Raw genomic sequence first — 144,179 nt, forward strand, 5'->3', positions numbered from 1 at the left:
GAGGCCATGAAATCTGAGATGGGATCCATGTATGAGAACAAAGTGTGGACTTTGGTTGACTTGCCCGATGATCGGCAAGTCATTGAGAATAAATGGATCTTCATGAGGAAGACAGACGCTGATAGTAGTGTTACTATCTACAAAGCTAGAATTGTCGCAAAAGGTTTTCGACAAGTTCAAGGTGTTGACTACGATGAGAGTTTCTCACTCGTATCTATGCTTAAGTCTGTCCGAATCATGTTAGCAATTGCCGCATTTTATGAAATCTGGCAAATGGATAAACAAAACTGCATTCCTTAATGGATTTATTAAAGAAGAGTTGTATATGATGCAACCAGAACGTTTTGTCGATCCTAAAGGTATTAACAAAATGTGCAAGCTCCAGCGATCCATCTATGGACTGGTGCAAGCATCTCGGAGTTGGAATATACGCTTTGATGAGTTGATCAAAGCATATAGTTTTATACAGACTTGCGGTGAAGCATGTATTTACAAGAAAGTGAGTGGGAGCACTACAACATTTCTGATAAGTATATGTGAATGACATATTGTTGATTGGAAATAATGTAGAATTATTCTGCAAAGCATAAAGGACTGTTTGAAAGGAGTTTTTCAAAGAAAGACCTCGGTGAAGCTGCTTACATATTGGGCATCAAGATCTATAGAGATAGATCAAAACGCTTGATAAATTTTTTCAATGAGTACATACCTTGACAAGATTTTGAAGTAGTTCAAAATGGAACAGTCAAGAAAGAGTTCTTGCCTGTGTTACAAGGTGTGAAATTGAGTAAGACTCAAAGCCGACCACGGCATAAGATAGAAAGAGAATGAAAGTCATTCCCTATGCCTCAGCCATAGGTTCTATAAAGTGTGTCATGCTATGTACCAGATCTATTGTATACCCTACACTGATTTTGGCAAGGGAGTACAATAGTGATCTAGGAGTAGATCACTGGACAGCGGTCAAAATTATCCTTGGTGGAATAAGGATATGTTTCTCGATTATGGAGGTGACAAAAGGTTCGTCGTAAAAGGGTTACGTTGATACAAGTTTTGGCACTGATCCAGATGACTCCAAATCTTCATCTGGATACATATTGAAAGTGGGAGCAATTAGCTAAAGTAGCTCCGTGCAGAGCATTGTAGACATAGAAATTTCCAAAATACATACGGATCTGAATATGGCAGACCCGTTGACTAAACTTCTCTCACAAGCAAAACATGATCACACCTTAGTACTCTTTGGGTGTTAATCACATAGCGATGTGAACTAGATTATTGACTCTAGTAAACCCTTTGGGTGTTGGTCACATGACGATGTGAACTATGGGTGTTAATCACATGGTGATGTGAACTATTGATGTTAAATCACATGGCGATGTGATCTAGATTATTGACTCTAGTGCAAGTGGGAGACTGAAGGAAATATGCCCTAGAGGCAATAATAAAGTTATTATTTATTTCCTTATATCATGATAAATTTTTATTATTCATGCTAGAATTGTATTAACCGGAAACATGATACATGTGTGAATACATAGACAAACAGAGTGTCACTAGTATGCCTCTACTTGACTAGCTCGTTGATCAAAGATGGTTATGTTTCCTAGCCATAGACAAAGAGTTGTCATTTGATTAACGGGATCACATCATTAGGAGAATGATGTGATTGACTTGACCCATTCCGTTAGCTTAGCACTTGATCGTTTAGTATGTTGCTATTGCTTTCTTCATGACTTATACATGTTCCTATGACTATGAGATTATGCAACTCCCGTTTACCGGAGGAACACTTTGTGTGCTACCAAACGTCACAACGTAACTGGGTGATTATAAAGGTGCTCTACAGGTGTCTCCGAAGGTACTTGTTGGGTTGGCGTATTTCGAGATTAGGATTTGTCACTCCGATTGTCGGAGAGGTATCTCTGGGCCCACTCGGTAATGCACATCACTATAAGCCTTGCAAGCATTGCAACTAATGAGTTAGTTGCGAGATGATGTATTACGGAACGAGTAAAGAGACTTGCCGGTAACGAGATTGAATTAGGTATTGAGATACCTACGATCGAATCTCGAGCAAGTAACATACCGATGACAATGGGAACAACGTATGTTGTTATGCGGTCTGACCGATAAAGATATTCGTAGAATATGTAGGAGCCAATATGGGCATCCAGGTCCCGCTATTGGTTATTGAAAAGAGAGGTGTCTCGGTCATGTCTACATAGTTCTTGAACCCGTAGGGTCCGCACGCTTAACGTTCGTTGACGATATAGTACTATGAGTTATGTATGTTGGTGACCGAATGTTATTCGGAGTTTTGGATGAGATCACGGATACGACGAGGAACTCCGGAATGGTCCGGAAGTAATGATTGATATGTGGATAGTAGTGTTTGATCTCCGGAAAGGTTCCGGAATCCATCGGAAGGGGTTCCGGATGTTTCCCGAAATGTTTGGGCACGAGAACACTTTATCTGGGCCAAAGGGGAAAGCCCACGAGGTTTTTGGAAAGCGCAAAAGGAAGTTTTGCAGAGTCCAGGGGCCAGACGCCAGGGGCCAGACGCCAGGGTCCCTGGCGTCTGGGTCCAGACGCCGGGAACCCTCGCGTCTGGCCCTGGAGTCCGAGAAGGACTCTTGCCTTTTGGGTGAAACCGACTTTGTGGAGGCTTTTACTCCAAGTTTCGACCCCAAGGCTCAACATATAAATAGAGGGGTAGGGCTAGCACCCAAGACAGATGAAGAAACACCAAGCCGTGTGCCGGCAACCCCGTCTCCTCTATTTTATCCTCCGTCATATTTTCGTAGTGCTTAGGCGAAGCCCTGCGAAGATTGTTCTTCACCAACACCGTCACCACGCCGTCGTGCTGCCGGAACTCATCTACTACTTCGCCCCTCTTGCTGGATCGAGAAGGCGAGGACGTCACCGAGCCGAACGTGTGCAGAACTCGGAGGTGTCGTGCTTTCGGTACTTGGATCGTTCGGATCGTGAAGACGTACGACTACATCAACTGCGTTGATATAACGCTTCCGCTTACGGTCTACGAGAGTACGTAGACAACACTCTCCCCTCTCGTTGCTATGCATCACCATGATCTTGCGTGTGTGTAGGAAATTTTTGAAATTACTACGTTCCCCAACAAGACTTACATCAAAACTATACTAAGTATGCATCGGTATCAAAGGAATGGGGCTATATCTTTGGACTGAACTGTGGAAATGCCAGAATAGAGGGAAGGCCTAGCCTATCAAAGACTAGCATCTTCAAGCATCTTGCAGCATCAAAAGAGATAAGAGTAGCATAACATAATAGTAGTAAGTATGTTGTAGCATCCACACCTAGAGATCCTTTCTCAACTCCCTGCAAGAAAGCAATCACGGAGCCATCATATCCATTTCACATCTCTAGTATCCAATTCTAGTTGTATCAATCGGGATACAACTCCGAGCATCCGTTATCGTGGACACGACTATTCGAATAGATATACTTCCCTGTAGGGGTGCACAAACTTACTCAACACGCTCGATCAACTCCGGCCGGACATACCATCAGGTCATGACCGGCCTTACCGATCAACACACCGTAGCCCTAACTAGGCTCAACAGAGAGGCCAACTCGCCAGTCTACCTCCTAAGCGCTCAGGGGTCTTGGGCCCATCGCCCTTCGCACTCCTGCGCGTTGCATGGACGGCCGAGATCAGTCCTGACTACCTCTATAACAAAGTAGGTGCTTATGGGACCACCCGGGCGGGTGTCGCTAAATCGCTGACGTCCGAAGAGCTTTTGGCTGATACACACAACGCAGAGTGCCCATACTTATTCCTGTGTGGTGGTTAGTGCAAAAAGGCCAGAGGCCTACTCGGACCACATATCCAAACCGTTAGTGTCTTGGGAGCGCGCGGTAACGAGCAGAGACTCACGATCATGTGACCCTCTTGTGGACTTACAGCAAGGGCCCGGAATGCCCGGCCGTGCCACATAATTATCTCGTGGGTACCCTCATGGTTAACCCAACTCCACATCACTCTTCATATTTCTCTCGTGGGTACCCCTCAGCACCGACCCGACTTCAGTAACTCTCATGGGTACCCCTCGGGGCCGACCCGACTTCAACATGGTTCTGGGGTATAGTCAAAGTAACCATGTGTCCATAACACCAAATGGGAATCCAAGGAATCACCCTCGATGGGTTCCACTTGATGTAACCGTCAAGGTGAACTAAGGAGGAATCAGCCTCGTGGGTTCACTCTTGAGGTGTTGCACGACAGAGTCGTTATCGGGAGTGGTGAAGGAGGAATCAGCCTCCATAGACCACTACCGATTAACTGCACTACAGAGATCTCATTAGAAGTGTTATACGAGGTATCACCATCGGCACTCATAGTAACTCTGCAGATTCGTACAACTAGGGGGTGTGAGGTGATGTGCCAGGCTCTGGACTTCGATCACATTGATCGAGTCATCAAAGGTAAAGCGAGGGCAACTGGGACTAAAGGAAGTATGCCCTAGAGGCAATAATAAAGTTGTTATTTATATTTCCTTATATCATGATAAATGTTTATTATTCATGCTAGAATTGTATTCATCGGAAACTTGATACATGTGTGAATACATAGACAAAACAGAGTGTCCCTAGTATGCCTCTACTTGACTAGCTCGTTAATCAAAGATGGTTAAGTTTCCTAGCCATAGACATGTGTTGTCATTTGATGAACGGGATCACATCATTAGAGAATGATGTGATGGACAAGACCCATCCGTTAGCTTAGCATTATGATCGTTGAGTTTTATTGCTATTGCTTTCTTCATGACTTATACATGTTCCTCTGACTATGAGATTACGCAACTCCTGAATACCGGAGGAACACCTTGTGTGCTATCAAACGTCACAATGTAACTGGGTGATTATAAAGATGCTCTACAGGTGTCTTCGAAGGTGTTTGTTGGGTGGGCATAGATCGACATTAGGATTTGTCACTCCGTGTATCAGAGAGGTATCTCTGGGCCCTCTCGGTAATGCACATCACTATAAGCCTTGCAAGCAATGTGACTAATGAGTTAGTTGCGGGATGATGCATTACAGAACAAGTAAAGAGACTTGCCGGTAACGAGATTGAACTAGGTATGGTGATACCGACGATCGAATCTCGGGCAAGTAACATACCGATGACAAAGGGAACAATGTATCTTGTTATGCGGTTTGACCGATAAAGATCTTCGTAGAATATGTAGGAGCCAATATGAGCATCCAGGTTCCGCTATTGGTTGTTGACCAGAGATGTGTCTCGGTCATGTCTACATAGTTCTCGAACCCGTAGGGTCCGCACGCTTAATGTTCGATGACGATTTGTATTATGAGTTATGTGATTTGATGACCGAAGTTTGTTCGGAGTCCCGTATGAGATCATGGACACGACGAGGAGTCTCGAAATGGTCGAGATGTAAAGATCAATATATTGGAAGGCTATATTCGGACATCGGAAAGGTTCTGAGTGGTTCGGGTATTTTTCGGAGTACCGGAGAGTTACGGGAATTCGCCGGGGGAAGTATTGGACCTTCATGGGCCTTAGTGGAAAGGAGAGAAGGGCCACAAGGGGAGGCCGCGCCTCCCCCCATGGGCTGGTCCGAATTGGACTAGGGAGGGGGTGGTGCCCCCCTCTTTCCTTCTCCCTCTCCTACTCCTTCCCTCTCTCCCCTCTTGGAAAAGGAAGGGGACTCCAACTAGGATTGGGTATCCTAGTTGGACTCCCCCTATAGGCGTGCCCCTCCTAGGCCGGCCTCCTCCTCCCCCCTCCTTTATATACGTGGCCAGGGGGTACCCCATAGACACACAAGTTGATCTTTAGCCGTGTGCGGTGCCCCCCTCCACAGTTTTCCACCTCGGTCATATTGTCGTAGTGCTTAGGCGAAGCCCTGCATCGGTAACTTCATCATCACCGTCACCAGGCCGTCGTGTTGACGAAACTCTCCCTCGGCCTCAACTGGATCTAGAGTTCGAGGGACGTCACCAAGCTGAACGTGTGCAGATCGCGGAGGTGTCGTGCGTTTGGTACTTGATAGGTTGGATCGCGAAGACGTTCGACTACATCAACCGCGTTACTAAACGCTTCTGCTTTTGGTCTACGAGGGTACGTGGACACTCTCCCCGCTCGTTGCTATGCTTCTCCTAGATAGATCTTGTGTGATTGTAGGCAAATTTTTTGAAATACTACGTTCCCCAAAAGGGGCAAGGTAAGGGGTCACTAGAATGAGGTTTTCTCTGGATTATCAAAGTAGTACATAATATTTTGCACATAATGATCATCGAGGGTTTTAGGAGGTTCCCCATCTCCATGAGTAGCATGTAAACCTAATTTTTTTGGTATTTTGTGTTCCATATCCATAACTAAAGATAGAGAGCAACTAAGAACAGCAAATAAAAATTACTTAGTGATAAAGCAAACAAGCACACACGAGAATATTCACCCCACGCTATGACTCCCCGGCAACGGCGCCAAAAAAAGGTCTTGATAACCCAAAAGTATAGGGGATCAATTGTAGCCTCTTTCGATAAGTAAGAGTGTCGAACCCAACGAGGAGCTAAAGGTAGAACAAATATTCCCTCAAGTTCTATCGACCACCGATACAAGTCTACGCACGCTTAGCGTTTGCTTTACCTAGAACAAGTATGAAACTAGAAGTACTTTGTAGGTGTTGTTGGATAGGTTTGCAAGATAATAAAGAGAGCGTAAATAAAAACTAGGGGCTGTTTAGATAAAAACACAATAAAGTAAATATAGCAAGGGTGGAAAAGTGGTGGTAGGAGTTGCGAAATTGTCCCTAAGCAATTGACTACTTTGCTAGACCGATAGCAAGTATTATGTGGGAGAGGCCACTGCTAGCATGTCATCCCTGACTTGGAATTATATGCACTTATGATTGGAACTATTAGCAAGCATCTGCAACTACTAACGTTCATTAAGGTAAAACCCAACCATAGCATTAAGATATATTGGTCCCCCTTCAATCCCGTATGCATCAATTTCTATGATAGGTTGAAGCTTCTGTCACTCTTGCCCTCCAATACATAGTCCTATCAACATACAACTAACCCTATGGTGTGATCCACGCGCGCGCTCATATGATGGGCGCCAAAGGACAGAAACATAACCACAAGCAAATTAAATCAATCATAGCAATTCATCAACCATCGATAGGACAACGAAAATCTACTCAGACATCATAGGATGGCAACACATCATTGGATAATAATATGAAGCATAAAGCACCATGTTCAAGTAGAGGCTACAGCGGGTTGCGGGAGAGTGGGCCGCTGTAGATAGAGGGGGAAGGTGATGGAGATGTTGGTGAAGATGGCGGAGGTGTTGGTGAAGATCGCGGTGATGATGATGGTGGCCACGGCAGCGTTCCGGCACCACCGTAAGAGAGGGGAGAGGGGCCCCCTTCTTCTTCTTCTTCCTTGACCTCCTCCCTAGATGGGAGAAGGGTTTCCCCTCTGGTCCTTGGCCTCCATGGCATGGGAGGGGCGAGAGCCCCTCCGAGATTGGATCTGTCTCTCTGTCTCTCTTTGTTTCTGCGTTCTGGGATTTTGCCCTTTCACAGTTTCTTATATATCAGGAGATCCGTAACTCCGACCGGATTGAAACCTTCGCCCAGATTTTTCTCTGAAAATCAGCTTTCTTGCGGCCAAAGAAGAGCAGCAACCGCCTTACGGGGATCCCACGAGGGTCAGGGGCGCGCCCCCTGCCTCGTGGCCCCCTCGGGCACCGTCTCGCGTTGATTCTTCTTCCCATATTTTCCAAATATTCCAAAAATATTCTCCGTCCGTTTTTATCCCGTTTGGATTCCGTTTGATATGGGGTTTCTGCGAAACATAAAACATGCAACAAACAGGAACTGGCACTGGGCACTGGATCAATATGTTAGCCCCAAAAATAGTATAAAAAGTTGCCAAAAGTATATGAAAGTTGAATAATATTGGCATGGAACAATCAAAAATTATAGATACGACGGAGACGTATCAATAAGCTCTACGTTCACATACAACTGGTGCAAGCCAGTTTTGCACACGCAGAATACTCGGGTCAAATTTGACGAGCCTAGCATATGCAGATATGGCCTCGGAACATTGAGACCGAAAGGTCGAGCGTGAATCATATAGTAGATATGATCAACATAGTGATGTTCACCATTGAAAACTTCTCCATCTCACGTGATGATCGGACATGGTTTAGTTGATATGGATCACGTGATCATTTAGATGACTAGAGGGATGTCTATCTAAGTGAGAGTTCTTAAGTAATATGATTAATTGAACTTTCATTTATCATGAACTTAGTCCTCATAGTATTTGCATAACTATGTTGTAGATCAATGGCTCGCGATGTAGCTCCCCGTTTATTTTTGATATGTTCCTAGAGTAAAAATATGTTGAAAGATGATACTAGCAATGATGTGTACTAGGTCTGTGATCTGAGGATTATCCTCATTGCTGCACAGAAGAATTATGTCCTTGATGCACCTCTAGGTAACGGACCTATTGCAGGAGCAGATGCAGACGTTATGAATGTTTGGCAAGCTCGGTATGATAACTACTTAATAGTTTAGTGCGCCATGCTTTACGGCTTAGAACCGGGACTTCAAAAATGTTTTGCACGCCACGAAGCATATAAGATGTTCCAAGAGCTGGAATTGGTATTTCAGACTCATGCCTGAGTCGAGAGGTATGAGACCTTGATACGTCTCCAACGTATCTATAATTTATGAAGTATTCATGCTATCATATTATCCATCTTAGATGTTTTATATGCATTTATATGCTATTTTATATGATTTTTGGGACTAACCTATTAACCTAGAGCCCAGTGCCAGTTTCTGTTTTTTCCTTGTTTTTGAGTTTTACAGAAAAGGAATACCAAACGAAGTCCAATTGACGTGCCAATTTTTGTTGATTTTTTATGGACCAAAAGAAGCCCCTGGAGCAAAAGAGTTGGGCCAGAAGTGTCCCGGGTTGTCCACGAGGGTGGGAGGCGCGCCCACCCCCCTGGGCGTGGGCCCCTACCTCGTGGACGACTCAGAGACCCCCCTGACGTGAAACCAACGCCAAAAATTCCTATAAATACAGAAACCCCCAGAAAATAACCTAGATCGGAAGTTCCGCCGCCGCAAGCCTCTGTAGCCATGAGAAATCAATCTAGGCCCTCTCTGGCACCCTGCCGGAGGGGGCCATCATCACCGGAGGCCATGGAGGAGGATCCCGGAGGGGCCATCATCGCCATGAAGGCCAAGGACCAGAGGGAGAACCTCTCCCCATCTAGGGGGGAGGCCATGGAGGAGGAAGCACAAGGGGGAGAACCTCTCCTCCTCTCTCTCGGTGGCGCCGGAGTGCCATCGGGAGGGGAATCATCGCCGCGGTGATCGTCTTCATCAACATCACCATCATCATCACCATCCTCATCTATTTTACGCGGTCTACTCTCCCGCACCCCGCTGTAATCCCTACTTGAACATGGTGCTTTATGCCACATATTATGATCCAATGATGTGTTGCCATCTTATGATGTTTTGAGTAGATATCCTTTGTCTTTGGGTTGATTGATGATCTAGATTGGTACGAGTTGTATGTTTTATTTTGGTGCTGTCCTATTGTGCCCTCCGTGTCGCGCAAGCGTGAGGGATTCCCGCTGTAGGGTGTTGCAATACGTTCATGATTCGCTTATAGTGGGTTGGTGAGTGACTGAAACACAAACCCGAGTAAGGGGGTTGTTGCGTATGGGAATAAAGAGGACTTGATGCTTTAATGCTATGGTTGGGTTTTACCTTAATGATCTTTAGTAGTTGCGGATGCTTGCTAGAGTTCCAATCATAAGTGCATATGATCCAAGAAGAGAAAGTATGTTAGCTTATGCCTCTCCCTCATATGAAATTGCAATGACGACTATCGGTCTTGTTAACAATTGCCTAGGACAATTCCGCACACCGATCCATCATTATTCCACACTTGCTATTTATAATATTTAGTAGTATATTCTAACTTTATGATAACAGCAACTACTTTTATATTTTAGCTCTCCGATATCATGCAAAGTTATCCTCTTCATACCCACAACATAGTTTTATTTCTCGTTTCTAGTTGGAAGCAAACGTTCGGTGTACGTAGAGTCGTATCAGTGGCAGATAGGGCTTAAGAGAATATTGATCTTACCTTTAGCTCCTTGTGGGTTCGACACTCCATACTTATCACTTCCACCTTTGGGAATTGCTACGATGATTCCCTGCACTTGGGGATTATCAAGCTCTTTTCTGGCGCCGTTGCCGGGGAGCAATAGCGTGGGGTTGGTATTCTCGTGTGTGCTTGTTTGCTTTCTCCACTAAGTAGATTTTGTTTTTCCTTTTTGTTATTGTTTAGTTGTGGGTGAAACATACGAAAAATTAAAGAATAAAAATACAAAAAAAATATTTGCCTCTCATGCCTAAAAAGTTTTTCAAAAAGAGAAGTGATTGGAAAGTTATGCATTAAAGAAGTGAGGGTCGACCTTGAGCACTTGTGTTCATGCTCACGTAAACAATGTAGAATTTTTCATGGAAGTTTCTCTGTAAATAATTATCCCCTTGTGTATATCCATTGTATTATAAAAATAATGTACCAAGCTTTGGTTTTAGGATGATTAGATTGCTTGTTTACTATGTGCAGAACAAAAACAGAAACTTTGGCTGTAGTGCGTGACTTTACATTTTTTACTGGAAGGTCAAATGGGTCTGAAACATTTTGAACATTACTTCTGTACAAATTTTTCAAATTTTCAAATGTATTTCATAATTTTGGGAGTTAAAGAAGTTTACTAAACTTCCAGATTACTACTGGCTGTCCTGTTTTTGACAGATTCTGTTTTTTCGCGTGTTGTTTGCTTATTTTGATGAATCTATGGCTAGTATCGGGGGGTATGAACCATAGAGAAGTTGGAATACAGTAGGTTTAACACCAATATAAATAAATAATGAGTTCATTACAGTACCTTAAAGTGGTAGTTTGCTTTATTACACTAACGGATCTCACAAAGTTTTTGTTAAAGTTTTGTGTGGATTAAGTGTTCGAAGATCGATGACTATCAATATGAGAAGAATAAAGATAGGCAAGAGTTCAAGCTTGGGGATGCCCAAGGCACCCCAAGTAAATATTTCAAAGGATACTCAAGCATCTAAGCTTGGGGATGCCCCGGTTGGCATCCCATCTTTCTTCTTCAACAAATATCGGTATACCTCGGTTTTTGTTTTGTTCACATGATTTGTGTCCTTTGTGTTTTTGTTTTTCCTTTAAGAACCAAGCTGGTATGATATATCCCTTCATTGATTTATATAATACTTCATGTGCTTCACTTATCTTTTAAGTATGAGCTTATAGAATTGCTCTTTGTGCTTCACTTAAATCTTTTGAGTATGGTTTTATAGAATGCTTCGTGTGCTTCACTTATACATTTTGAGCTTGGATATTGGTTAGTCTATATTAATTGTAGAATGCTCCATGAACTTCACTTATATCTTTTGGAGTATGAATAATACTATCATCTAAAGTGGGTTTTGAAGAGTGTCAACTTTAGAAATTAGTGATCCCACTATTCCGAATGAGAAGAATTTTGCTTATGTGGAGAGTAGAAAAATTTGTATGCTTGTAGATCATGAAAAGAATGCTTTATGTGATGGTTATATTGGTGAATTCACTCATGATGCTACTGAAAGTTATTATGAGGGAGGAATATATGCTTGTAGGAGTTGCAATGATATCAAGTTTCCTCTCTATGTGCTTAAGGTTTTGAAGTTATACTTGTTTTGCCTTCCTATGCTAGTTGATTCTTGTTCCTATAAATTATGTGTTCACAAAATCCCTAGGCATAGGAAGTGGGCTAGATTCAAATGTGCCAGTCATATTCTTCATGATGCTCTCTTTATGTTTCAATTCTTATCTTTTATGTGAGCATCATTGAAATCATCATGCCTAGCTAAAAGGCATTAAAGAAAAGCTCTTGTTGGGAGACAACCCAATATTTACCCTTACTGTTTTTGTGTGTTTACATGATTAAGCTACTGTAGTAATCATTTTTAATAGCTTTTTGTTTCAATAAAGTGCCAAGTAAGACCTTTGGGAAGACTTGGGTGAAAGTTAATGTGATCTTGCTGTAAAAAACAGAAACTTTGCGCTCACGAGATTAGCTGCCATTTTTTACAGAAGAGTGATTTTGAGTTGATTCTTTTTGCAGAAGATTAATAGACAAATGCCTCACGTCCACCAATTTGTTTCATAATTTTTGGAGTAGCAGAAGTATGGTTGATGTTCAGATCATTACAGACTGTTCTGTTTCTGACAGATTCTGTTTTCATTGCATAGTTTGCTTGTTTCCTATTTTCTATGGCTTATATTTCTCAATATAAATTGTAGAAATGATATGGTACAGTAGGCATTGTGCGAGAAAAATTATGAACCTTGTCTTTGACAGTACCAAAGTTAATGGTTTACTCTTTATCATACTAACCTATCTCACGAAGTTCCGTTAAGTTTTGTGTGATTGAAGTTTTCAAGCTTTGGGTGAGATATCGATATGAGGAGAATAAGGAGTGGAAAGACCCTAAGCTTGGGGATTCCCAAGGCACCCCAAGTTAATATTCAAGGAATAATCAAGCGCCTAAGCTTGGGGATGCCCCGGAAGGCATCCCCTCTTTCATCTTCAAAACTATCGGTATACCTTACTCAGAGCCATATTTTTATTCGTCACATGATATGTGTTTTGCTTGGAGCGTATTTTCAATTTACTTGTCGTTTGAATAAAATCATTGGATCTGAAATCTTGAATGAAAAAGAATCCTCCCATGGCTAGTTAATTGTTTGACTACTCAGTGTTCTTCACTTATATCTTTTTGGAGTACTTTGTCATTTACTCATGTGCTTCACATATATCCTATAAGTAAATGGTTGAATGAATTGAATATCATAAATCTGAATTTATATATGTTTCATATTCTTATACCATGGGGAGTAATTACTTCACACATAATAAGTATAGGTAGTAAACTTATTGAAAGTTAGCAAACGCAGAATTGGTCACTTGAACAATTCATGAAAGAATATTGAAGGAAGAGAGATTTCACATATAAATATACTATCTTGGACATATTTTGTAATTGTGAGCACTCATTAAAATATGACATGCTAAAAGGTTGATGTTGGACAAGGAAGACAATGTAATGGGTTATGCTTTCTTCTATCCAAAATAAAGTATATTGTCATGGATCATCCAACATGCTGAGCTTGCCTTTCCCCCTCATGTTAGCCAAATTATTTGCACCAAGTAGAGATACTACTTGTGCTTCCGAATGTCCCTTAAACTAGTTTTGCCATGAGAGTCCACCATACTCACCTATGGATTGAGTAAGATCCTTCAAGTAAGTTGTCATCGGTGCATGCAATAAAAATTGCTCTCTAAATATGTATGATCTATTAGTGCGAAGAAAATAAGCTTTATACAAACTTGTGATAGTGAAGTAATAAAAGTGACGGACTGCATAATAAAGGTCTTTATCACAAGGGGCAATATAAAGTGACATTCTTTTGCATTAAGATTTTGTGCACCCAACCATAAAAGCGCATGACAACCTCTGCTTCCCTCTGTGAAGGGCCTATCTTTTACTTTTACTTTCTACCCTTATACAAGAGTCATGGTGATCTTCACCTTTCCTTTTCACATTTTATCCTTTGGCAAGCGCATTGTGTTGGAAAGATCCTGATATATATATATATATATATATATATATATATATATATATATATATATAATTGGATGTAAGTTGTCATGAACTATTATTGTTGACTTTACCCTTGAGGTAAAAGGTTGGGAGGCGAATCTATAAGCCCCTATCTTTCTCTGTGTCCGATTAAAACTTTGAACCCATAAATATCACGTGAGTGTTAGCAATTGCGAAAGATTAAATGATAGTTGAGTATGTGGAGTTTGCTGAATCAAAGCTCTGACATAGACCCTTCCTGAAAATAAGATGAATTGCAATTGTTTGGTGACTGAGAATATAGTTTGTTAGTTTCAAGAAAGTTTATGATCTATACTTTAACATGTGAATAGCTTGTTACTTGATCATGAAAAGTTTTATGAGATGAGCTACTGTTATGACATATAATGATGCTAGAAAAGGTGATTGAAATTATCATTGATCAAACTTGTGCACCTGCTAGCATTCACACTTCATAAATTATTTCTTTCATCATTTACCTACTCGAGGACGAGCAGGAATTAAGCTTGGGGATGCTGACACGTCTCCGACATATCTATAATTTATGAAGTATTCATGCTATTATATTATCCATCTTAGATGTTTTATATGCATTTATATGCTATTTTATATGATTTTTGGGACTAACCTATTAACCTAGAGCCCAGTGCCAGTTTTCTGTTTTTTCCTTGTTTTTGAGTTTTACAGAAAAGGGATACCAAACGGAGTCCAATTGACATGCCAATTTTTGTTGATTTTTTATGGACCAAAAGAAGCCCCTGGAGCAAAAGAGTTGGGCCAGAAGTGTCTCGGGCTGTCCACGAGAGTGGGGGGCGCGCCCACCCCCCTGGGCGTGGGCCCCTGCCTCGTGGACGACTCAGAGACCCCCCTGACGTGAAACCAACGCCAAAAATTCCTATAAATACAGAAACCCCCAGAAAATAACCTAGATCGGAAGTTCCGCCGCCGCAAGCCTCTGTAGCCACGAGAAATCAATCTAGGCCCTCTCTGGCACCCTGCCGGAGGGGGCCATCATCACCGGAGGCCACGGAGGAGGATCCCGGAGGGGCCATCATCGCCATGAAGGCCAAGGACCAGAGGGAGAACCTCTCCCCATCTAGGGGAGAGGCCATGGAGGAGGAAGCACAAGGGGGGAACCTCTCCTCCTCTCTCTCGGTGGCGCCGGAGTGCCATCGGGAGGGGAATCATCGCCGAGGTGATCGTATTCATCAACATCACCATCCTCGTCTATTTTACGCGGTCCACTCTCCCGCACCCCGCTGTAATCCCTACTTGAACATGGTGCTTTATGCCACATATTATGATCCAATGATGTGTTGCCATCTTATGATGTTTTGAGTAGATATCCTTTGTCTTTGGGTTGATTGATGATCTAGATTGGTACGAGTTGTATGTTTTATTTTGGTGCTGTCCTATTGTGCCCTCCGTGCCGCGCAAGCGTGAGGGATTCCCGCTGTAGGGTGTTGCAATACGTTCATGATTCGCTTATAGTGGGTTGGTGAGTGACTGAAACACAAACCCGAGTAAGGGGGTTGTTGCGTATGGGAATAAAGAGGACTTGATGCTTTAATGCTATGGTTGGGTTTTACCTTAATGATCTTTAGTAGTTGCGGATGCTTGCTAGAGTTCCAATCATAAGTGCATATGATCCAAGAAGAGAAAGTATGTTAGCTTATGCCTCTCCCTCATATGAAATTGCAATGACGACTATCGGTCTTGTTAACAATTGCCTAGGACAATTCCGCACACCGATCCATCATTATTCCACACTCGCTATTTATAATATTTAGTAGTATATTCTAACTTTATGATAACAGCAACTACTCTCCGATACCATGCAAAGTTATCCTCTTCATACCCACAACATAGTTTTATTTCTCGTTTCTAGTTGGAAGCAAACGTTCGGTGTACATAGAGTCGTATCAGTGGCAGATAGGGCTTGAGAGAATATTGATCTTACCTTTAGCTCCTTGTGGGTTCAACACTCCATACATATCACTTCCACCTTTGGGAATTGCTACGATGATTCCCTGCACTTGGGGATTATCAGACCTCTGACAAGTACTTTGCCTACAAGAGGAGGAGAATAGCTCAACCAGTGAGCATGTGCTCAGATTGTCTGAGTACTAAAATAGCTTGAATCAAGTGGGAGTTAATCTTCCAGATAAAATAGTGATTGACAGAGTTCTATAGTCACTATCACAAAGTTACTAGAACTTCGTGATGAACTATAATATGCAACGGATGACGAGAACGATTCCCGAGCTCTTCGTGATGCTGAAATCAACGAAGGTAAAAATCAAGAAAAGCATCAAATGTTGATGGTTGACAAGACCACTAGTTTCAAGTAAAAGGGTGAGGGAAAGAAAGGGAACTTCAAGAAGAATGGCAAGCAAGTTGCCACTCCCATGAAGAAGCCCAAAGCTAGACCCAAGCCTGAAACTGAGTGCTTCTACTACGAAGGAAATGGTCACTGGAAGCGGAACTGCCCCAAATACTTGGCGGATAAGAAGGATGGCAAAGTGAACAAAAGTATATATGATATACATGTTATTGATGTGTACTTTACTAGTGTTCATAGTAACCCCTGGGTATTTGATACTGGTTCAGTTGCTATGATTAGTAACTCGAAACAGGAGTTACAAAATGAACAAAGACTAGTTGAGGGCAAGGTGACGATGTGTGTTGGAAGTGATTCCAAGGTTGATAAGATCACCATCGCACACTCCCTTTACCTTCGGGATTAGTGTTGAACCTAAAATAAATGTTATTTGGTGTTTGCGTTGAGCATAATATGATTGGATCATGTTTATTGCAATACAGTTATTCATTTAAGTCAAAGAATAATTGTTATTATGTTTACATGAATAAAACCTTCTGTGGTTATACACCCAAGGTGAATGGTTTATTGAATGTCGATCGTAGTGATACACATGTTCATAATATTGATGCCAAAAGATGCAAAGTTGATAATGATAGTGCAACATATTTGTGGCACTGCCGTTTAGGTCATATTGGTGTAAAGCGCATGAAGAAACTCCATGTTGATGGGCTTTTGGAATCACTTGATTATGAATCACTTGATGCTTGTGAACCATGCCTCATGGGCAAGATGACTAAGACTCCGTTCTCCGGAACAATGGAGCGAGTAACTGACTTATTGGAAATAATACATGCTGATGTATGCGATCCGATGAGTGTTGAGGCTCGCGGCGGGTATCGTTATTTTCTGACCTTCACAGATGATTTGAGCAGATATGGGTATATCTACTTGATGAAACATATGTCTGAAATATTTGAAAAGTTCAAAGAATTTCAGAGTGAAGTGGAAAATCATCGTAACAAGAAAATAAAGTTTCTACGATCTGATCGTGGAGGTGAATATTGAGTTATGAGTTTGGTCTTTATTTGAAACAATGTGGAATAGTTTCGCAACTCACGCCACCTGGAACACCACAGCGTAATGGTGTGTCCGAACGTCGTAACCGTACTTTATTAGATATGGTGCGATCTATGATGTCTCTTTCTGATTTACCGCTATCGTTTTGGGGTTATACATTACAGACAGCTGCATTCACATTAAATAGGGCACAATCTAAATCCGTTGAGGCGACACCGTATGAACTGTGGTTTGGCAAGAAACCTAAGCTGTCATTTCTTAAAGTTTGGGGCTGTGATGCTTATGTGAGGATACCCAAAGGAGACTGTTGGGTGCACCTTCTATCACAGATCCGAAGGCAAGATATTCGTTGCTAAGAATGGATACTTTCTAGAGAAGGAGTTTCTCTTGAAAGAAGTGAGTGGGAGGAAAGCAGAACTTGATGAGGTAATTGTACCTTCTCTCGAGTTGGAAAGTAGTTCATAACAGAAATCAGTTCCGGTGATGCACACACCAATTAGTGAGGAAGCTAATGATGATGATCATGAAAACTTCAAATCAAGTTACTACCAAACCTCGTAGGTCAACCAGAGTAAGGTCCGCACCAGAGTGGTACGACAATAATGTTCTGGAGGTCATGTTACTTGATCATGATGAACCTACGAACTATGAGGAAGCGATGATGAGCCCAGATTCAGCAAAATGGCTTGAGGCCATGAAATCTGAGATAGGATACCATGTATGAGAACAAAGTATGGACTTTGGTTGACTTGCCCGATGATCGGCAAGCCATAGAGAATAAAATGGATCTTCAAGAGGAAGATGGACACTGATAGTAGTGTTACTATCTACAAAGCTCGACTTGTCAAAAAGGATTTTTGACAAGTTCAAGATGTTGACTACGATGAGATTTTCTTACTCGTATCGATGCTTAAAGTCTGTCCGAATCATGTTAGCAATTGCCACATTTCATGAAATCTGGCAAATGGATGTCAAAAACTACATTCCTTAATGGATTTCTTAAAGAAGAGTTGTATATGATGCAACAAGAAGGTTTTGTCAATCCTAAAGGTGCTAACAAAGTGTGCAAGCTCCAGCGATCCATCTATGGACTGGTGCAAGCATCTCGGAGTTGGAATATACGCTTTGATAAGATGATCAAAGCATATGGTTTTATACAGACTTGCGGTGATGCCTGTATTTACAAGAAAGTGAGTGGGAGCACTACAACATTTCTGATAAGTATATGTGAATGACATATTGTTGATCGGAAATAATGTAGAATTTTTCTGGAAAGCATAAAGGAGTGTTTGAAAGGAGTTTTTCAAAGAAAGACCTCGATGAAGCTGCTTACATATTGAGCATCAAGATCTATAGAGATAGATCAAAACGCTTGATAAGTTTTTTCAATGAGTACATACCTTGACAAGATTTTGAAGTAGTTCAAAATGGAACAGTCAAAGAAGGAGTTCTTGCGTGTGTTGCAAGGTGTGAAGTTGAGTAAGACTCAAAGCCCGACCACGGCAGAAGATAGAGAGAGAATGAAAGTCATTCCCTATGCCTCATCCATAGGTTCTATAAAGTATGCCATGCTATGTACCAAACCTATAGTATACCCTACCCTGAGTTTGGCAAGGGAGTACAATAGTGATCTAGGAGTAGATAACTGGACATTGGTCAAAATTATCCTTAGAGGACTAAGGAAATATTTCTTGGTTATGGAGGTGATAAAGAGTTCGTCGTAAAGAGTTACCCCAATGCAAGCTTTGACACCGATCTGGATGACTCTGAGTCTCGATCTAGATACATATTGAAAGTGGGAGCATTTAGCTAGAGTAGCTCCGTGCAGAGCATTGTAGACATAGAAATTTGCAAAATACATACGGATCTGAATGTGGCAGACCCATTGACTAAACCTCTCTCACAAGCAAAACATGATCACACCTTAGTACTCTTTGGGTGTTAATCACATGGCGATGTGACCTAGATTATTGACTCTAGTAAACCCTTTGGGTATTGGTCACATGACGATGTGAACTATTGGTGTTAAATCACATGGCGATGTGAACTAGATTATTGACTCTAGTGCAAGTGGGAGACTGAAGGAAATATGCCCTAGAGGCAATAATAAAGTTGCTATTTATATTTCCTTATATCATGATAAATGTTTATTATTTATGCTAGAATTGTATTAACCGGAAACTTGATACATGTGTGAATACATAGACAAAACAGAGTGTCCCTAGTATGCCTCTACTTGAGTAGCTCGTTAATTAAAGATGGTTAAGTTTTCTAGCCATAGACATGTGTTGTCATTTGATGAATGGGGTCACATCATTAGAGAAATGATGTGATGCACAAGACCCATCTGTTAGCTTAGCATTATGATCGTTGAGTTTTATTGCTATTGCTTTCTTCATGACTTATACATGTTCCTCTGACTATGAGATTATGCAACTCCCGAATACTGGAAGAACACCTTGTGTGCTATCAAACGTCACAACGTAACTGGGTGATTATAAAGATGCTCTACAGGGGTCTCCGAAGGTGTTTGTTGGGTTGGCATAGATCGAGATTAGGATTTGTCACTCCGTGTATCGGAGAGGTATCTCTGGGCCCTCTCGGTAATGCACATCACTATAAGCCTTGCAAGCAATGTGACTAATGAGTTAGTTGCGGGATGATGCATTACAGAACGAGTAAAGAGACTTGCCGGTAGCGAGATTGAACTAGGTATGGTGATACCGACGATCGAATCTCGGGCAAGTAACATACCGATGACAAAGGGAACAACGTATGTTGTTATCCAGTTTGACCGATCAAGATCTTCATAGAATATGTAGGAGCCAATATGAGCATCCAGGCTCCTCTATTGGTTATTGACCGGAGATGTGTCTCGGTCATGTCTACATAGTTCTCGAACCCGTAGGGTCCACACGCTTAACGTTCGATGACGATTTGTATTATGAGTTATGTGATTTGATGACCGAAGTTTGTTCGGAGTCCCGGATGAGATCACGGACACGGCGTGGAGTCTCGAAATGGTCGAGACGTAAAGATCGATATATTGGAAGGCTATATTCGGACATCGGAAAGGTTCTAAGTGGTTCGGGTATTTTTCGGAGTACCGGAGAGTTACGGGAATTCGCCGGGGGAAGTATTGGGCCTTCACGGGCCTTAGAGTAAAGGAGAGAAGGGCCACAAGGGGTGGCCGCGCGCCCCCCCATGGGCTGGTCCGAATTGGACTAGGGAGGGGGCGGCGCCCCCCTCTTTCCTTCTCCCTCTCCTACTCCTTCCCTCTCTCCCCTCTTGGAAAAGGAAGGGGACTCCAACTAGGATTGGGAATCCTAGTTGGACTCCCCCTATAGGCGCGCCCCTCCTAGGCCGGCCTCCTCTTCCCCCCTCCTTTATATACGTGGCCAGGGGGCACCCCATAGACACACAAGTTGATCTTTAGCCGTGTGCGGTGCCCCCCTCCACAGTTTTCCATCTCGGTCATATTGTCGTAGTGCTTAGGCGAAGCCCTGCGTCGGTAACTTCATCATCACCGTCACCACTTTGTCGTGCTGACGAAACTCTCCCTCGGCCTCAGCTGGATCTAAAGTTCGAGGGACGTCACCGAGCTGAACGTGTGCAGATCGCGGAGGTGTCGTGCGTTCGGTACTTGATCGGTTGGATCGCGAAGACGTTCGACTACATCAACCGCGTTACTAAACGCTTCCGCTTTCGGTCTACGAGGGTACGTGGACACACTCTCCCGCTCGTTGGTATGCTTCTCCTAGATAGATCTTGCGTGATTGTAGGCAAAAAATTTGAAATACTACGTTCCCCAAAAGGGGCAAGGTGAGGGGTCACTAGTGGATCACTAATTAACTTATACTAAGTAGTTTAGGATAAGTAGGCAAGGTACAAAGTGAAGGAAATATGCCCTAGAGGTAATAATAAAGTTGTTATTTATATTTCCTTATATCATGATAAATGTTTAATTATTCATGCTAAATTGTATTAACCGGAAACTTACTACATGTGAGAATACATAGACAAAACAGAGTGTCCCTAGTATGCCTCTACTTGACTAGCTCGTTAATCAAAGATGGTTAAGTTTCCTGACCATAGACATGTGTTGTCATTTGATGAACGTGGTCACATCATTAGAGAATGATGTGATGGACAAGACCCATCCGTTAGCTTAGCATTATGATCTTTTAGTTTTTATTGCTATTGCTTTCTTCATGACTTATACATATTCCTCTGACTATGAGATTATGCAACTCCCAAATACCGGAGGAACACCTTTTGTGCTATCAAATGTCACAACGTAACTGGGTGATCATAAAGATGCTCTACAGGTGTCTCCGAAGGTATTTGTTGAGTTGGCATAGATCGAGATTAGGATTTGTCACTCCGTGTATCGGAGAGGTATCTCTGGGCCCTCTCGGTAATGCACATCACTATAAGCCTTGCAAGCAATGTGACTAATGAGTTAGTTGCGGGATGATGCATTATGGAACGAGTAAAGAGACTTGTCGATAAGGAGATTGAACTAGGTATGATGATACTGACGATCGAATCTCGGGCAAGTAACATACTGATGACAAAGGGAATGACGTATGTTGTTATGCGGTTTGACCGATAAAGATCTTCGTAGAATATGTAGGAGCCAATATGAGCATCTAGGTTCCACTATTGGTTATTGATCGGAGATGTGTCTCGGTCATGTCTACATAGTTCTTGAACCCGTAGGGTCCGCACGCTTAACGTTCGATGACGATTTGTATTATGAGTTATGTGTTTTGGTGACCGAAGTTTGTTCGGAGTCCCGGATGAGATCACGAACATCACGAGGAGTCTCAAAATGGTCGAGAGGTAAAGATTGATATATTGGAAGGTAGTATTCGGACATCGGAATGGTTCCGAGTGATTCACGTATTTTTCCGGAGTACCGAGGGGTTACCGGAACCCCCCGGGGAAGTGTTGGGCCAACATGGGCCTAAGGGAGAGACAGAGGGAAGCCCGTGGGGGGTGGCCGCGCGCCCCCCTCCTTGGGAGTCCGAATAGGACAAGGAGGAGGGGGCGACGCTCCCCTTACCTTTCCCTCTCCCTCTCCTTCCTATTCCCTCCGGTGGAAGAAAGGAAAAGGGGGGGAAATCCTACTTGGACTAGGAGTCCAAGTAGGACTCCCCCCATGGCGCGCCCCTCCTGGCCGCAGGCCTCTCTCCCCCCTCCTTTATATACGTGGCCAGGGGGCACCCCAAAGGCACAACAGTTGTTTCTCAGCCGTGTGCGGTGCCCCCCTCCACAGTTTACCACCTCGGTCATATTGTCGTAGTGCTTAGGCGAAGCCCTGCGCGGATCACATCACCAACACCGTTGCCACACCGTCATGTTGACAGAACTCTCCCTCTACCCTCTACTGGATCAAGAGCTCGAGGGACGTCATCGTGGTGAACGTGTGCTGAACACGGAGGTGCCGTACGTTCGGTACTTGGATCGGTTGGATTGTGAAGACGTTCGACTACATCCACCGCGTTACTAAACGCTTCCACTTTCGGTCTACGAGGGTATGTGGACACACTCTCCCGTCTCGTTGCTATGCATCTCCTAGATAGATCTTGTGTGATCGTAGGAATTTTTGTGAATTACTACGTTCCCCAACAATGGCATCCGAGCCAGGTCTATGCGTAGATGATATATGCATGAGTGGAACACAATGAGTTGTGGGTGATAGTAGTCATACTGCTTACCACCAACGTCTTGCTTTGATTCGGCGGTATTGTTGGATGAAGCAACCCGGACCGACATTACATGACCGCGTTCATGAGACTGGTTCTACCGACGTGCTTCGCACATAGGTGGCTCGCGGGTGTCTGTTTCTCCAACTTTAGTTGAATCGAGTTTGACTACGGCCGGTCCTTGTTGAAGGTTAAAACAACACACTTGACGAAAAATCGTTGTGGTTTTGATGCGTAGGTAAGAACGGTTCTTGCTAGAAGCCCGTAGTAGCCATGTAAAACTTGCAACAACAAAGTAGAGGACGTCTAACTTGTTTTTGCAGGGCATGTTGTGATGTGATATGGTCAAACGTGATGAGATGTAAATTGTTGTATGAGATTATCATGTCTTGTAAAAGTTATCGGCAACTGGCAGGAGCCTTATGGTTGTCGCTTTATTGTATGAAATGCAATCGCCATGTAATTGCTTTACTTTATCACTAAGCGGTAGCGATAGTCGTGGAAGCAATAGTTGGCGAGACGACAACGATGCTACGATGGAGATCAAGGTGTCAAGCCGGTGACGATGGAGATCATGACGGTGCTTTGGAGATGGAGATCAAAGGCACAAGATGATGATTGTAACGCCCATGATGCGGCTATATCTCCCACATGTCGAGGCACGACTTAGAGGCATAACCGCGTTGTGGTTTTGTCGCAAAAAGGGTCATCTTCACACAATCCCATGTAATGAACAAGAAAGGGATAAAGAGTTGGCTTACAATTGCCACTTCACACAATACATAAATAAATCATACATCAATCAGAGTACACACATAGGTCCGACTACGGAACCAAAATAAAAGAAGACAACCCCAAATGCTAGATCCCCGATCGTCCCAACTGGGCACCACTACTGATCAACATGAAAAGAAACAACACAACGAACAAGATCTTCCTCGAGCTCCCACTTGAGCTCAGCTGCGTCACCTGCACTGGCATCGCCGACACCTGCAACTGTTTTGGAAGTATCTGTGAGTCACGAGGACTCAGCAATCTCACACCCGCGAGATCAAGACTATGTAAGCTTATAGGAAAGGATGGGGTAATGAGGTGGAGCTGCAGCAAGCACTAAGCATATATGGTGGCTAACATACGTAAAAAAGAGCGAGAAGAGAAGCAACGGAACGGACGTCAACTAGTAATGATAAAGAAGTGATCTTGAACTCCTACTTACGTCAAACATAACCCCGAAACTGTGTTCACTTCCCGGACTCCGCCGAGAAGAGACCATCACGGCTACGCACACGGTTGATGTATTTTAATTAAGTCAAGTGACAAGTTCTCTACAACCGGGCATTAACAAATTCCCATCTGCCTCATAACCGCGGGCACGACTCTCGAAAGTTTATACCCTGCAGGGGTGTCCCAACTTAGCCCATTATAAGCTCTCACGGTCAACGAAGGATAAACCTTCTCCCGGGAAGACCCGATCAGTTTCGGAATCCCGGTTTACAAGACATTTCGACAATGGTAAAACAAGACCAACAAAGCCGCCCGATGTGCCGACAAATCCCGATAGGAGCTGCACATATCTCATTCTCAGGGCACACCGGATGAGCCAGACGTCGGGTTGGCATAGACCCTGGTTGCCCAGGGGGCGCCGGACATCGCTCGGTTTGGACCAGCACTCGAAGGAGCACTGGCCCGGGGGGGGTCTAAAATAAAGATGACCCTTGAGTCTGCAGAACCCAAGGGAAAAGGGGATAGGTGGTAGCAAATGGTAAAACCAAGGTTGGGCCTTGCTGGAGGAGTTTTATTCAAAGCGAACTGTCAAGGGGGTCCCATAAATCACCCAACCGTGTAAGGAACGCAAAATCAAGGAACATAACACCGGTATGACGGAAACTAGGACGGAAAGAGTGGAACAAAATACCAGGCATAAGGCCGAGCCTTCCACCCTTTACCAAGTATATAGATGCATTAGTTAAGATAAGAGATATTGTGATATCCCAACATAAACATAATCCAACATGGAGCAATCTTCATCTTCACCTGCAACTAGCAACGCTATAAGAGGGGCTGAGCAAAAGCGGTAACATAGCCAAACAACGGTTTGCTAGGAACAAGGTGGGTTAGAGGCTTGACATGGCAATATGGGAGGAATGATATAGCAAGTGGTAGGTAGCGCGGCATAGCAAAAGAGCGAACAAATAGCAAGCAAAGATAGAAGTGGTTTCGAGGGTATGGTCATCTTGCCTGAGATCCCGCTAGGAAGAAGAACGAGTCCATGAAGAAGACAAACGGACGTAGTCGAACGAATCCTCACGACTCCGGAATGAAACCGAAGCTAACGAAAGAAGCAACCCGGAAAGAAGCAAAACAACATGGTAAACAACCACCACATACACATGGCATGAGGCACAAACAAGTATGATGCATGTCCGGTTTAAATATGCATGGCATGGCAAAGTGCACAAGCAAAACTACAAGTTAAGTGGAGCTCAATATGCAACGAGTTGCATATTGACGAAACACCACATCAATTATTTAGTTCTCTCTCATTATGTACCCAACAATATTAAATGTTGATTAACATGGCAAGAGGTGAAGCATAAGTAAACTACACATTTTTGGCAATTTAAATGAGGCCGGAACAACAAACAATAATTCCGGAAAATCCTCATGTCAATTAGCAATTTTTAATGCAAACATCAATTGTAAACATTTAAATGTTGTTATCATGATGCGAATGACATATGCAAGTTTTAAGCAATATTATGAAAACGTGGACATGAGCATGTTATGAAGCATTTGTTACCGTAGTGGAACGAAAAGGGTGCCACGGCAACGATAACGAAAATGGTGCCACGGCAACTTTCCGATGATCCGATAACTCATTGAGATACTGGTGCAAAAGAGCAAGTGTGCGGATGTGCGAAACATGCAAAAGATGGTGGGGGTGCTCCCGACTACCGGGTTCCCACGGGTTAGTGGTATGGAAGCGAGGAACGTGCAAAGACCTCTCTCGGACACGGTGCAAACACGAGCATCTCATACAACACATGCATTCGTTCCACGGGCGTCGTCTTGGGGTTATACCTTCGAAGCGTGCATTCGGGGCGGAACGCGTTCGAAGTGGAAGTAGTTGTGCTCGCGACGGTGGTGGAAGTAGTGGCACACGTTTTCGTAGTCGTACACATTCCATAGATGTTCGGGTTCACGGCGAGGAACTTGACGTCCACGGAGTCTTCAAGGGACGACGGTAGTGGTACACACGTTGTCGGGGTACTTGTCGGTCCGGTCTTGGCGACGGTAGTTGTACACAAGTCGTAGAGGACTTGATGCACCCATGCGTAGGGGTACTTGGCGATCGACGGACGTCGTGGTACTTGTAGACATGCACGGGATGAAAGTTGTACACGTTCGTTTACATCCAGTGTCGTTCGTAGAGGTACTTGGCGTTCGGTGCGGCACTTGGCGTCTCGTACTGGCCGATCCAAAACGAAGCAAGACAAAGGGCCTCTGGTTTGTGCAGCAGCAAGGCAACTCGTGCCCGACAGTGAAGTAACAACAACGGCCACGACGTGGTGGTGGTGCAAAACACCAGGAGGCAGGCGTGGCAGCTGCAGCAAGCAGGCACAGAGGTGAAGAAGACGGCGCGGCAGCGGGGCGATGGGGATGGACGGAGGAGATGGCTCGACGGCCAGAACGACGACACGGCGACAGAGGAAGGGGTGGCCAAGGGGCCTTGGCGCAACGGAGGCGGAGCAGAGGAGGATCGAGGCGCGGTGGAGCTCCTGGTGGTCGCAGCGCGCGACGAGGAGACGCGGGAGGCAGCGGAGACAGGCGAGCTTGGCGAGGCCGAAGCTGTGAGGCGGGGCGCGGTGTGGCGGCCATGGGGGTGGGGCGCAGCACGGCTGCAAAACGGCGGCGGCTGCATGGCGCCGGCGGTGGGTGTGGGTGGCGACGCCATGGGAGCGAGGAGGAGGTCGGGTGCTGGCGCGCGGAGGGAGATGAGGATCGGGCGCGAGGAGAGGGAGAGGGGTCGGGCACTGGCGGCGCTGGAGGGAAGGAGATGGGGATTCGATCGGGCTAGGGTTTGGCTTAGGTGGGCCGCGGGGATGGGCCGGCTTGGAGTTGGGAGGCCTAGCTGGGCCGGCTGGGGGTCTCTCTCTTCTCTCTCCCTTATTTCTTTGGCAGAAAAGAATTAGAGAAAAGGAAAAGAAAGAGAGGGTTAGAGAAAGAATTTGCGCATGTGGTTAATTTTCTCGGGCTCATAAAAATGTGCTTGTTCCGAGAAAATAGAAAAGGCCAGATTGAAAAAAATATAAATTCAAAAGCATTTGAATAGGAAGTGAGGGTTGGGAAGGTCCAAAAATGATCGGATTTTTGGTGGAGCTCCGGAAAGTGAAGAAAGAATATATGGCAAGATTGGAGACCAAGAATTAAGATAACAAAGGCATTGGGATATTTGCAAGTGTGTTATGGTGAACTCCAATTAATGGAATATTTTAATATAGCCCCCTAATAATATTGGGAGGATATATGTTATAAAGAGAAATCACCATGTGCATTTCCCTCGATTTAAATGGATCGAAGATCCATGCAATTTACTTAGTTGAGTTTTTTAAAATTAATGACATGATGCAATGAAAAATAAAAGAGCAAGCACAAAAGAAACACACGGTGATCATGAAAAATATGGAAGTCTTCTGAAGCGTCGGTCTCGGGGCGTTACAATGATGGCCATATCACGTCACATATTTTGATTGCATGTGATGTTTATCCTTTATGCATCTTATTTTGCTTAGTACGGCGGTAGCATTATAAGATGATCTCTCACTAAATTTCAAGTTATAAGTGTTCTCCCTGAGTATGCACTGTTGCTACAGTTCGTCGTGCCGAGACACCACGTGATGATCGGGTGTGATAAGCTCCACGTTCACATACAACAGGTGCAAGCCAGTTTTGCACGTGCAGAATACTCGGGTTAAACTTGACGAGCCTAGCATATGCAGATATGGCCTCGGAACACTGAGACCGAAAGGTCGAACGTGAATCATATAGTAGATATGATCAACATAGTGATGTTCACCATTGAAAACTACTCCATCTCACGTGATGGTCGGACATGGTTTTGTTGATATGGATCACGTGATCATTTAGATGACTAGAGGGATGTCTATCTAAGTGGGAGTTCTTAAGTAATATGATTAATTGAACTTTAATTTATCATGAACTTAGTACCTCATAGTTTTTGCATGTCTATGTTGTTGTAGATCAATGGCCCATGCTACCGTTCCCTTGAATTTTAATGCTTTCCTAGAGAAATCTAAGTTGAAAGATGATGGTAGCAACTACACGGACTGGGTCCGTAACTTGAGGATTATCCTCATTGCTGCACAGAAGAATTACGTCTTGGAAGCACCGCTAGGTGCGAGACCCGCTACAGGAGCAACTCCGGACATTATGAATGTTTGGCAGAGCAAAGCTGATGACTACTCGATAGTTCACTGTGCCATGCTTTACGGCTTAGAATCGGGACTTCAAAGACATTTTGAACGTCATGGAGCATATAAGATGTTCCAGGAGTTGAAGTTAATATTTCAAGCAAATGCCCGAATTGAGAGATATGAAGTCTCAAATAAGTTCTATAGCTGCAAAATGGAGGAGAATAGTTCTGCCAGTGAACATATACTCAAAATGTCTGGGTACCACAACCACTTGACTCAACTGGGAGTTAATCTTCCTGATGATAGTGTCATTGACAGAGCTATAAAAACTTCGTGATGAACTATAATATGCAAGGGATGGATAAGACAATTCCCGAGCTCTTCGCGATGCTAAAGGCTGCGGAGGTAGAAATCAAGAAGGATCATCAAGTGTTGATGGTTAACAAGACCACTAGTTTCAAGAAAAAGGGCAAAGGGAAGAAGGGGAATTTCATGAAGAACGGCAAGCAAGTTGCTGCTCAAGTGAAGAAGCCCAAGTCTGGACCTAAGCCTAAAACTGAGTGCTTCTACTGCAAAGGGACTGGTCACTGGAAGCAGAACTGCCCCAAGTATTTAGCGGATAAGAAGGATGGCAAAGTGAAAGGTATATTTGATATACATGTTATTGATGTGTACCTTACTAATGCTCGTAGTAGCGCCTGGGTATTTGATACTAGTTCTGTTGCTCATATTTGCAACTCAAAACAGGGGCTACAGATTAAACGAAGATTGGCTAAGGACGAGGTGACGATGCGCGTGGGAAATGGTTCCAAAGTCGATGTGATCGCCGTCGGCACGCTACCTCTACATCTACCTTCGGATTAGTTTTAGACCTGAATAATTGTTATTTGGTGCCAGCGTTAAGCATGAACATTATATCTGGATCTTTTTTTATGTGAGATGGTTATTCATTTAAATCAGAGAATAATGGTTGTTCTATTTATATTAGTAATATCTTTTATGATCATGCACCCTTTATAAGTGGTCTATTTTTGTTGAATCTCGATTGTAGTGATACACATATTCATAATATTGAAGCCAAAAGATGCAAGGTTAATAATGATAGTGCAACTTATTTGTGGCACTGCTGTTTAGGTCATATTGGTGTAAAGCGCATGAAGAAACTCCATGCTGATGGGCTTTTTGAATCACTTGATGCTTGTGAACCATGCCTCATGGGCAAGATGACTAAAACTCCATTCTCCGGAACAATGGAGCGAGCAACTGACTTATTGGAAATAATACATACTGATGTATGCGGTCCGATGAGTGTTGAGGCTCGCGACGGGTATCGTTATTTTTTGACCTTCACAGATGATTTGAGCAGATATGGGTATATCTACTTAATGAAACATAAGTCTGAAACATTTGAAAAGTTCAAGGAATTTCAGAGTGAAGTGGAAAATCATCGTAACAAGAAAATAAAGTTTCTACGATCTGATCGTGGAGGTGAATATTTGAGTTATGAGTTTGGTCTTCATTTGAAACAATGTGGAATAGTTTCGCAGCTTACGCCACTTGGAACACCACAACGTAATGGTGTGTCCGAACGTTGTAACCGTACTTTATTAGATATGGTGCGATCTATGATGTCTCTTACCGATCTACCACTATCGTTTTGGGGTTATGCTTTAGAGACGGTTGCATTCAGGTTAAATAGGGCACCATCTAAATCCGTTGAGACGACACCATATGAGCTGTGGTTTGGCAAGAAACCTAAGCTGTCGTTTCTTAAAGTTTGGGGCTGCGATGCTTATGTGAAAAAGCTTCAACCTAATAAGCTCGAACCCAAATCGGAGAAATGTGTCTTCATAGGATACCCAAAGGAGACTGTTGGGTATACCTTCTATCACAGAACCGAAGGCAAGATATTCGTTGCTAAGAATGTATACTTTCTAGAGAAGGAGTTTCTCTCGAAAGAAGTGAGTGGGAGGAAAGTAGAACTTGATGAGGTAATTGTATCTTCTCCCGAATTGGAAAGTAGTTCATCATAGAAATCAGTTCCAGTGATTCCTACACCAATCAGTGAGGAAGCTAATGATGATCATGAAACTTCAGATCAAGTTACTACCGAACCTCGTAGGTCAACCAGAGTACGGTCCGCACCAGAGTGGTACGGTAATCCTGTTCTGGAGGTCATGTTACTTGACCATGACGAACCTACGAACTATGAGGAAGCGATGATGAGCCCAGATTCCGCGAAATGGCTTGAGGCCATGAAATCTGAGATGGGATCCATGTATGAGAACAAAGTATGGACTTTGGTTGACTTGCCCGATGATCGGCAAGCCATAGATAATAAATGGATCTTCAAGAAGAAGACTGACGCTGACAGTAATGTTACTGTCTACAAAGCTCGACTTGTTGTGAAAGGTTTTCGACAAGTTCAAGGAGTTGACTACGATGAGACCTTCTCACCCGTAGCGATGCTTAAGTCTGTCCGAATCATGTTAGAAATTGCCGCATTTTATGATTATGAAATTTGGCAAATGGATGTCAAAACTGCATTCCTAAATGGATATCTTAAAGAAGAGTTGTATATGATGCAACCAGAAGGTTTTGTCGATCCTAAAGGTGCTAACAAAGCGTGCAAGCTCCAGCGATCCATTTATGGACTGGTGCAAGCCTCTCGGAGTTGGAATATACGCTTTGATAGTGTGATCAAAGCATATGGTTTTATACATACTTTTGGAGAAGCATGTATTTACAAGAAAGTGAGTGGGAGCTCTGTAGCATTTCTAATATTATACGTGGATGACATATTGTTGTTTGGAAATAATACATAATTTCTGGATAGCATAAAAGGATACTTGAATAAGAATTTTTCAATGAAAGACCTCGGTGAAGCTGCTTATATATTGGGCATCAAGATCTATAGAGATAGATCAAGACGCTTAATTGGACTTTCACAAAGCACATACCTTGATAAAGTTTTGAAGAAGGTCAAAATGGATCAGTCAAAGAAAGGGTTCTTGCCTGTGTTACAAGGTGTGAAGTTGAGTCAGACTCAATGCCCGACCACTGCAGAAGATAGAGAGAAAATGAGAGTCATTCCCTATGCCTCATCCATAGGTTCTATCATGTATGCAATGCTGTGTACAAGACCTGATGTGTGCCTTGCTATTAGTTTAGCAGGGAGGTACCAAAGTAATCCAGGAGTGGATCACTGGACAACGGTCAAGAACATCCTGAAATACCTGAAAAGGACCAAGGATATGTTTCTCGTTTATGGAGGTGACAAAGAGCTCGTCGTAAATGGTTACGTCGATGCAAGCTTTGACACTGATCCGGATGAATCTAAGTCACAAACCGGATACGTATTTAAGATGAATGGTGGAGCTGTCAGTTGGTGCAGTTCCAAACAGAGCGTCGTGGCGGGATCTACGTGTGAAGCGGAGTACATAGCTGCTTCGGAAGCAGCAAATTAAGGAGTCTGGATGAAGGAGTTCATATCCGATCTAGGTGTAATACCTAGTGCATCGGGTCCAATGAAAATCTTTTGTGACACTGCTGGAGCAATAGCCTTGGCGAAGGAATCCAGATTTCACAAGAGAACCAAACACATCAAGAGACGCTTCAATTCCATCCGCGATCAAGTCAAGGAGGGAGACATAGAGATTTGCAAAATACATACGGATCTGAATGTTGCAGACCTGTTGACTAAGCCTCTTCCACGAGTAAAACATGATCAACACCAAGACTCCCTGGGTGTTAGAATCATTACTATGTAATCTAGATTATTGACTCTAGTGCAAGTGGGAGATTGAAGGAAATATTCCCTAGAGGCAATAATAAAGTTGTTATTTATATTTCCTTATATCATGATAAATGTTTAATTATTCATGCTAGAATTGTATTAACCGGAAACTTAGTACATGTGTGAATACATAGACAAAACAGTGTCCCTAGTATGCCTCTACTTGACTAGCTCGTTAATCAAAGATGATTAAGTTTCCTGACCATAGACATGTGTTGTCATTTGATGAAAGGGGTCACATCATTAGAGAATGATGTGATGGACAAGACCCATCCGTTAGCTTAGCATTATGACCGTTTAGTTTTTATTGCTATTGCTTTCTTCATGACTTACACATATTCCTCTGACCAGAGATTATGCAACTCCCGAATACCGAAGGAACACCTTGTGTGCTATCAAACGTCACAACGTAACTGGGCGATCATAAATATGCTCTACAGGTGTCTCCTAAGGTATTTATTGAGTTGGCATAGATCGAGATTAGGATTTGTCACTTCGTGTATCGGAGAGGTATCTCTGGGCCTCTCGGTAATGCACATCACTATGAGCCTTGCAAGCAATGTGAGTAATGAGTTAGTTGCGGGATGATGCATTACAGAACGAGTAAAGAGACTTGCCGGTAATGAGATTGAACTAGGTATGATGATACCCACGATCGAATCTCGGGCAAGTAACATACAGATGACAAAGGGAATGACGTATGTTGTTATGCGGTTTGACCGATAAAGATCTTCGTAGAATATGTAGGAGCCAATATGAGCATCCAGGTTCCGCTATTGGTTATTGACCGGAGATGTGTCTCGGTCATGTCTACATAGTTCTCGAACCCGTAGGGTCCGCACACTTAACGTTCGATGACGATTTGTATTATGAGTTATGTGTTTTGGTGACCGAAGTTTGTTCGGAGTCCCGGATGAGATCACGGACATGACGAGGAGTCTCGAAATGGTCGAGAGGTAAAGATTGGTATATTGGAAGGTAGTATTCGGACATCGGAATGGTTCCGAGTGATTCGGGTATTTTTCCGGAGTACCGAGGGGTTACCGGAACCTCCCGGGGAAGTGTTGGGCCAACATGGGCCTAAGGGAGAGAGAGAGGGAAGCCCGTGGGGGGTAGCCGCGCACCCCCTCCTTGGGAGTCCGAATAGGACAAGGAGGAGGGGGCGGCGCCCCCCTTCCCTTTCCCTCTCCCTCTCCTTCCTATTCCCTCCGGTGGAAGAAAGGAAAAGGGGGGGCGAATCCTACTTGGACTAGGAGTCCAAGTAGGACTCCCCCATGGAGCGCCCCTCCTGGCCACCGGCTTCTCCCCCCTCCTTTATATACGTGGCCAGGGGCACCCCAAAGGCACAACAGTTGTTTCTTAGCCGTGTGCGGTGCCCCCCTCCACATTTTACCACCTCGGTCATATTGTCGTAGTGCTTAGGCGAAGCCCTGCGCGAATCACATCACCAACACCGTTGCCACACCGTCGTGCTGACGGAACTCTCCCTCAACCCTCTACTGAATCAAGAGCTCGAGGGACGTCATCGTGCTGAACGTGTGCTGAACACGGAGGTGCCGTACGTTCAGTACTTGGATCGGTTGGATCGTGAAGAAGTTCGACTACATCAACCGCGTTACTAAACACTTCCGCTTTCAGTCTACGAGGGTACGTGGACACACTCTCCCGTCTCGTTGCTATGCATCTCCTAGATAGATCTTGCGTGATCGTAGGAATTTTTTTGAATTACTACGTTCCCCAACACAAAGCATGTTACAAAAGCAGACTATGCATCAGAATGAGAGCAATCAATTATAGTAGCAAAATCTAATGCAAGCATGAGAGAGAATGGAATGGGCGATATCAGAATGATCAAGGGGGGCTTGCTTGCCTGGAAGCTCTGCTGATAAGGTCTGGTCGTCAGGGGTGTAGCGGTGTCAGGAGCAGCGTCAGCCTCGGTGCCTACCGGAGAGAAGAGGGGGAAGAAACAATAAATATAATGCAAACAGATGCATCATGATGCATGACATGACAATAAGCAGTGCTAGGGGTGACCTAACGCGGTACTACACAATACAGATGAAGAGGGAAAACATTTGGGAATGTTTTCCCGGAGTTTGGCATTTTTCGGAGAGATGAATCTAAGGGGGTGGTTCCATGTTCATCATGCTAGAGGCATGTGACAGATGAACGGATTGCGTATTCAGATTCGTTGAATTTTTCTGAGCAACATTCATATATAAATTATTTTCATCCGAGTTACGCATTATTTTATATTAATTTTCAAAGTTTTAAACATTTTCTAGAATTATTTTTAATTCAAAAATGAACTTATTGCGTTATCATGACGTCAGCAGTCAACCCAGCCAGTCCAGGTCAAACCCGACGACTGGGTCCCACCTGTCATACACAATGGGGCTAAAAGTGGATTAATTTTAATTAAACTAACTAATTAAGCTACCGACCCACCTGTTAGTGTCTAATTAGCCTAATTAAATTAAATTAGAGTTAGGTGGGAGGCCCATATGTCATCTGCTAGGACCGGCCAAGTCAATAAGGTTGACCGGGTCAACTTGGTCAAAGGGCCGCCGGGACCCACTATTTAGTGGCCCAGGGTGGGCCCCAACAGGCCACGTCGGCGGTGGAGCCCGAGAGGGCTCCGGCAAGCGTTCCGCGGCAGAGACACGCCGGAGTTGGATGAGGTTTGCGCGTGGGCGGCCATTTGGGACGCGGCTAGCCGTTTTTGAACGGCCACTCCGCCGCGCGTCCTCCCGTGTCCTTGGTTCATGCGGGTGTTGGCCGAAGCAGCGGTGACGGCGACGTGCAGCGGTGGCAGACGCGGGCGGACTCGACGGGATGCGTGTGGGCGGCGCGGTCGGCAGCCGTGCGGTCGAGGGGAGCAGAGCTAGGCCGCGGCGGGGCTCGCGACTGGAGTCGGGGCCAGGCGAGGCCAAGGAGGCGTGGCCGGCATGGAGCCGCTGCAGGGGGTAGGGCGAGGCAGAGAAAGCGCGGCCAGGGCGTGAGGCGCGCGGCCTGGTTCGGTCGGGAACAACGGCGGCACACGGGGGCATCAGCGAGGCGAGGCGCACAGGGGAGGATGCGCGCGACAGGGCAGCTCCGGCGGGCGCGGGTGGCTGTGCGCATGGTGGACGGCTGCAGACCGCAACGAGGCAAGCCGCGGGCGGGGGCGTACGCGGCCGAGGTGGCAGCAGAGCGCTACGGCAGTGGCAGCTGCTAGGAGCAGCAATAGCTCGAGAGCGAGCGGGGTCATAGGGCGCGGTCAGAGCACAACGCGGGTGCAACAGTTGACGATGACATGTATCTAGGGTAGGGTCTTAGGTCTGACCTAGACACCCTACCCAAGGACACTACCCTAGAGTTCAAGGCATACAAGGTTCAACAAAAGATACCGACAGAAATCGTCCTGAAGTGCAATCCACTCGACAAGAGATTCCACTCGGATATCCCAATTCTACTCGACCATGATAACTTCACTCAACCATACAAGAACCCACTCGGAGTACAGAAGGCCTAAAGTCACCCAGGATGGCAACGACCAGACATTCACTCCGTCGTCATGAAGACCATTTATTGCAGGCGTTACCAGTAACGTTTAGGACATAACTCTCATTGAACCCCTGTGTAACTGAGGGCTGCGAGGGGCCAGGCGCACTTTATATAAGCCACCCCTCCCCTCTGGCACAAGGGTTCACACCCTCTGTAACTGTTGCACACACCCAATCGACAAGCCTCCACGGCACCGACACGTAGGGCTATTACCTCCTTCGAGAGAGGCCTGAACTCGTAAATCTGTGCGTACAACCTCGCCGTAGCTAGGAAATGGTGGTGGAGGCGGCATGAGCCACACTTTTTTTTAGGAACGTGGCTGGAGAGATGGGAGAGGCACATTCTAACCTTTCATATCCGTCGTCTCAGATACGAGTTGTATATGTGTGTTATGTCCGATCATGTGGGATGTGTTTGAGTAGGACAAGCCGTCCGTCCGGTTGCAGATGCTCTAACCACCGGGCAAAAGTCACACTCTTGAGCCGATGGTCAACGCTAGGATGGAGCACGGGAAGCGCACACACACCCGCGTCCAGGTACCACAAAAGGGCAAATAAAAACAGAGAAGAGGAAAAAGAAAATAAACCCACCTAGTAAGATCCCCTCGCCACCCTAATCGTCCTAAAATCCTGATCTCTCTCCCCGCGCGCAAGATTGGGTTCGCGAGATGCTGCCGGCATCGGACTAGTTGGACCGAAAGGAGAGTAGCGGCCGCGGCTGCCGTCTCGAGATGGCGTGGCGAACAGGTGGGTGCGCCGGCCGCTGTCTGCTGTCGCTGCTCCTCCTGACAGGTGCGGCTCCTCCCCCCCTGCCGATCCGAGCCCTTTTGAAATGCGGATTAGCATAAAATTTGATATTGCCACTTCATACGGCGTCTATTGGCCAATCGGGAGAATGGCAAAAGAAGAAACAGTAAAATTCCACTGCAAGATGGATTCGTTCATATTTATGCCACTCGTCTCTTCTTGGGGTCTTGTTATACTTATTGCTTATATACGATAGCTCCTATTTGTAAAGGACAACAAAGTTATATGTTCTGGGATCAATCAGTGCCCACACTTTTGGTTTGAAGACTTAGTTGTTGGAATTTGTCATGATAATTTAATCTAAAAACGTAAGGCTTGCTTATGGATTGCTAGGTAGCCGAGTGGTTGGTATGCTTTGTTTTGGTTTGAAAACACACCTATTTCTGGATGTTTGGATACAATAACTACTTGAAACCTTTTTGAGCTTTAACATGGATTTTTTGATCTAACCCTTCAATGTGTACCTTTTTTTTGCAGCTTCCTTACTTGACTGGAGCTTGATTTCTCTTGTTAATATGGTTATCTTCTTTGCTATCCGCTTTGTTGCTCCAAGGAGAGGTATGCCAGCTTTTTTTTCCACGTTAGCTAAGTATTGTCAATATATCTCTTTGGAGCTAAACTACACTTTGTTTGGATCCATATACTGTTTGAAGAACTAATCTGCAGCACCTCAACATAAAAGTTAATAATCCTTTTCTTATAACTGCGAACTCTTGTCAATCAAGTTACTATAGACATGTGCGGTTACAACCTTAATATTCATTTCTTAACTTTACATTAGTGTCTTCCTATGCTATTTAATTTGCTGTGGATAGTTTGTATTGTGGTATCTAGGTGTTTCTATAAAAATGCATTTGCAAAGCGTAAGAACAAATTCATTTATTTCTTATTGACATGAGACTAGTATTTCTTGTACCAAATAAATTCTCTTTCTTATGGCTAGTAATGCGGTGTACCCTGTCCTCGATTTATTCTTTGAAAACTTCAACTTTACACGCCAAAAATCTGTTTTCTCCGATCAATTATAAAACCAGACAACACACTAACTATTAGGCGGCTGACGAGGTACTCCGGCGGCAGGGAAGGAGATGTGGCTGCAGGGAAGAGCTGTAGCGCCGGGGAACGAGATGCCGCTATGGATGAGGAGCTGCAGCACCGACTATTGTCGCCATCGATGTGTGTGTTGAAGGGAACAGGCTAGAGAAAGAGACAGAGGAGAGCAGATGGACGGTTTAGATTAGAGCAGATAGACGGCTTAGACCGGGTTGGCATGCTAGGGTTCCATAATTTGCCGTACCGGATTAGCTATGTTGCGGAAGGAGAGGAGTATGACCCACACTGTATTCCTAGACCCCGAATCCTCCACTGTCGCTCCTCCTCCGGTATGACCTCCCAGCCTTGCTGCTCACCTTTTTCGGGTGACCTCTCACCATTCTGCTCCTCCTCCTCTTGGTTCTATGTCATCCAACCTCTCACAGCCCTGCGAGCAACTCTTTGTATCAGAACACCTAAGCGTGCATAGGCAAGCTAGGTGATAGGCAGTGGCAAAACACAATATGTGGATTATAGCACTGAAAGACAGTGGCCTGTTCGTCAGTTCCATATGCTTCCTCTTCTATCTTGCCATTTTGTTACCTTCCTATCTTCATGGCTGCCATTACCAGAGACTTAGCACTGAGCTCCTTTACCCATGAAGGATATTTTCACCACAGCCCTCCTACGCTACCAGGATAAATTTGCCGCGTTACTACCCCACCCTCAAAGGCAGTGGCAAATGTCTTAGAGGAGCAACTTAGTTGCATTGCATAGCGCATGTGGCAAATATATAGTGCAGTAGACTTGGGGTACAAGGAAGGAAATCTAGACTAATAGGACTACGTAAACAGACCTAGACCCATACTAATACTCCTTAACACCCCCCCCCCCCCCCCTCAAATGCAAAGTATATGCAATAGAACAGTGGTTGCAAAAGTATAACACTAAAAACAAAAATAATGAAACTCCAAAATCCGCGTCTTGATAATGTCGTTTTAGCAAGGAATCTTCAAAAACCCGTTGAGTCAATCCAAAGAGGGATAACGAGAAGATGGCTCATCAGAGGAAGACAACACATCAGGAGTGTTAAGCTTCATGCACTAGCCAACACAACCAAAATTCTGAACTGATGGAAAGGGCCATGCAATTCACATATACACTTCAACACCCCCTCTCACATGTGACGCTGGAAGTCAACACGTGAGTAGACTTAGATATGGCTCAAGAGGCCTATATGTGGACATAGAAGGGGACAACCGTAATTTTTGGATAAACTGCAAATGCCAAGACTTGGAACTCAAGACCTTGGGCTCTGATACCATGTTAAGCTTCATGCACTAGCCAACACAACCAAAAGTCCAAACCGATGGAAAGGGCTAGGCAATCCAGAATCCACATATACACCTCAACAAGGAGAATATACAAGATTAGATGGGTCGTCAAAGGAAGATGCACATCAAGAGAATGAAGCGCAAAAGTTTGTAGCCCAAGAAACCGGCGGCAAAAGAAGCTCGGAGGCATGGAAATGGGTGTAGATCAACGACAATGCAAAAGGAGGTGACGAAAATCTTATAGAAGACAACAAGGACAGTAAGGCCAACAAAAGTTATGCTGACCAGGACCAGAAAAGAAAAGAAGGCTGGCAAATAATGATTTGACGGAAAATAGAAAGCAGATGCAAGACAATGATGCAGGAGCAGTCGTGCCTGTAGGGGAGGCGGCGGAAGAGGCCATGCAGGTGAGATGTTGGCGAGGAGCACCGAAGAACATCAACTAGCGGACGAGCACCCAACACTGATGGAAGGTATATGTGTGAGACAGAGTCGGCGAAACGACCGCCGTCAAGAATCACCGACCACCGAGGGAGAGAAACGATGCCCGTCGACAAGGACATTGTAATTGCTCTTTTTTTAAAGATCGTATTTTGGAATGACTTACACTTGTTCAGAAGAACAGGCAAGGCTAGTGGCCTGTCGACAAGCGTGGAAGAAGCCCACACAGGGAGGTGCTAAGCAGGCCAAGGCATTGCGGGAGTAGGCGACGACTGTGGCGGTAAGGGTGGCCAGTGGAGCTCCGAGACTGGATGGGGAGGCGGCGAAGCGGGTGGATCGCAGTGGCTTGGTGGAGATGGCAGTGGTGCAAGGGGCGGTAGAGTAACACGGTCGATACAGGCAGCCCAATCCAAGAGGGAGCTCATGGTGCAGCCGTTGGTGGTGTCCTTGAGAAGGCATGCATGCTAGACGTGTGCGTCGAGCTTAGGGGTGTGCACGATGCCACTTGGAAGCTGTAGTAGCACTAGATGGGGAGGAGTCGGGCAGATCAGCCCGAGGCTATCGTCGGTGGTTGGGACTAAAGGGAGATACTGTGGCGATGTCACGTGTCTGAGTGGCAGCGAGCTCTCGTTTAGAGATGGTGGAACAGATGACGGCGAGCTGAGAGATCAGAATGGATGTGGCGGCTGCGGCGCGGCCTAGGAGGCGAGCAACCTTCAATCTGGACGAGGCCGCGGGGCGTCCTAGCCGGCCCATATAGATGGATGCTGACCAGGGCGGGCGCGTCACGAGGACATGTTGGCAAGGGAGATCATGCGTGCGAGATGTGCGGGTGATGGAAGAAGTCGCAACGCAGGGCGGGAGAGCAATCGGCGGAGTCGATGACAACCGTCGACGAGCCTTGCATGAACAACAGTGAGGGAGTGCGCTGTCTCTTAGAGCTGCCTACGCGTGATGCAGCAGACCGACTAGTAGGCCTCCGAGACGTGGAGCAGCTGGCTGGGGAATCCTGGTGCCGGGCGGAGCAGCACAAGCGTGCGATGCAGCGAGGAAGTGTTGGAGGTGGTCAGAGATCTCGATGGCGGCGATGTCGCTCGATCTGAGGGGAGCAGGCTTCGACAAAGGCCGGTGAGAGGCGCGTCAATCCAGGAGGTCCGGAGTAGGCAGGAAGATGGCCCAACGTTGGCCCGATCTAGGCGGAGTAGGCCCCATGGAGAAGCTAATGGCTGGTACATGCCGACCTCGATCTCTTGGTTGTGCACGATGGAGTCGGGAAGCTGGATCGCCTCGCGGCTCCTGTGATCTGGACGTGGCTTCGATCTAAAGCAGAGGAGGCTCGATTGATGGATGAAAATGAGCCGGGTGAGGAAATCGGGTTGGCGGTGGATGGGTGGCGCATTCAGGAAATGTTCGATGAGAATGACGATGTACAATGGAAGAAGAGTGATGAGATCGATTGAGAGAGGTGGAGACTGGATTTTTTTACAATCAGAGCGTGCGTTGCGGCATGCTGAAAACCCTAAACCTGGGCTCATGGTACCATGTTAGAGGAGGAACCTAGTTGTATTGCATAGCCTGTGGGTCAAATATATAGCACAGTAGACTTGGGGTACAAGGAAGGAAACCTAGACTAATACGACTACTTAAAAGAGACCTAGACCTATATACTAATACTCCTTTACCAAGATGAACCTGTGGCACTAGCGCCCAAGCTCAGGCTTGGGGCTCCATCGTGAGGCTGCTTCTCAGTGCAAAGCGATGGGTACTCGATTCAGTGCAGGCAAGGTGTTGGCAGCTGCAGGGGTTTGGGACTTTGTCATTACTGATGGTAATTGACTGGTGGTGTTGTGACAGGGAGAGGGAACATGACCCATTGTGGCTCATCTCCATCTACAGGTCGTGGTCTTCATCAACCTTGCCTTCTCTTGGGCCATCATGGAGGCCAATCTGTCTGGGCATCTTCATCAAGCGTCACTAACAATTGTTTGCCTTTGCAACTATAAGAGCTCCATGGTGACTTTTGTTGGGCCTGCTACTACTTGGGCTGTTGCTACTTTGTGCCTCTTTTGTGTGGCTATTGCTGGTGGTCTGCTTGTGTTTTGCTTCTGCGATGGTCTATCACCCGCCCTGCTGTTTTTGTGAAGGCCGAGGAGCTGATGCATGCTTCACGTCTCTTCTATCTAGAATCGTCCCTTCTGTTGCTTCCACTAAGGTCCGTTGCTATACCATGTTCATGTATGGCGCAAGTCCACAACCTTTTTGTCCATCAACCTTTGCTTCTGGTCTTTTTCCCTGATCGTGGGACCTCTTTTGGCATGGTTTGATTGTAGAAGATGTCATGACGCCATTGCCTTCTTTTCTCTGAGTTTGTTGCCATGCCTCTCTCTCTCTCTCTCTCTCTCTCTCCCTCTCTCCTTGACACCTTCTCTAGATTGATGCTATCAAAACTCAGATTTCGGATGTTTACATGACATATGCTTTCCATTGGGGAGGGGGCGGGGTGTATTAAGGTACTATTAGTTCCTAGTCTCCGGTAAATTGACTTGTGGTCAGAATCTCCTTGTGTTTGTACTATATTTTTGCCCCCTTGGGCGACATTGTATAGAGGCTGCGTCAATTAATTTGGATCGGAGGGAGTACTGAATTCAAAGATGATACGTAGTCTGGTTGCAACTTTCACATGAGAAACTGTTTTCTTTGTGTATTATCTATATAATCTACATCTACAGTATTTATTTCTGCACATCTTGGATAACTAATGTTCTATCCTTATCTGGAAGGATTTCACAATTGGAGGCTGTACCTATTATACTGGTGTACAGTTATTTACTCAGCAGTTGCCATTTTGGCTCAAGTTACGTTTCATATAATATGGGGAATTGAGGGAAAGGGATGGATTGTGGCTCATTCTTGGTGGGCGAAGCTGGTTGGTTTTGCAAGGTATTTAAACGACTCCATTTGTTGCATTGACTTTTGTTGTGTTCATGTTCATGTATTGCTCATATCCATGAGTACAACTGTCTATATGCCTCCTATGCAGGCAATATCTGGATTGCACTTAATCATGATAGTTGATGCAGGGACCAGCCTTGGGAATCACCATCTGTTATCTATTTTCTTATCGTACAGCTATCTGCTGCTGTCCTTTCTTTGGTTGAAGTCTTTGGAAGCAGGATCCATCAAGATTCATGTTGGCTCAACTTCTCCTTTGACATTGAGCAAATAGGTCAGCATGTGGTGCACTGTGCATCGAGTCAGACTAACCTAAATAAATGATAGTTATATTCCTAGACTGTGTAATAGGAGATTTCAAACTGTTTTGAATACATTCATTCATACCACTAGAAAATGATGTTACTTCGTTTGCTATTTAAATATGTTTTTCTTGCAATGTTTTAGTCCATATATGCCTGTTTAGAAAGGATGCAGCCGAGCTGTTTATCTTACCATAGGTCTGTACTGAAGAACTGTACAAACTTAAGTTCAGTACATATCATTGTCTACTGCCTAATGGATATATGCATTTTCTGTGTGCAGGTTATCATTTTCGGGTTGCGTGCTGTTTGTTGCTGCCTGCTGTCCAATTAATTGTCAGTATCAGTCACCCTTCTTGGATTTCGTTGCCATTCTTTGTATTTAGCTGCATCGGTCTTGTGGATTGGTCCTTAACGAGCAACTTTCTTGGTCTTTTCCGGTAAGCTCCATCTTTGCCTTTTCTTCTTTGCTGCGAACAATTAGTTTATTATATTGAGATTGCACATTTGTTGATAATTGTTAAATTGTGTTTGCAATGCATTCTGAAGGTGGTGGAGGTTACTTGAGATATATTCGGTCTTTAGCATTCTTCTTCTTTATATTTACCAACTGCGTGTCAAGTTTCCCTATGTTGTGGTAGCATTTGCTGACTTTATTGGTCTATTCAAAGTTTCTTCAAAATCAGAATGGCCTGAGCTGTCCTCCGGTATTTCTCTTCTGGTGTATTACTTCATGGTAAGCAGCTAAGAATCTCAAATATAATATATTGGGCACACACAGTGAGGATATTTTGAATCATATGGTAAAACCATGATATTGGCAGTGATACTAATCATCTTTGTTTTTTATTTGCTCGTTCTTGATGCTTCAAGCTTACTTGCTTAGTATCTTTCGTGTGTAGAATTCCAGAGAATGAAATTGTACCAAATTCTTGGAGAGGCTGTGAAATGCAAACTCATGCCATCGTTGCCACTTCATTCAATTCGTGCTTTATTAAAAAAAATATGTATTTACAACCAATTTGAAAAACATTTCTTCTCGTCGACTTATTTATTCTACATCCAGTAGTCTAAATAGTAAAAGGAATAGATAACTGTGAAGTAAGAGCATCTCCAACAGGCGCACAAAAACTGCTCCGCGCGCTAAAATTTGGGTTTTTTGGGCGTCGGACAGCTCCAGCAGAAGCTGTAAAATAGTGCACGCGCAAAAAAGGATTGGGCACGCGCTAAAAAGCGCTAACAGAAGCTGCAAATTTGGGGCGCCGGATTGCGCGCGCTTCACAATTTGCACTGCGCGTTTTTGGGCATCTGCTAAATCAATGTTGGGTCTAGCGCCCTAAAAGTGCTACAGTGGCGCGCTAAAACTATTTTAGCGCGCGAAACTTTTATGCAGCTGTTGGAGATGCTCTAAGAGGACTAGTGATTTACATACGGGGAGATAGCTTCAAGCAATAACGGGAATGTCATCTTCTTTAAATTATTCTAACACATGTTTAATTTGATTAGAGATGAAGTGCTGTTGCTTGTCAACATGCATTTGTAAGATGGTTGAAACAAGTTTATGAATACTGTACCAGCAAATATAAGTGGTAACTTCACAGGCTACGAGTAAGGTAGAGCTTAGCCAATGTAGGATCAACCACAACAGTGTAGCAACTAAACTAGTTGGATTATGTAGTGCCTAGTGTTACCCATAATGTGGTATGTGTTCCATCCAGTACAAGTGGTGGTGTTTGTTTGTTTGGATGGACATAATGGATATACACCATCTAAGGTCCTATTTGGATCAAAGGGAAGAAAAAAATAGGATTGGGACAAAATGGAGGAATAGGAAAGGAAACAAGGTGTAAAACATAGGGATAGAAATACACCATTTGAACACCGCTGGTGGTGTTTGGAATGCAGGAAAAATAGCCCAGAAAATCTACACAAGTAGGTCTCACCGGATATTTTTCTATGTCACATTGTTTGAGTTCAGGTCTAGACATGCCCAGCATGCATGCATGCTACCTATTTTGAACTCTATGTGGGTCCCAAAGTGCATGGTTGATCTTGTCAGGAAATATGCAACTTGTATTACTAGGAGGCTAAAGCCACCATATATATAATGTACATGAGGGTGCCAAAAGGCAAGAATACAAAAGGCCAAAAGCCATCATCAATATAACTCTAACACCCCCCCTCAAACTCATGGTGGCTCGACAACACTGAGTTTGGAGAGGTGAAATCTATGTTGTGCTCTAGTCTGTGCCTTCGTGAAGAAGTCCGCTAGCTGTAACTCGGAAGGCACATACTGAAGAGCAACAACATGATCCTGCACAGCAGCGCGCACATAATAAGCATCAACACCAATATGCTTGGTAAGTTCATGCTTCACAGGGTCCCGCGCAATACTGATAGCACCTGTACTGTCGGACAAGAGGGTGGTAGGTGTAGTAACAGAAACACCAAAATCCTCCAGTAGACATCGTAACCAAGCCACCTCTGCCGTCAGAAGAGCCATAGCTCTCAACTCGGCCTCTGCACTCGAACGAGAAACTGCAGTCTGTTTCTTCGTCTTCCAGGCAATGAGAGAACCACCAAGAAAAACACAGTAAGCAGAAAGTGAACGGCGATCCGAAGGATCACTGGCCCACGTAGCATCTGAATAGGCCTGGAGCTGTAAAGAGCTGGAACGAGGAAAAAAGAGACGATGAGAGATCGTGCCACGAAGATATCGTAGAACACGAAGAAGGTGACTATAGTGAACTGAAGTGGGAGCGGAAACAAACTGGCTCAGAATATGGACAGGATAGGAGATATCCGGACGAGTGACAGCAAGATAGACAAGACTCCCAACAAGATGATGATAACGCGTCGGATCAGACAATAGCTCACCATCAGAAGCACGAAGGTTAACATTGAGCTCCATAGGAGTCTCAGCAGTGCGCTCGTCACTAAGAGCCGCACGAGCAAGAAGATCCTGGATATACTTTTCTTGGGAAATAGAAAAGCCATCAGAGGAGGAAACCTCAATCCCAAGAAAGTAACGAAGGGGACCAAGATCAGACATAAGAAACTGCTCACTGAGACGGGCCTTGACAAAGGCAATGTACTCAGAATCATCACCAGTGATGATCATGTCATCAACATATAGAAGAAGAAGAGTGCGACCACGAGCAGAAAGGTGGACAAACAACGCTGGATCATGAGCACTGGGCGAAAAACCAGCTGAAGTGACCACAGAGGCAAAACGCTCAAACCAAGCGCGGGGCGCTTGCTTAAGGCCATATAGAGAGCGACGAAGACGGCAAACCATGCCATCAGGAACTGAATACCCAGGTGGTGGCTGCATATAAACTTCCTCACGCAACTCACCATTAAGAAAGGCATTCTTAACATCAAGCTGAGACACAGACTAGTGGCGAACAGAGGCCACGGTGAGAAGTGTGCGGACAGTGGTCATATGGGCCATAGGAGCAAAAGTCTCATCATAATCACGACCATGCTCCTGCTGAAAGCCACGAGCCACAAGACGAGCTTTATAACGCTCAAGAGAACCATCAGAGCGAGTCTTAATCTTATAGACCCACTTACAAGTGATGGGACGAACACGGGGGGAAGAGAAACCAGGTCCCATGTGCCGTTGCGTTCAAGGGCAGCAATCTCCTCTGCCATCGCGAACTGCCATTCAGGATGAACAATAGCATCTCGATAAGAAGTCGGCTCAAGAACGGCCGAAAGACCATAACGAGAAGGAGAATATCGGTCAGGGGGCGGACAAGGCCGAGAACGAAGACCATAAGTCTGATGAGAGGAGGGAGACGACACACCAGAAGTAGAGGGCACATCGGTAGACTCATTCACAACACGTGAACGGCGAGTATAATGGAAAGGAAAGGACGGAAGAGGTGGAATCACTGGAGGTGGAGACGGGGAATGTATCGGTGATGAAGGTGGAGAAGGGGAAGCTATCGGCTATGAAGGTGGAGAAGGGGAAGCTATCGGTGATGAAGGTGGAGAATCATGCGACGAGTGAGTAGAAGAAACCGTAGGAGAGGACGGCGTCGGATCTGCAACATCAGGATGAGGAGTAGGAATACTGGGCACAGAGGGAGGTGTATCTGGAAAAGTAAGAAAAGAGATGTCCTCCATAGAAAAAGACGAGGAGGATGGACGCGGGTAGAAGGGACGAGATTCATCAAAGGTCACATCCCGGGAAATACGCATCCGGCGACCGACAGGATCCCAACACCGATAGCCCTTATGCTCATCACTATATCCAAGAAAGAGACACTCAACAGACTGAGCGGTCAGTTTGGTGCGTTCACGAGGGGCAAGCAAAACATAGCAGACACAACCGAACAAACGGAGTGCCGAATAATCAGGAGAACGACCAGAAAGACGCTCGAGAGGAATACCACTTTGTAGAGCAGCAGATGGCTGAATGTTGATGAGATAGGTGGAAGTAGTAACAGCCTCAGCCCAGAAGTGAGGAGGAAGAGAGGCGGCGATCATCATCGCACGCGCCGTCTCAAGAAGGTGACGATGCTTGCGCTCAGCCACGCCATTTTGAGCATGAGCACCAGGACAAGAGAACTGAGCAAGAGTACCCTGCTCAGCAAGAAATCCTCGCAGCGCATGGGAGATATACTCACCAACTGAATCTGCACGAAAAACACGAATAGGAGTGGAAAACTGGGTATGAACCATGGCAGCAAATTTTTTGTATATAGATAAGACCTCACTACGAGAAGACATGAAATAGATCCAAGTGTACCGAGAAAAGTCATCTATAAAGATAATATAGTAGCGATGACCCCCTTTCGAAGCGAAGGGAGCCGGACCCCAAACATCAGAGTGAACGAGATCAAAAGGACGCTCGGACACTGACTCACTGTGAGGATAGGGTAGCCGAATCTGCTTACCAAGCCGACAACCCATACAATCCAACGAAGCGTTACCAGAGATAGACCCCAGAACACCACGATGAACCAGAGACGAGAGAGACGAGAACCACATAAATGGCCAAGACGATGATGCCACTGCTGAAAAGAGCTGGTAGATGCAACAACAGGGGTTGCGAGACTGGCAGAGGTGGCAGCGGAGGGAAGACGAAGCCAGTCAAGCTCCCAGAGACCATCAGAACGTCGAGGGCCAGCACCAAGTAGAGCGCCCGTGCGACGATCCTGAACAGAACATGAATCAAAGTCTAAAATGACCCTACAACTAGAGTCAACAATCTGACCACCAGATATGAGCTGCATGGTAAGTCGAGGAACATGAGCGACAGAGGGAACATGAAATGAAGAATTGCTAAGAGTGCCTCGACTAGCTACAGGGAGGGGAGTGCCATCAGCCGTAAGAACACGAACAGGAGACTCGACAGGTCGAACGGAGGTCAAAGTTGAAGAATCATAAGTCATATGAAAAGACGCTCCAGTATCAAGAATCCATGGGGATGTACCTGAACGAGTAGGAAGTGGTTTCTCAATGCCGGAAGAGTCAGTCACGGAACTTGCAGAAACTGTCGGTGAAGAATCCCAAGCATCAAGCAGGCATCGCAGCTGTGCAATCTCACATGCACACAGGGACAGGACAGAAGAGGTTGAGGTAGAAGCATCTGCCGACGATGAACAGTCGCCACCACCCGTGGAAGCCGAAGGTAGAGTCGACATAGAGCCACATGTGGAAGCCACATGGGGAGTCGACATAGAGCGGTCACCGCCGTGCGCACAAGCCGCAATAGGAGTCGATGTAGAGCGACTAGCAGCACCGATGGATGTCGCAATAGGTGTCGAAGTAGAGCGACAGCCACCACCTCCAAGTGGGCGAGCACCAAGCACCGAGGAACGGCTCATGTGCGAGACGGGATCAATATATGGAACACCGCCAAAAAACATCGAGCGGTGAGGGAGAGGTGTACCAGATGAAAACATTGCACTCTTTTTTCCTGTCTCTCTCTCTTTTTTTAGAAGTCAGCAGGAGAGCCAAAAGCCGAAAGAATTGGCAGACCACTCACGGCGGCCCACCAGGAGCCCAAGCAACCAGCGCCTGCGGAATCGCAGGAATCGATCTGATCTGAACGGGAACTGAAAGTGCGGCAGTTTCGCACACGACCACGCGAGCGCACGCGGAGGCCAACTGCGCGGAGAGACCGGGGCCGAACGGGCGGGAGGGGCCGGCGGCGGTGGAGAACCTCCTCCGTGGCGGCGACGGGCAGACTGGGCCGGAGCCGGACGGCGACGGGCAGACTGGGCCCGAGTCGGACGGCGACGGGCAGATGGGGCCGGAGGAGCAGCCGGGCGGCGACGGGAAGACGAGTCCGGAGGAGCAGCGCCCGATGGGCTGCGGGCGGCAGCCGGAGGAGCGCCGGGCGACAGCCTGAAGTTCACCGGCGGCGGTGGAGAACCTCCTCCGTGGCGGCGAGGCCGGCGTGAACCAGTTGGAGGAGCCGGAAGGTGCAAGATGCACGGGAGCGGCGTTCAGCCACGCTCTAGAGTGGAGGCAACAACAATCTGATGGAAAGAAATGGCAGCAGCGGAGATGAGGGAGCGGCCACGCCGGGCAAGAGGACGACGGCGACGCGATGGAAGGATCAAGCACGAGTTGCACGTGCGAAAAAATTTGACCTAAGCTCTAATACCATGTCAGGAAATATGCAACTTGTATTACTAGGAGGCTAAAGCCACCATATATATAATGTACATGAGGATGCCAAAAGGCAAGAATACAAAAGGCCAAAAGCCATCATCAATATAACTCTAACAGATCTGCCTTTGGAAGTGCGGGGCTAAGAAACTTTCCAAAGGATTGGTACAAGGCTATGCTTTTCCTCCGTCCCGAACAGGGTCTAAATTAGAATGAACCATGGGTTTTAAGGTGGTAAGGTGAGGCGAGGTGAGGTGAGGCACCCTTGCCTCTTTTCACGTTTTAAGCGCTTAATGCGCAAGGCGAGGGAATGCCATGCAACTTAAAGATGTTGTCAGTGAAGGCTGCAACAAGAGATATAACAGTGATGGAGTGCTTTAGAGGAATGAAATGACTGTACTTAGTGAATTGTCCATAACAACCAAAATGAGATCTTTATTGTTTGCCAATGGCAGTCCTTCCACAAAGTCCATGTTGACATGGGTCTAGACAGATTTAGGTATAGGGAGTGCTTGGAGGAGGCTTGTGTATTGTGTGTGGTCAGGCTTGTTTGTTTGGCACCTAGTGCATTGCTGAATGAAGGTTTGCACATCTTGTTTCATGCCAGACCAGTGGAAGAGGAGTTTGAGTCTGATAAGTTGCTCCTTGACCTGAGCAGCCTCCTAATTCACTGCTACACGGTGCAGTAATTATATCTTTCCTGAGAGTAGGGCTGTGACCAACCTCTACTTTGTTTTTGTACCTGATAGTTCCCTGGTGCAGAGTGTTGAAGTGTATATGCGGATTGCCTAGCCCTTTCCATAAGTTCAGATTTTTGGTTGCGTTGGCTAGTCCATGAAGCTTAACATTGTATCAGAGCCTAAGGTCTTGAGTTAGTCTTGGCTTTTGCAATTTGTCCAAAAATTGCTGTTGCCCCCTTTGTGTCCACGTATAGGCCTCTTGAGCCATACCTCTGAGTCTATTCACATGTTGACTTCCCGCGTCACACGTGAGAGGGGGCTGTCGAAGTGTATATGTGGATTGCCTAGCCCTTTCCATTAGTTCAGACTTCTGGTTGTCAGTTGTTTGGTCAGCATCATTCTCTCTCCGCCTTCTCTTCTTATCCCCCGCGCGCAAATCCCTACTTGATCTCTTTTTTTCCTGTTTCCCGCTCGATGCTCTTGTGATGGCTTCCCTGGCCTAGGGCGACGCCCTATGGCTACGGCTAACTGACGCTCCAAATCCCTCAAAGCTCCAAGGCGGATGCCTTCCGCTGCAGCCTGAGCACCTAAGCGATGCCTTAAAAACCATGGAATGAACAAAGGAAAGTGAAGTGACATATGATAGAATATACTACCTCTGTAAATAGAACTTCTTACATTTGTTTACAGAGGGAGTGACATTAGAAATAACTTTGCATTAGTCCTCTTAATTAAGAATCAGTTACAGTCTACCAGCGCTTAATTAAGAATCAGTTACACTCTACCAGCGCCTAATGAAGAATCAGTTACACTCTACCATCACTTTTCAGGGCCTTTGGCTTTTCACATGTCAGTAGTCAAAAGATCTTTGCCTTCTAATGCTCTTTTTCTCTCATTGTAGCTGTCATCATTCAAGCGAGACATACAAGAAATGGATAGTCTAATGTCTCTAGAAAACGACAGCTTAACAGAGGACCTTCTCCCTTCTAGGAATGCATTTTTGGTTCGTCAATCTCGGTATGGAATTTTTTTTGTACATTAAAAAATCATTGAATTATCCACTTTTTATTTCCTGAACTGCGGAACATGCTGGCTATTTTATATTTTGTAATTAGGGAAATTAGCTCACTAACACGACAGATGGTGAAATTAGAGAAACAACACCATAAAGGAGCTCAGTTACTAAATGACACTGCGATCAGAGTTTATTATGGAAAATGACACTGCATAAAGCAAGTACTCTTTTGTAAGTTTCCCAAAAATAAAATAAATACACTTGCCATTTCTTCCCTGATCAACTCCTGTCGCCACTACTAGCAGCCACTGCTGTTCATTCAGCTAATTTGTGTCCCTGCAGTCTTCTTCCTCGCCACCGTCATAGCTTCTCCAAGATCTCTGAAAGACTAGGAGGACATAAACTTTATTTCAGCTATAACGACGTTATTTTCTGCATTAAACAGTTATTGTGATGATATCTGGTAGTTTAGCCCATCTGCTCCAATATTTCTTTAATTTCATCTGTTTGTGGTGTGCCTGTACTTTTGGTTCCTCTATTTTGCTTACAGGCTCTACTGCTCGATCTGTCTCCCCTTTAAAGTGATCTTACTTCTCAGATTTGCTCGTTGTGGTTGCTCTGCTGGAACAGAAGTGTGCAGATTGTTCACATAAGATGCTGAGTACCAATAATATATTACAAACTATCGGTTTCAGGTTAAGATATCTGCTTACTAAACTGAAAACCCATGTTATGTAAATCTGCCCAGAAAAAAGTTGCCACTCATTCTGGCAGGTTTGTCGAGCTTGTGAAACAAGTTTTTGGAGCCTCCTGTATTTGTAGTACAATGCGAGAGAAACTGAGAATTGATGGCGAACAAGATCAAGAGAAGCAAGATTAATTAAGTTGGGTTAGACACTAACAATTCCATTCTTATGTGCCCTTCAGTCCTTCACTCTCTTCTCCTACCCTGATTTGCCTTTCTTTTCAAGGAGGTTGAACCCCCTGGCCTCTGCATTATTGTGATGCACACATCTATCTTTGCTGAAGTAGATGCAAGGCAACGAGACTAAAGTCATGAACAAGCAGAACATAACAAGGATAACTATGTCATAACCGTTACAAGGTATGAATCTAACACCTATGATTTAGTCAACTTTGTCCACAACAACGCCTTCAAGAAGGGATAAATGCCCCAGAAAAAACACGGGCGACACGGGGGGCAACTCCCCTCGAGCGTCGCCGGGCCTCCCCCCCTTCTCGTCTGGCCTCTGCCGGAGGCCATCCGCCGGCGAAGCTCGGGCAGGCTGCGGTGAGGGTGGCGGCGGGGCCTCTCCCTGGGTGCCCTCCGTTCTTCTCCCCTCCTCGCTAGGTGCGGCGGCTGCGCGGCGGCGCGCGCTCGATCTGCGAGGTCCGACGGCGGGGAGCAGCCGCGGTCCATGGCGGGCTGCTGGCTGCGGCCGGTGTCGTCATGGTGGCCCAGACACGTGGTGGGGTGGACGCAGTCGGCCGTGGCTGACGGCCAGATCTGAGCGCCGTGCGCGGCAGCGGGGATGGCTGGTGGTGCTGCGGTGGCTGCGTCCTGGGCTCCTGGCGGCACGTCTGCTGTTTGCTTTGGCGGCGGGGCTGGCGGGCGGAGGTGCGATCGGTGGTTGCTTGCTCTGTCGGACCTAGGCTGGGTCCTGGCGAGCGGCGTGGGTTAGGGCAATGGCCCGGCGTGGTGGCTGCTCTGGTCGTGGGCTACGGCGGTGCGGGGAGGTATGGTGACAACGCTAACGACGCAAGTTCGTCGCTGTTGAGCCCGACCAATAAAGGCCAGAGCAAGAGTTTTCACCCCGGACATGAAGGGCTGCTCCAGTCACCATCTTGATGACAGATCTTTGGATAGTTGTGCCAGCCAGTACTCCATATCAGGCCTGAGTGGTGCTAGCAGATGGATGGAACGTCTTCCCACCTTAAGACTGTCACCCGACACAGATCCGTCCGCTGTCACTCCACACCAACGTTGAAGCCGTTTCCCCGGCGTCCTCCGTGTGAACTTTGCGAGGTCTCGACGTCCTCCGTGGGAAGCACATGCAGGGTCTCGCTGGTTGTGAAGAGAGGCGAACGTCGCCGTCCCTGAAGCAGACATCGCCGGTGCGACCCTGCCCCATCAGCGCCGGACACCGCCATCGGCATTGGGAGCCTCCCTGTGCGCAGGCCACTGCCTGCGTGCCGAAAGATAAGCGCCCGCCCTCGGCTGATCAACGACCATCGAGCATACGCCAGTGCACCGTAGTCCAAAGCAGTCCAAAGCCCGCCGTCTGCAAGATCAGATGCATCGCTGCTCGTCTCGGCCTTCATATGGAGCTCCCCCTCCGGCTCAACGGCCTAGCGGTCAGCATCAGTGAGTGTACGTCTACACGCAAAGATGAGCCAAAGGGGCGGCATGCTCGCTCCCAGCGCAAGAGGAACTGGCGTAGCCGACAACTTTGGCGATTTGGGTAGCACAATCCCCACCATGACTGGGGGAGACTTCACGAGGAACACAATGAGGTACTTGCGGCTCGCAACAGAGTGCGTGTGGCTGGCGCTACACATGCGCAACTCCAACAAAATCAGAAGAGGGTCCCTTTGGCGAGCAAGAAAAGAGGGCGAACGTGGGTCATTGCCTTGTCACCTCGGGGTGCATGTCCTTCGCGGTTGCAAACCAGGGGGTGCTGATGAGGAACAATAGATGAGAGAAAAAGAAGAGAGGAAAACACATGCCAAATCTGTTTGGGTAATCTAGTCCGTTGCATTTGTGGAGAAAGAAAGGGACAATGGAATATGGCTTTATCTCTTGCAGAGTTCTCCTACAATAACTCCAAGCATAGATCCACATGAAGGAGTCCTTTTTCCATTGTCTACACTAAAGTTCCAACACATGTGGTGGACCTGGTGAAGCTACCATCAAAGGGAAACTCAAAATCAGCATTGTCCTTTGCTGATAATTATACTGAGTTATTTGAAGAGATTCGTGGTGCTTTGGAAGCACAAAATCAGAAATATAAACAACTTGCTGATTGCAAAAGGAGGCCAAAATCATTCCAAGTTGGTGATAAGGTGATGGTCTACCTTCGAAAAGAGAGGTTGCCTTGAGGTGTTAAGTGGAAGCTTAGGCAGCGAAGGTATGGGCCCTTCTCTATCGTGAGGAAGATAAATGATAATGCTTATGTGATAGATCTTCCAAGCGACATGGGCATATCCAACACTTTCAATGTTGCGGACTGTTAGCCCAACTGCAGTCTAGCTAGCTCTCCCGCCGGGATCGAACTACAGACTAGTTAATACCAGACTGAAGAAAGAGCAGAATATCTGAACGAGGATCACTAGCACGAACACTACCAAGCACACACACTCACGTACTAGTGAGGAGACACGGTGGTACTACTAGTGGAAGCTGAATGATTTTGCTTCTGAACTGGCTTGATTACAAGTGAAGGAGCCGGGTCCTTTTATAGGCCGGGCTGGACGTGCACACAACACACACACACATTGAAATTCCTACGTACTTGCATGTCACTTACGGGACTACTACCACGACCATGCAAAGCACCTTCCTAGCAACTACTACGTGCTTGCTTGCACAGCTAAAGTCTACTTATAGTCAAGTTCCTCAACGTTAAGGAAAACTACAGGAAATAACTAAGAAACTAACTAGTCCTTGCACGCCAAGGAAGCTGTTGGTGCTGCATGCATGCAACCGAAGACCATGGTTGACTCAACAATCTCCCCCTCAACCTTGTCGAAGGAGCTTGATGTCCATGAGCCCGACTTTGTCGCGCAGTTCCTGGAACCGGACGCGACCAAGTGACTTGGTCAGGATGTCTGCCTTCTGCTCACTAGTCCTGATGAACTCCACGATCATCGTGCCTTTCTCGACGCAGTCACGTATGAAGTGATAGCGGAGATCGATGTGCTTGCTGCGGTCGTGAAGCACTGGATTCTTGCAGAGGGAAATCGCCGACTTGTTGTCGACGAAGATGAGCGCAGGGGCGGTGTCTTGATTCAGCATCTCGCCTAGAAGGCGAGCAAGCCAAATGCCTTGACAGGCCGCTGTAGCTGCCGCGATGTACTCCGCCTCGCACGAAGATGCGGCGACAACCTTCAGCCTCACCGATTGCCAGCTGACGGGACTATTCCCAAGAAGGAACAATATGCCTGGGGTACTCTTCCGGGAGTCCACGTCACCAGCGTGGTCGAAGTCGCTGTATCCGACCAAGCTCTCGCCGTCGCCACGACGATACATGCATCCATGCGTGAGCGTACCCGCGATGTACCGGAGTAGGTGACGGCAGCGAGGTGATCGCTTGCCGGAGCTTCCATGAACCTATTCAGGTACCCGACAACGAATGTGATGTCCGGTCGGGTGTGCACGAGATAGCTAAGGCTCCCGATGATGCTGCGGTAGAGCGTAGCATCCACCGCCTTCTCGGAGCTATCCTTGCTGAGCTTCAGCCGTGCCTCCATTGGAGCATGCACGGCATGGCAGTCCTTAATGCCTGCTCGCTCGAGCATCTTGGCGGCATAGGCTGCCTACGTGATCAGCCCGAGGTCGCTCATGCTGAAGAGACGATGCATCTCTCCTTAAGTGTCGAACCTCTTCGGGCTCTGCCCGACGATGACCAGGTCGTCGACGTAGATGCCGACGATGACCAGGTCGTCGACGTAGATGTCGACGATGAGCAGCGTGTTCGCGATGCCACGCGAGTACACACCATGCTCAGAAAAGCTGCGTGAGAACCCAAGGGATGCGAGGCTTGCATCAAGCTTGGTGTTCCACGCCCTTGGGGCTTGCCGGAGACCATACAGGGCCTTGTGTAGCCTGTACACGGCTTGCTCGTGGTTCTTGGCAACGAACCCTGGAGGCTGGGAGACATACACCTCGTTAAGGTCGCCGTTGAGAAACGCCGACTTGACGTCCATGTGGTGTACCTCCCACCCGCGGTGAGCAGCCACGGCAAGGATGAGCCGCACGGACTCCAGCCTTGCCACCAGAGCAAAGACTTTCTCGAAGTCCACTCCTCCACGCTGCACGTAGCCCTTTGCGATGAGGCGCGCCTTGTGCTTGACAATGGCGCCGTGCTCGTCCTTCTTCACCTTGAACACCCACTTGAGCTCGATGGCTCGATGCCCAGCAGGTACTAGTGGTGAGTGTCCAAGTGGCGTTGTCATTGATCGACGCCAGCTCGTCTAGCATCGCGCGGCGCCAGCAATCCTCTTGCTCGGCCCCCGCGAACGTGGTTGGCTCCTCGCCGGCCATCAGATGCAGGATATCGTCGTCATCAATGTCCTCGTCCTTGGGCTGTTGCGGTGTTGCCGCAGCCTCGCCTAGGAGATCCCCCATGCGTCGAAACCTGTGGGGGGCGCCAACGCTGTCGTCGGTGTCGAACAGCTCCGACCTTGCTATTGGCGGGGTTGCGAACAGCCTCCCGGGAACCACCTTGCTTGACGACAGGGTGTCCGGGGATGCTGTACCTGGGGACGGTGTTCTCGGGGTTGCAGTTCCCGGATCCACACCTGCCGGGCTTCCCGGGGTGGCACTTCCCGGGGTCTTGCTTCCCGGGGTTGTAGAGTACATCGGGTACTCCACGGTGAAGGAGCTGCTTGCCGGGGACTCCCCCGACGCCTCCCAAGTCCAGTGCGTGTCTTCGTCAAAGATGACATCATGCGAGACATGCACACGCTTCGCGACAGGGTCGTACATCTTGTACGCCTTGGAGCCCGTCTCGTAGCCCATGAACACCATCGGGGTGCTCCTGTCGTCGAGCTTCTTCAGCTGAGGGCGCGTCATCTTGACGTGCCCGACGCAACCAAAGGTGCGGAGGAAGCGTACGCCGGGCTTCCTCCCATACCACGCCTCGTAAGGTGTCTTGCCGTCGACACTCCTTGTGAAGGAGCGGTTGAGGATGAAGACGGCCGTGAGCACGGCCTCCCCCCAATACGTGCTCGGCACCTGCTTTGCCTTGAGTATGCAACGTGCCATCGCGAGCACCGTTTGGTTCCTCCGCTCGACGACGCCGTTCTGCTGGCGCGAGTAGGGGCCATCAGGTGACGTTGTACCCCTTTGTCGTCGCAGTGCTTGTAGAACGTGGCCGACGTGAACTCGCCGCCACGGTCCGTGCGTAGCACGCGCAGCTTGTGGCCGCACTCAACCTCTGCTGCCGCTTGCTGCTTGACGATGGCTCGCTCCGCCTCGTCCTTGGAGGCGAGGAGCAGCACCCACATGAACCTGCTGTAGTCGTCGACGAGAAGCAGGATGTAGCGACGCCCTCCTGGCGTCGCTGGGGTGATTGGGCCACAGAGGTCCCCGTGAACAAGCTCCAGGGGTTTCTGTGCCCGATAGTGTGCCTTCTCGGGAAAGGGCAGGCGCCACTGTTTCCCGGCAAGACACGCGTCGCACAGCTCATCGGCGTGCTCGATGTGAGGTAGCCCGCGAACGAGGTTGCCTCGCGCCATCTTTCGCAACCCGTCGAAGTGCTGGTGTCCTAGCCGGGCATGCCAACGCACGCGTCGGAGACATGGCCCACGACAAGGCACACAGGATGCACGGGTCGAAAGAAGAGCTTGTAGAGGCGGTTTAGCGAGCGGGTTACCTCGATGAGCAGCCTCTTCTGCTGGTTGCGCACGGTGAGAACACCGCGGCGGATGCCGATGTCGAACCAGCCCCCGTCGAGCTGTCCGACACTCACAATGCTGCTCTTGAGCGCTGAAGTAGACGTCCATGGACGCCCTGTGATCACCCCCTTTGTCGGCGAAGATGACGGTCCCGCGCCTGTGGATCTCCATCACGGATCCGTCCGTGAACCGCACCTTCCCGGTGATTGAGCGGTCCAGCTCCGCGAACGCGTCGACCGAACCAGTCATGTGGTTCGTGGCGCCGGTGTCGAGGAACCAGCCCTCACTTTGCTTGTCTCCTACAAGCGTGGGTGTGGTCACAACTCTCTCCTCGTTGAGAAGACGTAGCCGCGCGCACATGCCGTTGTCGGGGAGCCATCTCCCGTCAACAAGGTGGACCCCGAACACTTTGATGTCGGGGTGTGGCTGACCTGAGTCTCCGTGCGCTCCTGCACGGAGTCGATGGTCGCAAGCATCATGGTCGGAGCATGGTCTGCCATATGCGTCCTTGCCGCACCAACTTGCGCGACCTCGTCGGGTCCCGAGGTCTTCAGGGACACCGTCGCCGTGGTGTGGTTCCCCCACACCCGGGCTTTCATCGCCTCCCAGTCGACAGGCCCCGAGAACGTCGTTGTCGGGGTGTGGGCTGTCAATGAAGGGATGGAACCCGCGGACGGGCTCTGTGCCTCTTGCACGGAATGAGTGGTTCTCGGGGCCGTGGTCGCGGGAGACGTTGAGCTCTCCTGCACGGGCTTGACTCTTGCCAGCATCATTGCTGGCCCGCCGTCCACGTCAACCTGGACGAGGTTTGCCGTTGCCGCGGCTGCCTCGTCGGCTTTCCTCGTGTGGCAATCCCGGATCCAGTGACCCGACATGTTGCAGTAGCGGCACTTGTTCCGGTCGCCATTGTCGCCAAGTCGCCCAGGTCCACCCTGTTGCTGGGGCTGGCCCGGTCTACGACCGCGGTTGGCGCCGCCGCTCTGGGTGCGGCCTCCGCCTCTGCCACGCGCTCTGCCTCCCGTGGCAGTGCCTCCCCTACTGCCAGAGGAGCCATCACGGACTCGCTGCTGAAGGCGTGCGTCCCACTGCTCCCAGGTGAGCAGTAGTTCGCCGCCGGCGTGGTTGTTGGCTTACTCCCTGTGCTCCTTGACGACCTTGAGCCGCCCGACCAACTCGTTGATCGTCATGGTGGAGAGATCCACCAAGCTCTCGATGGACCAGGCTTGTTGCTTGTACTGCCTGGGGATGACGCGGAGAAACTTGAGAATCACCATCTTGTTGTCGATGGGATCTCCGAGCGTTGCGAGCTTGGTGACGAGACCTTACAACCACAAAGCAAAGTCGTCGACTTGTTCACCGGCCTTGAACCGGATCTCCTCGTACTGGAGGCGCAAGGTCTGGGCCTTCGACTCCCGTATGCGCTCCACGCCGATGCGCAGAGTCTTGATGGTGTCCCATACTTCCTTGGCCGTCTTCTTGGCGCCAAGGGTGAGCACCATCTCCCGTGGGACGGAGCGCAAGATCACCTCCATCGCCAGCCAGTCCTCGTACTCGACATCGCCGGTTTCCACGGCTTTCCACATATGCCGCGCCTCCATGATGACTTTCATCAGGAGCGACCAAGTGGGGTAGTTGGCCACGTGAGGAGAGGGAAGGAGGTACTGGACATGCCCACGTCTCGCACGGAGTGTGGCGCACCCAGCTTGCCTCCCGGCCTTCCTCGCAGCGCGAGCGCGTCCGCCGCACGGGCCTCCTCAGCCGAGCTCTACTCAGCGGTCTTGGAGCTGTCGCCGGCGACGCCTTCTTTCGGCATATGCTTCGGCATAAGCTAAGGCTCTGATGCCAATTGTTAGCCCAACTACAGTCTAGCTAGCTCTCCCGCCGGGATCGAACTACAAACTAGTTAGTACCAGACTGAAGAAAGAGCAGAATATCTGGATTGAGGATCACTAACACGAACACTACCAAGCACACACACTCACGTACTAGTGAGGAGACACGGTGGTACTACTGGTGGAAGCTGAGGGCCTGTTTGGGTCAAAGGAAGGGAAAACATAGTATTGGAGATAAACGCTGGAAATGGAGAGGAATGCAGCTGCAAAGCATAGGAAAGAAAACTGCAGCACCTGCATGCAGAGTTGGTGTTCGAGACAGAGGAAAAGTGACCATAGGAAATCAATTGATGTGGGTCCCGGTCAGTACATTTTAAATATTGAAAAAGATCAACCACAGTTCAATTCCTGTGCGTGTGGGACCAAATTGTACACAGATCAACCACAGTGTGGGTCCGGTTGCATGCCTTGCCGCAGCTTTTCTCTTCCATTCCTCGGGCATATGCGAAAACAAGCGCTTTGGGCAGATTCTTTTTTTCCTCTGAAAACGCAGGTTCATGAGACTTTCCACCGGATTGGAAAGGACGCGTTCCTTTGTACCGAACGGGGTTCCTGTGGCGATTCCATAGGAATTTGTTTCCCGTGGTTTTCCTATGTACCGAACAGGGCCTGAATGATTTTGCTTCTGAACTGGCTTGATTACAAGTGAAGGAGCCGTGTCCTTTTATAGGCCGGGCTGGACGTGCACACAGCGCGCACACACTGAAATTCCTACGTACTTGCATGTCACTTACGGGACTACTACCACGACCATGCAAAGCACCCTCCTAGCAACTACTACGTACTTGCTTGCACAGCTAAAGTCTACTTCTAGTCAAGTTCCTCAACGTTAAGAAAAACTACAGGAAATAACTAGGAAACTACCTAGTCCTTGCACGCCAAGGAAGCTGTTGGTGCTGCATGCATGCAACCGAAGACCATGGTTGACTCAACACGGACTTGACTCTCTACCATCCAGAAGAAGCGCTCTATGACGATAACTCGAGGCGAGTTCCAAACAACCAGGGGAGAATGATGAGGAACAATAGATGAGAGAAAAAGAAGAGAGAAAAACACATGCCAGATCTGTTTGGGTACTTCTAGATACTTCCACTCTAGTGTAGTATTTCTTTTCTATCCTACCTACTGTTTTCTAGAGTCTTCTAGTTGTGAGTAGCTATGAGTAGAATGGTGAAACTTAAATAATGTTTCTAGAGTATCCCAGCTATAAGTAGAAGTATGTGAAGGCTTCCCAAAGCCCTATAAATAGAGGTCCTCACCTCTACTTTGAACCCAGACTATGTACCCTCTACCTATAATAGAACTTGTTCTTATCTAAGATCTTGGAGTAGATCTTTTGCTCTAGGAGTTCTGGATTGAACTCTTGCTGCCATATCGGCCTACATTCGCCTCTAGAGCGATATCTAGCGCAGCACGTTGAAGTTGTTCCTTCAACACTTGTGCTGTACACATTGTAGCAGCAAGGTGGAGTTGCTCCTCCACAACCTTTGTGCTGCTTCAGGTGCATCGATGCACGGTGCCCTCGTAGCGTCGTGTGTGCCGTCCTTCATGGTTGCGGATGAGTGGGTGGCTCGACGCGTGGCGCTCTCACAGTGGGGTGCGCTCACTGGGCACGGATGCTTGCCTTGGCGTCCTTATGGCAGCATGGATGAGTAAATGATAGAATAAGGGGAACGGCTATGGCTGGCACTGCCACGAGGGCAGTCCTGGGAGAGGAGGGCGCAAAATGGTCCCCATGATTTTCAGATTGGGCGTTTTTTTCATCCTGTTGCTACCTCTTCTGTTTCGTCCCTTTTCCTCTCCTACCTAGATAGTGCAATCCCATCTATTTGTACTGGTCATGTCTTACCTTATTGGCAGGTTTAGCAAGCCGAATGCAATTAGTGCCAAATGCAGTGATGACAATGAAGAAATGTTAATCACCCAAAGGGGAAACTAATGCCCGTGTACTGTGTCATACATGTCCAAGTCAGCAGCTTTTGTAGGTGCTAAAACTGTTGGGAATAAGCCGCGGCAGGACGCGTTCAGAGTGTGCGTGCGCGAGCTGGGGTGTCGAGTCGTAGTCTAGGCATAGTCTGACCATTGTATGGGCATGGTCCGACTTGTGTATAGTCTGGCCATAGTCCGGGTGTAGTCCGACTTGTGTATGGGGGGTGTGTGCGTGAGTTAGTAGTGCAGCGGTAGCGGGGTGGCCGTGGCGTTCGATTGGAGCTCGCCCGCGTGGAGCGCGTACGTGCGCGTCCTGTGCAGCCGGGTATAAAAGGCCCCCCGATGTATTGATCGAGGTGCGCCGGTATGAGCCGAGCCTAGGAGCCAGAGATGAGGTAGTCTCCGCCGGAATCATGGTATGCGCCCGGTCGGCTGTGAGAGAGCTCCTCTGGGTAGGCTGCGGTGTGTTGCCGTGCCCGGGTATGTGCCTAGTAAAGTGAGGCCGTTCGTGCGGCCGAGGCGCCGTTCATGCGGCGGAGGCGTTTGTGCGCCAGAAAAATTGTGTGCTCCATCTTCCACCTTCGTTTGTGCGTACGTGCGCGTCGAGCTAGCTGGAGTTCGTTTCGTGGGCGCTGCGTCGCCGAGTGGCTATAAGTCACGATGTACTGCTCATGTGTCTAGTGTGGGGGTTGAGTTTGTGCTCAAGAAAAGGCGTTCGTGCGCCGGAACCACCGCGTCCACTGTGTACTTCTTCCTCCGGTCTTCTTCTTCTTCCTTGTGTCATTCGAGTGCAGCTGAGAGAGGAGAGAGTGCTACGGTGAGGAGGAGAGCTAGGGCTAGACACCAACATTTGGTATACAGAGCTTCGGTTCGGGCGATCACCGGCGACCATGGCGCTCGTCCCACACGGCGGCGGCGCGCGGGGGTCGGCGTCGATGGCGATGCCGATGCTCACGGTGGACAACTACACCGTCTGGGCGATCAAGGCGCAGGCCATCCTCGACGTGCACACTGTGTGGGAGGCGGTGGCGCCGGGCGATGCGGCGGTGAACGCGCGGAAGGACAAGACGGCGCGCGCGTTGCTGCTCGGAGCGCTGCCGGAGGACGTGTTGCTGCAGGTGTCGACGAAGCTCACCGCCAGGGAGGTATGGGACTCTGAAGGTGAGGTTCGTCGGCGCGGATCGGGTCCGCGCGGCGAGGCTGGCGACGCTGCGCGGCGAATTCGACCGCATGAAGATGGCGGACGGTGAGGAGCTCGACGTGTACGGCGGGAGGCTCGCGGCGATGGCGGCGAGGTATGCCAACCTCGGGGAGACGCTGGGCGACACGGAGCTCGTCAAGAAGCTGCTGGTTACAGTGCCGGATCAGCTCTTCCCCGTCGTCGCCGGCATCGAGCAGTTCCACGACGTGACGACGATGGCGTTCGACGAAGCGCTCGGGCGGCTGCGCGCGTTCGACGAGCGGGTTCGGCGCCGTGGACAAGACGGCGGCGAGCGTGGCGGCGATCAGCTGCTGCTGACGATGGCGTAGTGGCGGGCGCGGGAGCGGCAGCAGGGAGGAGCGCGCGATGACGACGACGGGCGGAGCGTGGCGTCGGGCAACGGCGGCAACCGACGCGGGCGCTGCTACAAGTGCGGCGAGCGCGGGCACTTCAAGTGCGACTGCCCCCAGTTGCGGAGGGAGCCGGCGGCGGAGCGCGCGCTGCTGGCGGACGTCGGCGTCGAGGACGCCGGACTCCTCTGAGCCGCGGCTTAGGGGGTGAGTGTTGGGAATAAGCCGCGGCAGGACGCGTTCAGAGTGTGCGTGCGCGAGCTTTGCGTGTCGAGTCGTAGTCTAGGCATAGTCTGACCATTGTATGGGCATGGTCCGACTTGTGTATAGTCTGGCCATAGTCCGGGTGTAGTCCGACTTGTGTATGGGGTGTGTGTGCGTGAGTTAGTAGTGCAGCGGTAGCGGGGTGGCCGTGGCGTTCGATTGGAGCTCGCCTGCGTGGAGCGCGTACGTGCGCGTCCTGTGCGTGGGCCGGAGTATACTGAGCGTGGCGAATGCAGCGCGGGAGCGAGACGTGGAGACCGAGTCGCGTGGTGGAGTTGGTGGATCCATGCGCGAGGGCTGAAGACTCGGCAGGAGGGCGCGTACGTGCTCGTCGAGCTAGCTGGAGTTCGTTTCGTGGGCGCTGCGTCGCCGAGTGGCTATAAGTCACGATGTACTGCTCATGTGTCTAGTGTGGGGGTTGAGTTTGTGCTCAAGAAAAGGCGTTCGTGCGCCGGAACCACCGCGTCCACTGTGTCCTTCTTCCTCCGGTCTTCTTCTTCTTCCTTGTGTCATTCGAGTGCAGCTGAGAGAGGAGAGAGTGCTACGGTGAGGAGGAGAGCTAGGGCTAGACACCAACAAAAACTACTTTCATGTTGGCAGTATAAGTTTGTAACTTACACAATTTTCTCTTTGATTCATCAAACCTTTTAATTGTACTTCCTTCATTTTTATGGTCAATATACTTGTAGCCATACACATTTCGAAATGTATTAAATGGTAGTATGTTCTTGCCAAGCTGAATAACTTTTGCGATAGTTCTTTCTAACCACCCCTATTTATCTAGATTTACCATTTTATACTGTATTTTCTTGCTAAAGAACTTCTTCTACTTCAGAACTGGCAGAAGGCATGCTAATGTATTACTAGGAGGTTCAGTTTTCAGAACATTCAGTATCAACTTCTTCACTTATGGCTTTCCGGTATTCTATTTTTTTCCTCGCTCAGTCCATGCTTTTCCTTTTGCATATTAATTGCAGTTCCCACTCTTATATTTGTTGGGGTATGCAATTCCTCACCCCTCACAAATTGCAGAACATTGCATGTGTTTACCGAAAAAGGCTTTCGCCCCGCTTTATATATAAAGCACGATCACAACAACCCGGTACAAACGCACGCCACCACAACACACGCACACACCCAAGGCATGATACATAGGTGCTGAGCACGGCAACACCACCCCTAGCACTACCACCGCGAAGAGATGAAGCCGCAAATGACGAACCGTGGGCTCCAAGGCGGCGCCTTCAGGAAGGATACGACACCGGAGCGCCGCCACCGCCCAATTCGAGGATCAGAGTTTCCCCCGGAGCTGCACGACGGGCAATGAGAGCCGCGACGACTCCTTTAAGAAGGGAACGAGCTTCGCCGCCGCTTGTCCGTCCGAAGATAGAACAGGTTTTCACCCCGGCCAAAACTCACCGCCACCGAACGCCACACCCCGGCGACCATGCCGCCCACACGACCATGGCCACCGGGCAGCACCAAGCCACGGCCTCCGCCCGAGAGTACCGCGCAACCACCACCAGGGCCGCCACCCCGGCATCCAAGACCTTGACACCACCTCACCCGAGACCTGCCGCTATCCCAACCAAAGAGACGAGCGGAAAGGTCCCACCTTTCGCACCCCTGGGCGACCCCTAGTGCCGAGACCCAATAGGCCGGCCACCTGGCCTCCATTGACCCGTCCTGCAACACCGGGCAGGAGGCGAGCTCAGTCCTGCAACACGTGCGCGAGACGAGCTTAGTCCTGCGGCACTGTGCGCGAGACGAGCTCGGACCTGCGCGCCGGGCGCGAGACAAGCGATGGACCGCAGCTGGGAGAAGGCCAGCCCTTCGCCGAACGTAGCGATCGGACAACGAGGAGGGGGGCCAAAGGCCGATACAAGCCGCCTACGGATGAACCGACGCTAGGACGTGCCAGCCGTTGCCGAAGCCGACCTGCCAAACCACCATGGAGCCATCCACGGCCGGAGCAGCGGCCACCCCGGCCACTGCCCAACCCGCGCCGCCTAGCGAGCTCCTGGTGTCGGAGCTGCCGGGCACGCACCCACGCCTCGAGCCGTCACCAGGCACCAATCCTCAAACATCACCCCCAACGCCGGAAGGACGGAAAGGCACCATCTTGAGCTGGAGACCCCCGACCTCCCTCGATCCAGCCCGCCATGGGCCACTAGCAGCACCGCCAGCTACCAGGGAGGCCGGATCCGGCGCCCAACCAGCCAAATCGGGACAGAAGTCGAGGGGGAGGAGTCAGAGACGACGGGAGGACCGACCCGCCGCCCACCACTGCCAGCCGAGGCTTGATGCCGCGCGCTCGCCGAAACGCCGCACGCGCTCCGCCGCCGCCCGCAGAAGCCCAGCCGCGCCACCACTCGCTGAGGCCCGCAGCCACGCACCCGACCGCGCGCACTCTGGCACACCGCCGGCCGCCACCCAGATCCGCCACCCGCAGAAGCAGGGGAGCCGCGAGATGACCTCCCGCCGCAGCCGTCTGCCACGGGCTTTGCCCAGCGGCGTCCTTCGGCGGCGGCGCGAGGAGGGGAGGGAGGAAGAGGGGGGTGGCGGCGCTGCTAGGTGGAGGAGCCCCCGAGTCGCCCTGGGCAGGGGCGACGCGGGGGAGGGGAGGCATAATCTTTAGATGTCATTCTAGAAGCTTGCCTGTGTTTCTACCAGGGCAAGAGCATGATTCATCCCTGCGGCTATTAGCATGAGATAATATCCGTGCACGGTTGCCGCGGATTGTGGTCATGAGCTTTCTCAGGCTAAGCACATGCACAGTGCAGCTGCCTGGAGATGACTTAGCAAAATAAACCTTTTTTTGTGCCATTTAGTGTCGCATGGCTGCTTGATTAGGCACTGGTGCTTAGCAAGTGCTTATGCATATAACTAGCACCAAATAATAAATAAGAAAATCATGCAAGAACATACAAAGAAGCATCGAACTGATGAAAGCTTACATAAGTGATTGATGTTGTGGCTGTATACTTTCTCTTAAGCATCCACATATACGCATCTAGCATTGTACATGCCCTTGGTTTCCGTTCATAAACTTCAAATATTGCTCAACAAGCATGATCCAGTAAATCAACTATAGACTTAGTTGTGGCTTACTAACCACTCTAATATCAGTTGCATGAGACACGTGTAAATTTCTTTTGCGGTGGTAGGGCATGCAGGATATGGGCTCAACTTTGCCTACTAAGGCCAAAACAGAATAATGAGCAGTTTATCAAATGATAGTACTCTTGGATGCAGTGATGGATATCCTTTCCAGTATTCTAACTTTTGTTTCTGAATTCAAGCAATTGTCTTTTGCTCATTGTGTCTGAGAGAAACCGAAAGAACATCTTATTCGAGATTACAATTGATGACTATTGCAGGTTTTGCTTCTTGCCCTTTCCTTATGGAGTTTCAACTTCACTAGTATTTGCGCTTTTGGTCTCCTTGCATACGTTGGATACATTTTATATGCTTTCCCTTCCTTGTTCCAAATGCATCGGTTGAATGGGTCACTCCTAGTGTTTATCCTGTTTTGGGCAGTAAGCACATATGTCTTCAATGTGGCATTCACATTCTTCAACAAAAGATTTCAGAAGGTATCAGACTTAGCTATCCAAGTTCTATTGATTATTGAAGTTCGTGAAAATTTATTTTGGTCAATTTTGCAGGATACGATAATATGGGAGACTATTGGCATATGGCATTATTCTATCCCTGGACTATTTCTACTCGCACAATTCTGCCTTGGTGTTTTTGTAGCACTTTGTAATCTTGTAAACAATTCTGTTTTTCATTACCTTACCTCTGAGGAGGGGCCATCGTCTAGTGATGATCACCTTATTGATGGTAAGTGAATTTGTCACTGTTAACATTTTCAGTTTACTTTTCCTTGCTGCCTGGTTTTCAATTGAGTAAAAAATACATTCTCTGAGATAATGTCTTAAATTGATGAAATGATTGGATATGCATGATGCATATTGTTGACATGGGCAATGATGAGCACTCGAAAGTAACTGCCACATCACACTGAAAAAGAAACCGCGACATCAAACTATGTACATTTCTTCTATTTTTGGTAAATAATAAAGACTAAATGGAATTTTGCTGATTTTCTGGACTAGCCAAAACTATACTGCTGGTTGAGCCCATGTCTCCTTGGTAAATAATTCTCCAGATGACTATTGGAGTACCCTCTCCCACAGTTCGAACTTTTGGTTGCATTGGCTAGTGCATGAAGCTTAACATGGTATCAGGGCCTAAGGTCTTGAGTTCAAGTCCTGGCTTTCACAATTTATCTAAAAATTTCTGCTGCCCCCCTCCGTGTCCACGTATAGGCCTCTTGAGCCATACCTCTTGAGTCTATTCATGTGTTGACTTCCCGCTAAACACGTGAGAGGGGGTGTTGAGGTGTATATGTGTATTGCCTAGCCCTTTTCCATCAGTTCGGACTTTTGGTTACGTTTGCTACTGCACGAAGCTTAACATGCTATCTCTCTCCATAGTTCGGACTTTTGGTTGCGTTGGCTAGCGCATGAAGCTTAACAAACACAAATACTGGTTAAAAGGAAATCGTCTAACCAAAATGAGGTGTCTAATATGGGAACTACTTATGCTAAATTAATTCTGCTGCCATATCATTGATTTATTGCTGTTGCGCCCCCTAGGGTCTACATGCAAATGGCAGACATTTCAGCTGTGGCTATGTGCTATCTCGCAGCAGCGCCATGGCTGGGGAAGGAAAGGGAACCTCTTAGGATTGTTGGGAATTGAGGAGGGGAAGTGATAAAGTTTCGGACATGTAGGAAGAGAGGGTGTGCTTATTTGCAGTATTTGCAAGCATATATGGTGTTTTTGAGGGAGACAGCAGGACTCTGCGGCGTATTTTTTATTAATTTTGGGTGAAGGAATACAAAATAAGTGTGAACAAGAAAGGAAAAGAAAACTATACAAAAAGTTATACAGGAAGAGAACAAAAAAGCTATACAGGAAAGCATATATGGTGTTAGTTGTGTGATTAGATGTTTGCCCCTTGGTAACAGATTATGATATCTGGTATTGTTTGTAGCTTTACTAGCGAGCTGTTAACACTTGTATCTATGCTCTAGTTAATGACCAAGGGCCTGTTTGGTTGGTGGCTAACTTTGCCATAGTTTGCCACACTATTTTAGCCAAACTTGCATTAGCTTTGGTGCTCGAATTGTTAGCCACACTTCGGCTTGCTCAAGTGAATCTTGCCACACTTTTGTGTGTATGACATGTGGGGCTTATTTCTCACAAAAAGAATCTTGCCTTAGGTGTGGCTAGAACCAAACACCCATCTAACTTGGTCAAACTTGCCTAACTTGAGGTATGGCAAGGTGTGGTTAGGAACCAAACAGCCCCTAAATATACTGAAACATAATAGTGTAAACGTTATGTATGGCAGATGAGTTCTCATATGGGTTTATATGTTATCGCAAATTGTTACACTGGAACCAGAGATCAATTCTCGAAGACGCTTGTTTGTATTTAAATCCAATTTGGAAACTTAACTGTTCACTGTCTGACAACCAGTGAAAACAATTAGGAACAAAAAGCTCCCTGCACGACTGTTCTGGCAAGGTTCCCTTTTGCAGTTGCTGTTTTGTTAAACAAGTGTTGTCTGGAGGTGCATGGGCACATAGTAATGAGTAAATGACCATACTTGTGGTTGTTAGAAGGCTACAGATTTTTCTTTAAGTTCGTAAATGGTACATAGTGTTAATGTTTTTCATAATTTAATAACTTTATCATGTTTTTCACAATTTGATTCTTGATTTTTTGTTCTAAATAGATTACATCACAGTTCTGCTGTCTTATGTTTAATATTGCAATTAATTCTGATCTGTTCGAGGCCTATTTTTGCAGACAAGGAAGATGCAATGGTTTTGATTGTAGCAACGCTAGCATGGGGTCTACGCAAACTTTCACGTGCAATTACTTTAATGTTACTGTTTCTTCTTGTGATGAAACCTGGATTTATTCATGCTGTTTACAGTACGTTGCAATATCCTTCTCTGTGTTATCTTATTTAATTCCGAAGTTACTGTTATTTGTCCCATTGATTTCTGGATTTCAGTTTACCATCTTCTTCTCTAGTACCCCAACCCCACAGTCATTTGATGGATCTTATAAATCATTTTGTAGCATCTACATTTTATGTTTTTGCCTCAAGCTGAGCCATACCTAATGAGCATTACTTTTGTCTCAGTGTGCTTTTTCCTGGTGTTTCTGGTGAATCATTCAATCAATAAAAGACTACGCCAATTCTTAGTGTTATTTTGCGAGGTGCATTTTTCAATACTGTACATTCTTCAGCTTGATCTAGTCTCCAATGCTCTTGAGCGCAGTGGTCCACTTATGATGGAGGTATTCTCACAGTTAGGTGCGCACTCTATGTTTCATGTCTTTGCTTTTCTGTAAAGTTAACCTTGTTTCTTTGTTAAATCAATGACAACCCAGTGCTGAAGGTGTATTCTTAGGTATTCAGGTTCTGCACAGCAAGGCAATGCACATTGTTATGGATGCACCTTATCTGTACTGCATAGCTCATGGGGTGTATATATATCACGTAAGACTTGGGGTACAAGGAAAGGAAACATAGCCTGATAGGACTCCTACACCTAATACTAATACTCCTTAACCCCCCCCCCCCCCTCTCAAATGCAAAGCATATGCCATAGCATTGCATTTGAAGAAGTGTAACACTAGGGTCCGCGTCTTGAGAGTGTCGTCCTAGCATGGGAGTCTTCAAAACCTGCAAGATGACGCATCAGAGGAACATCGCATCAGTAGAAGATGGATTGTCAAAAGAAGATGGCACATCGAGAGAATGAAGCATTGCACACAAAATCATAGCGCGATAAAACTCGCAGCGAAAGAAGCTTGGTGACAAGATAATGGGTGTAGATTAACAATGCAAAAAGAGGCCACGAAAATCCTATAGAAAGGACAAGGACCAGAAAAAGGCTGACGGATAAAGGTATGGTGGACTCGCATGACATGAGAAAAATAGAAATGGACTTGGTGGATGCAGCGGAAATATAGAGCTAGAATCTAGGAAGTATACACGAAAGAAGATGCAAGAGCCTTCGTGCATACAGAAGAGCCTGTGGCCTGTGGAAAAAGTCGTGCATGTGAGATGCCGACGAGAAGCAGCGGAAAAGAGCAACTAGCAGACGAGCACCAAACACAATAGACGGTGCATGTACGAGACGGGAGAGCCTGGCGGGATGGTGACTTGGGTGGCCTGCTGCTCGGGCGAGGGGGGGGGGGGGTTGCGATGCGATTTGGGAGGGTAGCCCGATTCCTGCGGGGAGGCAACAAATGCTTGGTTGATCCAATCGGGGAAGGGGTTGGGCCATCAGATATGAGAACGGAGAGGAAGCACACCGAGATCAATCACGGTGCACGAGTTGCGTGTGCGCGGAGAGGGAAAAAACCATAGGCTCTAATACCATGTTAGGGAAATAGCAACTTGTATCCACATGCAAAATACTCTTTAACAATTTTAATGAGTTTTGAACAGTGGATGCACAGATTGACATATCTAATAGTTCTCTTGAATTAAATGGTGAAACAGTTGGAAGACAACAAGGGTGAGGACCGCTGGCCCCTTCCCCTCTGCTCCCTCCCGTGTTGCCCCCGCGCGGCGACTGGGGGGCTCCAAATCCGTTGCTTCTAGCCCCCTCCCCTCCCTCCCCTGCCTCCCCCGCCGCCGCCCCGGGGCTCGGACGGGCAAAGCCCGACCGGAGCCGGCGGCGGCGGGGCCCTCGCGTTCCCATGGTGGCTAGGGTTGGCGCGGTGCAGCCCCTCCATCCTGGGCGCGGCGCGGCGGCGCACGGGGTCGTGGTGGGCTCCCATGTTCCTGTCGGGCTTCGGGCGGCGTGGTTGGTGGCGGGGCGTGCGGTGGTTGCTGCGGCTGCGGGGATGGCAGGCCAGATCTGCGCGGTGGCGGCTGCTCACGGCGCGGGCTGGGAGCGGCTGAGGCGGCAAGGGCCTGCCGGCGGCGCGCAGTGGCTGATGCGCTCGTCGTCGTCGGCATGGTGGCGGTGGTGGTGTTGCGTGCCGGCTGGATTTCGCCTTTTTTCCGGCCGGCGGCGCGGGTTTGGGGCCCCGGCCCGGGCGCGGCTGCGGCCCCGGCTGTGGGCAGCGGCGGCGTGGTGGCTTTGCCGTGCCGGCTCCACAGCAGCTCGGCGGGTCGACTGGGGCGGCGGCTGGCTTTCCGGCGTTGGCTTGTCTGTGGTGGCCCGTTTCGACCTTCGGCCCTCTCCTCATCGGCTGGTTGCTACCTTCGTCGAAGGTTTGGCCCTCCCCCGACTTCGGTCCATCGCTCGTCTCGCGCTTGGCAGCAGGACCGACCTCGTCTCGCGCTCGGCAGCAGGACCGACCTCGTCTTGCGCCCGGCAGCAGGACCGTGCTCGTCTCGCGCCCGGCAGCAGGACGGGTCGATGGAGGCCAATTTTGGCCGGCCTCTGGGTTTCGGCGTTGGGGGCAGCCTAGGGGTGCGAAAGGCGGTTCCTTTCCGCTCGTATCTTTGGTTGGGGTAGCGGTGGGTCTCGAGTGAGGTGGTGTCCAGGTCTTGGATGCCAGGGCGGCGGCCCTGGTGGTGGCTCCGCGGTGCTCTTGGGCAGAGCCCGTGGTTAGGTGCTGCCCGGTGGCCATGGCCGTGTGGGCGGCGTGGTCAATGGGATGTGGCGTCCGGTGGTGGTGAGTGTTGGCCGGGTTGAAAACCTTTTCTATCTTCGGACGGACTGGCGGCGGCGAAGCTCGCTCCCTTCTTGAAGGCGTCGTTGCGGCTCTCATTACCCGTCGTGTTGCTCCAGGGGAAACTCTGATCCTCGGGTCGGGCGGTGAAGGCGCCGCTTTGGAGCACACGGTTCGTCATGTGCGGCTTCTTCTCTTCGCGTTGGCGTGTCCACGGTTGAGGACTCTGGTTGCTCTTGTAGTACTAGGGGTAGTGTTGCTGCGCTCAGTGCCTATGTATCCAGCCTTGGGTGTGTGCATGTGTTGTGGTGGTGTGCGTTTGTATCTGAGCTGTGGTCGGTCATTGCTTTATATATAAAGCGGGGTGAAAGCCTTTTTCGGTAATTAAATGGTGAACCACAGCATACTTTTTATACTACAGTAACAGCATTCCTTTTCTCGTATGTTTGACAGGCCTCTCAAGTAATGCTAAAACAAAAGACTTGGTGGAGATTGGCTCAATTATATGCTTCTGTGCTGTCCATAGCCATGGTTTTAAAATGCTTTTTGCTCTCTCTGCTGTTCTTCGGCATACACCGTGTCCACCTGTTGGGTTCACTATCCTAAAGGCTGGTTTGAATAAGTCAGTACTCTTGTCAGTTTATAGCTCACAAAATTCACGAGAAGGTCAAGTTTGCCGCAACTTACATGGTACCTTCTTGCATCATGGACATCTATATTAATTATTTCTTGTTTGGCACAGCCTTTACTTGTTAAGTGAACTACAACATAAATTATGTCATGCTTAACGTTACTAGGTTTTATACTTCTCAGATGCGTTCATGGTGGCAAGAGCTCTTTGTCACTGACAAACAAGAAAAATGTTTTAGGTGCAGGGCTAATGTTTGTGCCGAAAAGAGTGCATGGGGAGAGGACCAATGCAGGATTAATTCGCTTCCTTGATCTTTTGTAAACTGTTTCACAGTGTGCCTTTTTCGTAAAGGGACACTACAAATTTATATTTAATTGCTTAGTAGAAAATTTGAAACTTGGGTACTTGGATGACTCCAGATGTCCACTCTATTGTTTGACATGAGTTATTGACTGAATATATGTTTACTATGCCGACCCTCTATTTTGTATTTTGCAGAAAAAAAGATTGCGTCATATCTCAGTAAAATCGGCCAGAAATTTCTCTCTATGTATCGCTCATACGGAACTTATGTGGCTTTCCTCACAATTCTGTTGACTCTATACTTGGTGACTCCCAATTATATATCATTTGGTTACCTTTGGTTCCTTCTACTTTGGATAATCGGAAGGCAGCTTGTCGAGAAGACGAAGAGACGACTTTGGTTTCCATTAAAAGTATATGCTGCTGTGGTGTTTATCTTCACCTATAGCCTGAGTATTTCTCCACTCTTTGCGCGCTTGGTTTCAAAGTTTGTTAAACTATATCCTGATCTTGGATTTGATCCTGAAGCCTCTTTGTTGGTAAATGTTTGGCAATCATTGTCTATTCTAATAGTGATGCAACTTTACAGTTATGAAAGAAGGCAGAACAGTGACAAGAACTTCAGTGTTTCTGATGCTTCTGCATCTGGGCTTCTAGGGTTCCTTAGAAGGTTGCTAATTTGGCACAGTGAGAAGATACTATCAGTTAGTGTGTTCTATGCTTGCCTATCATCAATCAGTCTATCTGGCCTAGTTTATCTGTTAGGTCTCATTGTGTTTTCCACCTTACCAAAAGTTTCTCGAATTCCTTCGAAGGTCTACCTACTCTACACTGGTTTACTTGCTGTATCTGAATACCTCTTCCAAATGATATGCAAACCTGCTCAAATGTGTCCTGGTCAGCGCTTGTATGGATTTGCTGCATTTCTTGGTTTGAAACATTACGATTCTGGGCTTTGGGGTGTTGAATATGGGCTTAGAGGAAAAGTTCTGGTGATTGTGGCTTGCACCATTCAATATAATGTGTTCCACTGGCTGGACTTAATGCCAGCATCTCTAGTACATGAGGGTAAATGGGAAGAGCCTTGTCAGCTGTTTATCTCTTCCGATCAATCTGCTAGTCTTTTGAACAACAGGGAGGAGATACATTCCTCAAATAGGTTTGCCTTGTTGTTTTCTAAAGTCCAAGGTCTTGTGGGTAGCAGCTTATCTTCATCCCTTAGTTCAGGCAACACTTATCAGACCTCAGAAGCTGTCCAGAATGTGACCAAAGGTTTGGACGAGGACAAAAGGTACTCATTTGCAAAGATGTGGGGAATGTCAAAAGAAAGCCACAAGTGGGATAAGCAAAGGATCATTTCTCTGAAAAGAGAAAGATTTGACACCCAGAAGTCGACATTTAAGAGCTACATAATATTCTGGATGGAAAATCTTTTTAAACTGCGAGGTCTGGAAATTAACATGATTGTGTTACTATTGGCAAGCTTTACATTGTTAAATGTTGTATCGATGTTTTATATCATGTGCCTCGTGGCATGTATTCTTATGAACAGAGGTCTAATCCAGAAACTGTGGCCCCTTTTCGTGTCTCTCTTTGCTACTGTCTTAGTACTCGAGTATTTTGCCCTTTGGAAAGATGGAATGCTCTGGTTACAGGGTGTCAATGATATTGAAATGCGTTGCCACGGATGCTGGAAAAATTCGCAGATTTTCTTTGATTATTGCTCGAAATGCTGGCTAGGCATGTCCTTCCTGTCATATCTTGAACTTCTGCAATCCAATGTTATATTACTATTCAGCTTAAAACAGATAATTTATGAAATATATGTACATTTATTTGATGCAGGGTTAATAGCTGATGATCCTCGAATGTTGGTTAGCTACTATGTTGTGTTCATTTTTTCGTCATTCAAGCTACGCTCTGACCACTTCTCTGGTTTCTCGGACTCGGATACATACCGTCAGATGCGATCCCAAAGGAAAAATGCGTTTGTTTGGAGGGACCTCTCATTGGAAACAAAAAGCTTCTGGACCTTTCTTGATTATGTGCGGCTTTATGCTTACTGCCATTTATTAGATATAGTTTTGGCACTAATTGCTATTACTGGTACTCTGGAGTATGATTTTTTACACCTCGGTTATCTCGGGTTTGCTCTGGTTTTCTTCCGAATGAGACTTGAAATACTGAAGAAGAAGAATAAGATTTTCAAGTATCTACGGATGTATAATTTCGCTGTTATAGTTTTGTCACTTGCATATCAATCTCCTTATGTTGGGCAGTTTAGCTCTGGCAAGTGTGATCAAATAGATTACCTCTATGAAATTATTGGATTCTACAAGTATGATTATGGTTTTAAGATAACATCACGGTCAGCTTTTGTTGAGATAGTGATCTTCTTATTGGTGGCAGTGCAATCATACATCTTTAGTTCTGGTGAGTTTGATTATGTATCAAGATACCTTGAAGCAGAGCAAATCGGTGCAATGGTCCGTGAACAGGAGAAGAAGGCTTTAAAGAAAACTGAACAGCTGCAGCATCTTCGCAGGTCTGAGGAGCAAAAACGTCAACGCAACATGCAAGTAGAAAGGATGAAATCTGAGATGTACAATTTACAAAGTCAACTAAATACAATGAATTCCTTCACCCCAATCAATCATGCTTCCTGCAATGAAGGCTTACGGCGCAGGAGGACTACTAGGTTGTACAGTGATATTGATCCTCCATTGCTAGATAATGAGACTGGTTCACCAGCTGCAGCATCTCAGTCATTTGAATTCTCTGTAGCAGATACAAAGAGAAACATACCAGATTTATTGTTCCCAAGCTCGTGTGATGCTCCACGGTCACCAATCAGGGGGAGGAGTGAAGAATTTATGCTGGCTGATGATGCTAAAAATTCCGTGGGCTCAACATCTGAGATTATTGAGCTTGATGAGTGTGATATCAAATTGCATCCTAACTTACTAAAAGAGGAGAAGGAAAGAAGACAACCCAAGGAAAACCCACTTAAATCTGCTGTGCAGTTAATTGGTGATGGTGTTTCCCAAGTTCAGTCATTTGGAAACCAGGCAGTTACAAACATTGTGAGCTTCTTGAACATTGATCCAGAAGAATCACTCTCCAATGAGCATCCCGCAGAAGGTAGCTTTTATGATGTAGTAGAAAACCAGAGGGGAACACAAGATGGCCAGTTTCTGAGGACACATTCAGATAGCTTGGGAACTGCAACAGAATCCTCAGCAAGTATGCCAGTTGGTGTTATCTTTCGGTATATATGGTATCAGATGCGAAGTAATTATGATTATGTTTGCTATTGCTGTTTTATCCTGGTATTTCTGTGGAATTTTAGTTTGCTCTCCATGGTCTACCTTGGAGCGCTTTTCTTATATGCTCTTTGTGTCAACTATGGGCCAAGTTACTTGTTTTGGGTCATTGTTCTGATCTACACTGAGCTCAACATTCTATCACAGTATATATATCAGATTATTATCCAACACTGTGGTTTGAATATACATTTGCCTCTTCTCCAGAGATTAGGTTTCCCTGATGATAAAATAAAAGCATCCTTTGTTGTCAGCATATTGCCTTTGTTTTTGGTATATATATCTACTCTCCTGCAGAGCTCAATCACAGCCAAAGATGGTGAATGGGTCCCTGTAACAGAATTCAGTTTCCTTAGTGCAAGAAATAACATTGAAGAGAAATTTTGTATACCATACAACTGGAAAGATAGGTTAAAAAGTTTACACATGCCTTTAATGAATCTTATAAGGATGTTTGGGAGGGGCTTATCTAGATATTGGCTATCACTAACACAGGGTGCAGAATCTCCTCCCTTTTTTGTGCAAGTTACAATGGAAGTAAAACATTGGCCAGAAGATGGAATCCAACCAGAGAGGATAGAGTCAGCAATAAATAAGGTACTTGTGACAGCCCATGAAGAAAGATGTCAATCTAATTCGCCTTCATCATGCCATTCTTCTAGTCGAGTTCGGATTCAAAGTATTGAACGGAGCAAAGAAAATCCTAGTATGGCTCTTGCTGTGCTAGAAGTTGTTTATGCTGCTCCTACAGAATGCCAGTCAGCAGGATGGTTCAAATCACTTACTCCAGCAGCTGATGTAGAAAGGGAAATTCATGACTCACAAAAGGCAGGCCTTTTTGAAGAAATAAATTTCCCCTACCCAGTTGTCTCTGTAATTGGCGGCGGTAAAAGAGAGATTGATCTTTATGCATATTATTTTGGTGCTGACATGGCAGTTTTCTTTCTTGTTCTCATGTTCTATCAATCTATCCTAAAAAACAAGAGTGAATTCTTGGAAGTTTATCAGCTGGAAGAACAATTCCCTAAAGAGTTTGTTTTCATCCTAATGGTGAGAGCTCATCTTTCAGTTTACATGGTTATTATTGCACTTGAATGCTGTTGTACTTCTCTTTGCTTAGGTTTCTAATGCATGCTATTTTAATTTTGCAGATTCTCTTTTTCTTGATTGTAGTTGACCGCATTATATACTTGTGGTCATTCGCCACGGGAAAAGTTGTTTTCTATATTTTCAATCTTGTGCTCTTCACATACTCGGTCACTGAGTATGCCTGGGGAATGGAGCTAGCCCACAGGGATGTTGGAGGAATTGTTTTACGTGCCATCTACCTTACAAAATCAATTTCCCTTGCACTGCAGGCTTTGCAGATCAGATATGGTATCCCCAACAAAAGTAACTTGTATAGACAGTTTCTGACTAGCAAAGTAACACAAGTAAACTACTTGGGTTTCCGGCTATACCGAGCTTTACCGTTCTTGTATGAGCTTCGATGTGTTCTTGATTGGTCTTGCACGACTACATCATTAACAATGTATGATTGGCTTAAGGTACATATCAGTAGATCTGTTTTTGCAAGCATGTGGGTAATTCTGCCATAAATTTATTAGCATATAGGCGCCGAAGACTGGGCACTATAGTCTATGATGATTGATACTAAATTTTTTTTTTGGACCATCTGATCAGTTGGTACAACAATTAGATTAAACACCAGTATGTTTTTACTTTGGTTAACCCATATAATCCTGTATGATGATTCTACTTTTGCCGTGCTGTGACTTTAGCATTTCATTTTTAGATATTGATTTTCGAACACTGCCGAGAGTAGTTGGATATGTGTGATATTGGTGATCTGTGTTGAATGGCTTAGTCTACTTCATCACAATTGTTTCTGTTTTGGTTGTTGTAGGCTTCTGAAGTCTGAACTTGTACTTGGAACCCTGCTTGGCTATTAGTTAGCCTATTTGTAGTCTCAGAACATAATTAGTCCAAAAGTTCCTTGCTCACCTTATTCCGCTTATTTAAGGCTTCAGTTGGAGTCGGGCTTTGTCTTACTCAAATAAATATGAATATTAGCAGTTTCTCCTACATTCGTTTTTGTTCATGCGCTGTACAATAAAGTAAAAACAGCTTTTCTAGGAATCAGTTAGGTACAATGTTTGATGGTACTAGTTATGCAGCATAATGTACCTTTTCACCATATTTCTTGTATTTAGCTTTTACACTAATGTGTTAATTGCTGTAATAGAGCAAATTTTGGCATCTGATATTTTTGTTCCTCTGAACAGTTGGAGGACATATATGCGAGCTTGTTCCTTGTGAAATGCGACACAATTTTAAATAGGGCAAATCATCAACACGGGGAAAAGCAAACAAAAATGACAAAATTCTGTGGTGGGATATGCTTATTCTTCGTACTTATCTGTGTTATTTGGGCTCCAATGTTGGTACGTGAGTGCAATACCTTTCTAGAATAGTCACACTAATGTTATTCCAGCCTCTTTGCACATGCAAAAATGCTGTGCAATTTTGGGTTTCACTTCCGCGAAAGAATTACTGCATTTTCGAATGTGGATTGCGTGCTCAGGGGTGCGTGTGCACATGCTGTTAGGTTGAGACTAACTTTCAAAATTCATGGATATAGTGTTTGCTAGAAAATGTGAGACTGCACAATTTCATCCTCCATCTGTGGTTGTGCAGGAAAGAAGAGAGAGTAAACACTACAAACTGCAATATTATTCATTTAGCTGTTTCTTGTGAGTACATTGTACCTAGCTTTGCTTGAAGCTTGTAAATACTTCTTTTTGAGTAAAATGCATCAAAGATCCAAAAAATGTTGCTTGTGTGTCAGCTAGGTCCTATAAGTATAAAAATGCACATCTGGGTCCTAAAAGTGGATAAGTGGTTTACCGAGGTCCTATACAGCCCTGATTAGCTTTGACCTGCACGTGTGGCGGATTGACCACCACCATGTGGACAATATTTTTCACAAAACCCCCTAAAAGGTGGTGTCTTCTATTTTCGTGACCCATCTTTCTCTCTTCTAATTTTGTAGACCTGGTGCACGCGGCACGCCTTGCCTCGCTTGCCACCGTTCCTCCTGTAGGACAAAGTAGTGCTGGAACCCATCTCAAGTGTACATTAGCCCCGGTGTCTGACGAGGAGCCGTCACCTTCATCTTGCGGATGGCAGCGAGGATGCCCACCACCGTTGGGAAGTGACCACCGCCGCCCTCCATCCTGGGAAGGACACGATGCCACCTCGTCGATCATGTCCTCGGCGCAGAACGGCACGCGCCACCGGCCACCCCACAGCCACCGCTGCACCACCATGCTTCGGCAATCCCGCCACCACACTCTGCAACCTCAGACACACATCACCTTACTTCAAAAACCCCAGATCCGTGCCATGGTCGTCGCCACGACTTCGACAGCGGAGATGAGTGGCAGAGTGGTGGCGGCGGAGAGGAGAAATCGCGCACGTGCTGGGCGGAGAGGAGATTGGCAGCATGCTGTCGTCCTCGCTCCCTGCTGCTTCATGGTGTCACTATCTCCACTAGAGCCACCACCATCGTCGAACTGTTGCCTCAGCGAGGTCCAACTCCTGGTAGGAGTAGCGCGACAACACGAGGAAGAGGATCCCTAATCAATTCTTTGTTCCGAGCTTTCCTCCGCCGAAATTTCTGCGCGTTCTCCAACACCAGCCGCCTCCTTCTGTTGTTCATTGAGCAGCTGCTGGTGATCCTTCATTTCCACCACCAGATTCACCCACTCTGCCTCGTCTTCGCCTGCATGGACCATGGTGTACCTTCCACCGCAACTGAAGCATCCCCAATTGCTTGCTTTGTTGGCAATAACTACGGTTCAAACGACGGCGGTGGTACAGCAGCACAGCGGTGATAGCGCTCGTGACTCCTTACCATCATCGTTTGTGACCATGTCCTCCGTCAAGAGTCTCGGCCGTCAGCGAGGTTGGCGCCCTGGAGCAGGGCAACAACTTAAAACTCCGTATCCGCCAGCTGAGGTGATGACAGAATGGTGGCAGCGGTGCACCCGGTGCTTCGCTGGGTACAAATCCATGGAATCGATCGTAGCTGGGACAGCGATGGCAGAGGATGGGCCACGAAATTAGAATAGAGAATGTCTAGAGGTTGCATCACAAAGTATTGCCTACATAGCATCGGTCAACACGTCACGCAGGCAGGCAAGAGTTGGATAGGACCTGCGATGAATCACTTATCCACTTTTAGGATCCAGCTGACACACACGGAATACTTTTAGGACCTCAATACATAGGAACACAAGCTTTGCGTTTTCTCAATTTGTTTTCGAGAAAACATAAAAACTTGCGTGCCGATGCATTGGTAGATAGAGAAAGAGTTCAGTACAAGCCCAGATGACCAACACCCCAAGTATGACGCGATGCGAGGCAACTAGGCAGTAGTTACCCCTGGAGGATCGTGTCAAGACCCACCGCACCTTGCCCTCTCCAACGACTGAGCCTTGGACTTGATCGTGTCGAGCAGAATGTCAGTGTTGGGTTTTGTGTTGTCGAATATTGCAGCGTTTCTATGCATTTCTATGCAAAATGGAGGCAGCAAATCTGGCAATTTTCAACTCCGGGCACCATGCACATGATATCCAGGGGCAATTTGCGTTAAGCAAGATAGAAAAACAAGGTGCTTCCTCTCCATTTTTGTTCCTGCATAGAGTCCCTGTTTTAACAGGAACGAGAAACCACGAAGAACAGGGGCGTTGGCATCTATATCGATCAAAGGATGGAAGGTCTCAACCAAGAATTAAATTGCTCGGATCGAGCATGTACTACTCCAAGCAAAAATTGGAAGTTCCTCACCACAGAAAAGAAAGCAGGCCATGGCGGCTGTGGCTTCACTCCACTGGTTCACAGATCCACCAGGCCTTGGGCATGATCACCAAGGAGGCACCCTTGCGCTTCGCGGCCGAGGTGAACCGGGTGGTCTGCTGCCACCAATCAACAAAGTCGTAGTAGTGGATCGGACCAAGATAGAACTTCACATCACAGGGTTCCCAAGAAAGGGCAACTGATGAGGAGGTGGCTCATGGTGGTGTTGCAGGCCTCGTCTTGTGAGCGTCTTGGCAGTTAGCAGCAGCTTTGGCAAGCAAGCGAAATGGAAAACTTGGCCCTCGGGGCAGCCCAGGAGCGTCAGCTCAATCACCAAGATCTTGAGACAACAAGATTTGGTGGAGTACTGGGGGTGTCCAACGCCAAACCAACACATCTGGCTCCGTCGTGAGGTGCACCCCGCGGACCATCACCCAGAGCTGTATGTACTGCCAGAGGGCAAGTGGGCTGCCCCCCCCCCCCCCCCCCCCCCCCCCCCCCCCCCGCCCTCCCAATGTCATTGATCTAGCGTTGGTCCACAAGCGGCTCCTGCACCGTGCGGGACATCAGTGGTTCCTTCTCGGGAATGGTTGCTTGCTGGTTACTGATGCTCGGGAAAAAAATCACTGCTCTACCTCTTTTTTCTTAGTGCAGGCCAGAAATGTTCATATTTTTCAGATGAAAATTTGCAGGTTCACATGTTATTCCATGAACATGTATATTTTTCTTTCACAATTCAGAACTTGAGGGTGCCTCAACACGATAGCATGTGTGGGTGCACCCCGGAGCATATCTACCGTTCTACCCTTTCTCAGCATCTGATGTTTGCACATTGCATGTCTGGTAGAAAGATGCATGTGTTTGGACCATGAGAATGCTGGTAACCTTTTATTCAGGGTGCCTACCTAGTCCTTCTAGTTAGCGTGCTTACCTATTATACATATGTTAGGAATAAGCAACTTGTATTCCCATGAGGCCATAGGCCGATATATATACATGTACAGGTGTGGTACATATGCAGGAAACCCCTTATACTACGGGATAAATACGAAGGGGTATACATGACTTATATTATAACTCTAACACCCCCCCTCAAACTCATGGTGGAGGAACAACACTGAGTTTGGAGAGATAAAAGCCATGTTGTGCTCCAGTCTGAGCCTTTGTCAGGAAATCCGCCAACTGTAACTCGGAAGGCACATACTGAAGAGCAACGACCTGATCCTGCACAGCAGCGCGCACATAGAAAGCATCAACACCAATATACTTGGTGAGCTCATGCTTCACAGGATCGCGCGCAATGCTAATAGCACCTGTACTGTCAGATAAGAGCATAGTCGGTGTAGTGACAGAAACACCAAAGTCCTGAAGTAACCACCGTAACCAAGTCACCTCTGCCGTCAAAAGAGCCATAGCTCACAACTCAGCCTCAGCACTCGAACGGGAAACTGCAATCTGTTTCTTCGTCTTCCAGGCAATGAGAGAACCGCCAAGAAAAACACAGTAAGCAGAAAGCGAACGGCGATCAGAAGGATCACTAGCCCACGTAGCATCCGCATAGGCCTGAAGCTGTAAAGAACTGGAGCTAGGAAAGAAGAGACGGTGAGAGATCGTGCCCCGAAGATATCGGAGAACACGAAGGAGATGACTATAATGAACCGATGTGGGAGCAGAAACAAACTGACTCAGAATCCCGCGGGGAGCGCAGTACGGGGGCGCGCGAGGGAGTCCCGCGGGTCGCGATGGCCAAGCACGGGAAGAGCTTCGGCGGGAATCGGCGGCGGCCAACTTCGAGCGGGAGGGAGCTTCGGCGGGAATCGGCGGCGGCCGACTTCGAGCGGGAGGGAGCGTCGGCGGGAGAGAGCTTCGACGGCGTCAGCGGCTGCGGGAGCGGGAGGGAGCTTCGGCGACGGCTGACTGCGAGCGGGAGCAGCCGCGGCGACGGCGGCTTCGAGCGGAAGGAGGACGAGCCGAACTCGATCGGGACAGATCAATAGCACGAGTTGCAGCGTGCAAAAAATTGACCTAGCTCTAATACCATGTTAGGAATAAGCAACTTGTATTCCCATGAGGCCATAGGCCGATATATATACATGTACAGGTGTGGTACATATGCAGGAAACCCCTTATACTACGGGATAAATACAAAGGGGTATACATGACTTATATTATAACTCTAACAACATAGACTCAGCTGATTCTTTTCCAGTTACAAGTTACCACCATACTTGTGGATCCTCCCCTTGGTTATATACTCATATTTACTTCTCCGTAGCCCTATAGTTCTTGGCGGAGCAACTGACACCTGCTTGCATTTGATATTGGCTTGCATTAGCAGCGTGCGTGATACTGTGTACTGCTTGTGCGTTACTGTAGTATGCGGGTCTTATTCCATGGGTTGAGTATAATTTACTTACTTGGAGATAAGTGATTTATGTCGGATTGCATCTTATCTTTAGTTGTTTAGTCTGGTTTATCCATATATTGGATCTGCCAAGAGACAGTTCTAAATGAGGCACTGTTGTAATTTTCATTAACCATATGGTCTCATCATTTCATCGGTCCATTCTCTGCTGTAGTTACCCCACTATGAACTAAGGTTCACAACAGCTTTGCCATGTGTAAATGTAAAGGAATAAATATTGTGGATATCTTGATTATGCTTTCCCCTATTGATCCTCTCTTCTCTTTGTGGAAATGGTTCAAGTAACCTCAGCCAGTTAAATATTTATTCACGTGTCTGCACGAACTCTTACAAGCTCATTGGTGTTCTAAAGCTAATTTCCATATACAAATTTATATTTCAGATTTACAGCAGTGGCAATCCCACAAATATTGCCAATCCAATTATTGATGTAAGTGTTAAGATTGACATAAAGGCTCTTGGTGGAAGGCTAACATTTTTCCAAACAACTGCTTGTGAAAAGATACCTTGGAAGTATTTGAAGGCCTATAATGATGTTGATCCTCTAGATTACTTAGGGGCTTACAATGTTGAGGACATTCAGCTAATCTGTTGCCAACCTGATGCATCCACAATGTGGTTGGTACCTCCTCCAGTCCAAAGTAGATTCGTTCGATCCCTTGAAGAGACAGAAATGATTTTTGGAAAGATGGAACTTATTTTAAATTGGGATTTTCTCAGAGCTAGACCAAAAGGTAAGGAGTTAGTGAAATATGAATCACCCGTCGAGCAGTGCCCGAGTGTAGAGAATGTTAAGCAAGTGCTCAATGGATCTGCACACAGCTTGAGGATAACTGATGCTTACCCTAGGTACTTCCGGGTTACTGGATCAGGTGAAGTGCGGCGACTAGAGTCATCGGTACGCAACTGAATGCAGCCTTTTGTTTTCTTGTTACTTTTCCTGAAAAGAAGCTAAATAATTTTATCTGTTCATAAGTGCAGATAGATTCAGTAAGCGGTGAACTGCTCTTGAATAATGGCACTCCTCCTTGGTGGTCATTCTACGATACAAACCCATCAGATCTGGCAGGTTGTCAAGGGCAGAATGGTCCTATGGCAATCGTCGTGTCTGAGGAGACACCTCGTATGTATCTATCCATGTTTCTAAAATTACTTATTTGTTCTTGCTACACTTCTTCATACTGAAAAGCATTAGTGTTTATGAATATATTTTCAAGATCACAGTGTTGTTAATAAAGTAAAGTTGATTTTATCTGTTATTGCTTTCCTGCTAACATTTATATATGTACTTTTACTGATCAGAGGGCATTATTGGTGAAACACTCAGCAAATTCAGCATATGGAGTTTGTACATTACTTTTGTGTTAGCTGTTGCAAGATTTATTAGACTGCAATGCTCAGACTTGAGAATGAGGATACCATATGAGAATCTCCCATCTTGCGACAGGTATGCTAATTATTTTATGATAAACTTTCATCTTGCGTATTCTGTAACCAACCATAGGAGGAGGCTGAGAGTTGCACCAACTAATATGAATATTGGGTGTTTATTTGCTTGCACATTGCTGATGTGACGTACTGATGTCTTCAAAATTTAATATTCACAGCTCAAATAATTTATTTCTTATGGAAAGAATTTGTGACTATCGATCGGTAAGTTTCAAAGGCCACCAAGGAGAGGGTTATGGTTGAAACTTAAGGGGATAAGTATCCCTAGTTATCGTTAGCAGTTTAAACCTCTTAGAGATATTCTTGATCCTCAGGTTTCTTATTTCCTAATGTTTGTTAGTTCGGCTTAGCCTCCAAGTTTTTAAGCTGGCTAAATAATGCCTAGCAGTATCAATCAATAGACAAGCAGAAAATTATCCCAGTTATCTCTATTTCTTCCTCGCTCTTGTTGTGCGGCAGCCTACCACGTTCATAACATCTTGGCTACAACTGATGATGTCGAGAAGATCAACATCATGCTCATCACCCTCATGAAGCGCTTAGACGACAGCAAGCAGAGATTCAGTGGGCAGAACAAAAAACTCAACTTCATCTCTGCCAATCTGTGCGACACCAGCCAGCACGTCCATGCCCATAATCTGGCTGTCGCCAAGCTAGAGACTGGTGTGCAGCAAGAGTCCAGCACACATGCGGATATGGCAGGCTGCTTTCCTTGCCTATAACCATCCCTAAGGCGACGGACGCCCATCCGCCGTGCTTCTTCAAAATGGAATTCCCTAGGGGAAGTTGACCCACTTGCCTGGTTGAACTGCCGCGACCAATTCTTCGATACCCAGCGCAGGGCCTGCATGGAGAAAGGTGGGCATCGCCTCCTTCCACCTGACGGGCAATGTGCAACTTTAGGCATCGCCACCTTACACCTGACGGCCGATGCACAACTGTGGTACAAGTAGTACAAGGCGAACATGGACCTCCCACATGGCGCTGCCTCACTGAATTGATTATTCAGTTTGGGCCACCGTCATGCAGCGATGCTCTAGGAGAACTCATTTGCTTCAAGCGCACAAGCTCGGTGTGAGATTACAACAAGTTCACCGTGCTCTTATGCTGCGCGCATGACTTCGAGAGGACCAGGTGGTTTCCATCTACACCACTAGCCTACAGGAACCATTGCAGATCGATGTGGAGATGTGGCGGCCAGGCAGCCTATTGGATGCCATGAGCTTGGCTCGCTCATGTGAACGGCACGCCAATTGGGCACCCCTAGCTGGTTCGTGGTGGCATCAGGGGGCTGAGGAGCCCTCACGATGGCAGAACCACCAGGGTGCGGGGCTGTTCCAGCGGCACCACTGGAGCATGCACTATGATGGCGGCTGAGATGGACGTGCATTGCCAACAAGGCGTTTGCTACAACTGCGAGGAGCAATTTGCTCCTGGCCATTGCTGGAAGAAGCTCTTTGTCCTAGTGGTTGATCCGTTTGTGGGCGTCAATGAGCAAGATCTTGATATCGAAGATAGGGAGGTGATGGAAATATCACTGGCAGCCATAGCAGGCGTTCAGCCACACACGGGGCAGACCTTGTGCCTCCCTGTCGATATTAATGGAAAATCATGCCCTCGCCAGCAACATTTTCCTGGACTGCTATGCCCTGCCTCTTGATGGCTTTGACACAGGGTTCCAATGGCCAAGTACGCTAGGACCGATCACATGGAACTTCACCAACAACACCATGTCCTTTGTGAGGGAGGGCCATTGACATGGCATGGCCTGCCACCAGCAGCCTGCTTTTGGCTCGTACAGCAACTTGCACGACGTTGGTTGTGCTCAACGACGTCGTCATTGAGCCCCATGGCATGCAACCTAAGCATGAGCGCACCCACCGCATCCGCCTCCTACCCGAGATACACGCCATCGCTCTACGCCCTTACGGTATGCGCAACTGCAAACGGTTGGGTCGGAACAACACTGTGTGACATGCTATGACAATTAGTCCTTGAATGGGCTCTTGGTCTTTGTGGTGGCGATTTTTCATCGAGGCCGGTGTGAACTTGATTTGGATGGTCGCTTGGAAGAATGTGCACTTGAGCGGCATCTTGAAATCATGACTTGTGGTTATTGAACATGATTTGAATGTTTTCCATTTGCGCATCCATCTTGGCGTTGAAGTAGTCCTTGTTGCGAGCTTTGGCTTCTCTCATCTCAATGGCAAGGTTTTGAATGCGCTCATCCAATATGGCATTTGCATCGTACATAGCTCGTTGAAGTCTGAACTGTGTAGCCTTGGAGACATAGTCATGCGCATTCGCTTGATCGTCGTAGACCGGATGGGATGTACCTTCCCTAGACATTATGACACCCGAGTGAGGTTTGACTATCAAATGGAAATGAACTATACCAAGTTACCTCTTTTCCGATGTCGGCGAGTATTAAATGACCTCTTAATTGTTAACTGGAATTGATAAAGAATTGGTAGTGAACCGCATCCTTGGGGACACACCTAAGACAAGGCTTATATGTATAGTTTCGAGGGGTAAGTGGCAGCATAATAAGCAAGATGAAGTTCAAGATATGTAGAAGTTGGAAGCAAACCAAAATGAACTCAAATGTTATGCAAGTGCTCACAAGTGCAAAGATAGAGGCAAATGAAAGTCTTACATGAAAGATATTGGGGCTTGTGCAACTAAGAAAATGAGCATACAAAATTGTCCTAACGAAGACTAGGCTCTGTATTATACGAACTTGAGGAGAGACGCTAAGCTTGGTTGAAGGGTATGTCAAGATTCGAGAACTTGGCACCAACCTACAATAACAAGCGTAAGGTTTTCATATCCACTATATCCTTGGTACAACTATCTTTTGCTCAAGATTGATCTTGCTTATAAGCTTTTGCGACTCTTGCTTTTTCTTCTTTCTCTTTTCTTTTGAAATTTTCCTTCATATTCACCACTTTCCTTTGAGCCTTGACCGAATATGCAAGACAAGTATCACAAGATGATGCACAGAGTAACTATGCACACTATATGATTCAAAAATAATTACTACAGTGAGCAAGTTCACGAGGCTCGGCAACACTCGGGTAATTAGTCTCAATAGGGTCAAAGTGTCGCAAAGATGGAATGGCTCACAAAGGGTAATGGCAAGGAAGGCAAAACTAGTTTGATGGAATGTATACATCGTCAATACTTTTACCTCAAGAAAAGAAGTGATGGTCGGCCTTGCTCCCCATGTTGGTGTGGCCTTGGAGCATTGACGAAGATGTCGTGCGTCTGGGAGTGAAGTTGGCGAAGATGCCATAGATGAACTACGGAACTACGGGGGCCGGGGTTGGAGGCTCGGGGGGGGGGGGGGGGGGGGGGAGGGGTCAAGGGCCCGGAGGTTTGGGGTTGGTGGATCTCAAACATGAAATCGATGCAAAAAAGAAAGATTTCGGCTATGGGGGGCACAATTTGAGGTTGAATCGCTTGCAAAACACATGATCCGTTGATTGTATCCAATCAAAACTCACTAGAAACATCTAGTTGCTAAAAATTCGGGTATGGCTATTTTTGGTGGGGTTTTCAAAATTCGGAAGCACAAATCCAAAATTAGGCTGGAAATACGAGGGGAGGGCTCCAAATCGTGGCAACCTTTCTCATGGTACCAAATGTTATGGGCAAACCGCTAGGGTGGCCCAATCTTCACGAATTGGAGGTGGATGTGAGGGGAAACTCAAGAACACAAGTGGAAACGGAAGAACAAAGACAATATTCACACCCAAGATCCTTTCTCATAACCAAAGTCAATAAAAGAGGAACAATGGGATAGTTCAAATACCACAAAGCAAAAGAGAAACAAAGGGATAGTTCATCTCCCAAGGGATGTCTTGAAATCCAAGAGGATTCTTCTTGAATGTCGGTCTTGGTTACTCTAATGGAGTCTTCCCCTTCAAGGAGGCCTTGGTTTCTTAGGGAGAAGGGTAGATTGAGCAAAGCTATGTCAATTTTTAGTTCTATGCTTGAAAATGAGAGAGGTACGTAATATATTGGTCCTAGGGTAATGAGTGGGTAAATGGGGGGGGGGCAAAGGAATTACCCCTAATGCTTGCAGGCATGGCCGGAGGCCCGGGGGTGACCGGAGGGAGCGCCGATGTCTCCAGAGAGCAAACCGCGAGGGGGAGGGGGAGGGGGGGGGGGGAGCTCCGGGGGTCCATTGGGCTGAGGTTCTGGGGTGTCCAATTGATTGGTGGAGTCGTTGTAATTCTTGGCAGTGGTGGACTTGAGCATGGGAAGCTTCTTGTGCCCGTGGACTTGAGGGGCTTGCCGAGGTTGCACTTAGACGATGAGTTCGGTTGTAACCCTTGTCGGTGTACTCTCTTGATGTAAAGGTACTTGGCTTGTGGGAGTTGTGGGTGGACTTGCTATGGCCACCATAGTTGTCATTGCTTCTATCGGTCACTCGGATAGAGTGTGGGCGATTAAGTTTTTAAGGCTTCGCCACAAGTTCTTGCTCCATTCTCCTTATACATAATGGCACTAGTGCAAGATGTAAGTAGCTAAAAGGAAATGAACCATACCAAAGTTACCTCTTTCCGGTGAAGTTGAAAGATCCAAAAGACCTCTCCATGGACAATTGGAAATGAGAGATATGCTGGCAAAGAATCTTATCTGCACACCTACACACTCATAACAAGGCTATATGTGCAGCTTGGTAAGGTTAGTGGAAACAAAATCAAGCAAGAAGTAGATCAAGATATTGAAAATATTGGTAAATATCCACAAAACTCAAAGAAATGCAAGTTGACCACAAATATAAGAATGAACAAAGGGAACTCATGTGCAAAGATGACGAGGCTTCTGCAACCAAAGGAATGAGCATACAATATTGACCTATCGAAGACTAGGCTCGTGTTGCTCAAACACAATGAGAGATGCTAGCTTGATTGCATGATAGGGAAAGATTCACAAAGTTGGCACCACTCTAACGACTTTCAAGTGTCGCGTTTCCGTATAAAAGTAGTGAGTGGCTCACAAAGGCAATGGCAAGGTAGAAGTAAAGCTTGTGACGGAGTGGATACCTACGCCACCTTTACCCTTGATGAAGTCGAAATGATATGCCTTGCTTATGGTATCAAAAAGGATGAAGCGGTCATTGTCGAAGTAGTCGTGGTGGTAGATGTAGGGTGACCCATTGATCACTTACAAGATGTTTGGATGACAAAATGAGCTTGATGGTTGGTGGAGAGGTTTCGTGTCGATAAAGTTCTTCAAAAATGGTCTCATTTTTGTGGAATATAGGATAAGTTATCTGCAACAGATGCTCTAACCTCCCGATCTTTTGGTCCACTTATTTTGGCTCCATCTGAAACGAGGGAAAAATGGATCATTTTTTTGTGGGATTGGAAGCTCATAAGTGAAAATTTCCGGATCTAATTGATGCTACAATTACCTCAAGGCATTTTGTTTGCATAACCTGAATAGTAGAATCGTACTAATGAGGTATGCCTGTCTTTTATAGGTTGCTTGACATCTGTGAAGGCATTTATGCTGCGCGGGCAGAGGGCGAGTTAGAAGTGGAAGAAGTTTTATATTGGACATTGGTAAATGTTTACAGGTCACCGCACATGCTGCTCGAGTACACCAAGCCAGACTAGGCCTCCGATTCTGCAAAAGGAGCAACTTTGCAAATACTAATCCCAGTATTTTACAAGAGGCTTAGCTGATAGGTCTTTAACTGATCCATGAGGAGCCACATCACTCGAGGCCCTCTGTATTTTTGGCTTTCAGGCTGCTTAGAACAATACCATGTAAATAGACCTCGTAGTTCTCGCTAAATACAGTACATTTTTTCTGATAGCATGTACATTTGATAATGTATACGTCAAAGTTTGATAGTTGAAGTTATCCCAGTAACTAATCTGTAGTAAAAAGTTGTTGAGAAAGATGCAATTCATTCAATCAAGGTCAGCCCACCCGGCAGAATGGGTTCAATTCCGGTTATTTTATGATCCTTACACTCGGACTCAGGTATGTCCATTTCTTTTTGTCAGAATGCTTTGTTCTCTGCTGATACAGCTTATATTCTTTTTTTTTGCGGGTGATACAACTTATATTCTCACTAGCTTGTCTTGCCCAGCGGCGGACTAACTCGTCAGCTTCCTGCTCAACGAGGGAGATATGAACTCTCTCCGTAAACTAATATAAGAGCGTTTAGATCACTACTTTATTAGTTTACAGAGGGAGGATATCAGCAATCTTCGATCGATCGAAACAGACAGCGTCCCACAATTTGACAACATCCAGCACATTCTTGTCGACCGGAAATCCCTTACGCTGAATAACAAACTGAGGGCCACCGCGAAGAGCCTGCAACGGTGGAGTGACAAGTGGATTGGCACATCAAGCTACAAATTTCCATTGCTTTGGAGGTAATTCTTGGGCTGAACATTGCTTCTGACTCTCAATCGATGTCTCATGTGGAATTTGAGCTGCGTAGGCTGTTAAAATGAAAGCTATTGGGCCTATGCTCTGTAGAGCGTGAAAGTGCTCGAGGGAGCGATGAAACGTATATCTCGGGCAGGGACGCTTTCGTGTTAAATAGATCGTGATCACATAGGTTACAGAAGAGGATGCGAGAAGGCCTTCCAGAATACAAACGGGCCTTCTAGAGGAATCTAGACCGATCCCTTATAATAATGGGTCGGTTTACAATATACGTATGATCTAACACTCTCCCTCAATGTCAACTTCTAATGTTGAGATTGCGTCTAAATTTTTTCGGAAGTGTGACCGGCAAAGCTTTAGTGAAGCCATCTGCTACTTGATCTTTGGACGGAATGAAGCGTATTTCAAGCATCTTCTGAGCCACTCTTTCTCTAATGAAATGGAAGTCAATTTCAATATGCTTAGTTCTTGCATGAAACACTGGATTAGCCGATAAATAGGTGGCACCAAGATTATCACACCACAAGCAAGGTATTCTCTGTTGTGGTATTCCAAGTTCCTTTAGAACAGATTGAACCTAGATAATTTCAGCAGTAACATTGGCCAAGGTTTTATATTCCGCTTCTGTGCTGGATCTTGACACAGTTGCTTGCTTTCTTGCACTCCATGAGATTAAATTTGAGCCTAGAAAGACTGCAAATCCTTGAGTTGACCTTCTATCATCTACACATCCTGCCCAATCTGCATAAGAAAATCCACTGACTAGTAGAGACGAAGATTTTCTGAATGTTAATCCAAGTTCAATAGTTCCTTGAATGTATCTCAGGATACGTTTTACAGCTGTCCAATGGGCACTAGTGGGTGCATGTAAAAATTGACATACGTTATTAACTGAAAAAACAATATCTGGTTGAGTGAGAGTCAGATATTGTAAGGCTTCCACCACACTTCTATACCTTGTCGAGTCTTCAGCATTTAGAGGTTCTCCTTCATGAGCAGATAACTTTTCTGTTGCGGATAGTGGGGTTGAGCATGACTTGCAATTTGTCATATTGACTCGTTGAAGTAGCTCTTTGGCATACTTGGTTTGAGTAAGAACTAGCTCTTCATCTCTCCGCCATACTTCAATGCCCAAAAAATAATGCAAGTCACCCAAATCCTATAATGCAAGTCACCCAAATCCTTTAAAGCAAAGTCTCCACGTAGATCATGAAGGAGAGCTTGCACACCATCTGGTGAGGAACTTATTACAATAATGTCATCAACATACACAAGAACAAAGATTGTGACACCCCCTTTGTGAAATATGAATAATGATGTATCCGATTTGGAAGGAGTGAAGCCAAGTTGTTGTAACTTTATGCTCAAGCGGGAAAACCATGCTCGAGGAGCTTGCTAAGACCATAGAAAGCTTTATTGAGTTTGCAAACAAAGTGTGGTGTTTTGGTGCTTTCATAACCAGGGGGTTGTCGAAGATATACCTCTTCTTCTAGAATACCATGGAGGAATGCATTTTGTACATCAAGTTGCTGAAGGCACCACCCACGAGAGATCGCAATAGCGAGAACAAGGCGTATTGTGGCTGCTTTCACAACAGGGCTGAAAGTATCTTCATAATCGAGCCCATAGCGTTGTTTGAATCCTTTCGCAACAAGGCGGGCCTTATACCTATCAATGGAGCCATCAGCCTTCCTTTTGACACGAAAGACCCATTTGCAGTCAATTATATTTTTACCGGGAGGTGGTGGAACAAGATGCCATGTTTGATTTTTCTGAAGTGCCATGTACTCCCGATCCATTGCACATCGCCAATTTGCATCACCAAGAGCTTCAGAAAGAGACTGAGGTTCTCCTGTAGCAGAGAAATTTCCATACCGAATCATGCCAGGGTACAATTTTTTTGGTTGAACAATGCCTTTTTGAAGCCGAGTTTGAACACGTTGCTGGACAGGTTGCACAGGAGTAACATGCATAGAAGATCTCGATTCTTAGGTATTGTGCATGTCAGCAGGGCCAGAAGATCCACTTCGCCCGAGTCCAGGTGAGCCGCTGTGTTCTGAAGAAAAATCAGCTACAACATCGGGAGAGGCCCCTGGCAGGCCAGATGGCGTGCGCTAGTTGGGGAGACGCCCCACGCGTGGAGAATTGGTGGGCGCCCGAGGCGAGCAGGTTCCAGAGGCAGGTATGGCTGAGCCGGCCTCGGATCGCGCAGAGTGGGCGGGAGAATCATTCTCGGATCCCACATTGTCAGTGCCAGGGGGATCATCCTCGAGATTGCCCCTGGGATCGTTTGCATCTCCATGTGGCCCATTATAGCCACTGTTTTCTTCATTTTCCGCATTACTTTCTGCAGCATTTTCACTGCTATGCGTAACCTGCACACCAGATTCAAAGCTTCCAGAGGCATGATTAGTATGATCATTAGTCAATTGGTCAGCACCTACTATTTCATCCCCTGGAATTTTGAGATTGGTAAGGGTAGGAGGTAAGAGGAGGATTTCTTGGCGTAGGCGGGCACCGGCATTGGGGTGTAGATTTTTGAAAGGAAAAACTGACTCGTCAAAGACCACATCTCGTGAAATATATACACGACCAGTGGAGATGTCAAGACATTTGTAGCCTTTGTGTTGAGGACTGTAACCAAGAAAAGTGCATTGTTTAGAGCGAAATTCAAGTTTGCGAGAATTGTATGGACGTAGGTGTGGCCAACATGCACATCTAAATATTCTGAGAAATGAGTAGTCTGGCTTGGTAGAAAAGAGACGCTCAATAGGCGTTTGATAATTGATCACTTTACTAGGCACAATATTAATGAGATATGTGGCAGTGAGAAACGCTTCGTCCCAAAATTTTAGTGGTATAGATGCTTGAGCTAGAAGAGACAACCCAACTTCAACTATGTGCCTGTGTTTTCGCTCAGCAGACCCGTTCTGTTGGTGTGCATGAGGGCATGAAACATGGTGTGAAATCCCTATCTTTTGAAAGAAGGTATTTAGTTTTTGATATTCACCTCCCCAATCAGTCTGCATGGTAAGAATTTTCTTATCGAGTCGACGTTCGACGAGTTTCTGAAAGTTTAAGAAAATAGAGAACACATCCGAGCGTTTCTTAAGAAGATAAATCCATGTGAACTTGCTGAAGTCATCGATGAAACTCACATAATAAGTGTTTCTACCAACATAACATGACGCTGGTCCCCACACATCGGAAAACACAAGTTCTAAAGGTGAACTTGAGATACTAGTAGATGTGGGGTAGGGAAGTTGATGACTTTTAGCTTGTTGGCAAGCATCACAAATCGACTCAACGCTAGAGTCATTTGAGCAAGGAAGCTCATTTTTATTTATAATTTTTTTGAACTATCCTTGGGGATGGATGTCCAAGGCGATGATGCCACCGTGTAGATGATGGTTTGGTGGCACTATATACTTGCTTTATTGGCGAGGAGGATGATGACTTGAAGGGATAGAGACCACCATGACATCTACCGTGAAGAAGAGCCTCCCTCGTGACCTGATCCTTGACAACAAAAAATTCAAGATGAATTTCAACAAAGGCCTTGTTGTCAATAGCAATTTTATGAGCAGAGGCCAAACTTTTCTTTGCCTCAGGGACATGCAAAATATTCTTGAGATGAAGTTTGTGTTTTTGGGAATGAATAGTAGTGCTACCAATGTGACTAATTTCCATACCTGCTCCGTTTGTGGTATGAACCTTGTCGTGGCCGTTGTATCGTTCTCGAGTAGTTAATTTGTCGAGCTCCCCTGGCTCCGGAGTCAAGGTACCAGTTTGTGTCAATCCCATAAGACGTTATTGCAGAACCAACTTGACGAGTTTCATCAGGTACGTAGTCAGGATCAAACCGGTACCAGCAATCTTGGGCACTATGATTGGGCTTGGAGCAGACTTGACAAATCACAGTGGATTCTCCCTGATAGCCACGACCGTAGCCACCACGGCCTCCTCCGCGGCCTCCTGCACCGCGGTGTGCAGTACGACCACCACGGCCTCCTGCACGCCCTCCTGCACGACCACGCTGTCCAAACCCGCCACGTCCTCGGCGAGCAAAATTGACTTGAAATCCAGGGCCACCGGCGCCCCCAGAGTGGAGAATATCCATGCGTGTGTCATAGCTAAGGAGCCGAGCATAGAATTCATTGAGAGTAATTGGATCTGTTGTGGGTCTCCCAAGAACCGATGCCACCAATGGATTGTATTCGACGTCCAGACCTGCCAATAGATAAGAAATCAGGTCGTCATCGTCAATCCTCTTCCCTGCAGATGCAAGTTCATCCGCAAGGGCCTTCATCTTGGAGAAATAGTCTGCAGCAGACATGTTTCCCTTTTGCATGTTGGCCATGGCCATCCTGATATTGACGGTGCGAGCACGAGACCGAGAGGAAAACATCTGCTCGAGGGCTGCCCAGAGTTCTGCCGCACTAAGCAATGAGGCGACCTGAGTCAACACTTCCTTCGAGAGAGAATTGAACACGTACCCCAGAACTTGTTGATCTTGGGCAAGCCATTGGGCATAGGCAGGATTGACAGCTTCCTGACTTCCCCCATCCGTGGTAGTGGTGATGGTTTTCTCCGGCGCCTGAACCGGCCCATCCAGATAACCGGCAAGCATGGCACCTCGAATTGGGGGCAGGACTTGCGCCTTCCACAAGACATAATTCTCTCTTGTGAGCTTTTCAGAGACTTGTTGGTTGAGGATGTGGGAAACAGAGGAGGAAGAAGCAGCCATACAGGCGAACAGGCTCTGTTACCATACAGGAGGTCCATCTTGGCGGCCTCCGCCTTCGCGTCCGCCGGCGCTGCCGCCGCCATCGATGCTGGTGCTAGTATCTAGCTGATTCGCGTGGAGAAGAAGAAAGGGGGAACCCTAGACCTGGGGGCGGCTGCTCTCTGAACCTGCGATACTTACCTAGCAATATCAAGCTCTGATACCATGAAAGCGCTCGAGGGAGTGATGGGTGGAAACGTATACCTCGGGCAGGGACGCTTTCGTGTTAAATAGATCGTGATCACATAGGTTACAGAAGAGGAAGCGAGAAGGCCTTCCAGAATACAAACGGGCCTTCTAGAGGAATCTAGAACGATCCCTTATAATGATGGGTCGGTTTACAATATACGTATGATCTAACAGAGCGGACGATTGCATGGCAGCTCTCAGGGCTGCTATAGTTGGGAGAAGGGGACGCTAACACGGCGATTTTTCCGTCAAACATGTCTGCCGTCGCTAGAGAAGGATATCATTACGACCCTGTGCAATAATGAGGAGATATACATGGGGTGTAACAATTGACAGACGTGGTGGATGAGTATATTACCGTCAAAAGATAAGAGCCCGTGCGTTGCAATAGAAGAAGAAAAATAATACACACCTCTAACCCAATAATCATGACTCAAAGACCCTAATACGTCCATGTCTTATATTTCAACATGGCACCCATATGTGTTGCCACTTATTCTCCTTCCCACCCTTGTTGACGGTGGCTTCGGTGCTCACACAATTACAATGCGTTTGAACGTGGTCAATCCTAAGGCGTCTATCTCTCAGCATAAGATGAGAAATATGCTTTCTTTTCCCTCCTTTGAAGTTTTCCCAACGCGTGCATGCGTGGTTATAGATGATTTCTTTCGTGTCCAATTTGGTTTTGCTGAGGTACTTATCTTAAATCTGGATCTACACTGATAAGGAAGAAAGATGGATTGTGCACTATTAATTAAGGTTGTACCCTAAATAGTATTTTAAAAATAGTTGATAGATAAAATAACATAATATTCAGATTCTATACATTTTTAATCAAATCCCATATAATATGATAAAATTAGAGTTACGTTTTAAAAGATATTACTATTTTAAGAAACATATGATATGGATTGCGGGTTGATTAAACTAAATATTAGGGTGTTTTCCATAAATAACAAAAAGTTTTTCTGTAGTCACTTGAAACTGGACCGCAAGTTGATTTGAGAAAATGTAAGGGGCTTTTTTGCAAAAAGTGAAACGTTTCTTTGGAGTTACTTAAAACAACATTGCGGGTTAATTACCCAAAATTATTTTTGGGGGGGGGGGGGTTGTGAAACAAAATTGTTTATAACTTAAAACAGTGTCGCAGGTTAATTACTAAAAACTACTGGGGGTTTTCTAGAAAATTATCAACGGACAGGCATAAACACTAATCCCTTTTATCAGTAGGTATAGATGTGAACATCTTTGGATCCGCGTCATCCCTAGAAGGCTAGAACTTTCCCATCCGGAGCTTCCGTTCTCTTTGGAGGACATTTAGAAAATTATCTAATCCATGTTGCCAGATAAAGTTTAGGCAAGATGGGTTCACTCGCCGCTTTTATGCATCCTAAACATCATTAAGGTTGATTTCATGAGGGCCCTGCAGTCCTTCTACCGTGGAGATAGGCGGAGGCGTTGGTGTTGTTGCTTCCAAAGGAGGGAGCTGTGGATTTGCGAGATTTTAGACCGGTCAGTGTTGTTCATAGAGCTATCAAGATTTATGATAAAATTCTGTCTTCTTGGCTTGTCGAGGATCTACCAACTATAGTGGGGAAGCATGAGAGTGCATTTTTGCGAGCGATCTCTTGATGATAATTTAAGGGAAAACTTTGTTTTTGCCACTCTAGTTTTTGCCAACTTTGCTTATGCCACTCCAGAATTTGACATTTTACTTTAGCTTTTGGCAATATATCACTTTTGCCATTCCGTGGCAAAAGCAAAATTTTCAAAGTGGCAATCGTTATACATTGTCAAAAGCTAAGAGTGGCAAAAGTGAAATGAAAAATTATCGTTTTTCCATGGAATGGCATTTGTGATGTATTGTCAAAAGCCAAGAGTGGCAAAAATGAGATGTCAAATTCTAAAGTGGCATAAGCAAAATTGGCAAAAGCTAGAGTGGCAAAAACAATGTTTTCCCATAATTTAATGCTTGTACGATTGCACGACGTGTCTCTTGCATGCGCTCAAGGATCCGAGGTTATGCTAAAACCGGACATCTCAAACGCTTTCGACTCGGTTCAGTAGCGTTTCTAATAGAAGTGATGAGGAGGATGGAGTTCAGTTCTAGGTGACTTCGCGAATATGTGGATTACTAGCCAATTCTTTCACAAGGATTACTCTTATAAAGGATGGTGGAGTACCCGCCTCCCTGGACTCTCAGGGTGGGTGCGAAGAGACCCTCTTGGTGGTCCATTGCCGGGTGGCTTGCCATGGGAGCTACTTGGTAGTGACGTGAGTCGTCCAAGCAGGCGACTTGGCTAGACGGTCCATGGCAGGTGGAACGCCCGGTTCGCCCGGGGCCACCGTCATTGGGCTGCCCCGGACGCGCCCGTGGGTGACGACGGATTGAGCGCTTTCTTGCGCGCAAAGGTGTGCCCGGACCCGCCCATCAGTGTCTGTTACTCGATGGCGTGTTGCGATGGCTACACGGCGGCGCTCTGAGCCGGCCGTTGTGCCCGGACGGCTCGCACCAAGCGACCCGGCTAAAGGGTCGATGAAGGGGGACCAGCCATCGTGCCCAGGGACACCGTCATTGGGCGCCTTCGGGCGCTTCCTGGCGGGGGGGGGGGGGGGTGAGGTACTACACGCTGCTTCACACGCGATGCCATGCCCAGCCCCGCCTGTCGGCATGGCACTTCAACCTGCTCGAGCTGCTCGGGCGTCTTGCACTCGAGCGACCTGGTTGGCAGTTCGATGACGTGTGGGCCGAGGGCGTGCAATCGTTGTAGTCAGCGCGTGCCTATGACGGGTGGACCGAAGGTGCACAATCGCTACAGTGCCCATGACGAGTGGACTGAAGGCGTAGCTGGACCCGTGTGTCGACGTCTTCGGCCCTTGTTAGGCTGGTCCGGTCGCGCCAGTCGAGACTGGGTTGCGGTCATAGCACCAGCTCAAGCATGGGGGCCCTTTTCTGGCTGTTCGTTGGCCCCATGCACGTGACTCGCGTGTTGCGTTCCCCGCGTGCACCGACTGCGGGGAGGGCCATCTAGCTGGCTGTGAGGACGATCGTCCAGCCGGCTATGTCAAGCCAACATGTGTGCCTGACTGGACGGAAATAGAAATTCTTGCCATGGCAGAGGTTTGAAAGATGCCGCCATGGCAACCATTTTACTTTACGATGACAATTTTTTTGGAATCCCATTCAAATTGTCATTTGAATTGAAAATTTTCTTTTTCTTTGGATCCCAAAAGATAAACCAAACATTTGAGATCAACTTGACTCAAGATTGGCTTTCTAAATATAAATTCATTTAAATTTAAACTCAAACTATAGTGAACATATAGTTAATGCCACAAAATTTGAATTCTTTTATAAATTTACTCCTATGATGTTTGTAAAGTTTGAACCATGTTCGAGGGCCACTATGGTGCTGGGTGGGTAATTTAGTATTTCCACTCGTATGTCGGTTTTGGATGGATGTATTGGTATTTCCACTCGCAAGTCGGCTTGGGAGAGAGGGAACCCGAAAGGCACCCATCTTCTTCTATTTCTTAAATCATTCCATTCTGGTGGCAGTTGTTGTTTTCTGGTCCGGCTCCGACCACATTTTATGTGATCTCATTGGTCGGCTGGGATGTTATTGTGTAGTCAGTTGTCGGGGTTACAAATACGGGGTAGCACTACTGCAGGATGCTGCTAACGCGACACTATGATCAGAGACCCTTCGAGAAACTATGTGCCATGCCATAATCGCAAACGGTGCTGTATGAAAACCGTCAGAAATGTGTAAAATGTTTGCGATGACGGATGCATCAAACACGGTTCAGGTTTTAGTTGCGTGTGCGATGAAGGGCATACGGTTCAGTTCAATGAACTGTTTGCGATGAGGAGGAACAAAAGAAACGGGCAGCTAGATGGAGGCGTGTGCGATACACAACATACGGTTCACTCGGATGAACTGTTCGTGATTAGGCAACACAAAAGAAACGGTCAGCCAGATCAAAGGTGTGTGCGATATACGACATGCGGTTCACTCGGATGAACTGTTTGTGTTGAGACATGAGAACAGAAACGGTTCAACTTAACAAGATGTGTGTGATACGCGGCAAACAGGTCTGTAATCAGAAATGTGTCTGAAGACCGATAAGAACACAAACGGTTGCTGCTAATAAGACGCGTGTGTTGTGAGCAAACGATTGTTGGTACACAATTGTGAGTGATTGATGAAAACATCACCGACGGGTTCCATTGTTTAGTCCGTGTGCGATGTGATTTTCTTTGTCCGCACACCATCTACGCTCTGTCTACAGAGCATCAATATATATACTTAAAAAGACAGCACTGCATAACCAAATTAAGCATACAATTACACAAGTGACTACACACATAACATTTGCACACACCAAAGTAAGCAATTACATGCATACTAAAGTAGGAGAAACGAGGATCTAATCATCTACTTATTGTTGCGACGACGCTTGCCATTGCTCTGCTTCCGGCTAGATCCCTGGCCGTTTTGGGGAAGGAGGGACTTCCTCATGTCAATGATCCGCCGGTACATGTCGTAGCTCGTGTACGCCTCCTTGGCCGTGTACACGATGTGAGCTTTGTCGAGTTTCTCCATCCAGGCTGAGTGCCAGGCACGCTTGTCCTTGTTGCACGAATCCTTCATGTCTCTGTAGTAGGGGTCGATGATGGCCTCGGCGAGGTGAACCAGTGAGTCCTTCTCATGCTCCTTGATGCCCCAGATCTTGTATTGGCCCTGGATGTCGACAAGATTCTGGCAGGCGATGCCCAAACTCTTGAGCGCCTTTACATCGTTGGTGATGTCCACCGTAGCGAACATGTGGTGGGGGCTGTTGACAAACCTGGCGAAACGCTCGCAAGACCTTGTGGCCAGGCAATAGTGGTAGACGAGGACGTCGTGGCGCACGCACATCTGGGCGACGACGACCTTGGGACGAGACCCGGCACGAGCGCGGGTGTACTCGAGGTCGAACCCGACCACCTTGTACTTCTCCTCGGCAAGCAACAACTCCATGATGTGGATGGAGTGCTCCGCCCAGACCGGGTCGTTGGTGTACACCACCGAGAGGTCCATGAACCTACTGTGGGTGTCCACCACGACACGCATGGTGAACTGCTGCTCGTCGTCGGCAACCGCTCGGAGCGCCATTGGAGCCGCGCAGGATACCCTCCAAGAATTTCTCGTGGCGGGTGCGCTTCTTGCAATGGTGGGGAGCGATCGAAAGGTTGAAGAGGCACAAGGGTAGGTTAAATGGCAGCTGTAATAATAAATGGGGGCCAGCCGGCCTGTAATCGTCACGTCTTGTCACGTCGTTCATAGCGGAGGATTCCAAAATCCAGTGCACGCTTGACAACACCGCACCCCAGGCGTGGACACTCGAGTGCGATAGTTAATTCTGCGCTCTACAATGCACACGGTGGAAGAAACCAACTGTGTGCAATAATGTCGAAGATCGCAGTCGAGTTAGCTACACAGATCGTGTGCTATGAGATCGACAAGGTAAACTGATTCGACAATGGTTAATAAAATCTAAGACCATTGCATATTAAGGTCAAAATAGTGCTAATCTATACAAGTCTCATACGATGCCATTTCAACAATTGTACCACAAAAGCTCGAAATGTTACAGCGTTCAAATTCCAGAGTTATATGGCTCAAATTCGAAGATTACAAGGTTCAAACTGATATTAGAAATGAAATTCAGCTCATCAGTTGCAAACGCTCGTGCTGATGCGTTGAACATGGATATCGGAGAGGTTCAAACTAATATCACCGGTTCTAAGTCTGGCTTCAAAACCTCACAATTTTTTGCAAAGGGGTCAGCCACTGAGAAGTCATGTATGGGGTTGACCCGATGACTTCCGATTACTCTGTCATCTGAAGTTCCAAAATGAAATTCAGCATTTTTGGAGCCTGCTCCATTCTACCGTAGGCACTGGCGCTGATCAACACACCATTCATTTTTGCGAAATAAATGTAGGGCAAACCTCATTTCCTTCGGCACCCTTGCTCTGAGAACAAAGAACCTGGCGAATATAATCTCCGGTAAGGTCCCTCGGTAGGAGTTCAAAGTAATTTCTGAGAGATGCAGATCTAGGCATTCGACGTGATTGTTATATTGTATCACATTCCACCACTGGGCCTAATCTTATCTGTAAAAGAAGAAAACGTGTTAGTGCCTACATGCAGTTTTGAACATTACTACATGACTAGCTATTTGGTTTGCAGGATTTGTAAAATGCACTAACATGCCATCTTCGATCTGACATGATTAACATGGGCATTTGATTACATTCTAAAAAAATGTAGCCTTCTTCATAAGAGGTTGGAGTGGATGAAAAGTTCCCTAAGAAAACTAGTACAGATGAATCGAAAGGAGAAATGCTTATTGATTGTAACCATATGGATCAAGCAACCAATATGTGGGGGGGGGGCATGTATGTACTGAAATCCTCCAAAAGAACCTTCAGAAATGGTAGTACATTGTCATTGTAAACTTGGAAAAAGGTGTCACAAATGGAACTCCCTTATGGTTAACATTTAACAGGAAAGGAACATCACCTCGATATATAGCTTCTCCAGGCATGGAAAGCATCTCAGGAAACTGACAACTTGCTCCAGGTCGGGCCCGATAGATTCTAGTGCCAAGACCTTCACTATGCGCAGGTGTGGATCCAATAACAAGTTCGGAGTATTTGTCAGACGAGTAGCCCACCACTGTCAATTTCGGCACAGAAATGACATTGATTCTTGTTGGACCTTCTTGGTCAACTACAAGTAATCTCTCAAGTGCAGGTGTGTCCTGGATGACCATACCGTGGTCCACCTTTTGTGATGTCTTCCTGCCGCACCAGCAACACATATAAATAGTCTGAAGAGTCATGGAGGTGACGTGGAAGGTACTCAACCCATTGATCACCTGAAGATGAAGGTACTTGAGTGCAGTAGAGCCACGGAGCAGGCGCTCCATGTCACCCTTTGAGAGGCAGATGGCGACGAGCTCGAGGTGCTTCAGTCGTGGTAGAATAAGAGCGGGCGCGTCATTAAGGGGCGGGAAATGGCAGTTCCTGAACTTGGCGACGCGCAGCGTGGGCGCGAGGCGGAGTGCGGACGTTGGCAGTGACCGCATATGCCCATCATCAAAAGTGAGCTCCTCGAGCTGATCTAGGGCGGGGGATCGGAACCAGTCGTCAAGCTTGGCTCGGTCCTTGCCGTTGGAACGGAACTTGCTCATTCTAAGGCCTTTGGTTGGGCCAAGGTGACTGCCGAGGATCTCGGAGAACACATCCAAGCTTTTGCGATAGCCATGGCAGAGCTCGTGGGTGTCGATGAGGTCGAGAGGGCTGGAGTTCCATAGGGGGCGCCACCGCTGGGAAAGGAGGGTTGTCCGCGCCCCATATTTGATTGGGAGGAGGGAGATGGTAACTCTCAACATATCATCGGGGAGGCTGCTGATTAAGTCTAGGCCTGCTGGAGTCGCTTGTGGTTCTAGCTTGCCCCGCCTCCGCTTGTTGGCAGCCCCGTTCTCCACCTCCGGAGTCTCCTTGTCAGCGGCGCTTTCTGATAGAAATGGGAGTACAGGGAATATTTAGTTTAAACAGGGCAATAGAAAAGTGTATTGGTAACTAGAAGTTATTAGGTAGGAATATAGTAAGATAAGGGAATAACAATTTGTTGCTTAAATACTACACAATTCATTTGACATTGCTGGGTAAGCCAACATATGCAGATAGTTGAAAAGAAAACTTACTTCAAACAAAGTCTGGACAGATGATTTTGTCGGGGAAGCTAGCATATATCTCATGACCAGGCCCTTCTATGTGCAGTGCAATTTTAGTGCCAGCTTTCAGTACATAAAACTTTGCAATTTCATTCCAAAAGCCAGTGCCAAAATGGGAGTCACCACGTTCATCAAGTCTTACAGTAGCAACGATTGTAAATCCATGGTTTGTGTGCAGTATGACATTCGTGGAGCCTTGATGTATGTAAAGGGAAAAATTGTGCATTACATAATCTGTTGCATAGCGAGGGATGTCCTGCAGAAAATGGTAGGGTTGTTAAAGAAAATATAGTAACATGCAAATATGGGCCCAAATTGAAAGAACTGTACAGCAGTTGAAACCGAAGGACAAAAGTCTATAATTAAACAGATAGGGTAAACATGATGTCATGGAAATATGAGAGTAATCGAAAGAACAATACATCATTAATTTGCCTAATATAGAAGGAAGAGGAAAAAAATCCCCTTTGATGTATATGGTGCATGTGGCACCTTTTATCCAAATGTAGCAATATTTAGAATATGTTCAGGAAAGTAGGCCATGCCAACCGATTTAGGGTGAGATTGAACATACCGCTCGCGTCCTCAAGTTATCTGGTACGATGAGATGGAATCTCTGGCGGCGGTCGCCAAGTCCTGAAGTATCGGCGCACTGTACATTCTATGAATGAAAGAAAACCCTCAAATCAGCTCAAATAAAAATGAATTCACGGCGATTTCCGCTGGGTGATTAAAGGAGGCAGATGAACTGGGATAAGAGATGAGATAATATCTCATTAAATTAGTTACCTTGTCGTCCATGAGAAAGAACCCTCATTACGGCAGATTCCCCAACCGAGCGGAGCTGGGTCGACCGCGAGTAGCGTCGAGAAAATCGATGGCGATAGGCGGCGGCAAGCGGAAGTGGCGAAATGCGCTGGGCATTGCCGGCAGCCTGGCGGCGGCGGCAGGCGTCGAGCTAAGTGTTTACCGCCGCGATAGGCGGTGCCATGGCATAGACGCGGAGGAGCTTGTGCAGGTGTGAATGGGGAACGTACCGGAGGGGCCGAGGTGGGTGGCGGGCGGGGTGAGGGTTTTTGTGACGTGGGGATGGTGAGGGTTTTTGTGACGTGGGGATGGTGAGGGTTTTCTTTTTTCTTTTTTGAATTGGGTGGTGAGGGTTTTCTGTCCCACAAAGAATTTTGGGGGCGACGGTTTGCTAGAGCGAACCGTGTGTGATTGACGCAACAGGGAAAATGATAGTCATTGCACACAGTTCAAATTTTGAGAACCGTGTGTGATTGACGTACTACCTCTGTCCTGGTTTATTGGTCCCCCGTTGTAATTTTTACCAAAATTTGGCGAAATATTTAACATACTCAGACATAGATAATAACCGTACACGTACATAAGCATAGTTCAACCATAAGTACATAGTTCAACCGTCATTAAGCATACTGAAGCGTACATAGTTCAATCCATCCCACATCTCATCTCACATGTGGCCGACACAATCCTGAAGCTTCTCCAGGTACTCGGCGTACGCGCCGTGCGCCACCCTGCGAGAATACTTCTGCTTGAAGGAGTCAATGACCCGTCCTCTTGCATGCGCAAGAACACTTAGATACGCGTCATGAATCTTGTGGTTGCAAAATGGGCATCCATAGTCGTCGTTCCAGGTCCTAATACGCTTGTTATGCATTCCCGCATAAAGCTCCCTCAGGATTCGCCTCTTGTACCTCCTCTGGGCATCTTCATCCTTGCTGTCCACATTGTCAGACAGCACCTATACATATAGTAAAACAAATTTGGCATCAAATCACTGATTACATCCCGTGAAGTAGGATTAGGAATTTATGGCTATTTATTTATACATATTCAGAGATTATGGTTCGATTTTTAAGCACAGTCGTCTATGTATAGACCAATCTTGAAGAAAATAATGGCACAAACATATGTAGGTCATGAAAAATCAATTGTCAAGTCCTGGCTAGGAATTATTAGCACAAACACTAACCCTAGTCGGATTACTAGCAGAAATCATTTGCACAGATGAAACAACTAATCACTTATCACGTGTACCATTCAAACAATCAATACACTACACGGATCTAACGAAACTTACTCAGATTTCATGGATTGGGAGAACATAACCACAAGATTTCTATTCCAAAAAGGGGGAGGCAGGAGTAACCACAGAAACCCTATGATCTATTTGACACATAAATGGGTATAGATGACTAACCAGCTATCCGTCGTCATCGGAGTCGTCGCCGGAATGGTCGTCGGAGTCGGTGTGGAAATCCGCCTCCGGCTGTGGAAGCTCGACGCCGTCGACGACGCCAGGGTGCAGCTCGCCGGCGGTGACGGCAACCTCTGTCTCCATCTCCACGCCATGCTCCGGTGCTTTAGCAGCCCCGGCGTCGCCACTCCCTCCGATGGGGCGCTTCGGCGGCATCCTCATACACTGATGGCTTTGAGGACTGAGAGCGGCGTCGAGGTTGCAAGCGGAGAGAGAGGATTGTGTGTGCGTAGCGAGGATGGGGGTGCGGCCGCTCGGGCGCACCATTAGTATGGAGTAGTGGGAGTTGTGGGAGAGAGGCGGGCGGCGGTCAAACCGATGGCTCGCCTGTTGGGTAACGTAGCAATAATTCAAAATTTTCCTATGTGTCACCAAGATCAATCTAGGAGATGCTAGCAACGAGAGAGAGGGAGTGCATCTTCATACCCTTGAAGATCGCTAAGCGGAAGCGTTACAAGAACGCGGTTGATGGAGTCATACTCGCGGCGATTCAAATCGCGGAAGATCCGATCTAGCGCCGAACGGGCGGCGCCTCCGCGTTCAACACACATACAGCCCGGGGACATCTCCTCCTTCTTGATCCAGCAAGGGAGAGGAGAAGTTGAGGGAGAACTCCAGCAGCACGACGACGTGGTGGCAATGGAGCTCGTGGTTCTCCGGCAGGGCTTCGCCAAGCACTACGGAGGAGGAGGAGATGTATGAGGAGGAAGGGGCTGCGCCAAGGGAAGGGTATGGCTGCCCTCCCACCCCCTCACTATATATAGGGGGAAGGGGAGAGGGGGCCGGCCCCTCTAGATGCATCTAGAGGAGGAGGCGGCGGCCAGGGGAAACCCTAGATGGGTTTGGGCGCCCCCACCCCCTAGGAAACTTGCCCCCCAAGCCAGGAGGGGCGGCTGCCCTAGGGGTGGCGCCCCCACCTCTCCTGGTTACATGAGAGGGGTTGGGAGGGGAGCACAGCCCCTTAGTGGGCTGGTTTGCCCCTTCCCCTTGGCCCATAAGGCCCCCCAACACTTGCCGGGGCCTCCGAAACCCCTTTCGGACATGCTGGCCATAGCCTGGTACCCCCGGAACAATTCCGGACTCCAATACCCTTCGTCCAATATACCGATCTTTGCCTCCGGACCATTCCGGAGCTCCTCGTCATGTCCGGGATCTCATCCGGGACTCCGAACAACCTTCGGTAACCACATACTATTTCCCATAGCAACTCTAGCGTCACCGAACCTTAAGTGTGTAGACCCTACGGGTTCGGGAACCATGCAGACATGACCGAGACACCTCTCCGGCCAATAACCAATAGCGGGATCTGGATACCCATATTGGCTCCCACATGTTCCACGATGATCTCATCGGATGAACCATGATGTCGGGGATTCAATCAACCCCGTATACAATTCCCTTTGTCTATCGGTATGTTACTTGCCCGAGATTCGATCGTCGGTATCCCAATACCTCGTTCAATCTCGTTACCGGCAAGTCTCTTTACTCGTTCCGTAACGCATGATCCCGTGGCTAACTCCTTAGTCACATTGAGCTCATTATGATGATGCATTACCGAGTGGGCCCAGAGATACCTCTCCGCCATATGGAGTGACAAATCCCAGTCTCGATTCGTGCCAACCCAACAGACACTTTCGGAGATACCTGTAGTGCACCTTTATAGCCACCCAGTTACGTTGTGACGTTTGGTACACCCAAAGCATTCCTATAGTATCCGGGAGTTGCACAATCTCATGGTCTAAGGAAACGATACTTGACATTAGAAAAGCTCTTAGCAAACGAACTACACGATCTTGTGCTATGCTTAGGATTGGGTCTTGTCCATCACATCATTCTCCTAATGATGTGATCCCGTTATCAATGACATCCAATGTCCATGGTCAGGAAACCATAACCATCTATTGATCAACGAGCTAGTCAACTAGAGGCTTACTAGGGACATGTTGTGGTCTATGTATTCACACATGTATTACGGTTTCCAGTTAATACAATTATAGCATGAACAATAGACAATTATCATGAACAAGGAAATACAATAATAACCATTTTATTATTGCCTCTAGGGCATATTTCCAATAGTCTCCCACTTGCACTAGAGTCAATAATCTAGTTCACATCACTATGTGATTGTAATGAATCCAACACCCATGGGGTTTGTTCATATCTCACTTGTGAGAGAGGTTATTAGTCAACGGGTCTGAACCTTTCAGATCCGTGTGTGCTTTACAAATCTCTCTGTCATCTTGTAGATGCAGCTACCACGCGCTACTTGGAGCTATTCCAAATAACTGCTCTACTATACGAATCCGGTTTACTACTCAGAGTCATCCGGATTAGTGTCAAAGTTTGCATCGACGTAACCCTTTACGACGAACTCTTTTACCACCTCCATAATCGAGAAAATTCCTTAGTCCACTTGTTACTAAGGATAAGTTCGACCGTTGTCATGTGATCCATTCCTGGATTACTCTTGTACCCCTTGACTAATTCATGGCAAGGCACACTTCAGGTGCGGTACACAGCATAGCATACTGTAGAGCCTACGCCTAAAGCATAGGGGATGACCTTCGTCCTTTCTCTCTCTTCTGCCGTGGTTAGGTCTTGAGTCTTACTCAATTCTCACACCTTGTAACACAGCCAGGAACTCCTTCTTTGCTGATCTATTTTGAACTCCTTCAAAATCTTGTCACGGTATGCATTCATTTGAAAGTATTATTAAGCGTTTTTGATCTATCCTTATAGATCTTGATGCTCAATGTTCAAGTAGCTTAATCCAGGTTTTCCATTGAAAAACACTTTTCAAATAACCCTGTATGCTTTCCAGAAATTCTACATCATTTCTGATCAACAATATGTTAACAACATATATTCATCAAAAATCTATAGTGCTCCCACTCACTTCTTTGGAAATACAAGTTTCTCATAAACTTTGTATAAACCCAAAATCTATAGTGCTCCCACTCACTTCTTTGGAAATACAAGCTTTGGAAATATAAGTTTCTCATCTCATCAAAGCGTACATTCCAACTCCGAGATGCTTACTCCAGTCCTTAGAAGGATTGCTGGAGCTTTGCATACTTGTTAGCATCTTTCAGGATTGACAAAACCTTCTGGTTGTATCACATACAACCTTTCCTCAAGAAAATCGTCGAGGAAACAATGTTTTTTTGACATCCCATCTGCAAGATTTCATAAATAATGCAGTAACTGCTAATATAATTCCAATAGACTCTTAGCATCGCTACGAGTGAGAAAGTCTCATCGTAGTGAACTCCTTGAACTTGTCGGAAAACATCTTAACGACAAGTCGAGCTTTCTTAATGGTGACACTTACCATCATTGTCCGTCTTCCTTTTAAAATCCATCTGCACCCAACAGCCTTACGACCATCAAGTAGTTCTTCCAAAGTCTATACTTTGCTTTTATACATGGATCCTCTCTCGAATTTTATGGCCTTGAGCCATTCGTCGGAATCCAGGCCCACCATCGCTTCTCCATAGCTCGTAGGTTCATTGTTGTCTAGCAACATGACTTCCAAGACATGATTACGTATCACTCTGGAGTAGTACGCATCCTTGTCGACCTACGAGGTTTGGTAGTGACTTGATCCAAAGTTTCATGATCACTATCATAAGCTTCCACTTCAATTGGTGTAGGTGCCACAGGAACAACTTCCTGTGCCCTGCTACACACTAGTTGAAGTGATGGTTCAATAACCTCATCAAGTCTCCACCATCCTCCCAATCAATTCTTTCGAGAGAAACTTTTCCTCGAGAAAGGACCTGTTTCTAGAAACAATCACTTTGCTTCCGGATCTGAAATAGGAGGTATACCCAACTGTTTTGGGTATTCTATGAAGATGCATTTATCCGCTTTGGGTTCGAGCTTATCAGCCTGGAACTTTTTCACATAAGCGTCGCAGCCCCAAACTTTTAAGAAACGACAGCTTAGGTTTCTCTAAACCACAGTTCATATGGTGTCGTCTCAACGGAATTGCGTGGTGCCCTATTTAAAGTGAATGCGGTTGTCTCTAATGCCTAACCCATAAACGATAGTGGTAATTCGATAAGAGACATCATGGTATGCACCATATCCAATAGGGTGCAGTTATGATGTTCGGACACACCATCACACTATGGTGTTCCAGGCGGTATTAGTTGTGAAATGATTTCCACAGTGTCTTAATTGTGTGCCAAACTCGTAACTCAGATATTCATCTCTATGATCATATCATAGACATTTTATCCTCTTGTCACGACGATCTTCAACTTCACTCTGAAATTACTTGAACCTTTCAATAATTCAGACTTGTGTTTCATCAAGTAAATATTCTCAACATCTACTCAAATCATCTGTGAAGTAAGAACATAACGATATCCACTGCGTTCCTCAGCACTCATTGGACTGCACACATCAAAATGTATTACTTCCAACAAGTTGCTTTCTTGTTTCATCTTACTGAAAACGAGGCCTTTCAGTCATCTTTCCCATGTGGTATGATTTGCATGTCTCAAGTGATTCAAAATCAAGTGAGTCCAAACGATCCATCTGTATGGACTTTCTTCATGCATATATACTAATAGACATGGTTCGCATGTCTCGATCTTTTCAAAAACGAGTGAGTCCAAAGATCCATCAACATGGAGCTTCTTCATGCGTTTTATACCAATATGACTCAAGTGGCAGTGCCACAAGTATGTGGTACTATCTTATATCTTTTGGCATGAACATGTGTATCACTACGAACGAGATTCAACAAACCATTCATTTTAAGTGCAAGACCATTGAAGGTATTATTCAAATAGACAGAGTAACCATTATTCTCCTTAAATGAATAACCGTATTGCGATAAACATAATCCAATCATGTCTATGCTCAACGCAAACACCAAATACCAATTATTTAGGTTTAACACCAATCTCGATGGTAGAGGGAGCATGCGATGCTTGATCACATCAACCTTGGAAACACTTCCAACACATATCGTCATCTCACCTTTAGCTAGTCTCCGTTTATTCCGTAGCCTTTTATTTCGAGTTACCAACACTTAGCAACCGAACCGGTATCTAATACCCTGGTGCTACTAGGAGTATTGTAAAGCACACATTAATATAATGTATATCCAATATACTTCTGTCGACCTTGCCTGCCTTCTCATCTACCAAGTATCTAGGGTAGTTCTGCTTCAGTGACCGTTTCCCTCATTACAGAAGCACTTAGTCTCGGGTTTGGGTTCAACCTTGGGTTTCTTTACTAGAGCAGCAACTGATTTGCCGTTTCATGGAGTATCTCTTCTTTCCCTTGCCCTACTTGAAACTAGTGGTTTTACTAACCATCAACAATTGATGCTCCTACTTGATTTCTACTTTCGCGGTGTCAGACATCGCGAGTTGCTCAAGGATCATCATGTCTATCCCTGATATGTTATAGTTCATCACGAAGCTCTAATAGCTTGGTGGCAGTGACTATGGAGAACCATCACTATCTCATCTGGAAGATTAACTCCCACTCGATTCAAGCGATTGTAGTACTCAGACAATCTGAACGCATGCTCAACGATTGAGCTTTTCTCCCTTAGTTTGCAGGCTTAAGAAACTTGTCAGAGGTCTCATACCTCTTGACGTGGGCACTAGTCTGAAATCCCAATTTCAGTCTTTGGAACATCTCATATGTTCTGCGACATTTCAAAACGTCTTTGGTGCCATAATTTTAAACCGTTAGCATTACGCACTGAACTATCACGTAGTCATAAAAATGTGTATGTTAGATGTTTCGCAACATCTACAGACGACGCTCGAGGTTCAGCACACCGAGCGGTGCATTAAGGACATAAGCCTTCTGTGCAGCAATGAGGACAATCCTCAGTATACGGACCCAGTCCGCATAATTGCTACTGTCAACTTTCAACTAAATTTTCTCTAGGAACATATCTTAAACAGTAGAACTAAAGCGTAAGCTATGACATAATTTGCAAAGACCTTTTGACTATGTTCATGACAATTAAGTTCATCTGATTATTTAATGAACTCCCACTTAGATAGACATCCCTCTAGTCATCTAAGTGATACATGATCCGAATCGACTAGACCGTGTCCGATCATCACGTGAGACGGACTAGTCATCAACGGTGAACATCTCCATGTTGATCGTATCTACTATACGACTCATGTTCGACCTTTCGGTCTCTTGTGTTCCGAGGCCATGTCTGTACATGCTAGGCTCGTCAAGTCAACCTAAGTGTTTCGCATGTGTAAATCTGGCTTACACCCGTTGTATGCGAACGTTAGAATCTATCATACCCGATCATCACGTGGTGCTTCAAAACAACGAACCTTCACAACGGTGCACAGTTAGGGGGAACACATCTCTTGAAATTTTAGTGAGGGATCATCTTATTTATGCTACCGTCGTTCTAAGCAAATAAGATGTAAACATGACAAACATCACATGCAAATCATAAAGTGACATGATATGGCCAATATCATCTTGCGCCTTTTGATCTCCATCTTCGAGGCGCGGCATGATCACCTTGTCACCGGCATGACACCATGATCTCCATCATCGTGTCTTCATGAAGTTGTCTCGCCAACTATTACTTCTACTACTATGGCTAACAGTTAGCAATAAAGTAAAGTAATTACATGGCGTTTTTCATTGACACGCAGGTCATACAATAAATTAAGACAACTCCTATGGCTCCTGCCGGTTGTCATACTCATCGACATGCAAGTCGTGATTCCTATTACAAGAACATGATCAATCTCATACATCACATATATATAATTCATCACATCCTTTTGGCCATATCACATCACGTAGCATACCCTGCAAAAACAAGTTAGACGTCCTCTAATTGTTGTTGCATGTTTTACGTGGCTGCTATGGGTTTCTAGCAAGAACGTTTCTTACCTACGCAAAAGCCACAACGGTGATATGCCAATTGCTATTTACCCTTCATAAGGACCCTCATCATCGAATCCGATCCGACTAAAGTGGGAGAGACAGACACCCGCTAGCCACCTTATGCATCAAGTGCATGTCAGTCGGTGGAACCTGTCTCACGTAAGTGTACGTGTAAGGTCGGTCCGGGCTGCTTCATCCCACAATGCCGCCGAATCAAGATAAGACTAGTAATGGTAAGCAAATTGAACAAATCATCGCCCACAACTACTTTGTGTTCTACTCATGCATAGAATCTATGCATAGACCTAGCTTATGATGCCACTATTGGGTAACGTAGCAATAATTCAAAATTTTCCTACATGTCACCAAGATCAATCTAGGAGATGCTAGCAACGAGAGAGAGGGAGTGCATCTTCATACCCTTGAAGATCGCTAAGCGGAAGCGTTACAAGAACGCGGTTGATGGAGTCATACTCGCGGCGATTCAAATCGCGGAAGATCCGATCTAGCGCCGAACGGACGGCGCCTCCGTGTTCAACACACGTACAGCCCGGGGACGTCTCCTCCTTCTTGATCCAGAAAGGGGAGAGGAGAAGTTGAGGGAGAACTCCAGCAGCACGACAGCGTGGTGGCAATGGAGCTCGTGGTTCTCCGGCAGGGCTTCGCCAAGCACTACGGAGGAGGAGGAGATGTATGAGGAGGAAGGGGCTGCGCCAACGGAAGGGTATGGCTGCCCTCCCACCCCCTCACTATATATAGGGGGAAGGGGAGAGGGGGCCGGCCCCTCTAGATGGATCTAGAGGAGGAGGCGGCGGCCAGGGGAAACCCTAGATAGGTTTGGGCGCCCCCACCCCCTAGGAAACTTGCCCCCCAAGCCGGGAGGGGCGGCTGCCCTAGGGGTGGCGCCCCCACCTCTCCTGGTTACATGAGAGGGGTTGGGAGGGGCGCACAGCCCCTTAGTGGGCTGGTTTGCCCCTTCCCCTTGGCCCATAAGGCCCCCCAACACTTGCCGGGGCCTCCGAAACCCCTTTCGGACATGCTGGCCATAGCCGGGTACCCCCGGAACAATTCCGGACTCCAATACCCTTCGTCCAATATACCGATCTTCGCCTCCGGACCATTCCGGAGCTCCTCGTCATGTCTGGGATCTCATCCGGGACTCCGAACAACCTTCGGTAACCACATACTATTTCCCATAACAACTCTAGCGTCACCGAACCTTAAGTGTGTAGACCCTACGGGTTCGGGAACCATGCAGACATGACCGAGACACCTCTCCGGCCAATAACCAATAGCAGGATCTAGATACCCATATTGGCTCCCACATGTTCCACGATGATCTCATCGGATGAACCACGATGTCGGGGATTCAATCAATCCCGTATACAATTCCCTTTGTCTATCGGTATGTTACTTGCCCGAGATTCGATCGTCGGTATCCCAATACCTCGTTCAATCTCGTTACCGGCAAGTCTCTTTACTCATTCCGTAACGCATGATCCCGTGGCTAACTCCTTAGTCACATTGAGCTCATTATGATGATGCATTACCGAGTGGGCCCAGAGATACCTCTCCGTCATACGGAGTGACAAATCCCAGTCTCGATTCGTGCCAACCCAACAGACACTTTCGGAGATACCTGTAGTGCACCTTTATAGCCACCCAGTTACGTTGTGACGTTTGGTACACCCAAAGCATTCCTACAGTATTCGGGATTTGCACAATCTCATGGTCTAAGGAAATGATACTTGACATTAGAAAAGCTCTTAGCAAACGAACTACACGATCTTGTGATATGCTTAGGATTGGGTCTTGTCCATCACATCATTCTCCTAATGATATGATCCCGTTATCAATGACATCCAATGTCCATGGTCAGGAAACCATAACCATCTATTGATCAACGAGCTAGTCAACTAGAGGCTTACTAGGGACATGTTGTGGTCTATGTATTCACACATGTATTACGGTTTCCAGTTAATACAATTATAGCATGAACAATAGACAATTATCATGAATAAGGAAATACAATAATAACCATTTTATTATTGCCTCTAGGGCATATTTCCAACATCGCCTCCCGGTGAGCCTGCGCACCGGACTGCTGGCATGCCTACCAAAGTTTCACACAGCTACTCGCACGCCTCTCGATGACACTGCGCAGAGAGCACGCCTCCGTCAATTCACACACCTGCACGCACGCCTCCCCGTCTGCCTGCGTGGTGGACTGCTCACATGCGTCCCGTCAACTCACGCCTGCTCGCACGCCACACGGGTCGCGCGGCGGCACGTATATTGTTTTTCTATTTGGATGATCAATGCTGCCGCTATTATTGCTTAACCGAAGCATGGCACATATCCATTGTTGGTCTAACGCTCACGGTTCGAATAAATAATCCGTTTGGGATATTGCTTCCCAATTATTAATAATCTCATGTCTGGAATTAGATAAAGATTACATCAAAACTGGTCTCAAATTTGACAAAAAAGTACAATGCCACTTTGTATTGGTGTCCATATGACAACACGATAAGTTTCATGAACTTCAAATAAGTTTTGGATGTACTAGAATTTAAAAATCAAGATTCTCAATGTTTGAAATTTGTTGCACGGGGAGTAAACATGTACCCGGTGAGACATGTGTTTTTGCAATCCATTTAGGTGCACTGTCACGTGTGCATGTAGCTCAAATTTGATTTTTGCACATTATACCCATAGAAAATCAATCAATCAATGTACTGATACGTCTCCAATGTATCTATAATTTTTTATTGTTCCATGCTATTATATTATCTGTTTTGGATATTCAATGGGCTTTATTATACACTTTTATATTATTTTTTAGGACTAACCTATTAACCGGAGGCCCAGCCCAAATTGCTGTTTTTTTTTGCCTATTTCAGTGTTTCGAAGGAAAGGAATATCAAACGGAGTCCAAACGGAATGAAACCTTCGGGAACGTGATTTTCTGAACAAACGTGATCCAGAGGACTTGGAGTGGACGTCAAGCAATCAACAAGGAGGCCACGAGGCAGGGGGCACGCCCTCCACCCTCGTGGGCCCCTCGTAGCTCCACCGACCTACTTCTTCCTCCTATATATACCTACGTACCCCGAAAACATCAGACACGGAGCCAAAACCCTATTTCCACCACCGCAACCTTCTGTACCCGTGAGATCCCATTTTGGGGCCTTTTCCGGCGCTCCGCCGGAGGGGGCATTGATCACGGAGGGCTTCTACATCAACACCATAGCCTCTCCGATGATGTGTGAGTAGTTTACCTCAGACCTTCGGGTCCATTATTAGCTAGATGGCTTCTTCTCTCTCTTTGGATCTCAATACAAAGTTCTCCTCGATTCTCTTGGAGATCTATTCGATGTAATCTTCTTTTGCGGTGTGCTTGTCGAGATCCGATGAATTGTGGGTTTATGATCAAGATTATCTATGAACAATATTTGAATCTCCTCTGAATTCTTTTATGTATGATTGGTTATCTTTGCAAGTCTTTTCAAATTATCAGTTTGGTTTGGCCTACTAGATTGATCTTTCTTGCAATGGGAGAAGTGCTTAGCTTTGGGTTCAATCTTGCGGTGCTCGATCCCAGTGACAGTAGGGGAAACAACACGTATTGTATTGTTGCCATCGAGGATAAAAAGATGAGGTTTATATCATATTGCATGAGTTTATCCCTCTACATCATGTCATCTTGCTTAAAGCGTTACTCTGTTCTTATGAACTTAATACTCTAGGTGCATGCTGGATAGCGGTCGATGTGTGGAGTAATAGTAGGAGATGCAGGTAGGAGTCGGTCTACTTGTCACGGACGTGATGCCTATATACATGATCATGCCTAGATATTGTCATAAATATGCTCAATTCTATCAATTGCTCGACAGTAATTTGTTCACCCACCGTAATACTTATGCTCATGAGAGAAGCCACTAGTGAAACCTATGGCCCCCGGGTCTATTCTCCATCATATTAATCTCCCGTCAACAAGCTATTTCTATTACCGTTTATTTTTGTTTCTTTACTTTTAGTCTTTATCATAAAAGTACCAAAAATATTATCTTATCATCTCTATCAGATCTCACTTTTGCAAGTGGCCGTGAAGGGATTGACAACCCCTTTATCGCGTTGGTTGCAAGGTTCTTGTTTGTTTGTGTAGGTGTGTGGGACTTGAGCGTGGTCCCCTACTGGATTGATACCTTGGTTCTCAAAAACTGAGGGAAATACTTACGCTACTTTACTACATCACCCTATCCTCTTCAAGGGAAAACGAACGCAGTGCTCAAGAGGTAGCAAGAAGGATTTCTGGCGCCGTTGCCGGGGAGGTGTGCACCAAGTCAAGTCAAGATTTGAACTCCCGACAACGAGCCATTTCTGGCGCCGTTGCCGGGGAGTCTACGCACAAGTCAAGACATACCAAGTACCCATCACAAACTCTTATCCCTCGCATTACATTATTTGCCATTTGCCACTCGTTTTCCTCTCCCCCACTTCACCCTTGCCGTTTTATTTGCCCTTTCTTTCCATCCGCCTCTTTTTCGCTTGGTTCTTGTTTGCTTGCGTGTTGGATTGCTTTCTTGTCACGATGGCTCAAGATAATACTAAATTGTGTGACTTTGCCAATACCAACAACAATGATTTTCTTAGCACTCTGATTGCTCCTCTTATTGATGCTGAATCTTGTGAAATTATTGCTGCTTTGTTGAATCTTGTCATGAAAGATCAATTCACTGGCCTTCCTAGTGAAGATGCCGCTACCCATCTAAATAGCTTTGTTTATTTGTGTGATATGCAAAAGAAGAAAGATGTGGATAAGGATATTGTTAAATTGAAGCTATTTCCTTTTTCGCTTAGAGATCGTGCTAAAACTTGGTTTTCATATTTGCCTAAAAATAGTATTGATTCTTGGAATAAGTGCAAAGATGCTTTTATCTCCAAGTATTTTCCTCCCGCTAAGATCATCTCTCTTGGAAACGATATTATGAATTTTAAGCAACTTGATCATGAACATGTTGCACAAGCTTGGGAGAGGATGAATTAATGATACGTAATTGCCCCACTCATGGTTTGAATTTATGGATGATTATACAATTTTTTTTATGCCGGATTGAATTTTGCTTCTAGAAACCTTTTAGATTCGGCCGCGGGGGGCACTTTTATGGAAATCACTTTAGGAGAAGCTACTAAACTCCTAGATAATATTATGGTTAATTATTCTCAATGGCACACTGAAAGATCTACTAGTAAAAAAGTGCATGCGATAGAAGAAATTAATGTTTTGAGTGGAAAGATGGATGAACTTATGAAATTGTTTGCTAATAAGAGTGTTTCTTCTGATCCTAATGATATTCCTTTGTCTACTTTGATTGAGAATAATAATGAATCTATGGATGTGAATTTTGTTGGTAGGAACAATTTTGGTAACAACGCCTATAGAGGAAATTTTAATCCTAGGCCGTATCCTAGTAATTCCTCTAATAATTATGGTAATTCCTACAACAACTCTTATGGAAATTTCAATAAGATGCCCTCTGATTTTGAGACTAGTGTTAAAGAATTTATGATTTCTCAAAAGAATTTCAATGCTTTGCTTGAAGAAAAATTGCCTAAGATTGATGAGTTGGCTAGGAACGTGGATATAATTTCTCTTGATGTTGATTATTTGAAACTTAGATCTATTCCACCTAAGCATGATATCAATGAGCCTCTCAAAGCTATGAGAATTTCCATTGATGAGTGCAAAGAAAGAACCGCTAGGATGCGTGCTAAAAAAGATTGCTTTGTGAAAGCGTGTTCTTCTAGTTTTTGATGATAATAAAGATGAATATCTAAAAGTTATTGATGTGTCCCTATTAAATATTTGTTTTGCAATATGAATCTTGATAATGATGGGACTGGAGATGAGTCAACTTTAGTTAGAAGGTGTCCCAAAAATTCGGAGTTTTTAGATCTTGATGCAAAAATTGATAAAAGTGGGATTGAAGAGGTTAAAACTTTATATAGCAATGAACCCACTATTTTGGATTTCAAGGAATTTAATTATGATAATTGCTCTTTGATAGATTGTATTTCCTTGTTGCAATCTGTGCTAAATTCTCCTCGTGCTTACAGTCAAAATAAAGCCTTTACTAAACATATCGTTGATGCTTTGATGCAATCTTATGAAGAAACGCTTGAGTTGGAAGTTTCTATCCCTAGAAAACTTTATGATGAGTGGGAACCTACAATTAAAATTAAAGATCATGAATGATATGCTTTGCGTGATTTGGGTGTCAGTGTTTCCACGATTCCAAAAACTTTGTGTGATTTGCTAGGTTTCCGTGATTTTGATGATTGTTCTTTAAACTTGCATCTTGCGGATTCCACTATCAAGAAACCCATGGGAAGAATTAATGATGTTCTTATTGTTGCTAATAGGAACTATGTGCCCGTAGATTTTATTGTTCTTGATATAGATTGCAATCCTTCATGTCCTATTATTCTTGGTAGACCTTTCCTTAGAACGATTGGTGCAATTATCGATATGAAGGAAGGGAATATTAGATTCCAATTTCCGTTAAGGAAAGGCATGGAACACTTCCCTATAAAGAATATTAAATTACCTTATGAATCTATTATGAGAGCCACTTATGGATTGCCTACCAAAGATGGTAATACTTAGATCTATCTTCGCTTTTATGCCTAGCTAGGGGCGTTAAACGATAGCGCTTGTTGGGAGGCAACCCAATTTTTATTTTTGTTTCTTGCTTTTTATTTCTGTTTAGTAATAAATCTTTGATCTAGCCTCTAGTTAGATGTGTTTTTATGTTTTAATTAGTGTTTGTGCCAAGTTAAACCTATAGGATCTTCTTGGATGATTGTTATTTGATCTTGCTGAAAATTCCAGAAACTTTCCGTTCACGAAAACAATTGTTTAAAATCACCAGAACGTGATAAAATACTGATTCCAATTGCAGTAGATCAATAAACAAATTATCTAGGTCTTCCTATTTTGGTAGATTTTTCTGAGTTCCATAAGTGTACGTTAGATACAGATTACTACAGACTGTTCTGTTTTTGACAGATTCTGTTTTTCATGTGTTGTTTGCTTATTTTGATGAATCTATGGCTAGTAATAGAGCTTATAAACCATAGATAAGTTGGAATACAGTAGGTTTAACACCAATATAAATAAAGAATGATTTCATTACAGTACCTTGAAGTGGTGTTTTGTTTTCTTTCGCTAATGGAGCTCACGAGATTTTCTGTTAAGTTTTGTGTTGTGAAGTTTTCAAGTTTTGGGTAAATATTTGATGGATTATGGAACAAGGATTGGCAAGAGCCTAAGCTTGGGGATGCCCAAGGCACCCCAAGGTAAAATTCAAGGACAACCAACATCCTAAGCTTGGGGATGCCCCGGAAGGCATCCCCTCCTTCGTCTTCGTCTATCGGTAACTTTACTTGGGGCTATATTTTTATTCACCACATGATATGTGTTTTGCTTGGAGCGTCTTGTATGATTTGAATATTTGCTTTTTAGTTTACCACAATCATCCTTGCTGTACACACCTTTTGAGAGAGACACACATGATTCGGAATTTGTTAGAATACTCTATGTGCTTCACTTATATCTTTTGAGCTATATAGTTTTTGCTCTAGTGCTTCACTTATATCTTTTAGAGCACGGCGGTGGTTTTATTTTATAGAAATTATTGATCTCTCATTATTCACTTATATTATTTTGAGAGTCCTACAAAATATCATGGTAATTTGCTTAAGTTGTGAAATTAGTCCTAAAGTGATGAGCATCCAAGATAGGTATAATAAAAACTATCATATAGAGTGCATTGAATATTATGAGAAGTTTGATACTTGATAATTTTTTTGAGATATGAAGATGGTGATATTAGAGTCATGCTAGTTGAGTAGTTGTGAATTTGAGAAATACTTGTGTTAAAGTTTGTGATTCCCGTAGCATGCACGTATGGTGAACCGTTATGTGATGAAGTCGGAGCATGATTTATTTATTGATTGTCTTCCTTATGAGTGGCGGTTGGGAACGAGCGATGGTCTTTTCCTACCAATCTATCCCCCTAGGAGCATGCGCGTAGTACTTCGTTTCGATAACTAATAGATTTTTGCAATAAGTATGTGACTTCTTTATGACTAATGTTGAGTCCATGGATTATACGCACTCTCACCCTTCCACCATTGCTAGCCTCTCTAGTATCGCGCAACTTTCGCCGGTACCATACACCCACCATTACCTTCCTCAAAACAGCCACCATACCTACCTATTATGGCATTTCCATAGCCATTCCGAGATATATTGCCATGCAACTTACCACCATTCCGTTTATTATGACACGCTTCATCATTGTCATATTGCTTTGCATGATCATGTAGTTGACATCGTATTTGTGGCAAAGCCACCTTCATGATTCTTTCATACATGTCACTCTTGATTCATTGCATATCCCGGTACCCCGCCGGAGGCATTCACATAGAGTCATATTTTGTTCTAAGTATTGAGTTGTAATTCTTGAGTTGTAAGTAAATAAAAGTGTGATTATCATCGTTATTAGAGCATTGTCCCAAGTGAGGAAAGGATGATGGAGACTATGATTCCCCCACAAGTCGGGATGAGACTCCGGACGAAAAAAAGAGGCCATAAAAAAAAGAGAAAATGCCCAAATAAAAAAATGAGAGGAAAAGAGGGAAGGGACAATGTTACTATCCTTTTACCACACTTGTGCTTCAAAGTAGCACCATGATCTTCATGATAGAGAGTCTCCTATGTTGTCACTTTCATATGCTAGTGGGAGTTTTACATTATATAACTTGGCTTGTATATTCCAATGATGGATTTCCTAAAAAATGCCCTAGGTTTTCTTGAGCAAGCGAGTTGGATGCATGCCCACTTAGTTTCTTTTGTTGAGCTTTCATACACTTATAGCTCTAGTGCATCCGTTGCATGGCAATCCCTACTCACTCACATTGATATCTATTAATGGGCATCTCCATAGCCCATTGATACGCCTAGTTGATGTGAGACTATCTTCTTCTTTTTGTCTTCTCCACAACCACCATTCTATTCCACATATAGTGCTATGTCCGTGGCTCACGCTCATGTATTGCGTGAAGATTGAAAAAGTTTGAGAACATCAAAAGTATGAAACAATTGCCTGGCTTGTCATCGGGGTTGTGCATGATTAAATACTTTATGTGATGAAGATAGAGCATAGCCAGACTATATGATTTTGTAGGGATAACTTTCTTTGGCCATGTTATTTTGAGAAGACATGATTGCTATGTTAGTATGCTTGAAGTATTATTATTTTCATGTCAATATTAAACTTTTATCTTGAATCTTTCGGATCTAAACATTCATGCCACAATAGAGAAAATTACATTGAGGAATATGCTAGGTAGCATTCCACATCAAAAATTCTGTTTTTATTATTTACGTACTCGAGGAATGTAAGTGCAACTAGTGCCACCCCTAGTTGGTTTTGGAGTATTGACGACAAACCTAGTTGAGGGACTAATGTGTTTGTGAGAATTGCAGGATAACACATGTAGTAGTCCCTCATTGATCCGGTTTACCTACCGGAGATGACCCCTAAAAATGTATGAAGACGTTGAAGACAATGGTGGTATGTGAAGATATTCACAATGAAGACTATGACATAAGAAGACATCGTGTGAAGACTATGGAGTGCGAAGACTTAGTTGTTTCGTTGTTTCCTTTTCTTCTTTGTTGAGTCATAGGAACCACCGTACTATTAAGTGGGGTCCCAGTGAACAAAGTCAGAGTGACTGAAGTGATGCTCAACCAAAATCCTATGTCTTCGAGCGAAGACAATCAGAGCAAATCTTATCCAAAGCTGGATGAGTCAGCTTTACTTGTAGCCCAAGTCAAGCTGCCGCGTGTGTTTGAAATCTGACCGTTGAAACACGTGTCAGTTCCTTAGTGACCCAGGGTCATTTCGGACAAATCAGGTCGGGTTGTCTAGTGGCTATAAATAGCCCACCCCCTGTTAGTGCACGGCTTTTGTCGTTTGAGAGCAACCGACCTCGAAGCTTTTGAGAGAGAGAAATCCTTGCGAGGACAAAGCCCAAACACCCAGAGCCAAAGAGTGTTAGGCATCACTGAAGTCTTTTTGTCCGCGTGACCTGAAGACTTGTTACACTTGAGGACTGTGATTCCTCCAGCCGGTTAGGCGTCGCGTTCTGAGCATCCAAGAGTCATTGTGGATCGCCGGTGAACGAAGTCTGTGAAGGTTTGGAAGTCTACCTTGAAGACTTACCAGAGTGATTGGGCGAGGACTGGGTGTCCTTAGCTCAAGGGGAATAAGGTGAAGACACGGTCTTCTGAGTTGAATCTCAGCCTCCCTAACCAGACGTACAGTTGTCACAGCAACTGGAACTGGTCCAACAAATCCTTTGTCCTCACCAAGTGACTGGTTCTATCCTCTCCCTCTCTTTACTTACAGTTTGTCTTCATGAAGTCATTGCCTGCTTGCACTACCTGTTATAATTCACTGTGTGACTACTATCGTTGTTTGGCTTCATACTATCTTCCATCATGATCTTTACTACCTAGCTGCTATTAGTCTTCGTGCTTTCACTTCATTGAATACTTGACTATGACTTGCTTAGTGTAGTCTACCTTCCGCTGCATATCAATAGGCTCATTTCTATTGTTTGTCTTCGAAACTCTCATGTTTTGAAGACTTTCATAAAAATCACCTATTCACCCCCCTCTAGTCAATAACTAGCACTTTCAATTGGTATCAGAGCAAGGTACTCCCTTGTTCTGTGTGATTCGGTTTATCCACCTGGAGTTTTAGCTATGTCGATTGCAGGGATAATCAAAGTCTCTGCTGCTTGCCCCGTCTTCGATGGAACTGAATAAGATGCGCATGCATCTTGAAGCCATTGATGTCGACCTCTGGTATGTCGTCAAGAATGGTGTTCCCAAGACTGGTGAAGGTGTCACCCTTGCTGATGCCAAGAAGTTCATTCAACTGGATTCTACCGCCAAGAACATCATCTGTGGTCATCTGACCAAAGGATAGTATGGCCGTGTGAGTGCTCCGGAAACGTGAAAGCTAGTCTGGGACTGGCTCTCCAAGGTCAACGAAGGCGTCTCAACCAAGAGAGATCAAAGGATCAGTGTTCTTCGCAACCTCTTCAACCGCTTCAAGAGAAACGACAATGAGAATGTCCAGCTCACGTTTGATCGCCTCACTGACATCACAAATGAGCTTCGTGCTCTCGGCGCCACTGAGATCACCAAACATGAAATCGTCAAGACACTGCTGAGATCACTTGACAGCTCGTTCGACACCCTTGCCCTGATGATACAAGAACGCCCTCACTTCAAGACACTCGATCCGTCTGACATACTTGAGAGGCTCAACACACATGAGTTCCAGCTATCTGAGAAAAGAGATATCTATGGTCCCAACTATGGCCGAACTCGCGCTTTGAAGGCAAAAGCTGTTTCCTTATCTGAAGAAAAATCTGACCGCAGTTCTGGTGATCCTGAAGACATTGGAAAGGAGCTTGCTATGCTTGTGAAGAAGTTCCATAAGTTCACTAAGAAGAAGGGCTTCAGAAAGTCTTCACGATCCAGCTCAAGAAATGATGAAGCTTCCACTCATGATTACAAGAAGAGAACATGTCACAAGTGCAAGAAGCCTGGACACTACATCTCTGAGTGTCCACAGTGGGACAATGAGAACAACAAGAAGAAGAAAAGCAAGGAATATGATTCTGATGACAAGAAGAAGAAGAAATCCTCAAAGTCTTCTTCCAAGTCCTCGTCCAAGTCTTCATCACATAAGAAGAGCTCATCTGGCAAGGCTCGTGCTTTTGTTGGCAAGGAGATGGATTCAGAGGAGGAGTCTGCTTCTGAGGAGGCGGAGGAGGAGTCTGAGGAGGAGTCCGACCCTGGCGTTGCAAGTCTGGCTCTAGCTACAGCCTACATTGCCAAGTCCATCTTCAACACTGAAGACAATGGCCCCATCACCAACGCCGATGCTAATGACAAGGACGACTCTGCTCCCACCTACTGCTTCATGACACAAGGTGCCAAGGTAAAATCACGCGATGCTTACTTTCAAACGTCAAGTGAAGATGACTCTGAGTGTGAATCCAAACCCAGCTACAAAACACTTGCTAAAATTGCAACTGAACAACAGAAAGCTATGGAACATACTCAAAAACTGTTAGACAAAAGCGATGACCTGTTGGACGCGAAAATGACCCGTTCTCAGTCCTTAATTAAAGACATAAAAAATCTTCATGTTAAGTACCAGGAACTTGAAAGTCGTCATGAAACGCTCTCAACCACTCATGAAAAGCTTTCCTATGATTATCTTCAAAGGAAGCAAGAGCTTGAGAAATTGAGAGCGGCTCATGAAGATCTTCAAAAGGAGAATGAGTCACTTCACGCTCAACAGATCAGTCCCGCTCAGGAAGGATTTGAACCACCATGTCTAAAATGCCTTGAGCGTGATAACGCTACTTCTGTTGCCGAATGTTCTACTGCTTCTACTGTTGCAATATCTTCAACTGTTGATGTGTTTACTAACCCCTCTGCTGAGGATACCACTACTATTGCTGATGAAAATGCTAGGTTGAAGTTGCTTGAAACAGGGATGTACAAAAGTCTCAAAGGGCATCAGACACTGTGCGATGTCCTCAAAAAGCAGATTCTGAACCGAAACCCTAGGAAAGAGGGTGTTGGGTTTGAGAGAAAAATGAATGTTGATGGCTCCTACTGGAAGCCTGAGCAGTACCCCAAAACCACATGGGTTGCTGCAAAGGGACCTTCAGTGGATCCATCCACCTTATCTGGCTTCACTTGTGCTAACCCTATTATCATTGGTGAATCCTTTGATGCAAACTATAAACTATTTAAGAATCAGAATGGTGAAGTGTTTGCCAGGTATATTGGTACTAACTGCAGGAATGGGCCACCTATGAAGAAGATCTGGGTTCCCAAAAGTTGTCTTGAGAATCTTCCTGTGAATGTCATCATGACACCACCTGGGAAGAAGACAAATCCCAGACCAAAGGCTTCATATGGTCCAACGGCTTCATACAGACAGAGGACTCACCTGAGTCACCCTAACGCCAATGTTTTGCAGGGAAATCATACTCAGACTTATGAATATGAGCGTGTTTCTTCAAACCGCTATGTTCATAAAACTAAGAACTTTCTGCTTATTCATATGAGTACTATTCACCTCCTGCAAGGCTATTTGCTAGGGCTTCAAAGCCGAAGTTCTCAGATGCTGCACTTAGACTCATTGCTTCTAAGCCACCCCTGAAGATGTGGGTGGTTAAGAAGAATTAACTTTCTTTTGCAGGGAAAGGTCTCCAGCCGAAAATCAAAGGCGTCTGATGCTAATGCTGGGGACCTAAAACATTTGTAGGGCAGAAGATCAAATGCCCAAATGGTCTCACTATGTATTTTGTTCCTAAATCGCTTGCCAATCATCCTATCAGTCCAAATCTTGATCTGAGCTTTGATAATCCTCTTGTGCGTCAAATGTTTATGCTTCACAATACTCATGGTGAAGCCTATCCCCCTAACTGTACTGTAGGGTATGACACCTCATGCTTCAGAATGGATTATGGACAGCGGATGCACTAATCATATGACTGGTGATTGAAGTCTTCTCATGGACTCAACCTTACGTCTATCTGACAAGAGTCACATCACATTTGCTGACACTGGTAAAAGCAAGGTATTGGGTCTACGTAGAGTTGCAATCTCAAAGGATCAGCACATGGATAAAGTGATGCTTGTTGAATCCCTTGGTTTCAACTTAATGTCTGTCTCAATGCTTTGTGACTTGAACATGATTGTGATATTTGGAAAATATCGTTGCCTTGTACTAATGGAATCTAACAAGTCTCTAGTCTTTGAAGGGTACCGGAAAGATGATCTGTACGTGGTAGATTTCTCAGCAGGACCACAGCTTGCCATATGTCTTCTAGCAAAAGCTTCAGAGTGCTGGCTCTGGCATCGAAGGCTAGGGCATGCTGGCATGAGGAACTTGCACACTCTCGCAAAGAAGAAGCATGTCATAGACATCGAGGGCGTCAAGTTCAAGAAGGGTCACTTGTGCGGTGCCTGCGAAGCAGGAAAGATGACAAGGGCCAAGCATCCCTCGAAGACAATCATGATGACATCTCAATCCTTCGAGCTGCTACACATGGACTTATTTGGCCCTACTCACTACTCTACTCTCACTACTACTGCTTGTCTCTATGGCTTCGTGATTGTTGATGATTATTCAAGATATACGTGGGTGCATATAATTCTCTACAAGACTGAAGTGCAGGATGTCTTCAGACGCTTCGCCAACTGTGCCATGAACAACTATGGCGTCAAGATCAAGCATATCAGAAGTGACAACGGCACAGAGTTCAAGAACACGGCCTCGACCTTTACCTGGATACATTAGACATCACTCATGAGTTCTCAGCTCCGTACACACCTCAGCAGAATGGCATCGTGGAGCGCAAGAACAGAACACTCATTGAGATGGCACGGACGATGCTCGATGAATACAAGACTCCAAGAAAGTTCTGGCCTGAAGCTATTGATACTGCATGCCATGTCATCAACCGTGTTTATCTTCACAAGCTTCTGAAGAAGACATCCTATGAACTCCTCACTGGTAAGAAGCCAAATGTCAGTTACTTCAGAGTATTTGATGGTAGGTGCTGGATCAAGGATCCACATCACACTTCAAAATTTGCACCGAAAGCACATGAAGGTTTTATGCTTGGTTACGGAAAGGATTCACACTCCTACAGAGTCTTCAGCCTCTTTCACTATAAAGTGGTTGAAACTATGGATGTGCGGTTCGATGAGACTAACGGCTCGCAAAGAGAGCACCTGCCAAATGTGCTAGATGAAGTTCCACCTAGTGAATCCATCAAGCTAATGGGAACTGGAGAAATCATACCGTCTGAAGCACAGCCTGAAGAGGAACATATCATTTCTACACCTAATCAACCTGAAGACAATGCTCAGCCCAAAGACAATCCTTCTAACGATGACAATGATCAGCAAGAGCAAAATCTTCGTCCAGTTCATCCTCGTGTTGCAAATGAAGTAAAAATTGAGAAGATAATTGATAGCATCAATGCACCTGGTCCACTCACTCGTTCAAGAGCAACACAGCTAGCAAATTTTTGTGGGCACTTTGCATTTGTCTCAATATCTTAACCCAAGAAAGTTGCTGAAGCCTTCATGGAACCTGAATGGATTCAAGCTATGCATGAAGAGCTTCAACAGTTCAAGCTGAACAATGTCTGGGAACTTGTCAAGCGTCCTGACCCCCACAAGCACAACATAATTGGCACAAAATGGATATATCGCAACAAGCAAGATGAGCATGGTCAAGTTGTCAGAAACAAGGCTCGTCTCGTTGCTCAAGGATACACTCAAGTTGAAGGGATTGACTTCGATGAAACATTTGCCCCTGTGGCTAGGCTTGAAGCTATTCGCATATTGCTAGCCTATGCAAATCATCAGAACATCCTGCTGTATCAAATGGATGTGAAGAGTGCATTTCTCAACGGCAAGATTGAAGAAGAAGTGTATGTTGCACAACCTCCTGGCTTTGAAGATCCAAAACATCCTGATATGGTGTACAAGCTAAACAAGGCACTGTATGGCCTCAAACAAGCCCCTCGCGCTTGGTATGACACACTCAAAGACTTCCTGAAGAGCAAAGGCTTCAAACCTGGTTCCCTGGATTCCACACTCTTCACGAAGACATATGATGGTGAACTGTTTGTGTGCCAAATATACGTGGATGACATTATCTTCGGCTGCACCAACCAGAAATACAGTGATGAGTTTGGACACATGATGCACGATCAATATCATATGTCCATGATGGGTGAGCTAAAGTTCTTCCTTGGCCTTCAAATTCATCAGCAAAGCAATGTCATCTTCATATCTCAAGAGAAATATCTCAAAGATTGCCTGAAGAAGTTTGGAATGCAAGACTGCAAAGGTTATACGACGCCAATGCCAACCAAGAGTCATCTAGGTCCTGACGCCAATGGTAAAGAGTTCGATCAAAAGGTATACCACTCCATGATTGGTTCTTTACTTTATTTATGTGCATCTAGGCCAGATATCATGCTTAGTGTTTGCATGTGTGCTCGATTCCAAGCGGCACCAAAGGAATCGCATCACTTAGCTGTGAAACAAATTCTTCGATATTTGGCTTACACCCCAACATTAGGATTATGGTATCCAAAGGGCTCAGAGTTTGATCTAGTTGGATTCTCGGATGCTGATTATGCTGGTGACAAGGTGGATTGCAAGTCTACATCAGGCACATGTCACTTTCTAGGACGATCACTTGTCTGTGGTCTTCAAAAAAGCAGAACTGTGTATCACTCTCCACTGCTGAATCTGAATACATTGCTACTGGATCTTGCTGCGCTCAGCTTCTATGGATGAAGCAAACACTCAAGGACTATGGCATCCATCTGAAACAAGTACCACTGTACTGCGACAATGAAAGCGCCATCAAGATTGCCAACAACCCAGTTCAGCACTCGAAGACAAAGCACATTGAAATTCATCATCACTTTCTCAGAGATCATGTCATGAAGGAAGATATTGATATCATACACGTCAACACTGAAGAGCAATTAGCAGATATCTTCACAAAGCCCTTGGACGAGAAAAGGTTTTGCAAGTTGCAGTGTGAGCTAAATATCTTGGAATCCTCGAATGTCCTGTGATCAGGCACACATCCTAACACTTATGCATGTTGATGACTTAGATGTGCAACACACGAAGTAATGTATGTCTTCAATCAATGAAGACTTACACTCTGAGTGTGAATACATTAATGCGGAATTTGACTTCGGAGCGCCACGATAATTGTGCGCCGTGTCTGGGTCTAATACTTCCTATACAGTGGGTAACGGCACCACCAAATTCTTCTTTTGAAGTGTTTTTCTCATGGCGTTACATTTGCTAAGTCTTCGCATTTAGTTTGTCTTCAATATTAACATGACTCCTTGTTTACCTTCAAAATGTTGATTTGGTCTTATTCTGATATATACATATATTAGTGTTCTGTCCTCTACAGCATTCACTTATAGCTACGTCTTCTCGTTTGAATCTTTTGAACTAAGTGAATGTGATCGGACCCTAACCTCTCTATGCTTCTACCTCAAACTCTATCTATCCAAATCATATGCATTCTGTTGAAAACCGTCGAATGTCTTCTCTGCGTCCTTGTCAGCAGAAGATACAGAGACAAACATTAAATCTGTTTTAAATGCTCAATTCTTATTGCCTGAAACCCGGAGAAGCCGGAACGACCACCCGACAGTCCAGGCGTGCGTGGGAACATGGAACAACTCCCAATATGTTGCATGTTCGCCACATGTCCCTCGGATGTGAACCGCCAGGGGCACCTGCGTAATTGCGCTGTGCCGTCCCTCTTCCTATAAATGCACATCCCATCGCGGTCAAAAATCTTTCTTCCACCTCTCCACCTCGACAAATCCTAGCGCCACCGCTAGCTCTCGACGACGCCGGCGACGAAGCATTTAGCTGCCGCAACCTCTCCGACGCCGTCTTCACGCTGGCCGCGGACATCGTCTTCTCCGCCGCCGCCGTAGGTGTCCTCCGTCGCCAAGTTAGGGCATGGAAGATCGAACTGCTCGGCCTCATATTCTACTCCGTCTAGTAGTTCATCGTGTGGTAAATTAGAACCCTCTTTTTACTATCTTTTTGATCCGATAGATTCATCCTTCCTACCAAAAGTGGTTTCTGCCTCCACAAATTTGGATCTATCCTGTTCTGCATCTCATATGATGCCTAGTATATTCACTTATGCTTCACACGTAGTTAGATTCCTCACTTGTACCTATTCTTGGATTCGTACAAATCTGGAACCAACTCTCAACATATAAGTGAATGTCTTCGCGCTATGAGGTCAATGTCTTCTAAACTGATTTATCTTCAAAATCTTCTAAGAATGCATATGACCTCTTCCCCTTCCCTCGCACCTCTAATGCTGTCACAGGTACATGTCCGTGGGAGAATCCCTTGGTTCTCATAGTCTGCATTCATTTGCAGAATTCTTACAGCATCATATCAACTCTCCCGAAGCCAGTTCCTGTCTGACCAGCAGACGGAAGCCTTTGACAGTGTTGAAGCCATTCAGTCTGAACTACATGGCCACAGATAAGTCAGCAAGGAAGGGAGGCAGACAGCGCCGCGGGGGGACATCAAGAGATTTGCCACCTGACCTCTATGAGCTATACAAGACAGATCCAGAGGAGGACTACAATCAGCGCAAAACACGAATCCAATGGATTCGAAGATATTGGGCAGAACAATGGTACAAGTACAGGTTCGTGACCCAGGAATATGCTGAAAAGAATGCCATCAAGTGACCCTGGCGAGACATCTTGTACAAAAATCTTCCTCCCAGGTCCAGAGCTGAAGCCATTGATCAGGGCTTCTACCCTTGCATGGTCCGTGGACCACAGCCTGCTGATGCCGACCCATCTTCGCTGCTATGGTGTCGTGACGACAATCTGTTCAATCGGAACTTTCAGTTTGCCAAGAACTCGGCCAAAGAGAACAAGAAGTCATGGGGATTAGATTTCAACCCAGGTCCCTCTGCTCCTCATGCCGATGGCACACGCGAAGCTGAACCCAATCTTGTTGGGCCCTTCTACAACCTAGAAGGTCTCATCACTCACATTATGGTTCAAGGGACTACCGTGGATCACTCCGCAGATGACGCTGATTCTGACGAAGTGCCTGCACCACCGAAGCCTAAGAAGCTGAAGAAACTCAAGGCTTCAAAGCCTTCCACTGCACCAAGAGCTTCGCGAGCGAAGCCTCTGGCCACTGCTCCTCCTGCACCGAGTGTACAGTCTGAAGATCTCTCACGCATCTCCAAGTCTGAGAAGAAGAAGAAGAAGCCCATGCACACCACTGGTCAAGCACCGACCCCTGCTGCTCTTCTCAGAAATGAGAACGACGCCATTGATCTGTCGAGTGACGACGATCTTGCTAATGATGCTCTTGAGTTACTGATAAAGAGCAAGCAAGAGGCGGAAATCTTCTATGATTTACCTCTATTTGACGTGGAAGTGTTGAACAATTTCATTGATGAGTGGTTTGACACCCCCAATCTCAGCTTTGATGATCTGCAACTCCCCATTGGCCTCAGCGTCTCCTTCCATGGCGCCATTGCTCCTGAGCTGGCTCTTGCTCAGAAGATCGTTGAACTGAAGCACAAGATTGACTATGAAAAGGCTCAGTTCAAGAAGCATGTGGCCAAGCTCAGTGTGACAGACATCCAAAACTTCAAGACCATGATGCATGAGCTCAAGGAGGCGTTTCACAAGAAACGTGATGAAGCCAAAGGTTCTCATGAGCGAATGAAGCTTCTGGCTGCAAAGTGTGTTCAAGCTTACAATGAAGCTGAGAAGCGCAAGGCACTTGGACGTCCTGGCATCGACCCCAAGATGGCTGCCAAGCAGAAGAAGCCTACTGTGGACCAAGCTGAAGCATCCAGGCGGGAAGAACCTCGCATTGTCTTCCCCGCTAGTATGACTGGCGTGAAGCCTAAGGTCCCCACAGTGGCTTCAGAGCATCAGAAAACAAGGGCAGCTGAAGCCAAAGCCAGAAAACGCAAGACCAAGAACACCACTGACGAGGCTCCACCTGCCAAGAAGCGTAAAACCAAGAAGAAAGATTGGGCTGCTCCCACAGAGCCCCTTGTCGTCGAGCCAATTTCTGTTGCTCGTCCTGCATCTGCACAACAAGAGCGTCGTTTGATAGTTCATGAGCCCGCTTCCCCAGAGGCTCCTGAAGCTGAAGACATTCCAGCTGTCAACCCCACCGCAGCTGAAGACATTGGTCCCCAAGACAATGTAGAAAATGATGAAGTCCTTCCTCAGATCGAGCACAATGTGGTATCATCGCCTATTCTCATGAATAGCGAACTCATTAGCATTGGTCGTCCTTTGACGCCAATCGCTCAGGATGATTCATGGGCAGATCACCCTCAAGACTCCCCCCGTGAGCAAGAAACACCAACTACTCCCCCAACTCAAGTCACCACTCCGGTACTTGAAGATGAAGACTTTGTGGCCCAACCTACTCCATCTCCACAAGCGTCGCCAGCGTTCCGCAGGCTTCGTAAAGGACCAAGGCCACAAGTCACTCTGTCGAGTGTTCCAGAAGGAGAAGAGCACCAATCAATATCACGCCAAGTTTTTCCTGAAGCCTCTCCTACTGCGAACATCTCCGCGTTTGAAGCCAAAGCGGCTGAAGATATTCCGGCTGCATCAGCCGATGAACAAGAAGAATCAAGAATTGAAGAAGAACGTGTTGCTACACCCCCAACCAACCCTGAAGTTGTTCTCGAGGAGAACGTGTCCGACCCTACAGCTACTCGAGTGGAGGTTGATAACATTGAGGCGACCACCAACACCAACACTAAAGCCAATGACGTTGTCATGGCTGACGCTCATGTGGCGCCTGAAGTTAATGTGGTGCCTGAAGTGATTGCACCTGAAGTCAATGCTGCGCCTGATGCAAATCTGTAGCCTGAAGTCACTACCACAACCACGGCCACTGCTCCTGTACCGCCTCCAAGGCCACACACCATCGAGCAAGCATTTGATCATGGTCAGTTGGTTACTGTCAGATGGCCCATTCTGGTTCCTCCACCTGTTGCCGGTCCACAGTTTGACTATCATGTCGAGCACAGACCTCAGGTCCAGAAGCCTAAGCCAAGACTGCCAAGGTTTCCAAGTACTGCAACTTCACCAGGGTCGTTCAATGCTAATGGCTTCATTGCGCACAACACTTTCTTCGATAGTGCCAAGAACCCCTATTCCAAGCCAAGGATCTCATCTAATAGGTTCTGGAGCTATCAGCAGTGCAGTTACTACTCTTGTGTTCTCTATGACCAAGGGCGCATCTTCCCACACATGCGTCTAGACTATGAAGCCATTGCTGGACTGCCCTGCCTAGAAGAAGCCCTAGACTGCTTCCGTGATGCTGGTCTTCTGAACTTTGTGACTGATAAGGAGCATTGGAATGAAGAGCTTCTGCTACAATTTTATGCTACCCTCCACATTCGCGGCTACAACAGGGATCCGAAGACTTGGGTCCTTGAGTGGATGACAGGCAATGTCCATCATGAAGCCCAAGCTCTTGATATCATTGAGCTAACTGGCTTGCCCACTCCAGGTGAACTCTTCGAGCCTGGTTGTCAGCTTCACCGCAATGCATTGGAGAGCATTTTTCAGAAGCCCGAGCCCAACATGAGCCAAATGCTAAGCATGATGAAGCCTCTGCCACGCAACGCTGAATACCCAAGAGAATTCTTTGTTGAAGATCTAGAGTATCTGCCCCGAACAATCTATCATATCATAAGTCGAACTATATGGCCCATCAAAGGACATTCTTCAGCAGCGAAGCTTGAAGGAGCGATGAAGACATTGGTCTTTTATATCTTCAATGGCATCAGCTTCAATGCTCAAGACTTCCTTATCAGGCAATTGGCTGCATCAGGCTCTGATCTCTTTGGTCTGAAGTTCTACGCTCCCTGGGTTATGCGCCTCATAAAGCTTCATTCAGGTGTCTACTATCAGCCTTCTGCTCACAACCATCTGATCTTTTGCCAGAGGTTGATATGTCAGTTGAAGCCATATACCCAGAGCCTGCCAAGGAGCCCATTTATCTTCATAATGCTGATCACCAAAGCTTCACCCAGCCCATTGCAGGAGTCCAGGCAGTCACTCGTGTTTATCCTTTGGCTGGCAATACACGTGGCCCTCATCGTGCTAATACTGAAGCCACTGAGAGCACAATTGAGCAAAGGCCTCGAAAGCGATCTCGTGTTCTCAATGACCGAGAGCTTCTCGTCGCCCTTCATCAGAAACAGGATAAGGATCACTACTGGCTGAAGCGGCAGATGCAAAGCCTCTTGGTGGATGTCAATCGCATTCGCAATCTTGCTACCAAGAATGCATTTGTCACTCATGAAACGTGTCGGAGGTCATGGAAGAGTTTGACATTGCTGAGTGCTGAAGCAGATCTTCAAGACGATGGCTTCACTGAAAGATTCAAGTTTGACTCCACTCCTCCAAGGAATGCTGTCTTGCGTCGGACTCCCTCTCTTGAAGACTCTGACTATTCCTCCTCAGCTGCAACGGTGAATGCCAGAGTCATAGATGATCAAGACGATGCTACTTCACCACCTCCAACTTCAGCACGTCTCGACACTACACCAAGTTCTTCTGCACCGCCAAACCCCGACACCGACCCTACAGCTTCACCTACTCCTTCTGGGAACGAGTAGAGGCTCTATGTCTTCAAACCTTTTTGCTCCTTACTGACAAAAGGGGGAGAAGCATATGAATTGATAGTCTTCAAGCAGGTCCATATGGGCGGTTGCTTTATATTTTGCCTAGTGCTTACAACTCTCGCTTTTGATACATTTGGTTCTTCGAGTTGTAACACTTAAACTTGATGGTCGTCTGCTACTTGTTTGCTATTCTGTGATGCGATGATAAATTCCGCATGTGCGATGATAAATCCCGCACTAAGTCATATTGCAGACGTCCATTTTTCATTCTGCATGTCATTATCTTCATTATATCAAATCATGCATGATGAATTGTCTGCATAAGTTGAAGAGGATCTCCATAAGTACAACCTGCCATGTGCATTTGCATTCCAAAAGCAAATTACTTATATGCACATCTTCAGGGGGAGCCTTTTGCTACTTATGAAGACTATACCTTCATCCTTTACAATTTCACATATTTATCCCCGTTGAAAACTTCAACCAGTTTGTCATCAATCACCAAAAAGGGGGAGATTGTAAGTGCATCTAGTGCCACCCCTAGTTGGTTTTGGAGTATTGACGACAAACCCGGTTGAGGGACTAATGTGTTTGTGAGAATTGTAGGATAACACAGGTAGTAGTCCCTCATTGATTTGGTTTACCTACCGGAGATGACCCCTTAAAATGTATGAAGACATTGAAGACAATGGTGGTATGTGAAGATATTCACATTGAAGACTATGACATAAGAAGACATCGTGTGAAGACTATGGAGCGCGAAGACTTAGTTGTTTCGTTGTTTCCTTTTCTTCTTTGTTGAGTCATAGGAACCACCGTACTGTTAAGTGGGGTCCCAGTGAACAAAGTCAGAGTGACTGAAGTGATGCTCAACCAAAATCCTATGTCTTCGAGCGAAGACAATCAGAGCAAATCTTATCCAGAGCTGGATGAGTCAGCTTTACTTGTAGCCCAAGTCAAGCTGTCGCGTGTGTTTCAAATCTGACCGTTGAAACACGTGTCAGTTCCTTAGTGACCCAGGGTCATTTCAGACAAATCAGGTCGGGTTGCCTAGTGGCTATAAATAGCCCACCCCAACACCATAAATTAGTGGCTGCTCATAGTTAGTGCACGGCTTTTGTCGTTTGAGAGCAACCCACCTCGAAGCTTTTGAGAGAGAGAAATCCTTGTGAGGACAAAGCCCAAACACCCAGAGCCAAAGAGTGTTAGGCATCACTGAAGCCTTTCTGTCCGCGTGACCTGAAGAGTTGTTACACTTGAGGACTGTGAATCCTCCAGCCAGTTAGGCGTCGCGTTCTGAGCATCCAAGAGTCATTGTGGATCACCGGTGAACGAAGTCTGTGAAGGTTTGGAAGTCTACCTTGAAGACTTACCAGAGTGATTGGGCGAGGACTGGGTGTCCTTAGCTCAAGGGGAATGAGGTGAAGACACGGTCTTCTGAGTTGAATCTCAGCCTCCCTAACCAAACGTACAGTTGTCACAGCAACTGGAACTGGTCCAACAAATCCTTTGTCCTCACCAAGTGATTGGTTCTATCCTCTCCCTCTCTTTACTTACAGTTTGTCTTCATGAAGTCATTGCCTGCTTGCACTACCTGTTTGAATTCACTGTGTGACTACTATCGTTGTTTGGCTTCGTACTATCTTCCATCCTGATCTTTACTACCTAGCTGCTATTAGTCTTCATGCTTTCACTTCATTGAATACTTGACTATGGCTTGCTTAGTGTAGTCTACCTTCCGCTGCATATCAATAGGCTCATTTCTATTGTTTGTCTTCGAAACTCTCATGTTTTGAAGACTTTCATAATAATCGCCTATTCACCCCCCTCTAATCGATAACTAGCACTTTCAAGGACGAGCAGGAATTAAGCTTGGGGATGCTTGATATGTCTCCAACGTATCTATAATTTTTGATTGTTCCATGCTATTATATTATCTGTTTTGGATATTCAATGGGCTTTATTATACACTTTTATATTACTTTTGGGACTAACCTATTAACCGGAGGCCCATCCCAAATTGCTGTTTTTTTCCTATTTCAGTGTTTCGAAGGAAAGGAATATCAAACAGAGTCCAAACGGAATGAAACGTTCGGGAACGTGATTTTCTGAACAAACGTGATCCAGAGGACTTGGAGTGGATGTCAAGCAATCAACGAGGAGGCCACGAGGCAGGGGGCGTGCCTACCCCCCTAGGCGCGCCCTCAACCCTCGTGGGCCCCTCATAGCTCCACCGACCTACTTCTTCCTCCTATATATACCTACGTACCCCGAAAACATCAGACACGGAGCCAAAACCCTATTTCCACCGCCGCAACCTTCTGTACCCGTGAGATCCCATCTTGGGGCCTTTTCCGGTGCTCCGCCGGAGGGGGCATTGATCACGGAGGGCTTCTACATCAACACCATAGCCTCTCCGATGATGTGTGAGTAGTTTATCAGACCTTCGGGTCCATAGTTATTAGCTAGAGGGCTTCTTCCCTCTCTTTGGATCTCAATACAAAGTTCTCCTCGATTCTCTTGGAGATCTATTCGATGTAATCTTCTTTTGCGGTGTGTTTGTCGAGATCCGATGAATTGTGGGTTTATGATCAAGATTATCTATGAACAATATTTGAATCTCCTCTGAATTCTTTTATGTACGATTGGTTATCTTTGCAAGTCTCTTCGAATTATTAGTTTGGTTTGGCCTACTAGATTGATCTTTCTTGCAATGGGAGAAGTGCTTAGCTTTGGGTTCAATCTTGCGGTGCTCGATCCCAGTGACAGTAGGGGAAACGACACGTATTTTATTGTTTCCATCAAGGATAAAAAGAGGAGGTTTATATCATATTGCATGAGTTTATCCCTCGACATCATGCCATCTTGCTTAAAGCGTTACTCTGTTCTTATGAACTTAATACTCTAGATGCATGCTGGATAGCGGTCGATGTGTGGAGTAATAGTAGTAGATGCAGGCAGGAGTCGGTCTACTTGTCACGGACGTGATGCCTATATACATGATCATACCTAGATATTCTCATAACTATGCTCAATTCTATCAATTGCTCGACAGTAATTTGTTCCCCCACCGTAATACTTATGCTCATGAGAGAAGGCACTAGTGAAACCTATGGCCCCCGGGTCTATTCTCCATCATATTAATCTCCCATCAGCAAGCTATTTCTATCACCGTTTATTTTGCTTTCTTTACTTTTAGTCTTTATCATAAAAATACCAAAAATATTATCTTACTCTATCAGATCTCACTTTTGCAAGTGGCCGTGAAGGGATTGACAACCCCTTTATCGCGTTGGTTGCAAGGTTCTTATTTGTTTGTGTAGGTGCGTGGGACTTGAGCGTGGTCTCCTACTTGATTGATACCTTGGTTCTCAGAAACTGAGGGAAATACTTACGCTACTTTACTGCATCACCCTTTCCTCTTCAAGGGAAAACCAACGCAGTACTCAAGAGGTAGTATGTACTAAAACATCTTAATGATCTCTGTGAACTTTCTGAAATTAAAATGTCCCTCCTTTGGTAACATGTATGTTCACCGCAGGGTAATTAATTTAACATGCATCGTAGTTGCGGTGGATTCGCGGTGTGTGTGTGTGGGTGTGTGCGTCTGGGGGTGGCGGGTGGCTCGCAGTACACTATGAGTTGTGAGCCACCGTGTGGGTTGGCTGTTTTGTTAGGCAGGCTGGTGCCACATCAGAGTCGTGAAATTGTTATTTAAAACATTACACGACCCTTTCATACATAAATGTTTTGGCAACATGCAGTCGATGGTTGTCCTACACGACACTCGATACTCGTGTGTGACGCTTTCTGTGGGCCCGCGAGGTCGTCGTCCATCACTTTGACGAACAGCCGACAGTGAGGTTAATAAGACCAGCAAGGTATAATCTTTTTTGTTTGTGTTATGGTGGTATATAGTACACATCGAAGAGGTGGGAGGGGACTAGCATATATACTATACATATGCGTCCGTGAACAAGTACACCTCACTCAGTGTTACTTTTGGTTACCGAGGCACGTGCCACATCAAAATTGTGAAATTGGTTATTCAAACATCACACAACACCTTTTAGGGCCACATGCATATATATCCTAGCTAAGACACTCACGTGTGACGCTTCCATCTGTGGGCCCACGAGGCCATCATCGATGCCTGCATGCATGCATCACTTTGACCTACATCGGGAGAGGTTAATTAATTTCACCATCGATGAGGATTCTTTTGGGTTGTACATATATTACGGCATGAGCACATAGTATGTGGTGAAGAGGGGGGAAGGGGACCATCATATGTAGTACGCTTGATATGAACCTCGCTCTCTGTGGGTGCATGGTTTACCGTTTTTGAGGCATGTGGCACATCAAAGTTGTGCATTTTGGGTATTCAACATATATATGTTTGGCCCACATGCAAAGCGGTGGTGGTTGTCCTCTCGCACCCACTTAAGCGGTTATCAGCGATATCAATGCTTTTCATCTGTGGGCCCGCTTGGTCCATCACTTCTTTTTGCCTGACAACAAGAGAGGTTAATTTGACTTAGGAGAGGATTATTATTTTTGCTCTGGGCTGACATGCACGATACACTTTGAGCACACACATATGCATGTGTATGCATGAATCCCTCCCATCGAGTCGAAGTGGCTAGTACAACGACACCATCATGAACCGATCTCGCTCTGTGTGGAAAGCTAGTGTACGATTTTTGACACACGCGCCAGATCAATGTTGTGTATTCAAACATGCATGCACACATCACCTCCATACATATGCATGTAGTGGTTGCCTTCAAACGATACACTCCCTCGCGTGGTTATCGGCGACGAGCCTATATATTCGTGGGCCCGCGTGGACATCCATGATCACCTTGACCAACAACAAGATAGGTCACCATGGCGGATTCTTCATTTGGTTAGTGTTATCATAGTATAGGTCATGGTGAGATTCAGACCTAATTAAGTTTGAGCGCATATACTATGCACGCATGCATGCATATATGAATCCCTGTCGTTGGCTTGAAGTGTGGTGTAACATACATATGCATCGTCAACCTAACCCTCACTCAGTGTGGGGATTTCTGTTCGAAATCACGGTGCCACATCAAAGTTCTTCATTGTTACTCAAAAACACACCTCTCCATACATATGTTTGGGCCACATGCATGCAGTGGTTGTCTCGGGGACTAGCTACTTGCGTGATTATTGGCGAGCTAGCCCATCTCCGGGGTCGCATGGACGGACATCACTTTGACCAACAACAATAGAGAGGTTGTACGACCAAGGTGGATTATTCTTGGTCCGTTTTACGATCCATCTTGGTGAGATATATGCCTCTCTGGCCCGCCGACTGAAAGTGTGTGTGTGGGGGGGCGGGGGTTGCTACATCGCACTTTGCTAGGTGAACCTCAGTTGGGGGGGCATGCATTCATAGCTTAATTAGGATTCCCTTTGTGGCAACACGAGGGGGGGTGGGGGCTGCTAGCTACTTCGCACTTTGCTAGGTGAACCTCGGTTGGGGGGGGGGGAGGGGGGCATGCTCATAGCTTAGGATTCCCTTCGTGCCGACACGAGGGGGGCTGCTAGCTACTTCGCACTTTGCTAGGTGAACCTCGGTTGGGGGGGCATGTGCATTCATAGCTTAGGATTCCCTTCGTGCCGACACGAGGGAGGGGTGGCTGCTAGCTATTTCGCACTTTGCTAGGGTGAACCTCGGTTGGGGGGGGGAGGCATCATTCATAGCTTAGCTAGGATTCCCTTCGTGCCGACACGAGGGAGGGGGGCTGCTAGCTACTTCGCACTTTGCTAGGTGAACCTCGGTTGGGGGGGCATGCATTTATAGCTTAGGAATCCCTTCGTGCCGACACGAGGGAGGGGGGCTGCTAGCTCTACTTCACACTTTGCTAGGTGAACCTCGGTTGGGGGGCATGCATTCATAGCTTAGGATTCCCTTCGTGCCGACACGAGGGAGGGGGGCTGCTAGGTACTTTTGCACTTTGCTACGGTGAACCTCGGTTGGGGGGGGGGCATGCATTCATATATAGCTTAGGATCCCCTTCGTGCGGACTGTTGTGTTCTACGGTACGGTGCGTCGACTGCAAATTAAAATTTTCCTACGTGCAGAACAACCAGGAACATGCTACGGGAGATGGATCATAGTTCGTTACCACTAGACGTGCAGTGCCATGCAGCGGAAGAAGAGTTGGGGCAGCGCGTCCGCGTGGATCGTCACCTCCTCGTCCGATCTCCCTCGAACAACAGGTCATCGGTTCCAACGTATAGGTTCGACGGAGCGGCGCAGGTGCACCGCCTCTAACGGTATCCGCGCGTGTAGGAGGAACGTCGTGCGGTAGACTGCTAGGTCCCATCACACAACCGGCGGCGTGGAGGTGTCTATTCGCAACACATGCAAACCCTAGTGACAGCGCCGAAGCGATCAACTCCTGAGTGTGCCGCACCTCCGCTATATATAGGCGTCCATCGCGGGCTCAACACTTGGGCCTCGCATGGACCCTATAGCCCAAAAGTCTACTTGGCCACAATCCGAATACAGCTCGGATGATATCCGACCAGTGTGCTCGGATCCGACCTTGTAGGTTCCTTCCCTTAAGATCGCGACCCCTTAGGTTCAAGCCGGCTTGGTCGCAGTTCGGATCAGCTCCGAACTGCACAGTTGGTAGCGGCCTCTAGCAAGGCATGCGGAACACCAAGCAGACTATGAAGCTGGTTAGGCGAACCTGTACATCACACTTCCATTCCTTTTGCCACAGGATATATGTTGTCGAGCTCAAGGCGAGTCTGTCATCCTTGTGCTAGCCCGACCTCTTTCTCGTTCCCGTGATGCCGACCACTATTCGGATTATCTCATAATCCTTGTCGCATGGCCATGCTTATCCTGATCGGATCACACGAGGGGCCCAGAGTATATCTCTCCTAATCGAAGGGGCAAATCCCATCTTGCTCAACCATGTCTCGCAGCATGGGTCTGGACAAGCCTGAAACCTACCTTTGTAACTACCCAATCACGGAGTAGCGTTTGGTCAGCCCAAAGCAGGTCTGTCACCATCCCGAGTACATGTGCCAGCTCAGGTCTTAGGACATAGAACGTATGTTGTACTAGAGACTCGCAGATGACATATCGCTGCGTCTCATAGTTGGGTCTGTCCGACTCGAACCTTATCTCGACTCGGATCCGACTACGTCGAATCCGACCAGACCTTTCCAAGTCCATATTATCCGGTTAGCATCCAATGCTTCATGGCTAGTGAGACCAAGCCATCGACCGTGTCATATGCTAGTCTAGTCGGCTGCGCGTCCACACAGCCCTTTCGACTAGGGACCTTTTAGGACAGTCATCAGACAATGCATAATACCACAAACAAGTCACGTACTTGCTGATACACATCATTGATAATGTCCAAGGACTATCTTTATTCATAAACACATAGGAAATATCATCATACATGATTGCCTCTAGGGCATATCTCCAACAGTCTCCCACTTGCACCAGAGTCAATCAAACAGACATCGAGTGCCCATAGCTCTAACGTGCCCCTCATGCTTGGTTGTGGAAGCGGCTTAGTCAACGGATCTGCAACATTTGCATCCGTGTGAATTTTGCATAACTCTACATCACCATTCTTCACGATCTTTCGTATCAGGTGATATTTCCGATCTATGTGTCTAACCTTGTGGTGATTCCTCGGCTCCTTGGCTTGTGCGATGGCACCAGAATTATCACAATAAAGGTCCAACGGTTTTACCGAGGCTGGGAAAATACCAAGATCATCCAGAAAGTTCCGGATCCAAACACCGTCCTTTGCAGCTTCACAAGCCGCAATGTATTCGGCTTCTATGGTAGAATCGGCCACCGTATCTTGCTTGGAACTCATCCAGCTCACTGCTCCTCCGTTCATGATGTACACGAATCTAGACTGTGATTGGCAATCATCTCTGTCGGTTTGGAAACTAGCATCGGCGTAACCCCTTACGACGAGCTCTTCCTCACCTCCATAAACTAGGAACATCTCTTTAGTCCTTTTCAGGTACTTCAAAATAGTCTTTACCGCTGCCTAGTGACTCTCACCTGGGTTGGCCTGGTATCTACTTGTTAGGCTTATTGCAAAAGCAACATCGGGCCACGTACATATCATGGCATACATGATGGATCCGATTGCCGAGGCATACGGAACCCTACTCATCCTGCTTCGCTCATCAGATGTCGAATGACTCTGAGTCTCTCTTAGCTTTATACCATGTGAGAGTGGCAAGAACCCTTTCTTCGCCTCACTCATGTTGAACCGCTTCAACACTTTATCTATGTATGTGCTCTGGCTTAAGCCGAGCAGCCTCCTCGATCTATCTCTATAGATCTTAATGCCTAAAATATACACTGCCTCACCAAGGTCCTTCATCGAAAACTTGCCATTCAATGACTCCTTGACCAAGTTCAACATCGAAACATCGTTCCCGATCAACAATATGTCATCCACATACAAGATCAAAAACACTATCAAACTCCCACTTAACTTCTTGTATAAACAAGCGTCCTCTTCGCTTTTGATGAAACCGAGACCAGT

General features: G+C 46.3%; 1 protein-coding gene and 1 non-coding gene across 4 annotated transcripts; one reads left to right on the forward strand and one right to left on the reverse strand.

The window, feature by feature from the left end:
- The first annotated feature begins 36,091 nt into the window (after window positions 1-36,091).
- Window positions 36,092-90,731, forward strand: LOC109776750 (piezo-type mechanosensitive ion channel homolog). 3 transcript variants are annotated; one of them, XM_020335414.4, is made up of 21 exons: window positions 36,092-36,472; window positions 36,965-37,045; window positions 42,075-42,234; window positions 42,375-42,520; window positions 42,832-42,988; window positions 43,098-43,284; window positions 50,760-50,875; window positions 63,963-64,047; window positions 66,508-66,723; window positions 66,796-66,973; window positions 69,014-69,142; window positions 69,357-69,530; window positions 72,305-72,541; window positions 72,981-74,525; window positions 74,631-77,158; window positions 77,260-77,655; window positions 78,394-78,552; window positions 83,776-84,291; window positions 84,375-84,516; window positions 84,696-84,840; window positions 90,337-90,731. In XM_020335414.4, exons 1-21 carry the CDS (start codon window positions 36,412-36,414, stop codon window positions 90,470-90,472), a joined length of 7,494 nt encoding a protein of 2,497 aa, XP_020191003.1. In that variant the 5' UTR covers window positions 36,092-36,411; the 3' UTR covers window positions 90,473-90,731. The 3 variants fall into 3 exon arrangements, with proteins under 3 accessions (XP_020191003.1, XP_040259764.1, XP_045090713.1); XM_040403830.3 differs by lacking the exons at window positions 36,092-36,472; window positions 36,965-37,045; window positions 42,075-42,234; ... (1 more) ...; window positions 42,832-42,988; window positions 63,963-64,047 and having other exon boundaries at window positions 43,120-43,284; XM_045234778.2 differs by lacking the exons at window positions 36,092-36,472; window positions 36,965-37,045; window positions 42,075-42,234; ... (2 more) ...; window positions 43,098-43,284; window positions 50,760-50,875 and adding an exon at window positions 51,857-51,978.
- A 4,656-nt stretch (window positions 90,732-95,387) lies between these two features.
- On the reverse strand, window positions 95,388-95,532 carry LOC120962208 (small nucleolar RNA Z247). Its single transcript, XR_005753051.1, has one exon. It is a non-coding gene; the product is annotated as a small nucleolar RNA Z247 (small nucleolar RNA).
- Between the last annotated feature and the right edge of the window lie 48,647 nt (window positions 95,533-144,179).

The sequence above is a fragment of the Aegilops tauschii genome, chromosome 3 (assembly GCF_002575655.3).
Source record: "Aegilops tauschii subsp. strangulata cultivar AL8/78 chromosome 3, Aet v6.0, whole genome shotgun sequence".
NCBI lineage: Eukaryota > Viridiplantae > Streptophyta > Magnoliopsida > Poales > Poaceae > Aegilops > Aegilops tauschii.

Excerpts from the sequence above, each read along its gene's own strand:
- LOC109776750 (XM_020335414.4), top strand. The coding sequence starts at position 36,412 with ATGGCGTGGCGAACAGGTGGGTGCGCCGGCCGCTGTCTGCTGTCGCTG. Across the intron at positions 66,974-69,013 it reads TGATGATCACCTTATTGATG|ACAAGGAAGATGCAATGGTT; the intron begins GTAAGTGAATTT and ends CTATTTTTGCAG. Across the intron at positions 84,517-84,695 it reads CGTGTCTGAGGAGACACCTC|AGGGCATTATTGGTGAAACA; the intron begins GTATGTATCTAT and ends TTTACTGATCAG.